At 40.2% G+C, this 108,550-nt stretch overlaps 2 protein-coding genes and 2 long non-coding RNA genes across 12 annotated transcripts; 2 read left to right on the forward strand and 2 right to left on the reverse strand.

Moving 5' to 3' along the window:
• Nucleotides 1-502: 502 nt before the first annotated feature.
• Nucleotides 503-2,461, reverse strand: LOC135783635 (uncharacterized). The gene is made up of 2 exons (XR_010545721.2): nucleotides 953-2,461; nucleotides 503-907 (listed from the first exon to the last, which is right to left on the reverse strand). It is a non-coding gene; the product is annotated as an uncharacterized lncRNA (long non-coding RNA).
• Nucleotides 2,462-3,769: 1,308 nt separating this feature from the next.
• Nucleotides 3,770-73,328, forward strand: LOC135783638 (uncharacterized). Of its 4 annotated transcripts, none has more exons than XM_065294391.2 (7): nucleotides 3,770-4,101; nucleotides 41,514-41,813; nucleotides 43,475-43,747; nucleotides 43,909-44,016; nucleotides 44,206-44,270; nucleotides 69,885-69,959; nucleotides 72,806-73,328. In XM_065294391.2, exons 1-7 carry the CDS (start codon nucleotides 4,038-4,040, stop codon nucleotides 72,890-72,892), a joined length of 972 nt encoding a protein of 323 aa, XP_065150463.1. In that variant the 5' UTR covers nucleotides 3,770-4,037; the 3' UTR covers nucleotides 72,893-73,328. The 4 variants fall into 4 exon arrangements, with proteins under 4 accessions (XP_065150463.1, XP_065150465.1, XP_065150466.1 ...); XM_065294393.2 differs by having other exon boundaries at nucleotides 43,475-43,735; XM_065294392.2 differs by lacking the exon at nucleotides 3,770-4,101 and adding an exon at nucleotides 7,289-7,409.
• On the reverse strand, nucleotides 66,767-68,234 carry LOC135783782 (uncharacterized). Of its 2 annotated transcripts, XR_010545789.1 has the most exons (3): nucleotides 67,802-68,234; nucleotides 67,362-67,405; nucleotides 66,767-66,939 (listed from the first exon to the last, which is right to left on the reverse strand). It is a non-coding gene; the product is annotated as an uncharacterized lncRNA (long non-coding RNA). The 2 variants fall into 2 exon arrangements; XR_010545788.1 differs by lacking the exon at nucleotides 67,362-67,405.
• Nucleotides 73,329-94,338: 21,010 nt separating the features above from the next.
• Nucleotides 94,339-107,161, forward strand: LOC135783636 (uncharacterized). Of its 5 annotated transcripts, XM_065294388.2 has the most exons (8): nucleotides 94,339-101,303; nucleotides 102,715-102,865; nucleotides 103,131-103,332; nucleotides 103,417-103,543; nucleotides 103,659-103,957; nucleotides 104,047-104,132; nucleotides 104,214-104,330; nucleotides 104,428-104,503. In XM_065294388.2, exons 1-7 carry the CDS (start codon nucleotides 100,887-100,889, stop codon nucleotides 104,231-104,233), a joined length of 1,302 nt encoding a protein of 433 aa, XP_065150460.1. In that variant the 5' UTR covers nucleotides 94,339-100,886; the 3' UTR covers nucleotides 104,234-104,330; nucleotides 104,428-104,503. The 5 variants fall into 5 exon arrangements, with proteins under 5 accessions (XP_065150460.1, XP_073668045.1, XP_065150461.1 ...); XM_073811944.1 differs by lacking the exon at nucleotides 104,428-104,503 and having other exon boundaries at nucleotides 103,659-103,947; nucleotides 104,042-104,132; XM_065294389.2 differs by lacking the exon at nucleotides 104,428-104,503 and having other exon boundaries at nucleotides 94,342-101,303; nucleotides 104,042-104,132; nucleotides 104,214-104,332.
• Nucleotides 107,162-108,550: the final 1,389 nt, after the last annotated feature.

A 108,550-nucleotide genomic window follows, 5' to 3' on the forward strand; every position in this document is an offset into this window, starting at 1 on the left:
CGTGTGCTCTATCACATCATTTAAAAAAGTCTTTATTGTGTGTTTATAAGTGTTTATTGGCGGTTGTCATCACAAGATTTGTGAAAGGATGTTACAGTATGTTTTTGATATTATCTTGTTTTAGTTTATCATCTGTTGCTGGAGTTGCACTTAGTTAAGAATTACAACATTTGAAAAGCATTTTAAACAACCATGATTTCTATTTTTGTTTTTCATTTGTACGCTTCGTCTGTAGTGTAGATCTGTGCAATCGTAGTATGACTTCGTACTGGTTGGTGGAGTATGTACACATATAATGTGATGTGGTTTATAGATTCGTTATTTGAGAATGGCCTTCTTGTATGAATAATTTTTGCCATACCCTAGGTTTTCGTGAAACGCTGCCACTGTATGTACATGTCACAGGTAGGGGTGGACCCAGATGTAAATAAGGTCACGCCCCTTTCTCCACCTCGAGGAGATTCCCAAAGCCACCCCAATGACCAGACACACAAGGTAAGCATAAAATTAAAATATCCTTTATTAAATTACTTAAAAGCATTAAATAAGGAAGGGGAACGGGGGACTTAAAACAATGGCCACTCTAGGCTCTCCTCCACCACCACTGTATCTTCACACAGTCCATTTTCCTCATGTTCCTTCTCGTTTTCCGTTCTCTCCACAGGAGGCCACGGCTCTGCTGTTTACAGCTTTCTGGGTAGGTATCACGTTCACAGTCTGCTCTTCAATGTTTCACTTTCGTTCTGCTCTCTCTCCACAGGTGGCCGCTAGGACACAAAGACACTGTTACTGAGGCTTCGAGTATTTCTCACCGGCTCTGCTGTTTACAGCTTTCTGGGTAGGTATCACGTTCACAGTCTGCTCCTCAATGATTCACTTTCGTTCTCTCTCTCTCCACAGGTGGCCGCTAGGACACAAAGACACTGTTACTGAGACTTCGAGTATTTCTCACCGGCTCTGCTGTTTACAGCTTTTCAGGTAGGTATCACGTTCACAGTCTGCTCTTCAATGGTTCACTTTCGTTCTGCTCTCTCTCCACAGGTGGCCGCCAGGACACAAAGACACTGTTACTGAGACTTCGAGTATTTCTCACCGGCTTTGCTGTTTACAACTTTCTGGGTAGGTATCACGTTCTCCTCCGTAGGTCAGCAGAGGGGCGAAAAGGTCCCACACCACTTCACCGGGTCGAGCGCTGCCCTATCTCCAATGCCCATAGGCCGATCGATTCCTAGACGGGGGCGCCCTTTTCGTAGAGACCACGGGGCGGCGGACCCTTTCGCCTCTGACTCTGCGACAAAACAGACACAGGTAAGTATACACCACGAAAGTTTCCAATGGTTTACTCACGGTCACGGACAGCTCTCAGTCTGTGTCCCTTCGTACTCCAAACAGCACACTACGTATAATAACAGTGATTTCTGTAGTCGTTGGCCTCTCCGTCCTCTGCCCAGTGGAAGAAAATGGATGATGCGGGGCTTCGTCTACAAGACACACAGCAACCCACAGCAAATACACAGCACCACTCCAACGTGAAAAGGATTTAATACACAGTCTCACTCACCACACTATAAGTGCACCACAACAAGAGAAGCGCCCGGTGTCCTCCACTGCGCTTGGGCTACGATAAGGCGATGGGAAATACGACCACAATAAGTCTCGTTGCGGTGGCTGTTTGAAGTTATACTTCTAACGGCTCGCCCACCACACTCTTATAGGGGTAGGGCCGCCCTCCTTCTCCTGGAGGTTTCCAATGGCTACACAAGTTAATTTTTGCCAGTTATTCCACACAGAAAGGGTATACTCACGGCGGATAGCCTTTATTTACGTTGTACCAACGGTCAATATCTCTTCCTGCTTTACTCCTTCAATGTTGGTTAGAACAAAGTTCCTTCTTACCCATAGGGCTTTTCTATTGACTCCAGCAGGTCCACAATACAGACTGAAACGAGAGAGAGAGAGAAAAACACAGACAGCCACTACGTCCAAAAATGAGCACAGCTCCGTTTCCCAGCACACTCTAAGCACAGGCTTGACAGCACAATGCTCTCTTCGGGGTGCTCCTTTTCTCCACTCACGTATCGCCTTTCTTTCACCCCAGGCAGCTCCTGTCTTCTTTCCGCGCGCTTCAAGCGCAGCCCGGATCAACAGAGCCTGCGGGCTCTTCAAAAGGTACGTATTTACCTCTCCTGCCCTAAGCAGAGGAGCTCTCCCCGTGTCAATCCCCCTCTCGTGCCCGAACTCCTGAACTGTCATTTAACTGTGCTTTAAATACTCCTTTCTGTGCTTCAGTTATCCAATTGCCTGGCGATCTCTTTTAACTAGGCACAGCTGTGCCCAATCGGCTGATTACAGCCTCCGCGAATCTGCCGGATGTCCGGTGTTCCTGTTCTCCGGTCTGGACGGAAACATCCGGGCGGAACCAAAGTTTCCCGACTTTTGGTTCCGCCCAAAAGATCGTCACCTTGTGACATACACACATAATGTGGTTTCATAGATTCGTTATATGAGAATGGCCTTCTTGTACGATTAAATTTTGCCACTGCATTTATTCAATTATGTCCTATGTATATATTGGAGGTTGCATTAACATTAGTCATTAACTTTCACTCCCATGGTCTCTTACTATCCATCATATAATAATCTTTCAATTCTTTTAAGCTTAGTGTGGAAAGTGATATCTTTTTACACCTAAACAGTGCTATTTTCTTACCTTGGCTTAAAGGCATACTCTTTCTTTCACACACATGCAAGAAAAGCAAAAGCAGCACAGGTCTAAATACCACATAAAGATGGTATGCAAGGGCAATATGCAAGGTGTGAATGATATGCAAGGGTGTATATGGTTATTTGATCTGACAGGGTCTAAACATGCACAACCTTTGTTTTATCATCACTGACACTATCATCAAACCACAAACCCTGACTTGACAAGTCGCTGGGTTTTCTCTTGTTGAATGTACAGTACTGTAGTCTGCTGCTAAGCAAGTCACTTTAGATTTTTAAATGGTAAAAAAGTGAAACAAAGATGTGCATTCAGAATATAAATAATACGTAATAAGTATGATTTTGTAATGGAGCCTGACAGGACCTGAGTACCGTACTTTTCTGTAGAAGCCTCTGACTAATGATTTCCATCAGATCTGAAACCTCTGTCTCTGTGTGTTTCACTTCCTTTTTTTGCAATGTCCTGCACAGCCAAGAATAGTTGTCTTATTTTGAAACCCATTATATCATTACAAAAAATGTTTCTAGTTGTTTAAATGAGAATGCTTGAAACCTTGAATATCCTTACTAATTCAGTACCTTAAGAGATGTTTATTATTATTTGTAATATATTTTAGATAAAGTCCATGGATCTGGTTGTTATGTGGTTATGAAGGTAAAATAGGCCTCATGACACAATGTTATTTCACAACAAATTTAGGAAATGACTTTAAACTGGTAAGTGAGTTACCAAATTCATATCTTCTAACGAATTATGTTTAGCTTAAAGGAAATAGCTAGGGCTTGTGACAGACCTTTGAAGGAAAGTCTTATTTAATAAGGTGCCTACAGTAAGTGCATATCCTCTTTTAAAGTTTGACTTGACTTGCACTTCCTTTTTTTCTTCTGATGAAGTGAAATTGTCCCATTAATGGTTTCATTATAAAAGCTATTGTAATCCACATAAATTATATTTTTTTATTATTTGAAGGATACATGTGAACCTATACAGTACCTATATACGCTACAGTATTGGTTTATGAAACCATTCTGTTCACAAGCCAGACCCAGTGGGAGGTACAGACAAAATTAGAGTTGCGAAAGCCCCTAAACCTCAAGAAACCTAAACTGTTAAGTCTTTTAAAAGTCTCTTTTACATACCTTTCTGTGTTATGTTCTTTGTATTGCACGCTGTTTTGTGCACAAAACAGCATATCGACAAAATATTTACAGAGTGAGACAACAGAGCAGTAAAGTGTGAGGAAGTAAGTCATTCTCTCCTAGCTGTTTCGCTGTGTCTCGAATGCCTCAATAATTCGGTTCGGCTTCTGAACATGAACACCAGTCAAGGTTTCTGCTGCTCCATTTTTGGAGTGCTCTTCTATTTACTTGTGCAGGGTAAGTAAAATCTTCAGTTTTTCATTAGGGGGCTTGTAACCAACATGCTAGTTGTAACCTGTATGTAACACATTTCCTTATTCATGGTTTGTTTGCTATGGGAAAAGATTAGTAAACATACACAGGCAATATTTTTCTTGGGTCCACTGGCAGTTTGTAAAACAAACAAACAAACAAACAAACATTTAGTTATTTAAATTACTTGTCAAAGAGAAGCACTTTAAATATGCTGAATAGCATAATAGCTGAGGACATAATGGAAATAAATGGGAAAAAATTACTGTAGGCCTGAACTTTTATTCGTTGCATTTGAAATTAAAGGTATAAGTAGCTCTAAGTTTATTTTTATATTTGTTAAAATGCATGCTGTGTGTATCAGTTTCATCTGTGCTTAAAGGCAGCTCAGGAAACCTCAAGCCTATCTTTAGAGAGTATGGACAGTTTTTATAGAGTTCATGTCATTAATGTTTTCTTTAATAATTATTCAGGGGATCTTTTACCATTACTTAATTTAATGCATTGGTGCAAGCTAAAATTCTAATTTATTGATTTAATAAAACATTTAAAATGTAAACATTATTTTAATAAGTTGTCCTGACATAATAATGTTGATAATGTAACATGATGTGTAACTTTAACTTAATTATTTGCAATGTAAATTTCCAAATTCTCCAGAAAATTCTCCCAAAATATGATATGTTCTGTAAAATGATGCATCCTGCGCCGTAAAAAAAACATGTTTGTTTAAAACATTTAAGTTGTAGTAACTCAATGTAATTAGCTTGATAACTTATTTTTCATGTTCCCAGCATGCATTGCATGGTACTAGATAATGAGAGTAGAAATAAAGTCTAATTCTATTCATTTCTTATCAAGATGAGAACTGAAGAAGACATATTATAGTTTAGTGTTCTGTTCTCTTGGGTTATTTTAAACCTAGCATTAGGTCAAAAAGGGGTGAGCCCAGCCCCCTGGGTTGTAATTTTACTCATGCTGGGTTGTTTCAACTCAAAATTCTGGGCTGTTTTAACAAATTGTTGGGTCAGATATAAACATTTTATGGGTTTATTTCAACCCAGCTGCTGGGCTCGTCCTTTTTACCCAACACTGGGTGGAAAGTACCCCAGCATTTTTTAGAGTGTACATTCACGCAAACACACAAAACTAAAAATACAGTAAATGCATTAGAAAGTTTGCTAATGTGCTATATGTTTTTGATGGTCTTCATGCAAAATAACTTATCACAATGTATCAAAGGTGGCGCTTTGAATAGACATGGAATCCTAGTTTTTATCTTCTACTTTGTACTTCATGATCAACAAACAAACAAAAACAAAATAATACTTTTGATGGCATTGATAAACCTGCGATAGTTTTCTGTGGTGGGAAAGAAACGTAAGCCATCAAAATCTAATTATTTACATGAGAGACACTCTGGAGAAGGAAAACTGCCAGTTGTTGCATGTTCTGATACGACAGCATTAAGCTTTTGTCATGCTAACACATTAACCTCAGTGGATCTTATGAAAAATTTCCATTATTTAACACTAAGTCAACGAAAATCGAGCAGGACCAAAACATTTTACAGCGGATCACTGTCAAAAATGTTTAGCGACGATGTCCCAAGGATGACAGCAGCAATGACAGTGTTCTTAATATGACAAAGTAAGTGTTTTGATTAATGCCATGAATGTTTATTTTTATTAATCAAAACCACTAGTCAACTAAATGAATATAACATGGCAAAGATGAATGCACATTTGGAAGTTTAATGTAAGGGAAATGTCATTTTGAACATTCTGTGGTCTAAAGTGATATTGTGGTTCATGTTCTTGTTCAGGATGACTTTTTTGTTTTTGTAAATAATTAATAGCACTAACAAGATGACCTGTTGAATTCATTTTAGAAGCGATGACAGATTGAATGTATTTTGGTCCAGTCTCTACATATTTGGTATTAGTATTAACCAAGTTCAGAGGCTGTCATATGTCTATCAACTTACTAGGTTACTTAAAGGTGCAAAGAATGTTAAACTATATTTACCCCGTCATAGCTGAATTATTAGAGCTCTGTATATGGTAACGACATAGCGTGAGCCTCAAACAGTAATGTTTCCTCATTTTTATGTAAATCTTGTGCATTCAAAAGTCCACCGAAAAACAGGCCAATCTCAACATAACATCGACAGGGATGTACGCTTCATAACACCGACAGTGATGTACGCATCCAACATTTCTAAATACCCGCCTATATTCTAGGCCAGCCAAGACATAAACAGCAGACTCATTGTAAGTTTTGCAGGTTTTGAGAAGAAACAAGCATGGGGGAAATGGCAGAAGATGGATATAAATGTTATGTTCCAGGCACAACCGGATACCGGAGTAAATTAAAACCGGTTGCTTAATATCTTAAGTTGTTAGTTTACTCTGGCCATTTCACCGCGGACAGTTTTTCAAACCTGGGACAAAATAAAGCAGGGTTCGCTCAGCGTTTGATACTGAAAAATTGGGCAACATGGCCATTACAACCCCTACCACAAACCGTAAGTAGTGATTTTATTACTGTTGATTTCGGTTTAAATTTAAAGTTGCTTGAGCAAACAACATTAACGATAATTTACCGTGTTGTCGAGATCAAACGCAAAATGTGGCTGTGGTAAAGTTAACCTATCGTTACCAAACTAAAGGGCATATATTGTATGACGACCTATTAACACGGATGTTTATAATTATTCCTGCTTGTGGTTTTATGTGTCACTCACCTTAAAGGTGCAAAAGAGGATGTTTGTTTAATACATTTTTGCAATATTACTTGAAACTGTCTTTACTAAATGATAAAAAGACTATTTATTAGCTGCACTGAAAGTAATAATATTAATATACGTCATCTGTGCACAAGATAGGGCCTTAAAAACATCAGCCAATTGCTCATGCAGTCATCACATAAGCGATTGGCCCTCTGGCTTGTCAATCACTGCCATTACGATCCTTGTGAGAGACGTGGGCGCTCCAGTAACTTAACACAGGCGACGCATGCGCATAGCGCATAGCGCATGAAACTCTGTCTTAAGTTTCATTTGTTTTCATTGTCGATTCTGCTTTCCTCCTCGAATTTGCACCACGGTAGAGAAGAAACTCGAAGGAGGACGCAAAAGAAAGACTTTTTAAAGCCGCTGGGAATAGGAGAAAATTGTCAGAAGAACGTAATGTAAACAGATGTTATTGGAGAAACATTTCAACCCTGGAGAGCAATGAAGGAACAGAGAGGTGTCAAGACAGACGCGCAGTTCGCAAAATTCTTCCCGACAGGTAACAATGATTATTTTTTCTTTGGGGAATAATTATTGTTGTATTGTTATTCAAGTATATTGACATTGTTCTTGTACTGTAGTTGTAAGGCAGTGACCAGTCTGCTACATGCTAGTTGAAATGGGAGTAGCGTCGACTGATCTAACGTTTTAACGTCTTATTTGTTTATTATCATCATTTCACATAATGAATCCACTGACGCGAGTCACGCGACACAGCATATACCGGTGGTAAACAAACACTCGTGTTCAAATATTCGTGCACGAGTTTTGGAAGGCGTTCCCTAGAAATGAGCTGTGAAGGAGGGAGGCTGTTTTTACGCATGCGCTCATTTAAAAAACTCAGTAACCATTTTTGGATTCTCAGTTGGCGAAAAACATCCTCTTTTGCGCCTTTATGCGCGAATTCAAACTTGACATTAGGAAGTTTTCCCTAAACTCCATCAACACGACTCGCTGACAGCAGTTTGCCTTCATCTAGAATAAGCTCAGATAATGCGACAGCAGCGTATAAAATCCTTGCAGCCACTGTCATAATGTTTCTGTCTTCATCACGGCACAGAATAATGAAATACATCCACAAGAACGTGTCTGTTCCCTTTCAGTCGGTCACTACGACGTCACGTCGTGACCGACGAATTGGGAACCGCTTCGCGGGTGACCTATCTACTTCGAGAACTATAAAAACGCCAATGAACTTGGCATGCAGGTATTTGCATAATGCCGGCGCCGCCCCGCCAGGTGCGTATATAAGCCGCAGGTGCACAATACCAAATTAGCTTTATTGCTTCGAAGCCGGCAGACATCTGCTCTCGAGAAGCTGTTTAAACTGATCTTCGTAGATCCTGTCTCTAAAGAGGGAAAAGAAAAATCTCAGCTTGCTGAAGTTGGTTGGGCAAAGACACCTCAGCGGAGGCTCGCAGTGTTTTCTCCACCCTTCTCTCTCTCTCTCTGTCTCTTTAATTTAGGACTTGAGTTCGAGTGAGTGCGTTTGCCTCTCCCTGTGTGTTTCACCAGCTCGCACAAAAGAGTGATTTCCCTAAAAGAGCAGCACGTTTGAGCTTTGTGTCTTTTTAAAGACAGCCACTCATTCGTGTCACGGTTGGGTGCGTCTTTTTAAAGATGGCATTCCGCCCGTGCTCCGTTTCTGGATGCGGTGTGTTCATCGCTCCCCAGGATGGCCACGAGCGTTGTCTTTCGTGTCTGGGGCTCCAGCACGCAGAGGCAGCGCTCCGTGATAGTTCATGCTCCATCTGTGAGGGCATGACTATGGCGGATTTGCGGAGATGGGTGTCGTTTCTCCGGGAACGGCGCCCGCCTTCCAAGTCTGGTGCTGCTAAGGGCGCAGCTACCAAACTTGCGAAGGATGATCTCCGTAGAACGGTGCTGGGTCGGTCTGCTGGTTCGTCCAGTAGCTCCCAGCGCCCTGATCCGTTGCCAGCGGAGGTCCCGATGGAGACAAGCGGCCCGTGTTCTACGGTGTCCTCGCGCTCTGTCGAGCCTCCACCCGACGCGATGTCCACTGTAACGTCGGAGGGGGGGTTGTCAGCCTCGGACGTCGATCCGGATCCGCTCCCGCCTTCGGGCCAGGTTGCGGTTTCTGCGTTCGACCCCGAGATGGCAGCCATGACGTGACGTCGTAGTGACCGACTGAAAGGGAACGTCTCGGTTACGTATGTAACCCTCGTTCCCTGAAGGAAGGGAACGGAGACGTCACGTCCCGTCGCCACAGTTTGCTGTTCCATTGCTGTTTTTAGGCCGGGCACTGTTGCTCGGCTTCTCAGCAATAATATAGCTAATTTGGTATTGTGCACCTGCGGCTTATATACGCACCTGGCGGGGCGGCGCCGGCATTATGCAAATACCTGCATGCCAAGTTCATTGGCGTTTTTATAGTTCTCGAAGTAGATAGGTCACCCGCGAAGTGGTTCCCAATTCGTCGGTCACGACGTGACGTCTCCGTTCCCTTCCTTCAGGGAACGAGGGTTACATACATAACAGAGACGTTTTTTAACGTAAGTAAATTAAAACAGTGGACCGTATTTACAAGGTCATCATTTGTGCTCTGTATTGGGCTATGTGTGAATAATAAGAAAATATAAACAGCGTGTAAACAGAGGTGAAGAGGTTAGCTCCAGTCATGTAAACATCTTGCAATTAATGCTGCGTTCCAGGCAACCTGTAACCCGTAAATCACGACTTCAAAACCACGACTCACGACTCTAAACTGGGAGTACATCAATCTGCCATTCCATACCCGTTTTTATAATAAATCTTTGAACATCAAATTATGGATTAGAATTTTTAATGCTATTATAACCTAAAGATGCTATGTGAAAGTTTGTAACAGAATATAGTGGTTTTCATCTTGTCACTTGTCAAATTGACTTTTCATATATATTCATACATTCTAATCTGGGGTGTTTAAAATGCTTTCAAGGTTCAAGGATTTAAATATATAAAACAATCTAATATCAACACAAAACATTTCACCATGAAAACGCAAACAAACAGGTATGATAAGGCAATTTATGTAAACAAATATTTACAAGGTCATACAGATTATATTAGAAAAATATTAAATAAAAAGTACAAATAGTCAGTAAAAAGGCTCAATATTATGCCAAGAACCCTGTCGCTTATAATGCACAGAGTATTGTCCAAGAATATTCTTGCACAAACCATGAAAATTATATTAGTAATGAGCAAAGTACAGTCCCCATTATTACTGCCCAAACCATATAGATCATAATTGTAATGAATGTAGTGCTCCTGTTCAGGAGTCTGGAGGTGTGTATAAAGCCCGGGAAACACTGCATGATTATTGGCTGTCCCAGATGAAAGATTGCCCTTGTGAAACAATCGTCGCAATTTCTATGATCGTGGCTCTTCATCGGTGGTCCTATGTCGTAAAATGAGAGAGGTTCAAAGACGGCCGTTTTCCCGGTCTTGCGTCCAAAGATAGCCTACGATAGTTTTTTGACTGTGTCAGAAATTTAGCATGATCACCGCACAGTGTGTTTGCTGCTACGACCTGCGCGCCGGTATTTGTTTACCACGAGCGCATGCTGGTGACGTCGCGCAACGTGTGACGCTGCCGCCGAAGCTTCCGTGTCATCATCGTACAGTCTACATGCCTCTCATACCCGAGTTTAAACGATCCATGTCGCACAGTGTGATAAGGTAATGATCTTATAGGAGTGCAAAAATCGTGCAGTGTATTCCGGGCTTTAAATAAATTATAACGTCTTCAAGAGGAAGTACTGTGAAGACGTGGTTGCCAAAGTGTGAACTGTCTTTTATTACTGTATATCTAGTCCTGTAAACATCTTGCAAACACAAGTGAAGGCAGCTAGCTTATGCACCACTGCTTTTTTGTGCTGAGCTGATGAAACTCAAGTGCTTTTTTTCTCAGTTTTCAACTGCACTGTAGTTAAAGGAGCTTCTTGGACGTTGCTGTGCTTTCTTCACCAGTGTTGGGAGTAACACATTACAAAATATAATATATTACAGTAATATATTAGTTTTTGCTGTAACGCAGTAATATAACGCATTACTAATAAAATTTTGGTAATATTTTACTCGTTACAGTCTTAGTAACAAGCGCGTTACAACAATGCATTTCAAAAATAGACGTGTTATTTTAATTTTTTTATTTTTGACCAATGCGCACGACCAGCATCCACACAGGAAAAAGCTGCGGGTAAAATAGTAATGGCTGCGTCCCAAACAGCATACTTCCATACTATATAGTAGGTGAAAAGCACTACTTCTCGTACTCTTTGCCTACTATATAGTATGGAAGTAGGCGGTTTGGGAAAAATCAAGGCAGTGACTCGTTGCCTCGCTGCCTCATGAGGAAATGACTTCGGAGGTATGAAGGCAGCTCAGAGAAAGACTTTAGGACACACTTCAAAGGCAGCGTGTTTGAAATATAAACAGAGAGCGTCTTTGTGATAACTAATCACATATTTGAAAACTACAATACTAATTTCTCGCTAGAAATGCAATTAAAAGGTGTAAAAATTGAAAATCTACCTTTATTTACACTTAATTGGTGGTCCAGTCGCGTCCTTGGCCGCCATTTTATTTTTTCGAACTCGACCGGGTCAACCAATCACATTCTTAATGTACGCACACGCATAGGTATCTCAGGAGACAGGAAGTAAACCAAACATTGAATTCGGACATGCCTTGATGCTTTCCTGCCTTGGAAAGCTGCCTCAGAAGGCAGCAATTTAGAGTTTTCGGACGCAGCCTTAATTTTGTATTTGACGCGTTTCTTAAAGGGCCGAATCTGGGAAGTCCGCGGCTGTATAAGCATTGACTAAAGTGGTCGCAATCAGGTCCGGTAGCACCGCATACGCAATTCTGCGAATGAGAGAGCACTAAGTAAAAGCAACAGAAAGTTTCTATCGGTCTCCTGTGCTGCTTGAACCTCAGAAGTAAAAAAACTTTTAGAAATCTTACCAGTAAAATCCATTTCACCACACCAGCAATGACAAGGTAAGCTAACGTTGCTATGGTTACAGTCCATATACATAATAGATTGCTAGGCTATTCCTTTGCTATCTACAGTTTTATTACAAACAGCAACCTAAACTACAACATAACATTAATGTAGACTTAAACATGGTTATTTAAATAGTACATTTAAACATCACTGGTTAAAGTTTTTACCAGCCTTTGTATGGGAGCCTATATTCATTGTTTTGCAAAAAGCAGTGTTCCTCTGTTTGTCTGTGTTTTATTAAGCAATTATATGTTAACCTACATGTAATCCGTATATTGTACTGAAATGAGCTGTATTCCTTGAGGCCTGATCCTCCAATAGCACTTTTTGATAAGTTGTGTCAACCCAGTGCATGCCAGGTTTGTGCTGTGAATCTGAATTAAAAGTGAATTAAAGAATAGAAATGAAAAGAGGTTGCGTGTCTGGCCATGTTATTAGTCTATAGGTTGCATTATAGTGGGCTCTAGCTTTATTGTGTTTGGTATGTCTACCATCATTTACCAGACTTTTACCAGATCATTTGTCCATGTTTATGACTCTGACAGTCATTGTTACTGTTTTTTGCCATAAGTCTTCACTGTGCCTATTCAAAGCTCGAGGGCCAACACATAACTTCTAGATTTATAAGCATCAATAAACTACACTTTAACATTTTATAATGCCTAGTCATACTTCTGTTATTTTGATGAAAGTAACTCAAAAGTAACGCAAAAGTAGCGTAACTCATTACAGTTCAGAGTCAGTAATATTGTAATGTAACTAATTACTTTCAAATGACAGTAATTTGTAATATATAATGTATTACACTTTGGAAGTAACTTGCCCAACACTGTTCTTCAGTAGTGATGTTTTGTTTACAGTACATATTAGGTCCTTGGAGGTTTAAAGGTGGTCACCCTCCACAGTTTCTCCCCTGATATACACAGGGGGCAGGCTTCTCCTGTTTCCAGAAATCAGTGATAAGCTCCTTTATGTGTGTCGGTGTTGAGTGCCAAGCTATTGGTGTAAAGTATTGTCTGTCAATTTATTACTGTGTTTGTGCTGTTTGTTGTTGTACAGTGGCATGTTAAGCAGAGGACACAACAATGTTGAGCTCCATTGTTGAGTTTCATGGCTTACTCAGAGCACAGGAGTAGTTAGAGGTGTGGTTAGATAGGAGTATGATGATAGAATATGCACTCTTGACACATCATTTTTGTAGATGCCCTGGATGGGGGAGCAACAAAGCCTTAGGGTTTTTTTTATGTAACAAGGTTAAAATAGTTTTATTTCCCTAGATTTTCTTGTTTATGCATTCAATGAAGTTCTATAATTGTTGAAACCAGTGTTTGTAATACATTAAAAATGGTCTGTAAGGAGGTGATCCCTGCTGAAAAAACCAGCATACCAGCAAGACCAGCATATGTTGTGTTTTGGTGCTGGTTTGCTAGTGAACACCAGCTAAACCAGCATCAAACCAGCATCAGCACCAGCATTAGCACCAGCTAAACCAGCAACAAACCAGCATTAGCACCAGCTAAACCAGCATAGACCAGCATAATTCCCATGCTGGTCCATGCTGGTTTGATGCTGGTATTTTCAGCAGGGATGGATTCACCCTCTTCCCCCCTTCCTTTAACAACAAACTGGTTCAGTCCAGGCAGCCATATTAGCTGCTCACTTCCTTAGCTGTCTTTTCCTTCTCTCTCCTGAATGGTGGTCAGCTATGCTCATTCTTTCCTGAATGAGGTATGCTATGCTACATGCTACCGATTAATTGGTTGAAAATAACTCGCACACAGAAATACATGGTTTAAATGTTTTTTATTTAATTTTTTTGTTGTTGTTTGCAGATGTAAGATCATATATATAACTAACATACATGTTTCATCGATGTGAATTGATGCATTTTGGAATGTTATTTTTGTTGACAGTGTTACTGATGTGTGAGCTGAAGCTGTTATGACAACCTGTTTATTTAAAAATACATTCTCTATGCAGGTAGGCATTGACAAACCATATGTGTGTGTTTAAGTTGTTATGAAATCAATATTGTTGAGATTCACATACTCCTTTGTATAAGGGTGTGTATGGATTTACTGCTTTTGCTATTTGTTTTACTTTGGCCTCTTTTTTTAAATTTTTTTTTATTTATTTTTCAATTGTTTCTTTTCCTTCTCTCTCCTGAATGGAAGAGTGTTACTGATGTGTGAGCTGAAGCTGTTTTGACAACCTGTTTATATAAAAATACATTCTCTATGCAGACCAAATCTATCATTCCCCTGTCATTCTTCGGCATATTCAACACAACGCAGACCACAGAAGCATACAGTTACACTGGCGCCGTGACCCGTGCGATTGTTCAGCGGCTGCCGAACTCCCGAGGTTGCTGCACAGATTAGAAAACGTCAGACTTCACTGTTTATTTTTGCTTCATTAAGGAGACGTCATTTTTCGCTGCTGTTTCGCTTCACGGAGGGGAGGCTTGGACTAAGGTTACGGTACTCTTATATCTTCAGGATTAAGACATTCTAAGCTAACATTGGTTTGATTTGAGTGCATCAAATGTTATAAGCAATTGTTTTATTTTTATTTTTTTAATAATTTATTAGTTGTAAAGTCAAAGTGCCATTTTTTTGGTATGTTAATTAATGATGCATTCTAACAAAGATACCAGTGATTTTGGTGGCTACCATTTTGGGAGGGGCAGAGGGGTTTTGCCATTTAGTGGTTCATGTACTCCTGGAAAGCTGAATGACATTGATTTTGATGCTAATAGAGTACGGTTTTTCTACTCCAGTGTCTTATGACATACCACCACTTGAAATGAGCTTAGAACCTACTGTAGCATTATCTAATGAGCAGGTAAAGCAACTGAGCTCTGATATCAGTCAGTCGATTAAGTCCAGCTTGTTTCCTAACAATCAGCTACCTACATCCACATTGTGTTATGACTGTCAGAGGTGCTCACATGTAGATCCGTGTGGTACCACCATCATTGACACTTCAAAGATGAATCTTGTGCTGAAAAGTGGTAAAGAACCACCATACTTTCGTGGTGACAGTTCAGATAAGTGTTCAATCTTTGAGTGGGAAGATTTGATGAGGACCTACCTTGAAAAAGGCAATTATTCCAAACAAGAATGCATTGATGAGATCATAAACAAATTGATGGGGCGGGCAAGGGATGTTATACAGATATGGTTGCGCAACAGTGTCTCAGTTTCTAGGACTGTTGATGTAGATATGATATTCCGTATCCTCAAACAGCACTTCGGGGGTGTTATATCCACAGGTCTTCCCCTGGCTGACTTTTACACTACCAAGCCATATCAAAATGAAGGCCCTTTTGATTACTAAATTAGATTAAACAAAGCTGCTGACCTAGCTGAACAGCATCTTAAAAGTGAGGGCAGAACATTGCAAAATCGTTCATACGTAATTGTCCTGATAAAGATCTTTCAATGATGTTTTTAAGCAAACCACAGTGTGAGTGGACCGCTGCAGAGGAACAGGATCGTTTGGATGAATTTGTGAGGAACCGCAAAGTGTATGAGTGTCAGTTCTCACAACAAACAGCTAGTGCTGTCAGTAATGATATGTGTGATACACCACGTTGTAAAACTCAAGTTGTTAGGGCTCCTGGGAGTGAAGTTGAGCCTGATCGTGCAACATGTGAAAGTTACACAATGGATAGGCTACTAAATTTGCTGGAGAAAGCGCTGAAATGTAACACACAGTCCTCTAGGGCAGTTGTGCATCGCAAATCAAATGTTAAGAGATCACAAGTGTGTAAAGTCTGTCAGAGTACTGACCACAACACAGTTGCTCACTGTAGATTGCACAAATTGTGTTACACTTGCTATCGTCCTGGACATACCCATGACATCTGTGAGATGACTACATCACAGGTTATGCCAAACAGTTCGACTGCTGTGTTGACGGTCAAAGTAACAGGTCCTCTCAGGAAAACTTTTGAGCCTCCATCTGGAGGAGGGCGATGGTAGGCACATGAGTTCAACCTCCTTTGATAGTGATGATATTGAGTCTGTATATGCTTTTGTATGTGAAAATGTCCCAAAATCTAGCAAAGTGATCTTGCAAAATACCACAAGAACATCTCAAAGTGAAAGTTTGTTCTACACTAATGTATTAGTGCAGGATAAGGTTGAGTTAAAAGGCATGTTGGATACTAGGTCGATGGCAACTACCGTCAGTGCGGACATAAAACCCATGTTAAAACAAGCGGGTGTGATGACTGAGGACATGCTGGCCCCTGCTGATATCGTTTTAGTGGGTTGTGGGGAAAACAAACCAGTCCTTTAGGGCTATGTGATTTGAAACTTGAGGTTTATGGGTACAAGTTTTTAGTCCCAGTTTTGTTTGTAAAAGGACAGATTGATCCCATGGTTTTAGGTACAAATGTACTTAAGCCACTTATCAGACACTTCAAGTCAAATGAAGGATTTTGGCGTGTTATGAGTAAACCTGATTCACCGTACCAGAATGACAGTAGCCAGTTCCTTCGTCTTCTGTCTAATCTAGAGAGATGGCGAGGGGAGTCGATCCCAGACAAGGTTGGAACTCTGAAGTTGAAAAGTTCAGTAACTCTTCAGCCTATGACTGAACATTTGGTGTGGGGTCGATTGCCCACGGGTACTGTATTATCAGCTGGCAGCACAGTACTCATTGAGCCAGGTGCATCCCCATGTTTGCACAAACAGATAATGGTTGGCCGGATAGTTTCTCCACTGTGGGGAGATGGGTGGCTGCCCATAAAGATTATTTACCCCACTTCAGCAGAAATCACTCTACGCAGGAACTCAAAAATTGCAGATGTTTTTCCCTGCATTGCTTTAGAGGACTTTGATCAGTTTTCAGACACTTTGTCTGTTCATCAAAATGTAGGAAAAATGCTAAGTAATAGTTCCTGCTGTAGCCTTACTGCCAGAAGCTTATGCAGTAGCACCATCGATGTGAATGATAAGCTTGAAAAGCTAGGGCTTAGCTCCATTCCAATTGGTGATTGGGAAGTGTCTTTGCAGTGTAAAGAGAAACTTGTTGATTTGATTAGGACATACGAGTCTGTCTTCTCGAGACACCATCTGGATTGTGGTGAGGTACAGGATTTCTGCCATCGTATAAGATTGACAGATGAGCGTCCTTTCAGGTTACCTTACCGCAGAATATCACCTGCTCATTATCACAAACTGAAAGAGACTTTGGATGAGATGGAGGCAAAAGACATTATTTGCAAATCCTGTAGTGAATTTGCCTCCCCCTTGGTTCTGGTGTGGAAGAAAAATGGCGATCTGCGAATCTGCACGGATTTCAGATGGCTTAATGCCAGAACTGTTAAAGTAGAGCTGTAATCGGGCCTTAAAAGTTAGGCCCGAAATGTCCGGAGCCCGACAGAATGCAGCCCGAACCCGAACGTACATTTAGATTGACAGCTATTTAAAAGCCCGAACCCGTTTATAGCCCGACATTATTTAAATGTGCGCACACACACAGCTTTTGTCAAGAATGAGAAATTTACACAGGTTTTAAAATTATTTATTCATGACTAATAATCTACACGCCACTTGGAAGATGAAACAAAGAAATAAAATAAGTCATCTGTAACATTGCAACATCTCATTCTAAATAGGCTTATGCAATACGCTATAAATATGCCAATAAAATTATGATTTCTTAACGAATTAAATTAAGATAATACATTCTGAATTAAGATGGGTATTTGGCAATAACGAAATTAAGAGAAAGGCTCCGCGGGATTTGCGTCGGCACTTCTCTCCATTACTGCCAACATTAGTCTATATCCTCTGTCTAAATTATGTATTTAAGACTCGATTCATATTTAGTTATACATTGAAAACCCTACTCACCAAGATTAGTCTACATGTTTTTGATGAGGAAAATCATTAAATCCAATCCACTGTAAATGAATTCAGCGCGATCCTGCGCTACTGATTGAACTTGACCGCTCATTTACCTCACAAAGCCGGAGCGCAAGCCCGAGCCCGCCCGGAGCCCGTGTAAAATGTTAGAAAGGAAGCCCGAACCCGCCCGAGCCCGTCGGGTCCCGACGGATCCCGTCGGGTTCGGGCAAAGATCTTCAGCTCTAGGGGAGTGGTAAAGGGATACATTGTATTTGTGAATGGCAGTGTTTCCTCTAGGATTTTTTCCAGCTGTGGCGGCAGGGGGCGCCCATGATGATTATAAATGTACATAATTTTTTTAAATGTAGAAAATAGGCTACGGTAAACTTACATGTATTTTTTTATCATTTTCATGCTGTCATTTACTTTTCCTTATATTTATAGCATATTGCTTTTCTATGTTTGATATAAACTGTATTTTCTTAAAAAAATACGTAAGTTTTATAGCTTCATATGGATCTTTTATTGTAGTTTTAATGTAGTGTGCAAGTTCGTGCTCATGTTTAGCGTTACAGAGCTGTTGCAAAGTTACGCACAGTCCTGTTTGATAATCCGCACCGCTGTGATTGACAGAACACCCGATCAGTTATCCGACATCAGCAGCAATTTATTCCAGCATTCCACACCCGTTTGACATAAAGAGCCCGACCCGGTCACACCGCAAATCGCGCAGTTAAATAGAAACCTTTAATGCTCTTCCCAGACAGATCTTAAACATAAAGCACGGGGCCATTTAAAAACTGTTACCTATCGGAATCCAGTCGAATTTTGGTCTTGGATGTTAGACCCGCAGTTCACTCTCGCCTATTGAGTCCCGACCTGGATCTACAACGCATATAACACGTTAATATTATTACACCTGTTACATCAAATATTAGGAGTTTCACTCGCGGGTACCCCGACCCTGTTGTTTCGTCTGAAAACAAATGAAACAGTCTGTCTGCCTCAAGTTTTTATTACCAACGTCCTTCTCTTCCACGGGAATAATGTAAGTTTCCTTCCAAACAGATTCGACTATTAATGTCTTGCAGTCCCATTTAAGTAGTATTCAGTGTTTAGCCTTTTGTTTTTGGACAAACATGTTATCATTTAATGTGAAACTTTGTGAGGGACGACTGACAGAAGATTGACTGACAGCTAAGCGGTCAGCAGTGCGCTGCGTTTATAGCCTATATTCTGAATAACTAATGGCCAGATAAGTTGATACTATGAGTACAGTGATTCCAAATGAATGTCAAAAAAACTTGTAATATGTTAAATCGAAAGTTTAATCATGTCTTTTTTCGCAGCCCCGCGCTGCGTCCGTGTATATGCGCCGGTGAACAGAATACGCGTGATGACCATGCACCTTAAATTACCCTTAATTTATTGCCATACAGATAAAAGTAAAATAACATTCGAAACTGAAAATTGTGTATTTTTATTTGTGTAATCTCACAATAATGAGAAAACCTTGTGCTTATTTAAAATCATTAAAAACATGACGTGTTTTCTGCTGCTTTGGTTTAACAGCGCGTCACAAAAAAAAGAACAGCAACTCAAATACTTTTTTAATTCGTTTTGTCAATCTGATAATTATAAAATATTTTGTGTAGGCTTATTTATTTTATTATTATTTCTCAAAACAGAGACGTAGCCTAATCATCATCTGTTGATTTAAATCTATTTGTGCATGAAACTAAACCCATGGGGGAAATGATGATATTTTAGGAGATTTATTTATTATAAATGAGTGAACAACGCGAATCCAGAAAGGAATTTATTTCTTTAAGACAGCCAGTCTGGCAGGGCGGACATTTCGGTAGCTTTATTTATTTTGCGAGCTGCCGCTGTGGGTTTTGTCTAGAAGGTATACAGAAAATTTAGGATTAGATTTGGAGGTAGGATTTTTAGGATGAAAACAGCGGATCTAGCTAAATGAGATACAAATACATCCTACAATCCTGTGAAATTTTGTGTTTAGAGTTGGGTTTGGGTGAAGGATTAGGATAAAACAGTGCTCATCCGGCGAGATTTCGTTTGCTGTATCCCTTCTATCCACAACCGCAGGCATGGCGGGGATGTTTTAGGCGTGGCGGGCCGCCACGGTTGAATGTATATAGCGGAAACACTGGAATGGAGATGTTGTTTACTTTTTCCCTTTCTGTTCTCTCAATAAATAGAAAGAGAAAAAAAAAAGATCTTCAGCTCTATGTTAAAGACGCTCATCCACTTCCACACCAGAGTAACGTCCTAGCTGCGTTGGGGGGAACATGTTTTTTAGCACAATGGACTAACAGCTGGCTATTACAACATACCCCTCCATGAGCTTGACAAGAAGTATACAGCATTTTCTTCACCGCTTGGACTACACGAATACAATTGTCTTCCGCAAAGGCTTTGCAATAGTCCAGCCACATTTATGCGCATGATGCTTACTATATTTGGTGACCAGAACTTTTTAAGTCACCTGTGTTATCTCGACGATTTGTTGGTGTTTGCCAAGACCGAAGAAGAGAGCTTGACTCGATTGGAAATGGTGTTCCGACATCTGAAAGAACATAACTTAAAACTGTCACCTTCAAAATGTCAGTTTTTGAGGCGTTCAGTTAAATTCCTAGGGCATGTGATTTCCCAGAATGGAATTTCAAGGGATCCAGATAAAGTGGAAGCCATTGTCAAAGTGACAGAGGCAGATTTGATGGAGTCAGATGGTGTCACTCCATCACCTTCAAAAATACGCTTTTTAGGAATGGTAGTCTACTACCAGCATTTTATTGAAAACTGTTCTGTATTGGCCAAACCTTTGTTTGCTTTGACTGGTGGTCAGAAAAGGCCTCGGAAATCTAAAAGCAATAAAAAGTCTTCATTGTCCCGGAAACTTGGCCCAGATGATTGGACTCAGGAGTGTAAACAGGCTTTTCGGGATCTGAAGGCAGCTCTCGTTGAAGAAGTGCTTTTGGCTCACCCTGACTTTAGCAAGCCGTTGACGCATCAACCGCCGGACTTGGTGCAGTGTTGTCTCAAATTCATCACAACTAGGGCTGTCACTTTTGAGAAAAATCAAATTCGAACGGATTTCGAATATCACGCAATGTATCCGAATATATTTGAATATCTGGGCACCCCCCCTCGCCGCCGCGCATCAAGAACCCACTGTAATGGAGATTCAATCACAAAATTATTAACAGTGACAGTCATAAACTGGGCTGTCTGGATTACCTTTTTACTTAATATTTGAAACAGCAGGTTATCAACTTGTGAATAAAAAAACGTTTATATGAAAAAACGATTTAGAACAGTTACAAACAATAACGTGACAACTTAAACAGCAGCAGGAGTATAGGAGCCCAAACGGAATTCGCGCCCGCAGATTTCGGTAGAAAACTCCCTACATAGAATTCTGCGGATGTAATGCCCGTCATTGACAAGCACACATATCCCGCGCTTGAGCGTGTTTGTGGGACGTAATCTCATTGACAACAAGCACACATACATGCCTATCCCGCACGTTTGTGAGCTGTCATTGACAAGTACATTAACCCTGCGCGTGCTGTTTGCTCGCCCGTTTTCAATGATGGATAGCACAAACCCTTTGATACTTGAGATGAAATTAAACTTACCGCTGAGTTAAGCAGATCTCACTTGACTCTGTCGTCTATGTGACGCGAGACAGTCAGCAAATGATCATTTCAAATCCATTTACAAGACAAATTCTGTTGTTGTTTAATATAAAGTTTACATTGCGTTGTAAAAATGATGAAATTATTTTCATACATGCTAATTTCATAATGCGAACTTATTAACACAAGCTTTTTATTATGCTATAATATTTAACACTATAAACAATATGTAATTTTATATACAACTATAATTCTATTTTGACATGCACTTTAGGTTCATGTTTGGTCCAATTTGATTTCCTCTCTTGTGCACAGTTGCAGTCGTCGGTCTCACTCTCAGCCTCCTTCCTATTACGAGGTGTTACTGTAAAAAATGCGCTAAACATGGCATTTAAAAAACCGGATGGTTTATTTATAGTTCGAATATGGATATTTCACGTCATGTTCGAATGCATATTCGAATATCGAATTAAAAGTGACAGCCCTAATCACAACAGTGACAAAGCACAACCAATAGCTTTTGCCAGCAAATCACTAAATCATGCTCGGGCAAAATATCCTGCACATCGCCTTGAATTTTTTGCAATGAAGTGGGCGATTTGTAATAAATTTAGCCATTGGTTACGTGGTCACAGGTTCACTGTGTGGACCGACAACAATCCCTTGAAGTACATACTGACCAAGCCCAGGTTGGATGCCTGTGAGCAGCCCTGGGTGGTGCAGCTGGCGCCATTTGACTTTGACATCCAGTATATTCCAGGCACTAAAAATGTGGTGGCTGACGCCCTCAGTAGAGAGCCTTTTGTGCAGTCTAAAATTTTACACAGATTGACTAGGGCTCCATATAACACCCTTCTTAGACAGGCAGCCAATTTAAAAAATGATGATGTTCAGAATATGTTTCGGCTGTCCGCAGTACTACCTGAGATGAGGGATGTGAATGCTCAGTTTGAGACTCGAGATGCTACCTTTGAAGCTGTGTGTAGTACAGGAAGTGTACAGGTGAGCAGTGATGAAATTTCTGCTGTCATGCAAACACATCAACATTGGGAAGATGCAGGAACTGTAAGGGCTATTTCGCATGTGCGATACCTAGTCTCTTGTTGCAGTGGGGCAGAACCCTGTTCCTGTTTTTGACCATAATTTGCTTCTTACAGAACAAGTCAATGATACTGTGGTTGGTCGGGTCAAGTTTTTTATTGACCGCGGTCGTCGTCCCTCAAGACCTGAAAAAGTTCATGAATCACGTGGGACGTTAAGGATATTGAGACAGTTGGGTAAATTGAACACGCGCCTGGGGATAGTGTATCGTGTGTCAAAGCACCCAGTAACAAAAAGAAAACTTACCAATATGTTGTACCTGAATCGCTTCGTATGGCAGTGTTGAAAGACATTCATGATAATGGGGGCCATCAGGGTCAACAACGTTCATTAGGGTTGGCCAGACAGAGGTTTTATTGGGATATACAATGGAGAAAGATGTCAAGTACTACGTACACAACTGTAAGAGATGCATTGTGAGCAAGGCTCCTGAACCAGAGGCTAGAGCTCCATTAGTTTCCATTACCACTTCGTCTCCACTAGAATTGGTCTGTATAGATTTTTGGTCAGCTGAAGACCACAACAATAAGTCTATTGATGTTTTAGTAGTCACTGACCACTTCACGAAGTTGGCGTGTGCATATCCTTGCTCTAACCAATCTTCAAAGACAGTGGCACGGGTTCTTTGGAACAATTTCTTTTGTGTGTATGGTTTTCCTGTTAGCATTCTTTCTGACCAGGGCGCCAATTTTGAGAGCCTGTTGATTGGGGAGTTGTGTCAGTTGTCTGGCATTGATAAAACTCACACTACACCATACCATCCAATGGGCAATGGTCAGGTGGAAAGAATTAACCGCACTCTTGGTAACATGATTCGTGCTCTGCCCCCCAGATCAAAAGTTAGATGGCCGCAAATGCTGAACACCTTGACTTTTGCATATAATTGTACAGTCCATGAGACAACAGGTTTTTCACCTTTCTTTCTCATGTATGGCCGTACTCCGAGACTACCTGTTGACCTTATGTTTGAAAGTGTACTTTTGAATGGTGAAACAGTTGACATTGACAAGTATGTGCAGTCGCTCAAGCGTGATCTCTGTGAGGCTATGAAACTTGCACAGTCACATTCAGGTAAACAACAACATAGACAGGCACAAATGTATAACAAAAGGTGTAAGGGACAACCAGTTGATATTGGTCAGAGAGTTTTATTAGCCAACAAAGGTGAAAGGGGGAAAAAGAAGCTGGCGGATCGTTGGGAGAGTACAGTTTACATAGTGATCGGAAAAAATTCCTTGTTAAACACGTACAAACTCAGAAGCCCTTCTGGTGGTGTTAAAACTGTTCATAGGAATCTGATTATGCCAGTTGACTTTTTGCCATTGCCTGATACAGACCCTGTTGAGGAACACTTATCCAGTTTAAGTGATGATGAACTTGTGAGCTCTAGTTTTGAGCATCTTACAGATGAGAGGACTACTCGATGGGTTGCTGACCTCTCTAACAGCACTGGCCGACTCGTAGCAAATGATGATGAGTCGAATGAGCAGAATGTGCTATGTGAAGAAACTGCTCAGGCGAATGATGTTGACTTGGAAACAACTGTTACCACTGAGTGTGATGCTATTGTTGCTGGGAATCAGGATGATTCTGCATCAGGTGTCATTTTGAATACAGAGTATGACACGGAGGTTGTGGCAGTGCACAAAGGAAACTCTGTTGATGAACCTTCCTCTACTGTACAACCGTCTGACATTGAGAAAACTGAGTGGTTATTGAAAATACCTGATCAGAGTGAGGGTTTCCGTACTAGACATGGCAGACTTGTAAAGCCGTCAAATAGGCTCATCCAAACTATGTCTAATCAATTTGTTAAGAATCTTTTTGGGGAAAACAAAATGATACTATGAGTTTTTGGTACATTTTTACTTTTGTACTACTTATTGTTCTGTTGTTACTGTATCTATTGATGTTTTTTTTGTATCCTTATAGAGGAATAATATGTAATTCTTTATAGTCTGTTAAGACTGGGAAAGCTGTTTAATAGGCTAATTCAGACTGTGTCTAACCCATTTGTTATGAATCTCTTTAGAAAAAATGAAGAAAAAATTATTTTTTTTATCTCAATTTATTTGTTGCTTTAAAGGCACACAAGGCAAGTCTGAGTATTATTTGTCTACTAGCTCCCCCTAGTGTCTGGGAGTAAATGCGTTCTATATCTAAGACTATACGAGACTGAAGGACACCGGGTCGGATACAGCGAACTTGCAAGTGGGGTATTCTTCCTACAGACGGTAGGGGCGGGCGAGAGAGTCTTCATTCGTCATGTAATGAGTCATTTAACCATATACCGACTTACGAAGATGATTTATTAACATAAAAATGCTGCCTTGTATCCCTTTAATTTCTTTAAAAAGGAATAATATACAATGCTGTGTGATCTATTAAGATACACAATTATGCAATCTTGGATGTGATCTTTTGATAAGATGTGTATATGGCATGTCTTTCTGTGGTTGGGTGAAAGAGTAGTTAACCTTTGCCCTTCCTAGTCCTTCGGTGGACAGCAGTAATGTTGGTAGACTTTCTTCAGTCTGTATGGTTGGGGGTTACACCTGGTTGCTAAGTAATTTAACTGTGGAGTTGAGTATTTTGTGTATAATTGTCTTTATTTTATTTATTTTTTCTCTTTCTTTGATTATAAATTACTCTTTTGTATACTTTATATTAGGGCTGTCACTTTTGAGAAAAATCAAATTCGAACGGATTTCGAATATTATGCAATGTATCCGAATATATTCGAATATCTAGGCGCCCCCCCCCCCCCACGCGCATCGAAAAAAACCACCGTAATGGAGATTCAATCACAAAATTATTAACTGTGACAGTCATAAACAGGGTTGTCTGGATTACTTTTTTACTTAATGTTTGAAACAGCAGGTTATCAACTTATGAATAACAAACTTGTATATATAAAAAATGATTCAGAACAGTTACAAACATTAACGTGACAACTTAAATAGCAGCAGGAGTATATAGGCAGACGCAAACGGAATTGGCGCCCGCAGATTTCGGCAAAAAAACTCTGCGGATTTAATGCCCGTCATTGAGAAGCACACATATCCCGCGCTTGAGCGTGTTTGTGACCAGAACTGTCATGGACAACAAGCACACATACAAAGCCTATCCCGCGTGTTTGTGAGCCGTCATTCACAAGTACATTAATCCTGCGCGTGCTGTTTGCTTGCCCGTTTTCAATGATAGAGAGCACAAACCCTTTGATACTTGAGATGAAATTAAACTTACCGCTTTAGGCAGATCTCACTTGTTGTCAATGTGACGCGCAACAGTCAGCACATGATCATTTCAAATCCGTTTACAAAGACAAATGCTGTTGTTGTTTAATATAAAGTTTACATTGCGTTGTAAAAATTATGAAATTATCTTCATACATGCTAATTTCATAATGCGAACTTATTAACACAAGCTTTTTATTCTGCTATAATATTTAACACTATAAACAATATGTCATTTTATATACAAACTATAATTCTATCTTGACATGCACATTAGGTTCATTTGGTCCCATTTGATTCCCTCTCTTGCGCACAGTTGCCATCGTCGGTCTCACTCTCAGCCTCCTTCCTATTACGAGGTGTTACTGTAAAAAATGCGCTACACATGGCATTTAAAAAGACCGGATGGTTTATTTAAAGTTCGAATACGGATATTTCACGTCATGTTCGAATGCATATTCGAATAGCGAATAAAAAGTGAAAGCCCTACTTTATATGATGTTATGCAAAATCTAGTGAAATTAGTGGGGGTGAGTGTAACAAGGTTGAAATAGTTTTATTTCACTAGATTTTCTTGTTTATGCATTCAATGTAGTTCTATAATCGTTGAAACCAGTGTTTGTAATACATTAAAAATGGTCTGTAAGGAGGTGATGGGATTCACCCTCTTCCCCCCTTCCTTTAACAACAAAGTGGTTCAGTCCAGGCAGCCATATTAGTTGCTCACTTTTTTGTTGTTTGCAGATGTAAGATCATATATATAACTAACATACATGTTTCATCGATGTGAATTGATGCATTTTGGAATGTTATTTTTGTTGACAGTGTTACTGATGTGTGAGCTGAAGCTGTTATGACATCCTGTTTATATAAAAATACATTCTCTATGCAGGTAAGCATTGACAAACCATGGGCCCTATCTTGCACCCAGCGCAATTGACTTTGTCAGTGACGCATGTATCATTCGTATTTTGCAACGGCGCACAGCGGGTTTTTCCCTCCACAGACGCACGTCGACAAACTAGGGAATGAACTTGCGCTCCCTGGGCGGTTCAGCGCAAAAAAAGAGGCGTGTTCCGGCGCAAACCATCTCTGATGCTATTTTGCAGTTTCAAAAAACAATTGCGCCACTGACCAGAAAAAAAGTTTAAAGTCAGTGGTGCGTTGCGCGTTGTTCATTATGCTATTTTAAGGGCGAATGCTTGACCATAATGTATAGCGTGCACAACGCGCATACACTTTGCTTATCTAATCTACACAGATGCAACAGTTATTTTTGCAAATCATAAATTGTTACACTTAAAAATATTAATACACGAGATAAGGGGAATCATAGTGGTGAGCATTGTGGTGATAGTTTTTATTTATTCTCATGCAAATAACAATTAAAATATTTTCATAACTTAGTTGTGTGGCTGTATTACGTTTATTTTATGTAAATAATAATTAAAATGTTTTCATAAGAAACCTTAAAGTATATGAACTTGATTTGTAAGAGTACTTTGGGGTTGGACCTTGCTTGCGTTTCTTGGGTCCGATTTCAAAGCCCCCAAACCCTTTCAGCGGTGAGGGTGGACGCAGCGATGTCCTCTGCTGGCGTCTGTGTAGAGGCAGATCCACTGATGGGGATGCCAGCTGATGAGACAATTGTGGCTATTTCCTCTCACGCGTGTTTAACCTACGCTGATTTGAGCGGGTTTCTTCTATCCCCATACCAAACAACTTCTCTGTCTTTGACGTGGGTCTCCTCGGCTGTGAACCGCTCCTGGCGTACGCCTGGTAAATCCGTCATAATAATAGCAACCCGCCATGGAACTTGCGCCCTTGCGTTTAAAGGGAATGTTGGATAGCGTTCTGATTGGTTTCTTTGACGTTACGCCCAAACCACACCTATGAATAATGAACCTACTTCAGACCAACCTCTTATTGATTTGTGCCCGGCGCAAGAGTTATTTCTCACGCCGGGAAAATAGCAACAGCGCCCAAGATCCGCCCACAAACTCACTTGCGCGTTGCGCTTCGCACTTGCGTTTCAGATCGTTAAAATAGGGCCCCAAATGTGTGTGTTTAAGTTGTTATGAAATCAATATTGTTGAGATTCACATACTCCTTTGTATAAGGGTATGTATGGATTTACTGCTTTTGCTATTTGTTTTACTTTGGCCTCTTTTTTAATTTTTTTTATTTATTTTTCAATTGTTTCTTTTCCTTCTCTCTCCTGAATGGAAGAGTGTTACTGATGTGTGAGCTGAAGCTGTTATGAAAACCTGTTTATATAAAAATACATTCTCTATGCAGACCAAATCTGGCATTCTCCTGTCATTCTTCGGCATATTCAACACAACGCAGACCACAGAAGCATACGGTTACATTTACATAAAAACTGAATTTCATCTTTCACAGATAATTTGATTCAAATTTATTTACTTAGCCTTCCCTGCTAGAAACAAACAGAAATTTTATTGGATTTAAGGGTTTTAATGGAAATGTTATTGGTGGTAATGGAAACCATAATGTCACAACAACAAATCCAATGACAAAATAACAAGTCAGAAAACAAAATAACGTATCGGAAAACAAAATAACAAATCAGACAACACACAACGACAAATCTACGAACCGGAAAAGGTAGATACATTGCGTGAATAGAAATAAGCAACCATAAACATCTTCGTGAGGATATCTTAATTCTCAAATTAGGCTCAGTTATGTGCATGCATTTTGTGAAATTTAAATTAAGCATCAGATTATGTTTCTTTTAATGTCATGTCTCTTGTGTTTCACTTTATATAATAACACTTTATATTATATGTGTTATTAGTTTATATATTTTTTCAACAGTGGTTAATTTGTCTATAAAACATAAAACAATTTATGTAATATTCTGTAATGTTTTTATGTTTTTTTAAAGAGTTTCCATTTGAAGTCTTGTCCTGTCCACCTAAGCAGACAGCAGATCAAGCACTATTGTGGTAACAGAAAAAACCCATTTTAATAAGATGACTCATAAATATGACTCATTCGCTTGCAGTACAAACTTTATTTCGTTTTTATTATTATTAATTCGGGTATGACACACACATCCACACAGGTTTGAAATAGAGGTCTGCGCAGGACTGTTCTATTTGTCCTGCTCCTGCAAGGTTCTATTCCGCACCTCCGCTTAAAATACGGGTCCTGCTAAATGTATGTCTTGTTTCCAGAATCTCACATTTAAATGTATCTGAAAGGGAGAGATTAAGTAACAAATATAAATTGTAAGGGTATACAAAAATTGTGTCCGGCATCACATTAGTATAAACATTATTTTAAAGAGCACATATTGTCCAATTTTACATTTCCTTTGGTGTGTAAGTGTGTGTTAGTACATGTTAACGATATGCAAAAGGTACATAACTCAAAGTAAACAATGACGTGAATAATAATTTCCAATGTAAATCTCTTTTCTTGCACTACAACAAACACTCGGATTTGTAGACAACAGTTTAATTTCTGGGACTGGTGATGTGAAAAAGACAATCATTATCATAATTCCTCTCACTTCGGACTCAGCCTTAAGTTAACTCCTGTTAGCATTGTATTGTGAGCTAATCTTACACACATAAGGAGCGTGCACTTTAACATTTAAGGCTTCTGTCAGCAGAATGGGAAAAAGGTGCACTTGTGGCAACACCGGGATGCAAAGACATCGTGCCAGATTTACAGTGCAGAATAAAAAAACTATTTCAAACATTTGTGCAAAAAAGACTGACGATGGTGTCAGTCCCAAACAGCTCTTTAGAGCTGGCTGTACAGGTGGTCAAAATGAAGTGCAGATATGCTCTTCTGTCAAAAATATGTCAGTTGGCTATAGGGAATATGTCGAACGTCATGTAACCACACCAGAAAACGTCTCGGTTACGTCTGTTACCACAGTTTCCTGATGGAGGGAACGGGACGTTGTGTCGATGATGACAGTATGGGGTGTGCTCTTAAGAGGCAATATGTATAATTGTGCAAATGGTATTTGCATAACAGTCTCCGTCCACGCTTGCTTGTATAAAAGGAGACGCTAAAGCTCCATTCATTGCAGGTGTCTGAGGATCATCATTGACACAATGTCTCCTTCCCTTCATCAGGGAATTGTGGTTTCATTCCCTTTCTGTCGTCCACTTGACATTGCGTCAATGACGACAGTATAAGGGTGACTATATGAAGCACAACAGCGCTGCTTCCCGTCTTGAAGTCCATGAAGCGAGCATAGGCAAGTCACACGTACCATACTGACCGCTAAATGACATCACAACCTTCCAGTAAGATGTAAGGGGGTCAGAGGAAGGGAAAAGACCCCTTAGCAGTAACACCAGCGGGACGTTTTAAGCAGATAATATCGGCCTAACCGCAGGGTACTGAAAAAAGTACTTGGAAGTGACAGAAAAATGATAAGAAAAACTACTGTATAAAAAAGGCACTACGGAGACCATTCCTCACCCACTTTGAAGAATCGTATGGAAATAGACAATGGTCTCACCATCTGGGGAGAACACATACTAAAAACGTGTCCAAATCTCATAACCGGGAGAAAACTGTAGCGATCATACTGCTGGGAAAACACTAACACTAAGTCACAGTATTGGCATAGTACAGATATAAAAATTCTGAAACAATGAAAAACTGCTCTACTCAGTTTCCCTTAGAAAAAACCTAATGGAAGAGGTACCAACCATTCATCTGAAAACGGAATGTTGGTATAGGACCCTGACTCACCTGAGAAGGGGAAGCGGGCACTAAGGCAAGCGAGACGCTCGGCCAGCCGCCAGGACTAAATGCTATCTCCTTGGAGAACAAGGGCTGACACTGGCTCCACACGGAGATTGTAAAACTGCGCAAACGCATAAAGCATCGCCCAACCCGCAGCTCTACAGATGTCTGCTAGGGTGGCACCCTGTGCCAGTGCCCAGGAGGAGGCGATGGCTCTGGTGGACAGCATTCTACCCTCATGCAGATCTTGGTCTGGTGCAGGACAGCCGTGCAGGGCAGAGACAGCTTGACTCAAAGGTGTGCAAGCGCTCGGCATGAGTCCCTAACAACTTACAGGCTTTGGAAGGAAGCCTTGGTCAGTCCTGCCAAATGGCAGCCATACGCAGGCATGAATGCACTGTGACAGGATGCTTACCTGGGGTACCATGACATATCCCTTAGCTGCCACTCCATCAAGGGAGGTGAGGGCGACCAAACCTCCAACCCTGAATCGCGCTGAAAAACCGCACCTTCCAAGATTAGTAAGGGGTGTGGCTTAACGTCACAGCCATCACCCAAAACCACTCATTTAGGCGAAAGCAGTGTAGCCTAATGTTCTTAGCTGACCAAACAAGAATGGCTGCCATCTGAGCATCGGCCTCATCCAGGGCTCAACCGCCGGTAAGCGGTAGCTCCATAGGTTCGTCCTCTACATCAGACAGCAAAAAATCGCCCTCCAATGCTGCAGCAGATAATTCATCCTCCGACAGGTAAAAATCGAGCGTAGTGGGTGGGAAAGGGTTGCGGGTATTTAACCAACAACAAATATCTTGCACTAAACCCATATCAGATGCGGAATTAACAGCTAAACCGCCAGCGTGGGAAGTAGACCCGGCCGTGACCGCAACTTTTTTTTTTAAATACATCATCGCAATGGGAGCGTATCCTCTCACAAATGCAGCGTCAGCATACGGATGTTCCAGACAGCCAAGAGAGCAATTGTGCCTGTCAGCGGGGGAGAGAAATATAATGCTCCAAGAGCACAGAAATAAAAAATCCAACCTTAAAAAAAACTTTCTTTTTAGTCACCCAGGGGATGTTTGCAAGACGAATCCACTGCTGAGCCTTATGATAACAATAAACTTCTTCGTATTTACTGAAAAAAAACCAGTGAGCTCCAAAGAACAAGAGTGATGAATGGGGCTTTGCCATCTTCTTTTATACCCAAGCGTGGGTATGCAAATACCATTCGCGCAATTTCATTGGAGTTTGTATACATTTCAAACCAAATTTGTCTCTCAAGACAACACCCTATACTGTTTTCATCCACACAACGTTGAGTGGACAAGGCGAGAAAGGGAACTGGGTTGATCGCTTCCGGTTGCCGCCATGTGCTACCGTAGGTTGTTATTGTTATTCATAGTATTATTATTTGTGTTTATGTTCTTTTTTATTCTAATATTTAAATGTATGTGAAAAGAAAATACCTTTGTCAAAAGCTATAAAGTATAAAAAAGTTAGTACATTTTCTTTAACTTAGGTTTAAGATGTTAACAAGCATACTCACTGGACATCAGTTATTCTCATCTTTGGTAGCTCCTGAAGGCTTCATGTATAAAAACGAGTTACATATGTAACTACGGTTCTATGAATCCCGGATGACCGCCAGAGGCGGTGCTTAAGCACTGAATGATCCATCTTGCGCATGCGCAGGTCGAGTGTTTATACCAACAAAGTCACCCGTGACCCCTGATGCCTACGGAGAGTCTATAACTTCCAGTGACATCAGAGGATCTGTTCCTACAGAATCTTCTCGCGAGTACACAGGGATTCTGAGTGACAGAACGCTCTGGCGGTCATCCGGGATTCATAGAACCGTAGTTACATACGTAACTCTCGTTCTATTTCATCCCTACTGACCGCCAGAGGCGGTGCTTAAGCACTGGATGACACATACCAAAAAAGTAATGAGGAATTTAGCACGTACCTTATTGAGAGGAGAGCGCAGAGTCTGGCAACAGGATCACCTCCAGTGGATGGGGGGTGGCGACATTCACCCGGTAGAACCTAGAGAAGGTACTTGGGGATGCCCATGATGCCGCCTCACAGATGCACTGCAGGGGCACGCCGCGCAGGGCCGCCCATGAAGTTGAGACCGCCCTGGTAGAGTGGCACCTCACCCCGGATGGCAGGGGGTGACCACCTTGTTTATATGCCTGGGTGATTACATCCACCACCCAATGAGACAACCGCTGTTTGGAGAGAGCACAGCCCCTCCTAGGACCACCATAGCAAAGGAAGAGCTGCTCTGACTGCCTTATACTCGCAGTCGCCACCACGTAGGTTCTGAGAGCCCGTACGGGACACAGCAGCTGTAATCTGTCCTCCCCTTCTGGGTGAGTAAATTGCGCCAGGTGGATAGGTTGCTTAAGGTTTGATGATGACAAAACCTTCGGGAGAAAAGCTGAATTCGGCCACAGGGTAACCCCTGAGCCATCGGAGATCCACCTCAAACATGAGTCACTCACAGAGAGCGCATGAAGTTCCCCAACACGCTTCGCTGACGTGATAGCAAGGAGAAAGGCAGTCTTAATAGAAACCTACTTCAGCTCTGCCTGAGCCAGGGGTTAAAAGGGAGGTGAACATAAAGAATCGAGCACCAGGTGTAGATCCCAAGCTGGGGCGCGTTGTGCTCTTGGGGGGCGTAACCGCCATGCACCCTTCAGAAAAAGGGACACCAATGTGTGACACCCCACTGTGTCATTGTCCACCCGAGCATGTCGAGAGGAAATGGCTGCCACATATACCCTCAAGGTAGCCGGGGCCCGGCCGCCATCCAGGAGTGACTGGAGGAACTCTAGAATCTTTGGAACTGAACAGTGCACAGGGTCCACATTCCTGTCTGAACACCAGGTAGAAGGCGCCCTTGCATTCAATATGGTATTGCCCTGCAGTGGCCAGACCCACAGCTGCAGGCGATGAGGGTCGGGATGCCATATTCGGCCCCATAACTGAGACAGGAGAACCCTCCTGTCTGGGAGGCGCCACGGTGAACCATTGCAGAGACTGTACAACAGTGGAAACCATGTTCTTCCCGGCCAGAAGGGGGCTACCAACAGTAGCCTGTGACCCTGCTGGAGGACTCTCTGCAGTGTTGGAAGAATCAGAGGGATTGGTGGAAATGCATATAGGAGAACCTCTGGCCAATCGTGTCCGAGAGCATCCTGACCCAGAGGGGTGCTCTTCTCCGTCCAGGAGAACCAGAGGGGGCAATGAGTCGATTCCTCTGAGGCAAAGAGATCCACCCCTGCCCTGCCGAAGATGTCCCAGATGCTGAGGACCACATCCGGATGAAGCCGCCACTCCCCCGGCGGAGGCTTGCAACGGTAGAGTAAGTCTGCTGCCTGATACTGCTCCCCAGGCAAATACATCGCCCTCAGGCTGGCCAGGTGTGGCCCTGCCCACAACATGAGGTCCTGGGATGCCTGCAGCAACGGTGCAGACCTGGTGCCTCCTTGGTGGTTTATGTGAGACACAGTCGAGACATTGTCTGATCGCACAAGCACATGCCGGCCTCCAAGGAAGGGAAGGAAAACCTGCAATGCCCTGTGCACAGCCCGCAGTTCCAGAACATTGATGTGCTGTGAGCGCTCCCGCACAGACCACAGCCCCTGAGCTGTTCGATTCTGCCACACAGCACCCCACCCCGAGAGGGAAGCATCTGTTGTGAGGATTCCCCACGGAATGCGATGGAACCCAAGGGCATGCCCTGCAGGAGAAATGACCTTACTCGCCATGGGGCCAGAGCAAGAAGGCAACGACGTGACACCTTGAGTTTCCTGTGCCAGTGCCACTTGACATCTAGATGAAAGCCGTGCAACCACCTCTGGAGGGGACGCAGCGACAGCAGTCCTAGAGGAATCACGGTAGCGGCAGCCGTCAGTTTCCCTAGGAAGCGCCAAAACTCCACATAGCGTAACTGCCTGCCCTCCCGAAACAAGAGAAGAAGGCAGAGGATGTCGTCCACCCGCTGTGGTGATGGGCGAGCCTTCATGGTGATTGCATCGAGAGTCATCCCGAGAAAAAGCGTGCCCTGCGATGGAACCAGGCAACTCTTTGTAAAATTCACCCGGAGGTCCAGGCGGGCCACATGAGAGAGAAGACACGACGTGTCCAGTGCCACCTGAGACTGGGATGGCGCACAGATGAGCCAGTCGTCCAGATATGGGAGAATCTTCATGCCCCGCGACTGCAAGTGCGAGAGGGCTGCCGTCACACACCTGGTGAACACCCGAGGGGAGAGGGAGAGACCGGAACTGGAAATGACGCCCTTGAAAGGCAAACCGCAGAAACTGCCGATGGTGTGAAGCTATAGGGATGTGGAAGTATGGATATGTGGATGGTCATTTTGACCCGGCCATGGCCTGGGGGCCGGCGTCAGAACTGAAGTTTTACCCGTGGGTCCCCGGCCTCTAAAGGTTCCAGAGGCACGACGGGTTGGAAAGGATTGAGGTTGTCCTGAGGGCAGTCGCTCAGGCGCCCGAAAGGTCGGTGCCTGCTGCTGAGCAGGCTGTGGAAGTGGGCGCAGAGACCTTAGGTAGCCCCTGGGGTGAGCCTGTGGATGAGAGCTGCGCTGTGGGACAGCTGGAGGACCTCTAGGCCTGCTAGGAGGTGGAACACTCCTTTGAAGCCTGGACAGCTGCTGTCGAGTCCGTTTGGCTTGGACTGTGCGCTCAAGCGCTTCCAGGGCTGTGGAACCAAACAGCTCTCCTGGTTCCACTGGAAAACTGCGGAGCGTTCTCCTGCAGGCCTCAGTAAGAGGAGATTGTGCCAACCATACCTGGCGGCGAGTCTGCACAGGAGTAGACATCAACTGCCCCAATTCCCTTGACATCAATGCGAATGCCTGTGGTGAAGCAGCTGACAAAGCAAGCATCAGGTGGGACATGGAGTTACAGATGCGTCCCATGCAAGCCGCTGCATCGTGGCCTTACAGAGCAGGTCATCTGTAACCCGGCACTGGGGACGAGGGCACCTAGCATCCGGCCTCAAAGCCTCATCAGGTGAGATGATAAGAGCTGCTATAGTCGGCTCAACTGCTGGCATGCGGTCCAATCCAAACTTTTGTGCATCCTGCATGGCTGCCAGGGTCCGGCCGTCGGACGTTGCATGAGAGAGGGCCTTAGAATCCCTTCAACATGCCTGCAATTCCTTCAAATACTCCTACTATGGGGGTGCAGTAAAGCTGACGGAGGCTGGGACACGCCTGAAAAAAGCACTGGCCGGACCCTGCTGAGTTTGCGGCACGTCCAACTGGAGATGGACTAGAGCCATACGAATGATGGCTCCCATAGAGCAGTCCACATCACCACCAGTAGAGCTATGGGTTGAAGAACGGGAGCCGGCCGCAGAAGGTTGGGAGGCTCCCATCTGTGGAAGTAACTCTGGCTCATATTCATTAAACTGGCCAGCTGACGCTGCCATTGAAAGCACATCGTCCTCCGACTCCAAGGAGGCTGCCGAAGGAACAAAATCATCTGGCCGCTCTGCTCCAGTCCCGGACTGGAAAGCCAGGAAGAGGGACTTCATAGTATTGAGCTCCGCTGTTAGTTGGTCCACTTTAGAGGCACGCCGGGGTCCCTTAGCCTTTTTTGCAGGAGTGGGGCCTGCGGTCTCAGCAGCCTGACGTTTAGACTGCCCAGTCTAATCTGGAGCTAGTCGCTGGGCTGGGGTCAAATGTCCAAGTGACGAAGTAGAGCCCAACAGTTGCTCCACCTCAGCCAGTCTAGCTGCCCTCACTCCCCGAGGCATGATACCACAGTTCATGCAGGGGTCTTCAGAAAGACCCTCCTTTAAATGTTCGAAGCCAAGACATGAGGGCCATAAATCATGGCCATCCTCAAGCTGCAGAGGAGCCATACAGGCCGAGCAGGAGTGGTTGACAACCATGCTGGCGACTGAGAAAAAGAAAAAAGGTAGCCTTAGCGGAAACGCTGCCACCAATTAGTCACAGGGGCACACCTATGCTGGGAGCGAAAGCACTGCCTTCACCAGCTAAGGGTAAACTATCCCAACGAAAATAGACACAGAATGCAGTACAGATGCCGGGAGAGGGAGCGAAAGCACAACCTTCACCAACAAATGTAGCAAAAAAGAAAAAAGATTAGCTTCAGCGGGAACGCTGCCACCAATCTAGTCACTGAGGCACAAATATGCTGGGAACGGGAGCGAGAGCACTGCCTTCACCAGCTTAGGATAACGAAAATAAGACACTAAACGCAGTACCGGTGCCGGGAGCGGAAGCGAAAGCACAACCGTCACCGCAAATGTTGTGAAGCCAGTTAAGGGTAAGTGCTATTAACAAAAAACCGGCACAACCGAGTTGGCACGAAAACACAAAGCGCAGTTAAGCGCCGAAACGATTAACAAAAAACTGGCACAACCAAGTTGTTGCAAAATACACAAAGCGTAGTTAAGCGCCAAACGGTTGACAAAAAACCGACACAACCGAGTTGGTACTAAATACACAAAGCGCAGTTAAAGCGCAAAAAGACGTTGAACAGAATAAACCGGCACAACAGAGTTGGCGCGAAGTAACTACACGAGCGCAGTTGAACAATCAACCAAAAAAGCGTCCGTGTACAACAAATAAACAATAAATCGAGGCAGCGCCCGCAGATGAACCCAATAATGTAAACGGTAAAAGTTAACGTTAGGTTACAAATGTCGGGAGAGGGAGCGAAAACACAGCCATCACCAACAAATGTACCAAACAAGCAGTTATATATAAAGTTTGTAACTCACCTCTCGGTGGATTCCGTTGCGGCCTTTGGAGGGCGAACAACTCGCTGCTCTGCCAAAAAAATGTCACAAGGCCACCAGCAACGAATGAAACACAGTTAGCAATATCCTAGTCTTTTGCTAGCGCAGAAAAAACAACCTGTGAAGCGAGAAGATGAAAAGGAACAGATCCTCTGATGTCACCGGAAGTTATAGACTCTCCGTAGGCATCAGGGGTCACGGGTGACTTTGTTGGTATAAACACTCGACCTGCACATGCGCGAGATGGATCATTCAGTGCTTAAGTACCGCCTCTGGCGGTCAGTAGGGATGAAATAGAACCAGCAACAAGTCAGTGTAGAGCATACAGAACAAGAAGCGATCTACTTTGTTTAACAAGAATTTGGAAGTAATGTGCACATACAGTATACCTTATTGGGCTCTATCTTGAACCCAGCGCAATTGACTTTGTCAGTGACGCATGTATCAATCGTATTTTGCACCGGCGCACAGCGGGGTTTTTCCCTCCACAGACGCACGTCAGCAAACTAGGGAATGAACTTGCGCTCCCTGGGCGGTTCAGCGCAAAAAGGAGGCGTGTTGCGGCGCAAACCATCTCTTATGCTATTTTGCAGTTTCAAAAAACAATTGCGCTACTAACAAAAAAAAACTAGTCTAAAGTCAGTGGCGCGTTGCGCTTTGTTCATTATGCTATTTTAAGGGCGCATGCTTGACCATAATGTATAGCGTGCACAACGCGCATACACTTTGCATCTAATCTACACAGATGCAACAGTTATTTTTGCAAATCATAAATTGTTACACTTAAAAATATTAATTCACGAGATAAGTGAAATCATAGTGGTGAGCATTGTGGTGATAGTTTTTATTTATTGTGTGGCTGCGTTAAAAAATTATCATGCAAATAACGATTAAAATATTTTCATAAGTTTATTGTGTGGCTGTATTACGTTTATTTTATGTAAATAATAATTAAAATGTTTTCACAAGAAACCTTAATGTATGTGAACTTGATTTGTAAGAGTACTTTGGGGTTGGACCTTGCTTGCGTTTCTTGGGTCTGATTTCAAAGCCCCCAAACCCTTTCAGCGGTGAGGGTGGATGCAGCGATGTCCTCTGCTGGCGTCAGGTCATGTGTAGGCAGATCCACCTCCCGTTACACGGCGTGCCCGATTTATGCTGGCAAGCTTGGGATTTACAAGAACGTCGGTCTCCTCGGCTGTGAACCGCTCCTGGCGTGCGCCTGGTAAATCCGTCATAATAATAGCAACCCGCCATGGAACTTGCGCCCTTGCGTTTAAAGGGAATGTTGGATAGCGTTCTGATTGGTTTCTTTGACGTTACGCCCAAACCACACCTATGAATAATGAACCTACTTCAGACCAACCCCTTATTGATTTGCGCCCGGCGCATGAGTTATTTCTCATGCCGGGAAAATAGCAACAGCGCCCAAGATCCGCCCACAAACTCACTTGCGCGTTGCGCTTCGCACTTGCGTTTCAGATCGTTAAAATAGGGCCCATGGTCAGTCAGACCGTCCGCTCTCGTCTAAGGCTACACCAGAGTTACGACCACTACCATCTTTTTTACTCTAAAGTTTACTTTTACACTTATCAATGGAACATGGAAGTGTATAGGCTACCTAACAATAATTATGCTCATGAATACAGAAATAATAAATGATACATCAAACTCTGTGTTAGTATACTGTATGGCTTGTAATCTCTCAAATGTACTACATTAGAGGCGAAGCTTTGCAGGAGCACTAATTATGTGTTCAGAAATATACACTCACCGGCCACTTTATTAGGTACACCTATTCAACTGCGCGTTAATGCAAATTTCTAATCAGCCAATCACATGACAGCAACTCAATACATTCAGGCATGTAGACATGGTCAAGACGATCTGCTGCAGTTCAAATTGAGTGTCAGAATGGGGAAGAAAGGTGATTTAAGTGACTTTGAAAGTGGCATGGTTGTTGGTGCCAGACGGGCTGGTATGAGTATTTCAGAAACTGCTGATCTACTGGGATTTTCACACACAACCATCTCAAGGTTTTACAGAGAATGGTCCGAAAAAGAGAAAATATCCAGTGAGTGTCAGTTCTGTGGGCACAAATGCCTTGTTGATACCAAAGGTCAGAGAAGAATGGCCAGCCTGGTTCGAGCTGATAGAAAGGCAACAGGATCTCAAATAACCACTCGTTACAACCAAGATATACAGAAGAGCATCTCTGAACGCACAACATGTCGAACCATGAGGCGGATGGGCTACAGCAGCAGAAGACCACACCAGGTGCCACTCCTGACAGCTAAGAACAGGAAACTAAGGCTACAATTCACACAGGCTCACCAAAATTGGACAATAGAAGATTTGAAAAACGTTGCCTGGTCTGATGAGTCTTGATTTCTGCTGCCAAATTCAGATGGTAGAGTAAGAATTTGGCGTCAACAACATGAAAGCATGGATACATCCTGCCTTGTATCAACGGTTCAGGCTGGTGGTGGTGGTATAATGGTGTGGGGGATATTTTCTTGGCACACTTTGGGCCCATTAGTACCAATGGAGCATCGTGTATTGTTTCTGACCATGCCCATCTCTTTATGACCACAGTGTACCCATCCTCTGATGGCTACTTCCAGCAGGATAACACGCCATGTCATAAGGCGCAAATCATCTCAGACTGGTTTCTTGAACATGACAATGAGTTCACTGTTCTCAAATGGCCTCCACAGTCACCAGATCTCAACCCAATGGAGCATCTTTGGGATGTGGTGGGACTGGAGCTTCGTGTCCTGGATGTGAAGCCGACAAATGTGCGGCAACTGTGTGATGTAATCATGTCAATATGGACCAAAATCTCTGAGGAATGTTTCCAGTACCTTGTTGAATCTATGCCACGAAGGATTAAGGCAGTTTTGAAGGTAAAAGGGGGTCCAACCCAGTACTAGTAAGGTGTACCTAATAAAGTGGCCGGTGAGTGTATTTCACATTAGATGCTGCTTTCAGACTGTGGTTTGTCCAATCAGATGAAAGGGCCATTTTAGCGCCGACCACTGGTGTAAATGAAATATGAAACACATGAACTGATTTGTATAAAATCTTTAAAAAATTGAGCCGTAATCAAATTTTCCTTTGTTAAACTAAACAGAAAAATGAAACACTAGCCGTTTTTAGTTTCTAGTTTTTTGATTTGATTTTAGATAGGATATCAAATGACCTAAAGATACATGTTACACACAGTGCTGTTCTGTCTGCCTTCCTATTTCCCTTTATTTTACCCAGTCATCGCCCTCCATACTCCAATTCTTTCAGTCCTCTTTACTCCCTCACCTAAACTGTGTTTTTCATCCTCTCCTGACTGTCATTATGCTCATCACTTCATTGTTTAAATACTCTGATGTTTCCTTTGTCCGTTTTTGTCTTTGTTACATGTTGAGTTGGTGTATGTTTGATTATTGTATATTCCACTTGTTCATCATTAAAAGTTAAATGTTTTTGTATCTCATCGTCCTTGTCTTCATCCTCCACCACCAACCATGACAACAGTAAGGGCAATATATTGTATTTACATTTGCACAATTTGCTACCAGCTGTACTGTACATTCTCTATATCATAATTGACAGAGGAGTCAGCCAATCAGCAATAACCATTCCATTTGAGCAATATACCTACCATTTCCAGTTTGTAGATTTGTCATTGCATTTCTGGTTTGTTATTTTATTTCTAATTTGTTATTTTGTTTTCAAATACACTGAATGCCAGCCTCAGGCCATTCAGAAATACTGGATTGTTGGCAGAATCCATTAAGAGTCTGCTCATTTACAAGAAAACACGTCAGATGCACTTGGTGGGTTTTGCATCTGAGCTCTTTATGTTTCCCATCGCTTCACCTCGGAAGACATTTAATAAATATTTGAATTACTTTCTGAAGATAGATTAATGTACATTTGGGAGCTTTAACAATGATGCACTTTAAAAATTATGCACTATCCAATGCCATTATAAATTATTATTTAATATACCTATTTGTTTGGCTGAAAGAAGTCATATACACCTAGGATGGTTTGAGAGTGAGTAAAAGATGAGCTAATTTTCATTATAGGGTAAAATATATTCTTTAAAAATTAATCCACAAAATTTATTCTTTTAGTTATGATATATGTATGCAATATTATGTACCTGAAATTGTTTACTTTGTATTGTAGGACTGTGTGCTGATTTCGAAGTGCATAAGGCAGTTGGGAGCTCCTTGGATCTAATTCCAGATCATCCAAAAACAAATCTTACTTATGTTAAATGGAAATTCAACGACAAAGACTTTGCTGAATATAGTGGAAATAAACTAAAACAGCTGGGAACTAACTTATTTGTCCAAAGGTTGAAGATAAGTGATATAAACATTACAGTTGATAAACTTCAGCTTAAGGACTCTGGATTGTTTTCGGTTGTTCAAGAAGGACACAATGTTCAACATGACACAAAATTAATTCAGCTGCATGTGCATGGTAAGATTAACTGCTTGACTTTATTCTCTCAATGTCATTACAATCAGTGGCGGCTGGTGCTAAAAAATTCCGTCATTTTTTTGATGAACAGCGTTGTAAAGAGTCCTTCACAGTCAGTTATTATCCGTCATTTCATGTTTTAATTATTTTCATTTTCGTTCACATGTCCATTTCTAATCATAAACTTACAAGACGAGCATACACGTCAAATGTGTTTATTCATTTGTTTAGAGAACAGATGTTCAGCAGCCATGCGCAGACCAATCAGTGTATGACATCAAAATATCGCGAGAATGTTTAGAAACCAGGGCGTCATTTGAGCAACACACTGCCACCAACTGGACATACATAGGAATTACATTCTCAAGTGGAGTTGTATGGGCAATCTGCCAAAATGGCGTTCAGATTTTTCTTTATTCTGCTTCAATTTTCTCTGTCAAAGACTTTTCGTTTAACGCGACCGAACACACACAAAAAGAGACATTAAATTTGCCTAATCACAGACTCGTACCTTTCTTTTTGCTTTTATAGCAATAGCACAAGCACATTTTCCCTCACAACAGGGAGTACATACAGTCCATCAGCTCAATATGCATAGTTCGTGAAGTTTCCTTAAAAACAGTGGTTTTCTCGTGTGTGCTTTTTTAAACTCTACAACAACAAAACTAACAACAAAGTTGACCAAGCCACGGAATATACTGGATTATATGAGCTCTCGCTCTCATTATGTCCATGCAACACAAGCTCAAACGCGCCACAAAAGTTCATGTCGTGCACGTCAATCACGCATTCAGACTTTAAAACAGCAAACAGGTAAAAAAAATAAAACTCAAGACTTACATGATATCCAGCTAGCCAACTCCGTTTGCCATGAGAAGTGGTGGAGCACCACACAGGCTGCCATCATTTGACTCCGTTGGTCAATCTGGTCCAAGCTTCTTAATCCTTTATTTATTCATCAATTAAATACCTTGTATAGGCTGATTTTGTAAGGATAAAAGCATATTTTCCTTCATCTCAAGATATTTCACTTGCTTTCAGTGATCTGTACTGTACATAGCTATCAAGTTAACACAGCAATCTCCAACGCGGTTATGAGACTCTGAGAACGATCCAATCACAGGAGGTAAAAAACATTAAAAGCAATATTGATTCGCTTACAACATAAGTGGGCGTGTTTGGGGCGCACAGTCCTGCGCCCCAGGGCGGATCCGAAACCAGCCACTTAGAGCTCAGCCTCAGGTCACATGTTTTTACCCTTTTTCCTGACCTACATAGACACTCATTAGGGGTGCGCCCCAGACACACAAACATGACACACACACAGTGAACTCAGTTTTGATGATTGATTGTTTTAAATAAATTATAACATGACTAACAGTGAAATAGTACAACTAAATGATTTTATTTTGTATTAATTTGCACTATATATTTAACTTTTTGGTAACATGTTAAAGTAGCTTTCCTCTCTGGCCAGCTTTAAGGGGGCGGCGCCCCCTAGTGACCAGCCGCCACTGGTTACAATATTACTCAGCAAACTTAAACAATGTATACACATGTATAATTAAACATAAATGAAGCAACATATAATAAGGTAAACATATTAACCTATCACAGCATTTTCTCTTGTCATCTGAATCTTTTTGTATTTTCTTATACAGATCTCATCAGAAGTGTAACAATTGAGCACAATGAAATCTGGTTACAATCAAAAAACATATGCACATTTCATCTTCAGTGTCTGGTGTCCGCTAATTTACATGCATCCTACTACTGGAGTGGCTATATGAATAGTAATGGATCACACTTAAATTTCAGTCTAACTCCAGAAGGGAGTGCCACATTAAACTGCACAGCCAGGAACAAAGTCAGTGTTAATTATACTACTAAGACTGTGAAGTGCTCAGAGACACTTGGACAAGGTATGTCATTTGGTAGGTCTCCTATACAGATTTGTTTTTGCAGATAACACATGCTTTTTTGTATGAGTATCTTACTTTTTACAAAGCCAGTTTTACAATACTGTTTAAGTTTTTATTTTAATGTTAGAATGGTATTATATTTGACTACAATTTGGTTTAATTAAACATTGCAGGTTTTCTAAAGAAGAACTTGTTGCCCATTTCAATAGTCGCTGGAGCTGTGTGTATTGCCGTGGCCATTGGAATCATAGCAGTGTGCTATAGGCGCAGGACTCAGAAAGGTGTGTTTGAAAAGTGTGAGCATAATATAAGTTCTACTGTAACAATTATAATGTCATTTTGTCATAATGTTATAATCATTTTCTTCTGATGTACAGCATTACAGAGATAGTTTACACCAAAATTAAAATCATCTCCTCACCCTCATGTCATTCCAAACATGAATGATATAGTATTTTACATTCTTTCAGGAAAGGGGGAGAGTGAGGCTGGAATTACAGTGTATGAAGATGTAAACGTTGAGCCTGTTGCAAAGGTGAGCTGCCTATTCCAGTGGGCCTGCTGTATTGGATTAGCTATTCACCTTTAAAGCAGTGGCGGCGCCAGGGAGGAGCTAGGTGGTGCTGTAGCTCCTGCTATAATATCAATAGCACCCGCCCAGCACCCCCAACAAATGTCTGTAATTTTTTATATTTATATTTTAATGTCATGTTTGAATAGTGTTTTCGTGTTGTTAAAAAGGGAGTTAAATAATAATTTAAAAATATATATTAAGCTAAAATATCATGACGCCCAAACATGTGATCTTCTTTGGCCAATGGGTGCAGCGCCCGATGAACTTTTGACCTTAACGCACGGGAGTTTGTTTTTGATAGAGAGTTTAGAAATTTAGCCAAGTAAAATACACCAAAATGGATACACCAAAAACTACCCGAGGAACAGCAGTGGACACACTAGGACCAGTAATCTGGCACTTTTGGCTATAAATACGAAGAGAACGAGGACCCTTGACTGTGTCAACATTATTGATGATGCTGTTTTGATGTGAAGACGTCTATGATAAGTGCTTGATTTTCCCCTCTGTTGGCTATTACAAATTGAATTAATTTGGTGTTGAAAGAACAAATCTTGGCTCTGCATTGTTACATCAATAGGTTGCCCATACGTGTCATTCTTCACGGACGCGTCCGGTCCAGGATTTCGGTGCGTCTTCCGGAAGTCGTATTTGTTGACCGCATACGCCATTCAGTTAAAAACATAAGATATGCAATCGTAGTTTCATTCTTACCTTAAAATGTAACGGTTGCTTTTCTGTAATAATAATAATAATCCTCTATGACGTATGCAGCAGACAAATACGACTTCCAGAAGATGCACCCGAAATCCTGGACAGGACGCGTCCGGGTCCGGTAAGAATGGCACGTATGGTCATCCTATGATGCTCCAACAATAGAAACAATGCTGATTCATCACTAGTGTTGGTAACTGGCTGTGTGATTTCGTGATCTGAGCATTTTAAGCTGAAGCGTGCAGAATGTCTGTTGCTGCGTTTGCTGCTCCGTTGTATTCAGGGCTAGACTGTGACAGATCAGTGAAATATTATTTTCAGGGGTTTACATTGGCAGGCTTATGTATGTTGTAACTATGGCCCTTGTGTTGAATACTTTTACATAGTCGTGGAACGAGTATAGGCTAATGCGGGCGTGCACGCGTGTATAAAGGGTGGTCCGATGCGACCTCCTTAATGAAATGCCCCAAAATTTAAAGCACCTTCTCTTAAGTGTTGAGCATCCCCATAGCACCTGCATCAGAAAATCTCTGGAGCCGCCACTGCTTTAAAGTATCCTTAACACTCGGGCGCGGCAAACTCTTTATTTTTCAATCACTCTGCAAAGAGACTTAGATTGGTCTGCTGATTTTTGACATACAGATATGATTTATTCATCAATTAAAACGTTAAAGTGTCTAGTTTTGTTCTGTCCAGTCCCATTAAAAACAGAATGTTGTGCTTTTCGCAAAATTAAGAAAATAAACATGATGCGCGTTTTGTTCTCTTTCCCTCAGTGAAGTCCTTTCAGAAACACGTCAGAAAAATTAACTGTAACTTAAAGAATACTTGTCATAGAAACAAAAGATAAATGTCTACATAATGCTTGGAATGTCTGCTTTTAAATGATGTAAGTGAGATCGAAACTGTCAATGCAGTCCTGCAGTCAATGGATACGCAACCCACAATCCAGTCTCTCTATTCCTTGTTATGCTGAGTTGTTTCATCCGAGTGCATCAAACATGACATCTAAATCCTTATTTACTTGCATATGTGTGTCAGTATCTCCAGACGCGAGTGTTTTCTTTGTCTTTCCGTCAAACATTTCACACTACGGGAACGCACATACACAAACACGCGAGTCAGGAAATTTTTGGTATTCTTATAAAATACGCGATTGCAAACAGTACAATCCTTATTTAGTTGCGTCTTAGCATATATATACAGCAGGTTTATTAAACACAGGATCACTGGCGTGTGCACACATACTGCTTTCATGATCAACACATGAGGGAGTAATGGCGGCGGCGGCGGCTGTAAACAAACATTGATAAGTTATCACCCTTGTCCCTTGTTGTGTTTCTACTATAATGATTACAAAAACACAAACAAAAGTCCAGACAACTATAGGCTGTTCTTCTTTTGAGCTTTTTAATGCACAAAAGTAAACCTCTCGCTGGCCAACCAAACACTAACCCTGTGTTCATTAGATTTTTCTCAGTGAATGCGACTGAGGGTAGAGCCCTGCATTTCAGCCCAAGCCCGATGAGGCCTGACCTTTTTACACACCCCGGGTCGGGTTTCGGGCCAATTTTAACATCACAGCTGATAGGCGGGCGGACCTCTGGCTTATTTAGGCTTCTCCATCTTTTTATATTTTTCAATTTAATTAAAATAACCTTTTGACAGACGATGATTGCAAAACAAACATAGTAAAACTTTTAACCTATAGCACGAGTCCGCTATAAGCACAGCCAGCCACACATTTACCATGCAGCTGTTGCGTATTTAACAGCAGGACCTTCAGCGCACAGGGAAAAAATATTAATGGAGGACTAGATTAAAACCTTGGATACTGCGCATAATCTATGCAAACAGCATCCAAGACATAATCTATAACACACACATATATATATATATATATATATATATATATATATATATATATATATATATAAATATATACATAGCGAAGTTGTTAGATAAGGCAGGTAGGTTGCATGTTTATTCGGTTTCATGTTTATTTCGTTTCGTTTTGTAGCTATAGCCCTTTAAATGTTTTTATTTCTGCACCCGTTGCAGCTGCGAGCAGCAGAGCAACCTGCCTCTGCTTTTTAAAAATAGTGTGTGTTGATAATAAACGTTTAAACTAACACTGTGATATGCTGAAAATATATATTTTATATAGTTGTTATTATAGCCAAGTGAAGTGTTGATTTGAGAGTTCAATTCATCAAACATGTCGTCAACTTGCTGTCGGCTGCTAACCGCTTTTTGGTTATCATAAAAAAACTTTAACAAACAAAAATACTCTAAAATGTAAATAAAAAAAGAAATATAACTATTTTGCCATTTAAAACAAATCTGAACTGCTTTAATTGCTGCAAGAGTAGTACAGCTGTGTAAGGAACAGTGTTGGGAGTAACGCATTACAAAATATAATATATTACAGTAATATATTAGTTTTTGCTGTAACGCAGTAATATAACGCATTACTAATAAAATGTTGGTAATATTTTACTCGTTACAGTCTTAGTAACAAGCGCGTTACAACAATGCATTTCAAAAATAGACGTGTTATTTTATTTTTTATTTTTTTTTACCAATGCGCGCGACCAGCATCCACACAGAAAAAGCTGCGGGTAAAATAGTAATGGCTGCGTCCCAAACAGCATACTTCTATACTATATAGTAGGCGTAAAGCACTACTTCTCGTACTCTTTGCCTACTATATAGTATGGAAGTAGGCGGTTTGGGACGCAGCGTATGTCTGTTTCCAGGTGCTGTATGCAGCGTGTTCATTTTTACTTTAATTTTGTATTTGACCCGTTTCTTAAAGAGCCGAATCTGGGAAGTCCGCGGCTGTATAGACGGTTTCAGCAGTAACAACATAAACAAGCCGCTGTCGCGGTCCGCACGTAACTTCTGGTAAACTCCGCTAATATTAAATAACAACGAAGTACTTTAAACGTTATATAAAAGCAAAAAAACAACAACACACAGATTACCTAGGAGACCAAAACATTTGTTATTTTCGACGAGGAATTTGTTCAAGAGATCAGTTTAGCAACTGATCATTAAAAAACGAAACCGGAAGTAAAGTTCGGATCCAGACGTGTATCACGTGCGTCCGATGAAACCGTCTATAAGCATTAACTAAAGTGGTCGCAATCAGGTCCGGTAGTGCCGCACACGCAAAATACTGCGAATGAGAGCACTAAGTAAAAGCAACAGAAAGTTTCTATCGGTCTCCTGTGCTGCCTTAACCTCAGAGGTAAAGAGACTTTTAGAAATCTTGCCAGTAAAATCCATTTCACCACACCAGCAATTACAAGGTAAGCTAACGTTGCTATGGTTACAGTCCATATACATAATAGATTGCTAGGCTATTCCTATGCTATCTACAGTTTTATTAATAAACAGCAACCTAAACTACAACATAACATTAATATAGACTTAAACATGGTTATTTCAATAGTACATTTGAACATCACTGTTCAAAGTTTTACCAGCCTTTGTATGGGAGCCTATATTCATTGTTTGGCAAAAAGCAGTGTTCCTCTGTTTGTCTGTGTTTTATATGTTAGTCTACATGTAATCCTCATATTGTACTGAAATGAGCTGTATTCCTTGAGGCCTAATCCTCCAATAGCACTTTTTGATAAGTTGTGTCAACCCAGTGCATGCCAGGTTTGTGCTGTGAATCTGAATTAAAAGTGAATTAAAGAAAAGAAATGAAAAGAGGTTGCGTGTCTTGCCATGTTATTAGTCTATAGGTTGCATTATAGTGGGCTCTAGCTTTATTGTGTTAAGTATGTGTACCATCATTTACCAGACTTTTACCAGATCATTTGTCCATGTTTATGACTCTTGACAGTCATTGTTACTGTTTTTTGCCATAAGGTATTCACAGTGCCTATTCAAAGCTCGAGGGCCAACACATAACTTCTAGATTTATAAGCATCAATAAATTACATTTTAACATTTTATAATGCCTAGTCATACTTCTGTTATTTTGATGAAAGTAACTCAAAAGTAACGCAAAAGTAGTGTAACTCATTACAGTTCAGAGTCAGTAATATTGTAATGTAACTAATTACTTTCAAATGACAGTAATTTGTCATATATAATGTATTACACTTTGGAAGTAACTTGCCCAACACTGGTAAGGAATCTGTGTAAGGAGTTATTTTTTGCTATTTCTGCGGATTTCTTTTGCAAAATCTATGCAGAATTTTGCAGAATAATTAAAAATGTTTTAAAACGATCTGAGAGAATGTGCGCTGTGAATATTACAAAACAATAAAATATTTTATAATTACATTTTATTAAAGGATTACCCTGAATTAAACTGGACCAACATGAACCAACAGATAATGGAGAATATGCTGTCACGACCATAGAGTTTTATATAAAATACATATATTACTGTCTACAGTGTAACAGTAAAAAGAAAAAGCGTCTCATAATGAATGTAGCCTTTATCAAGATAATTTCATCTGTTTAACAACACAATGTATATTTATCTTGTAAACGGATTTGAAATAATAAATAATTGTCGCGTCACTTAGCAATAGAGACGATAGAGATCTCATTATCTTTTCCGCGGTAAGTTTAATTTCAAATTCAAGTTTTACATATTAAATATTAAATAGGATAAGGAAAACTTTATTGTCTGTCACAAGTGACAGAAATTTGTCTTTGACAAGACAGGCTCAAATAACATTAAAACAGTAAAAAAACATATACAAAGACAAATAGACAGTAAACAATTTCACTCTACAACATACATGTGCAAAATACAAAAAATATGTTTTGATCTATAAATAATCATTTAATATAGTAATGGCCGTAGGAATAAAAGATTTTTTGTATACATTTTTCCTTGCAAGTGGGACCCTATAACGTCGACCTGATGGTAGTAGCTGAAATGATTGATTAAGTGGATGTGTTGGGTCCTGTATGATTGTAGTGGCTATCCTCAACACTGACCGTCTGTGAAGTTCTGTTAAGGGGGGTTGAGGGAAGCCTATTATCTTGCTGGCTTGGTTTATTATACGTGCCAGTTTTGTTTTATACTTAACGGTAAGGACATTATACCAGGCTGAAATATTAAAAGTTAGTAAGGATTCAATGAGTGATTGATAAACCCTGATTAAAATGTCCTTACTCACATTAAAATCTCTAAGTTTCCTCAACAGATGTAGACGCTGCTGGGCTTTTTTATACACAGTGTCTACATGCTGTGAGAAGGACATAGATGTATCAATTTCTGTTCCAAGGTATTTAAAAACATTAACTTGTTCAACTGGCTTGCCATTGATACTAAGTGGTTGAAACATGTACTGTGTACTCTTAATTTCCCTACTCTGATAGCACAGCTCCTTGGTTTTATCGATATTAAGGTCTAAAGAGATGTTTTGGAATGTTGTGACCAGATTGTTAACTGTCTGATGGTAGTCAGACAGTGCCTTCGCGTCAGACAGGTGGGCTACTAAGGCCATATCATCAGCATACTTTAAAAGGATCATTCCTTCCCTGTTACATGAGATATTATTTGTGTAAACAGAAAAAAGAAAAGGAGATAAAACACATCCTTGGGGGAGTCCAGTATTTAAAATCTGTTTCCTAGAATTAAAACCATTCACACGCACCTGTTGTGGTCTATCCTGTAAAAAGTTCTTAATCCATAAAATCAGTGTTGGGTGGACCTGAAGCTCATCTAGGTGGTGCAAAAGTGTATATATATGTACAGTATTAAAATAGTTTGTGCTTTCTCTCATAAAAACCTCACAGCAAACAGCACAGACTTCTACTCACAAACACACGCAACGCAGTGACTATATCTGCGGTCACAGATTCCTAATGGGGAGAATTAGGAATTCTATTTTCCTCTATTTTTCTCTATAAGGCCTATATTTTCTTCTTTTTCTTTCTTTTCTTTTCTTTTCTTTTCTTTTCTGAGCACCGGACTTGTGCTGAGTCTGACCGGACATTTTGAGCGTACTGAACTTCAAATCACTTGTGCTGAGTCTGACCGGACATTTTGAGCGTACTGAACTTCAAATCAAACCCCCCCACCCTGGGCCCGGGACAACAGACCCGTTTGTCCCCCCTGTCGGCGGGTGTGTTCATTACGATGGCCAAACAGTACCCTTTACCATGCTTACTATGGTTTTTAAAGGTATACTTGTGAAATTAATAGAAAATATTTCAATAAATATTGAACACACACACACACACACACACACACACACATTTATACAGTATATAGTGTGTGTGTGTGTGTGTGTGTGTGTGTGTGTGTGTGTGTGTGTGTGTGTGTGTGTGTGTGTGTGTGTGTGTGTGTGTGTGTGTGTGTGTGTGTGTGTGTGTGTGTGTGTGTGTGTGTGTGTGTGTGTGTGTTTACTATTGAAAATTTTTGTTATAAATTCCCAAGTAAACCTTATCATGGTTTTACTACAGAGAAAGTTACATTCCTGTTGAACATTCCTACAAGGCTCATTATGTGGCTCATTATGCAACTCTTTTGTTCTCCAGCTGTCAATCTGGATTATTCAGGAGCTTTCCCGCCTCCACGCATACGGCCTTTCCCAAGCAAAAGTGTCTTAGAAATTGTAAATCAATATATTGTTTTATGTGAATAAGTAGGCCAAATGATTTTTACATCATTTTAAAGAAAAAACACTAGACTACTAGATCCTGTTTTAAAAAGTCTTTGGAAAACATGTTTAGAAGGAGTTTTGTGGCTTATATCAGTGACTTAAAAAATTTACTTTTTCAAAAACCACGCATAAACATTTTTCTCTTAAAAATAAAAAAATGTACATACATGTTGATCATATAATATTGTAGCCCAGTTTGTGCTGAACACAGTTTTATGACACTTTTGCCATTAATATGTTTTTAAGCAACTGAAAAAAGCACAAATGTCAGTGCATGTCAAAACTTCCCCAGGGGTTTCACAAAATGCCTTCCAGGATTTTTTTAATACATTTATCTGACGGGATAACTCGTCAATGGCGGGGAAAGAGTTTAAATGTCATAAGAATGTAAATCACTTTAGTACAAAACCGTTTCCATTAGAGAGGGAATATTTTCCACTTGGAAATGATAAGGGAAATTTTTATAATTAAAAGGTACATTCACTCCATATAGTTACTGCTGTAATTACAAGATGTGTAAAAAGCATTCACGTCCTCATAGAGTTCGTAAATTCAACTAGTTTTTGAAGCCAGATGCGTCAGCGTTTTACACCATCCAAATTGAAGTATGTTACTCACAAGTTAAATGTGTCCGAATTCACTTTTACTAATTTAACGACGGGAAAAACGGTAAAAGGGTTGTCCCTATTCTCGTAATGAGTAATGGTCGTACAAACGTAATGTGCAATAAACCAAGAGAGTCTCAGCTCTCGTCTTCTTTAAAAGCCAGTTGCACTCACGCCATGCCGATTCCCCATTTAGATGGAACTTATAAACTGGAAAACAAAACGGAGGAAGAAGACCCCCACTTTAAGATAGATGTTAAAAAATTGCGTTGTTTTAATTTGTATTGAAATTTTTTATTAAAACCTTAAAAAAAGTTGTTTTCTCTCAGTCATGGAAGTAAATAGCAGGCTTTTAATTGCTGTAAATGGAAGCATAGCCTACATGATCATGGTAATCTCAAAGAGTAATGTACAAATATGCAACAAAAGGTTTGTACTCTTTAAAATACTTTATTTTTAACAAGAGATAAAGAATTTTAAAAAATGTAAAAAAAATTAAAAGCTCCTGATTTTTTCAGGAGAATCAGAGACGGTTGAGATGTAAAATTCTCTTCAAAGTATTTTATTAAAGAATTGTGTCAGACAGCTTGAAACACAATACTGGTCATAGGGTGTATACACCTGCATTGGTAAAATGATGATGACCATGACTATGACAATGACCCAGTTCTGAGTTTTTCAGTGATTTAAATAGTGCCCCCGTTTTAGTAGCCCTCCCATTCGAACAATCTGTTTGTACTGTGCCTGTATCTTTGCAACCTTTAAGTTGCTACACAAAAAGACAGCCATTGCTGGTTAAACACAATGCCTTTGTTTTCTAATGCGTCATAAAGCTATCTTGCTATTCTTACCAAGGTCACATGTCTCCCATCCCGGCCTAGCTGTGGAAAAACACTGTCATGTGCAAGCATCAGAGAGACAACTTAATTCATGTAGACTTCAACCATAAAACACATTAAAAGTATACTTTATATAAAACATTTATACTAAGCTTAAGATAAAACACTCAAAATTTCTCCACCATATCTCCCCCCTTCGGAAACTAAATGTTTTCGATAACCACCCTGCAAATATGACTGATGATACCAGAGAAGCCGGGCTAGGTACTTTAAAAAAAGAATCAAAGAATAAAATACCCCTGACAGTTCGGGCCAGACCCTCAGTCACTTTTCTAGTTTCAACAGTCATTTCACACCGGTTATCCTTTAAATGATAATTAACAACCTGTAAAAAAAGTAATGATTAACAACATATAAAAATAACATAACATTCAATTTTAAATCTAAAGCAAGCATATCATGTTTTCAAAAAATTCTTTTCACTTTCTGGTAAGCCGTGCTAGGTGGATGTTTTACCTCCACCCCCAGGAGATTCCTGGACCATCAGTCACTTACCAGGCTTGTTACACTGTCATCACACCGTGGACAGTGATGCTTAAAACCATCCCTTTCCCTATTTTACACACACTTCAGGTTTGCAACTTGCATTACTAATAAAAGATTATAACTTGTAATAAAAATAATAAATGCAAAAGATAATACCTTGTAAATAAATGATAACAAACGCAAAAAATTATAAATGTTAATAAAAAAGAATAAATGCATTAGTATAGGTGACACCCTATGTCCAGTTTAACATGAACAGTAACATAATGATTCTCACATGAGAGTGTTTTGCTCTGGTGGGCAGTCCACACAGAGTCTTTCTAAGAAACATAAATTCTATATGTATATGTGTAGGGTGCATCTTCCAGCTTTCGACGGTCTTCAACCCATGCGCTTTGCACGCGTAGAGGGCCGTGTGAGGGAGGAGGGTACTAGAGCCTCGTTGGTTTCCCATCACACATGGATGTTGTCCTCAAATTTATCTCCCTCGTCGTCCTCATTAATTTGTACCCGTTGGTACATTATCTTACCCATTCCTTTGTCGATAGTTTTCTCAATCAAACCCCTGATACATGGTATGCAACAACAACCACACAATGCAAGGATAGCAACAGCTACAGCAGTTGACATCAGTAAAGAAGTTATCAGTGTACTCCACTTCCCAAACCACTTTTCCATCATTTTTGTAAATGGGTCATCTATTCTCAGCCAATTCATTTAACAAGGCGGTCAAACCTTTTAATGCCCTTATAATGCTCTCATCAGGGGCAGTATTATCAAAAATACATTTTCAGCATCCATCATCTATAATTTTTAAACACCCCCCTTTTCAGCCAACCACATATCTAATGCCAGCCTGTTTTGTTGTGCCATCAGTGACGTTAGTCCCATTTGTTCAGTTATCCCCTTAACGTAATACAATTAATTAATCCAATCCACATTTTTATTGAGGGTTGACCACCAGAAAAGAATTGACTCAAAACTTGCAACAATCTGATTTCTCACTTTGTATTCATCTGGCACCCCCCTTGGAACCCCTATGGCATCTATATACTGTACATTCTATATACACATTAGATCCACCAGGCAGATTTCTTTTCTGTCTGTTAATACTCTTAACACTTATTTTATCATGTAGGCTCCCAAAATCAGGTAATGAAAACATTTGAAATGGCATTATTTAATTGTACAAGGGTACAGGTTCCCTTCCAATTTACTCTTAAACTTGGCCTTAAATTCATGTCAACACACATTCACCATACGTCTGCCCTTTCTGTGGTCTGGCATACAAACCAGTTTGCCTTGTATCCAGTGTTTTCCGCTATATACATTCAACCGTGGCGGCCCGCCACTCCTAAAACATCCCCGCCACGCCTGCGGTTGTGGATAGAAGGGATACAGCAAACGAAATCTCGTTGGATGAGCAATGTTTTATCCTAATCCTTTAACCAAACCCAACTCTAAACACAAAATTTCATACGATTGTAGGATGTATTTGTATCTAATTTAGCCAGAACCGCTGTTTTCATCCTAATAATCCTACCTCCAAATCTAATCCTTAACTTTTCGGCATTTGCTGTATCCCTTCTAGACAAAACCCACAGCGGCAGCTCACAAAAAAGCTACCGAAATGTCCGCTCTGCGAGACTGGCTGTCTAGAAATAAATTCCTTTCTGGATTTGCGTTGTTCACTCATTTATAAATAAATCTCCTAAAATATCATAATTTCCTCCATGGGTTTAGTTTCATGCACAAATAGATTTAAATCAACAGAGGATTATTAAGCTACGTTTCTGTTTTGAGAAATAATAATAAAATAAATAAGCCTATACGAAATATGTTGCACTTAAATAATTATTAAATTGACAAAACGAATAAAAAAGTATTTGCGTTTCTGTTCTTATTTTGTGACGCGCTCTAAAACCAAACCAGCAGAAAGCACGTCATGTTTTTAATGATTATAAATAAGCAAAAGGTTTTCTCCTTATTGTGAGTTTACACAAATAAAAATACATCATTTGAAGTTTCGAATGTTGTTTTACTTTTATCTTTATGACTATAAATTTAGGGTAATTTAAGCTGCAAGGTCATCACGCATATGATGTTCACCGGCGCATATCTACACCAACACAGCGCAGGGCTGCGAGAAAAGACATTATTAAACTTTTGATTTAACATATTACGAGTTTCTCATATTATCAACTTATCAGGCCATTAGTTATTCAGAATATAGGCTATAAGCGCAGAGCGCTGCTGACCACTCAGCTGTCAGTCAATCGTCTGTGCTTTAGATCGACCCTCACAAAGTTTCACATTAAATGATAAGATATTTGTCCAAAAACAAAAGGCTAAATACTGAATACTACTTATATGTGACTGCAAGACATTAATAGTCGAATCTGTTTGTAAGGAAACTTACATTATTCCCGTGGAAGAGAAGAACGTTGGTAATAGAAACTTGAGGCAGACGGTGAGACTGTTTTATCTGTTTTCAGATGAAACAGCAGGGTCGGGGTACCCGCGGGTGAACCGCATAATATTTGATCTAACGGGTGTAATAGGCTATTCGCGTGTCATTTGTGTTGTAGATGCAGGTCGGGACTCAATAGACAAGAGTAAAATGCGGGTCTAACATCCAAGACCAAAATTCCACTCGTTTTTAAATGTCCCGTGCTTATTTGTGTTTAAGATCTGTCTGAAGACCGGTAAAGCTTTATATTTAACTGCGCGATTTGCAGTGTGACCGGCTCGGGGTCACAGTCTTTATGTCAAATGGTACGGGTGTGAAATAAAATTGCTGCTGATGTCGGATAACTGGTCGGTTGTTCTGTCAATCAGAGCGGTGCAGATTATTAAACAGGACTGCATGACTTTGTAACTGAGCTCTGTACGCTAAACACGAGGACGACCTTGCAATGCACACTACATTAAAACTACAATGAAATATCCGAACTACGTACGTAGCTGTGTAATGTTTTTTTAAGAAAAAACAGTTTAGATCAAACATAGAAAAGCAATATGCTATAAATATAAGGAAAAGTAAATGACAGCGTGAAAATTATAAAAAATACATGTTAGTTTACTGTAGCCTATATTCTACATAATTTTTTTTTTTACATTTATAATCATCATGGGTGCCCCCTGCCGCCACAGCTGAAAAAAATCCTAGAGGAAACACTGTTGTATCCCTCTTTATCATTTGTAACATCAATTTCTTTTTGGCACCACCCATCTGTAAAATGGTTATCTTAAAACATTTATAATTACCCTTATAGGCCTGTATATTTGGTGGGAGAAACATTTTCATTATTAGAAACAAATAAACAACATTCATCCAATCTTCATCCTCCATATCCTTAAAGGGATACTTCACCGATTTAGCATTCAGCTTTGTATCTGTAGAAACCCGGCAGTATTACTGAATGACCATGTTTCCCTCCATCATTTCCCCCTGAGAGGAGAGATATCTGCATTTTGGTTCTGCAAAAAAGTCCTCCGATGATGCAAAAATCGTCATATTACATCATCGGAGGACTTTTTTGCAGAACCAAAATGCAGATATCCCTCCTCTCAGGGGGAAATGAGGGAGGGAAACATGGTCATTCAGTAATACTGCCGGGTTTCTACAGATACAAAGCTGAATGCTAAATCGGTGAAGTATCCCTTTAAATGCTTTGATCATACATTACCCATTCATTGTGATCTCCAAAATCAGTTTCTATGGTTCATCACATCACTATCTTAACAGATGTTGGGCTAGCTTCTGTGACCTCATACGAGCCTTCTCGTCTGGGTTCATCCCACTTATGCTAGTAAACTTTGATCTACACCCAGGTTTCTACAGGAAAAGGTTTTGCAGTTTCTTCGTCACCAGGTGTGTCTCTGGGCCTGCTTTCAATCTGTAAAATAGCTTTATGGTTTCTCATTAGTTCAGCAATATATTCATTAATTTAATTTTTTAGATCCTCCTCATGCTCCAAATTCACTTCATTTTGATAAGCTTTGAACATTGGTCTCCCTGTGACCATTTCATGAGGGGATTTCAACTCGTTTCCCTGTTAGTACTAAATCTTATGGCCATGAGCGCTATTGGTAAGGCCTGAACCCAATTTAGTTTAGTCTGTGCACAGATTTTGGCTATTTTTGATTTTAAGTATGCCGTTACACCTCTCAACCGCCCCTTGAGACTGTGGATGATACACTGATCCAAATTTTTGGGATATTCCTACCCTAGCAAGTGCTTTTCTCAACAGGTTGGCCTGAAATCCTGGTCCATTATCTGCCTGCAATACCTTGGGAAGCCCAAATCTTGGGACCACTTCCCTCTTAAGTGCTCCAGCCACTGCTTGCGCACTCTGCGTTCACGCTGGATAAGCTTCTGTCCATCTCGAAAAAACAAATTTTCTCCTTAATTGGGTGGATCATATCTTCAAAATCCATCACTAAATGCACAAACGGTCGTTCCACACTTGGAAACAGACACATCGGATGTACTGCTAGTTTGACATTTCTTTTCATATGTCACATTCTGACAAAAATTTGCTAATTTTGTTTTGCATATTGATAAACCAGAAACCCTGTTGTCTCAAAATCTTATCTATCATCTCCCCCCTTGCGCAATGTTCACTATGCACGTTCATCATTACCATTTTCTCCATTCTAGATGGAATTACTAATTCTTGTTCTCTGTTTTCCACAAACCTTTTACATTGACAACACCTCTGCTTTGCCACTCCATCTTTTCAATTTGTGACGCTGTATTTTGCATGTCTCTGATTTCATCTACAGTTACGTCTGCGGAAATGCTCACCTGTTCACTGTCAGTCTTTTACCTGACCTTGTCACTACCATGGTCATGGTTTCAGCTCGCTCTGGTTTTGCCGCTCCTAATTTTGCTTCCTCATCTGCTTTTTCATTTCCTTTGTCAATAAATGAATCTCCTTTTGTGTGTGCTGCACACTTATTTACAATTACTTTAGCTGGTTTTTGTATTGCCTGAAATAGTTGTGTAATCTCTGTAAGATGTTTAATTTGCATGGTGGCCATTACTTCTCTAAAACCCATTTTCACCACATATCAGTATTTACATTGATTTCCATACCTTTTCCATACCAATTTCACATGCTTCAATTAAAGCCCTTAATTCTGCACGTTGTGCAGACATGTGTCCATGCCTCACCCTCTTGCACCTCAATACTTTAAATCTGTCAGTCGCTGAATCTCCCAGGATCACACTGTATCACATGCAACTCTGACCTATCTCATTTTTATAGCATGAACCATCAACAAACAAATGCTTGTAACCGGGATCCCCTTTGTAACCCAAATCTGCTCTCAGTTTCATCTCTTCAATGCCTTCTGTCATACAGCCCTGCGGTGTGTCTTCTCTACAATATAACAACATCTGTCAGATTTTTTCCCATGTCCTTACATTTAAATTCCCTAAATTACTTGACCCTACTGGCATATTCTGGTAATAACTCTGGTATGAACTACAACACCCTGTGGCTCCCATTAATGCCATCATTTGCTTCACTGTGTTTTGACATGGATAGTCAAGCATGGTTCTGTGGTGTTTGTCACAAATGTAATTTTGCCCTTCAAAGATTACTCTTTTTAGGTATTGTACACTGGTTTTAGCCAATATCAGCTTTTATTTTGATACTTTTTATCCACTGTTCAAAACTTTCTGTTAATTTATCAAACCCCTCTCTGTTGTTTTCTGCTGTCAAAATATCATCTACATATTTCAACCATACTCCCTGTCATCTCTCGGGATAACTAGCTTATCTTTTAGCAATTGGTTAAACAATACAATTACCTGCTCCTTTGTGCTGCTGTCCTGTAAAATTATTTGCTTCTGCTGTATACCTGTCTAAGTCATTTCTAATGGAATTAGATACCAACCTAGCTCCCTGTTCTCCATCCAGCCTTTCTCTCCTTCTTCCCATTCAATGGAATATGACTTTTTCACATAAGGTTCTAGGTCCCTAGCCCTATGATTTCCCCACACCCACACTGTCACATTGGGGTGGCTTCCTTCCACAGCAAAATATCTAGCTTACAACTGCTGATCCTCACTGCTACTCCAGCCTAACAAACCAACACTCCTTCACTTCTCAACTCAATTTCTTCTCCTAATTTGAATCTTTGTTCATATTTGAAATCCTCTCCTTTGAGGCAATATTTCATTGTACAGTGACCCTCAAATCTTGGCTTTCGTCCCTGAAAATCTTTAGTTTTTTCTCTGGCAGCCGCCATCATTTTTTTTTCTAATTTCCCAATCCAATATACTTCTGGTCTTATTAAAGGGTTAATTCCTGTTTAGTTATTTTAGTTAGACACTGCAATGTTAATCCCTGTGTTGTGGTTTTGATGGTATCATTTAATTTACACAAAATGTCCCTTCCAATTAATGTGATCGGAACCTGAGGTGCCATCAAAAATTTATTTACAACAGTTTTTCCTTCTATCTGAACCATAATTGGTTCTGACAGACACATTTCCATAGGTTTTCCAGAGAATCCCATTGTTCTAACAGATGATTGTGATGCAACAACCCCAGGTACCAATTTTGGATCAATTGAGCTGCATGTAGCCCGGTGTCAATTAAATAATCAATTTTCACTCCATTAATTATGCATGTTAATTTAGGTTCTTCCCAATCATTTTTGGATAATGCTACCTGTTGGTTAATGGGACCCTCCGAACACCCCTATTGCTTCCATGGGTTTTTTGGACAGTCACGCCTAGCATGATTATTCTCCCCACATCCCCAGTAAACATTGTTTTGCCCGAAATATTGACCCAGATCAGCGGATGCCCTGTTCTGAAAATATCCCCTTCCTCTGCCCCTTGGCCATCTTCAAAAATTAATTCCTCTACTCTGTCAACTAGGTGCCATTACATTCACAACTACTGGTTGAGACGGGGCTGCGCCCTGGGGGTGCTGCCATGGGTTCTGATGTTGGGTTTGATCCGCAGCTTGTTTTGGCAAACCTGCTACCTTTTCAGACTTGTTAGGAGGGTGTGTTGCAGTCATTTCGCCCTGAGAGTGGCTCGCTGACTCCTATGACCCTGCCGATTCCACTACATAGGTTCCCCGGGGGGCCTTACTAATGTCTTTGTGTCTTTTCTTTTCTTCCAGACTAACTTGAGCCAGCTTTCGTTCAGTCTCTTTAGCTTGTTGCTCTAAGTCTCTTTCGTGTTTCTGGTGTTTGGAGGCATGGTGTTTCAGGGTCTCCACCCACTGGCTGTGTGGCATTGCATCTAGCCCTGGGGTGTCACTCAGTTTGTTTTGCACAGACACTGGCAGTGCGTCCAGCAGTTGCTTTCTGAACAGTCTGGTTTCAAAGTCTCTTGGGTCAGTGGGATCTTTTCTCAGCCCCTGCCCTCTCCAAGTTTGCATGTTTTTAGCAATCCACAGTCCTCCTGACCCAGTGCAGTGGGGGTCAGTTTGGTGCTGTCAAACTTGACAGGGAACTCAGTTCTCAAGGCACCCCAAAGTCTGCCCCTGTAACAGTCAAGAGCCTGGGCGTCAAAATCAGACGAAACCACACTCTGTCCCATACCTGCTGACCACAACACATCCTCCATTTCCCTCAAACTAGTGATTTTTGCCAGTAAGGCTTTTATGTCACCCACCGCCAATCTTGTACCTTGCGTCTCTTTCTCCAACGCACCGATCCAGGGACCAGCACCGTCTCTTAAACTTGGCAACAGATTTATTATAGTCTCTAAATCCCTATGAGCCCATGGGACATACACAGCTGTTTTCCCTTCAATACGCAACAGAAATACACTCACACCTGGCTCATTCATTCCACCTCTAGGGGTGCTTTTCAATAACGGGGATCTTTCCTCTATTGGGTCAAAGTCTAAAGCTAATGTGTCCCTATACTCCATATCTCTGTTTCTCTCCTCTACCAACATCTTAGCTCTGTAAGTTCTTAATCCATCAGGTCCTGACATTTTTGTCATATCTATACCACCTTTAGAGGCTGGGTACTCTTGTGTCATTTTCATATTTAGCCAGTCATCAGTTTTTTCGCTTTCTCTGTTCCATAGCCTGCAATGCCCTGACCTTTTGTTGCTTAAGCACTCTTTCTTTAGCTATCTCTCTATCCTGCCTTTCTTGCTCCAAAATCATCCTTTCTTCCTCTTGTAATCTTTTACTCAGCTCTCTGTCCTGCGATAGCCCTGCTAAACCCAAAGACTTCACCTCTTTAGTTAATTCTGTTATTTCCTTTGCTCTCTGTTCAATTAGTCGGTCCAGATGTTCTAACTGAGTCCTGGTATACTGACTAGCTCCTCCTGCTGCCTGACTTTGTTCACGGAATGATCCTTCTTTGCCTCTATGCATCTCATCATACAGTTCCACATTTCCCTCAACTTCTACTTCCCCTTTAAGCTGCATAGTTCCTTTAATAACTGGATACAGTGTGCTAGCATTTGGTGAAGCAACAGGGGTGGTTAGGGCTGGAGTGAGAGCAGTGAAGGGAGGGCGACTCTCAGAGAGAGCTGTGAAGGGAGGGTGACTTTCAGAGAGAGTGGGAAAGGGAGGGCGACTCTCAGAGGGAGTGGGAAAGGGAGGGCAGTTTGTGTGTGTGGTGAATGGGGGCATGGATTGAGGGAGGCAGAGGCAGTGGGCAGTGCATAGGGCGGTGGCTTAACTGTTTTAGTTACCACAGGTAATTGGTTTGCAGTGTCTACTGGCTGTTCTAGCAATCTTGTCTTTTCTGTTCTTTCGTTGTGCTTTGCCAGCTCTTGAACTCTGATGTCTTCTCTATCAGCCATCACTCTTTCAGCTTCCTTACTCCAACAACCTCTAGCTTTTTCCCACAATTCCATTCCATCTAACAAAGCTTTTCTCTTTTTCTTCTTTCCATCTTTCTTGGTTTTCAAATCCTGATTAGCTATATAATTAGTCATCCAAATTTTCATACTCTTAATTTTTTCTTTATTCCACGTTCCCTGTTCTGGCCAGTGAAAGGGAGGCTGCTCTCCTTTCTTATATTTGTTACTTCTGGTATACCATTTTAGGTCATTACACCACTTAGCCAATGCTTTACCATCAAAACCTTTGTCTTGTAAGTTACACCATTCTACCGGGGCCACAGTGATAGCACGCTCTAATTCTTTTGGTTGCTGCTTCCATGTTACACTGAATGATTGTTTGCTTTATTTATTTAACAATAAATCAATGCACTTCTCTGCACTATAAAATGTTCCAGTCCGGCAACTGGAATAAATCACAAAGGGTCCCACAAGTATGTAAATGATCTCCTTTTCGCAAGTCACTTTATCTGTCACACAACCACTTTTAAGATTTGATTCAAACTTAAACTTAGCACTTACAATGCACAGTTCTCTATATCCTACAATTGTCTTTGACACACTAATCTTACAACTGGAAAAACTTTTTATCTCAGGCCAACTAAAACTAACACAAAAGATCTCTCTGATTAATTGGGCTATTTTAAATGCAGACGTAACTGTATTGATCTCAGAGTCTTCTGTTTTAATTGTTAAACTTCCTTCTGTTAACTTTTCTTTTGTCAAATCAAATACACTCAATAATGACTTTTCAATATTAGATAAAGATTTCAGGTTCCACCAAAATTCAATGTTTTCAGTAACAACTGACATTCAATCATGGACAATATTTTTCACACAGGATAACTCTTACCCCTAACTTTCAAAATCAAAATTCTCATATGGGTTGAATAAAATGCAGAAATCCTCTTGGGTTGTTCTAAAACAATTAACTTATGGTAAATCCTTACCATGCAACAATTAATAAACACTTTTTTAACTTTAAGTTGGACCGAAGCTTTTTCCCTTGTCTCTCCCGTGTTTATTTGATAGAGTAATTTATAGTATCATAGTTCATCGATAAATTACCCTTAAACACTGTGTTCGTCTCAAAGAATACTTTATAGTATCATAGTTCATCGATAAAGCACCCTTGAACACTGTGTCCATATCAGTGAGCTCTCTATAGTATCATAGTTCATCGATAGAGGCACTCATAAACACTCACTCAAGCAACCCACTGGTTTTTCCCTCACTCCAGTCTCTCTCGCTCACCCTCGTTTGCATGTTCTAAGCTCCTTGGAACACAAACTATGCAAACTCTTCGTATTTATTTCACAGAGCAATTTATAGTATCATAGTTCATCGATAAATTACTCTCAAATACTCATTTAAGCAACCCACTGGATCTCCCACAACAAAAATCTTCTCTCTTCTCTCACTTTGTTTCGTAACTTAACCAGTTACACCAAGAAACAGCTCACAATCAACCCACTGGTTTTTCTTTCCTTTAAAAAAGATATATCCGTACTCATCTCAGATACTCTTATTTAAATCAGCCCACTGGCTTTACAAAATTTAGTTTAAAATTAATGTTTTAGTTTGAGTCCATAAAATCAACAAAATGTAGTATAATTAAATGCCCTCTTGGCTATTAACAGTCAACGCCCTCTTGGCTATGTTAATATTATTTTCCATCAACTGTTTCACAGCTGGGTCCTCTTGACCCTCAGATAAGAGTACACTTTACTCGGAAGACCAGGTTTCCCTATTAGAGATAATTTATCTTGTAATATTATCCACAAGTCCCTTCTCATTAATAGCAATACTAGTTCGTTTATGAGTTACAGAGAGAATTAAGGAATTCAAATGAAAACGCTGGGCTGTCTGTGTTTTCCAAACAGAGTCAAAAATCCCATCAATGCAGGTGAAAAAATGCTATAACGCTTTGCTTACCTTAATTTAAGAAGCAAGCGGCTGGCCAGCCTTAGCAGTTTAACACCCACAAAGACGAAACAATCGACTCAGGTTGGAGAACATCTCCCCCCGACCGTGAAAGGCCTCTGAACGATCCCACTCGGTTGTCCAATGTTCTCTCTTGTAACCCTGCTCGCAGCGCCAATAATGTCGTGGATTTTTTCAGGAGAATCAGAGACGGTTGAGATATAAAATTCTCTTCAAAGTATTTTATTAAAGAATTGTGTCAGACAGCTTGAAACACAATACTGGTCATAGGGTGTATACACCTGCATTGGTAAAATGATGATGACCATGACTATGACAATGACCCCGTTCTGAGTTTTTCAGTGATTTAAATAGTGCCCCCGTTTTAGTAGCCCTCCCATTCGAACAATCTGTTTGTACTGTGCCTGTATCTTTGCAACCTTTAAGTTGCTACACAAAAAGACAGCCATTGCTGGTTAAACACAATGCCTTTGTTTTCTAATGCGTCATAAAGCTATCTTGCTATTCTTACCAAGGTCACACGTCTCCCATCCCGGCCTAGCTGTGGAAAAACACTGTCATGTGCAAGCATCAGAGAGACAACTTAATTCATTTAGACCTCAACCATAAAACACATTAAAAGTATACTTTATATAAAACATTTATACTAAGCTTAAGATAAAACACTCAAAATAAAAAATGTAAAAAAAAATTAAAAGCATTACTTAAAAAGGTTCTCATCTCATCATATCCACAGGTACAATGTCATCATATACAATAAATCCATGGGGTAGCATTAAATTTTTTTTTAATAAATGCAATATTTACTTTTGTTTAAAGTAAAACATTTAATCCGTCCTTCGGATGAGACATTAAACCGAGGTCCTGACTCTCTGTGGTCATTAAAAATCCCAGGATGTCCTGCGAAAAAGAGTAGGGGTGTGCCCCGGCATCCTGGCCAAACTTGCCCATTGGCCTACTAATCATCCCTCATACTAATTGGCTATATCACTCGGTCTCCTCTCCACTAATAAGTTGGTGTGTGGTGGGCGTTCTGGCGCAATATGGCTGCCGTCGCATCATCCAGGTGGATGCTGCACATTGGTGGTGGTTGAGGAGATTCCCCCATTCATATGTAAAGCGCTTTGAGCACTGGAAAAGCGCTATATAAATGTAACTAATTATTATTATTATTATTATTATTATTATAATTACTAATACCAGGCTACAGGTGAAGCAGCTCTTTACCCCTTTTAACGTCTTTTAATCAGTCCTCATTTATGTCCAAGAGACTCAATAATAATCTTTTACATTTTAATCCTTACATTTTTTATATTTAAAAAACGTTTGTGTGGTGCTGCGCATCCGTGTGTGTGTGTACCTGGTAATTATCACGTTGTGGGGACAAGATAGGAATACCAGTATTTTTGTGACCTTGTGGGGAAATTTTTTAGTTCCCATGAGGAAACAAGCTTATAAATCAAACAAAATGATGTTTCTTGAAAATGTTAAGAAGTAGAAGGGTTTCTGTGATAGTTGGGGTTAGGGAATGGGGTAGGTAAGGGGAATAGAATATAGAGTTTGTATGGTATAAAATGCATTACGTCTATGGAATGTCCCCACAAAACATGGAAACCAGAATGTTTGTGTGTGTGTGTGTGTGTGTGTGTGTGTGTGTGTGTGTGTGTGTGTGTGTGTGTGTGTGCCCTGGTGAAAAAATAGTATGCTAAATATATTTAATTTTGATATACTTAAGTATACTTGCAGTCACACTAATGACCAGTATACTTAAAGTGTGCTATTGATTAGTTTATTTAAAGAGTGCTATTTTGGAACAACTAATTTTGTACTTAATATATTTTAGTTGTATATTAATTGTAACAAAGTACAACTTTAAGTGTATTTAGTGTACTTTTGTGTGCTAAAGTGGAACAACTTTAAGTGTATTTAGTACAATTTAAGTACATGACTGTTTTTGTGCTAAATTCATGCTTGATAAGTGGATTTAGAGTGTGTTTTATTTATGTTAGGAGTACATTACAAATGTATTATGAGTGTCTTGCAAACATACAATCAGTATACCTTAAATAGACTGTTTGCGTACATTCTATATATTTTTGGCCAATCCAAAACTCTAAAAACTGCACTGGTGAAAAATGAATATGCCAAGTACATTACATTTTGTATACTTTTACATACCTGCAGCTAGATTAGTAATGAGTATACTTCAAGTGCGTTAATAATTAGTTAACTTAAAGAGTGCTATTTTGTGAATAGATTACTTTAGCTGGTAACATAACCAAAATATTTTTTCCAAATAAATAAAAGCTGATTAAAACAGTCAAAAACAATTCATTTTAAATATATTTAAAATATAGTTTTATTCACACCATTCAAAGTGTACAGTATTTGCCTAAAAATTGAACAATTACTCATTGAAGAATGTCAAGATGAGTGAGTTTACAACGTCTTTCTCTCCCAAATCAACTTTAGTCTGGCAGGTTTTGGTTCAGCCTAAGGAAATCTGAAAAAGAGAGACAATAAGCTCAATTAAAAAGTGTTTAATATTAAAACATTACATTAATTTAAGACTTACTGTATTAAATCTATAGTTTACTGGCAGAGATTGTATAGCAGATATATTTTTACCTAAACTAGAGCTTGACTTAAATGTCATCATATATATTAAGGGGCGGTTTCCCGGAGAGGGATTAGACTAGTCCTAGACTAAAATGAATGTAAGAGCTGTCCAAACTGAAAACAACTTGCTCTGACATATCTTAAAATACATCAGTGCCCTTTGTTTTACATCGTAATGCACATAAGTAATGTTTTTAGTAAGGCATGTTTGTTAAAACTATCCTAATTAAACTAAGGTCTAGTCCTGGATAAATCTAATCCCTGTCTGGGAAACCACCCCTAAGAGTTTTCATTATAATGACTTGCCTATATGGGCTGCAAAATCCTCCTTACATAAAATACTTCAGCTCCTAAAGAAAGATTTTATTGTATTAAATTTAAATGTAAAACTTGTCAGAAAGAAAATGCAACAAGCAGACAATTGGGTGGTTTCCTGGAAAGGGATTAGCTTAAAACAGGACTAGGCCTTAGTTTAATTAAGAAATATAACTAGTTTCAAAAAACATGCCTTAATAAAAACATTACCTGTGTGCATTTTGAGGCAAAACAAAGGACACTGGTGTATTTTAAGATATGTCAGTGCAAGTTGTTTTCAGTTTGGACAGCTCTTACATTTATTTTAGTCTAGGAGTAGTCTAATCCCTGTCCGGGAAACCGCCTCAATATGTATATAACGTTATCTAAACTGAAGCTTGATTTACTACTACGAATGAATTATTATATCTTAAGAGTTTAAAATGACTTACCATTAGCTGCAAAGTCCTCCCTACAAATGTCTTTGAAAAACTTTAGCTTCTGAGGAAAGAATGCAGCATCATTAATACTAAATACAGTTAGGTAAAAGCCTTACAACCTCTAAACAGTCAATAAATGGTTAACTTTCACGCTACATTTAAAAAACAGATTTTCTGACACTACCTTTTTTCATTAACATATACATACACACCAATACATATATTTAACAAAACAATCGGGTGTACTAATTCGATATAACAGCCTAACAGTGCTATCTTTCAAACCTTTAACATTAGCTATAAGCTAAGCTAAGCTACACAGCAGCTTATCACTAATAGCGAGTTAGACACCGCGTTATTGACAACATTTCGCATTCGAAATATGATAGTCTACTGATAAACTTCAGAATGGTCAAACGATAATCAAATATAATTAATTTTAAGATATTTTAACGTACCTTGGGACTGAACCCGTCCGTCTTGAACGACTGGTAAAAATCAAAATACGTGCGTCGTGACGTCATCACACACGTCAGATGCATTATTCAAATCTCAGAATTCACTTTTCTCTGAAATGCATTTACGAAAACTGTTTAAGTTAATTAATGTGTACAGCTAAAAGCGGTATGCAATTGACTCAAAAACTACAAAAAAACAAACACTCATATTCCCCTTACGAAAATGAATGTTTTTTTGTGGTAAAAGTTTAGTATTTTTTTTTTTTTTTGGTGTATTGATTATTATTAGCAAAACCATGGTTATTTTGTGGTAAAACACAGTTAATTGATTTATCCAATGCTTGACTATAGTGAAGTTAAAGTGTACCTTATTATGTTAATAGTATATTACAAATGTATACATCTACAATATAAAATGTAACTGAACATACTGCTCTCTCGTAATTTTAAGCCCACGTTATTTCTCCATAAAATAATATACATTTGTACACCCCATATACATATCAAAATGTACTTAAAATATACTGTTTCTAAAGAATACTAAATAATGTATTTTAGAAATATACTGTCAATGCATTATTATAATGATAACTTTAAGCATACCGATAAAGTATACCTAAAATACATTTTAAAATAAGTTTAAATTTAGTATACTTTAAAAATTGCACAAAACTTATAAGTATATTTTTCTAAAGTATACTTTTAGAAAATATACTAAAGTATAATTATTTTGAAGTATGTTAAAAGTTTAATTGTAAAAAATACGCGCAAATATGTTGTAAGCATACTTTAAATATGTTTAAAGAAAGTACATTCCTTTGTAAGTATATTTGTAATGTACTATTGCAACGTTAAATATACTTGAAATACAATAAAGTATATTTGTTTTTCACCAGGGTGTGTGTGTGTGTGTGTGTGTGTGTGTGTGTGTGTGTGTGTGTGTGTGTGTGTGTGTGTGTGTGTGTGTGTGTGTGTGTGTGTGTGTGTGTGTGTGTGTGTGTGTGTGTGTGTGAGCACAAATCCATTTGCTATTTAAATAACGTGGCCCTAAACATGATAATGATAATTGCACTGGGTTGAAACTAGCAAAAGCCAGTTGTGTCGCGCATTGCTCTGCATTGCACCGGGTGTATGATAGGGCCCAAACAGGCCACTGTTTCACAGTGTGCTTTAATAGTCACATCAACGGAAAATAGCCATCAAGTGTCCCATTGTATAGTAAGGATAGTCAGGGTCCTTACCAGTGCCCAAGCCCATGTATATGATGCACTGATTCATGACCTAGGGATCTAGGGAACTAATTGAGACTGCAAATGGCTCACTTCATGTGGACTTGCAGTCTCCTTAACTGACAATGGCAATGTGTCGCATGTCCGTTAAGTCCACAAGACCGTAGCGTGTCCCATTGCTAATTTTAAGTTTGAAAGGGTGCTCATGGGCACCCCCTTTATGGTTGATATACGCCCTTGATGTGCATATAGCATCTCTATGTAATGACGGTAGACAGCAGCAACTTTCACAGTTTTTTCACAGAGTCTGTGATGAAGCATTAACTCTGTACTTCATATTTTATCTAACAATTTTACACTTGATACAATTTTCTGCTATACCCTAACTAGATCTAATTTACATTACAGAAACGGTCAGACAGTACTATAAATGGAACTTCTATTTATGAAACCGTGCAGGACGTGAGAGTCACATCAAATATGGTTGGTATTCACACACAAAACATTTAGCTTGTTATAGTGCTAATAGTAGTGCGACACTTCAGCCAAATATCAAAATTACCCCATGATTTACTGACCCTCAAGCAATCCGGGATGCATATGTCCATCATCTTCATAGAAACACATTTGGAGTTATTTTAGTAAATGTCCTTGATCTTCCAAGCTTATAATGATAAAAACCAGGGATCAGGGAACAACTTCTGACTTTGAACGCCAAAAAAGTGCATCCATCCTTCATAAAGGTAATCCACATGGCTCCAAAGGGTTCTTTTGTGGGTAATCGATGCAATTTTGTAAAAAAAATCCATATTTTACATTTATTAAATTCCGGTAAAGGCTCACTAGAGCAATGTACCCATGGCAACCAATGCTCACTATGTAAAACTCTTGTGAATCGAGTCCAAGATGTAATTGTTACTGGAAGCTAGTGCATACAGTTAATCAAGTTTGGAATGAGGATATTTTTCTTACAAGACAATTGCCCGCAGAAGACAATTATTAACCCTTGGAGTGCCTTGTGGTTAACTTCTGTAAATTAATGTTAGGGGGTATTAAAATATGGGGGAAATCTGGCTGGATGATCCCTTTAATATCCATAGAATGTATTACATACAGTAATATGCCCATTCATTCAAATTTATTTTGAAAAAAATGTTTGTTGAAATGCCAAAGGAACACAAGGAACATACTGCATTTCATCTGTGCTGTTTTTTTTTTTGTTTGTTCGTTTGTTTTGTATTGTGAGACCCTGTCTGTGAAATCCAATGTTGCTTACATTATGATGATTTTATGTAAATTTTATATAAACAGTAAATCACCAAAAGTGACTTGGGTTTTCACAGACAGGCTCACATATACTATTGATCACTGGATGTAAAAGGTTGTGTAACTAAAGCTCTCATTGCACCACAAAAGCTTGCACAAGCCAAAGCCCTATAGCAGCTACCCAGAACTGTGATGCCTAGACAGACAATCTCCATTATATAATCTTATATAGTACATCTACATTAAAGGGATAGTCTGGCCAAAAATGAAAATTACGCCCCGATTTTCATGGGGCTGTGTGAATTACTTTTGTGAAGAATTGATTTACATTGTTTGGACCCCATATTCACCCAGTATAAAGATCAAAAGTATCAGAATATGTGTTCGTATGAAAGATGATGGACAATTGTAACTCGGATGGCTTGAGTGTGTAATTTCTATTGTTGGCCGAACTGTCACTTTAAGGGCCAGATTTACTAAACAGGGCAAACTAGTGTAAGAGAGCAATTTAAAAGTCCTGATGGAAGTGGAAATTGATGCACACTGTAAAAAAATTCAGTAGAAATTGCAGCTGGGTTGCTGGTAACTTACCGTAGATTTAAATTTATGATTTTTACTGGCAACATTTCGTTCAAAGTTAAATGAACATTAAACATTTCCAAGTCTTTATATTTATAGAGTAAAACTAAAAAAAAAGCATCAAGCAAAACATTCTTGGGAAACAAAATCTGAAGCAAAAAAACAGAAAAAGGTTGATGATGATTTCTGGTTCCCAGAATGCTTTGCATGAGGCTGTTATTGTATAGTTTTATTCTGTAAAGATAAAGACTTGTTAATATTTAAAATTTATTTAACTTTGAACAAACTCTTGCCAGTAGATAACATAAATTTAAATCTACGGTAAGTTACCGGCAACTCAGCTGCAATAACATTGTAATTTCTACGGAATTTTTATACAGTGCAGGTAATTTACAATCACATGGCACATAAAAGAACACAGGCATAAAACAAATATTTTCATAATGACCAGCGCAATCTACCAAGAGCAGAGCAAATTAGTGTAGAATTTAAGGCATGCTTTTTTGGCCATGTAAAAATGGTGCAAATACCAGTTAATTGACTCACACAAACCCAGTAAATCATTTTGCACGATTCATTAAAATACTCTCCTGCCATAAATTTTGCATCAGAAAGAGAAACTCCCATAAATGCATATGCAATAAGGTCAGTGGCAAAAGTGTCCACGCCTTTTCATCGCTAATATTCACTGTCTTTAGTTTTTTAGTAGACAAAGAGGCATTTGTGCTGGCGAAAGTTATTAGTAAATCTGGCCCTATATTTATCAAAATCAAAGTACATTTTCAGAAAATGGTCCCTACAGTAGCTATCACTGGGGAAGTGTACTTTCAAAAGGTATAACTTTACAAAGAGTTTATATAAGCTAGGAACAGTATACAATGGCATCTGAAACATGTATTTCGCTGTAGTACTTTTTCCAGTCACGCAGTGAATGTATATTTTGTATAACTTGGACCAGTATATAATTGCTGGGCACAACATTAATTTCTGTAGAGCTAATGAGTCATATTTAATAGAAGACCCACTCAACATAAAGTCTAATTTGGAGGTTTCACCCTTTGTGAACCATTAGCTGATTAGATTAACAAAAATGTAAATGATGCTAAAATTGGAAATACTTGGCACTTAACAACATGAAGACTGCATATTAAAGGCGGGATGCATGATTTTTTTTAAAACACTTTGGAAATAGGAGTCGGGTCGAGTAACAAAACACACTTGTAGCCAATCAGCCAATATTAAAAGAAGGTCCAGATTCTATTGGGGTAGGGGCGTGTTTGTTTAGGTGATTTCAAATGTCAACATTGGTTTTCATAGAGCATGCACACCGCCTTTAATTTTTAGCTTTTATTTTGTGCTTAAATAGAAATTTGATAAACTACATAGAATAAACAGGTTTCTAAGAATTGTCACATGCTTGAAATAAGATGCATTTACGAGAATGTGAATTTTCTTATCTGATCACCCACTTGCTTCCCCTACAGCCTCAGACCGTTTATGACAAAATCAGCTATCAACGTCAGCAAGTGATCACGCCCAGCACTTCCTCTCCCTACCAAAAAGTTCTGTGAGTGTGACACAGACTATTTATGCTTTAAGTTAAATTCCGGTCTTTGGATCAGTTTCATTACTATTTACCATATATTCATATGTATTATTAACAGAATCTGATGGCCTGAAACTGTAAAAAAAACAAAATATATTTTGCAATAAAAACTGTAGGCATTCACTAGAATGAAAAGACACTTGCATGATTTTTTTGGCATTAAACATGTTCAGCACTGAATGTAGCTAAAATAAATGTTTGTTGATGATGTATTATATAAGGTTTGAGATAAAATATCTGTTTGTTATGTCAGCTGCTTTTCTGTGATACGAAGTAAAGATTATACAAAATTCCATTTTGTGATCATTCCTATAATTATATCCTTTTATATTGTTGTAAAGTGTTAACTAATTAGCTATGTTTGGTAGTTAAAAAAGCAAATAAACAAGTTCTATACCTTCTATCTTTGTAATCGGAGTAGTTATTGGACATAACTGTATGAAATCATAAATACACATAAATTCAAACACATAAATTCTGATCATGACAATTTGCCGATACGGTGCGGCAGTATTGATTTTTTCGTATGAATTTACATATTAAATTTTTTCAAGAAAGAACAGACCCTCTGCTTACAAACAAACAAACAAAACAAGTTTTATTCTATCTTCATTTGTTCTATTTTTATAACCTCTTAAATATGGGTAGGTTTCTTTAAAAATACCAAATGTTTAAGAGAACCAGAGAGCCGAATTCCTAGTGTTATCTCAGTGTCACTGGTTGGGTTAGACAGGAACAGCAGTGACCAGCCTTCTGTTTAAAACCATGTCCTAGCGAGGAGGCTAATGCAGGACACTGAAAGGGGCAACACTGAGTCGGAGAGTTTGGGATTTTAATTCATTGGTGATTTATGTGACATCGAAGTGACTGAAAGGAAATGTCCATGAAGGTAGGGAAAAGAGACGTCATGTCACCTTCGCACAGGTTTCTATACGACCACTGATGTGGCCAGGTCTCTTGTGCTCGGCTTCTTAGGGAAAGCTGAATATGCAGTGCCCCTGCCGTCTATTTATACTCCCCCGGCGGGGCGGGGCCGACAGATGCAAATGCTGTATGACTATATTCATTTGTTCTTTCTAGTTACACTCGAAGCAGATTGGTCTCTAGCAAGTTCCCAACGCTTCTGTCATTAAAATAACACGCAAAACCTAAAAAGTGGAACTTTTAAACATGCCATAATAAATTATTTATGGGGTATTTGGAGCTAAAACTTCACAAACACATTCTGGGCACACCAGAGGCCTATTTCAGATCTTTAAAGGGGCATAAAAGGTCTCCTTTAATTCTTTATGACATACAGTAGATTAAACAGTATGCTGTTAACACAAGATATTTGGGTCCATACTGGTATTATCACAGATCACATTCATGACGCGAATCACCCAATCCACCACATTCCAAATTATCTCAATCAGGGGGTAGTTATTGATGACAGCACATACAAAATAAGATAAATTACCTTGTCAAGAGTTAAAACTACATTGTAGAATGTGTGGTTGCAGTATGCATACATTTTGGACATACTATATGGTAGGCCTACATCTGTCATGCTTTTCTTGTCATGTGACCAATACAGTATATTTGATACCCTGTGACATAATAACAACAATCACAAACATAAATGAATAAGAAGTTGTTAAATTACAAGTACAATTTAACCATGAACAAGGAATGTCTTGAACATATAGCATTTTAAAAAATGTATATTTCTCTGTTTAATAATCTGGCAAGTGACTAAACTGAACTCTGGAACAAATACCTTGAAAATAACAAATGTTTTGGTTTCCTAAAGACGAGGGGATAAGGCAATCTTGGATCACCACTATGTGAAGGGAGGTTTGGCAGCCAATCTGTAGTTAAGATTGTAAGCATTACATTTTACACAGTAATGTTAGGTAGTTTTTGATGCTTAAGCTATAATTTGAATGAATGTAATCTATTTATTATTGCTATATTTGCCTTGTTATCAAAAATAAACTACTCTTAACTAATTCCCTGCCAGCCTTTTTAAAACAGTTCTCTGCCAGTATTTTTTTTTCACAAAAGTTTCACAAAATGCCTTCTAGGAAAATTTTCCATAAGTATATCAAATGAAATAACAGACCCTCTGCTTTAAAAAAAACAAGGTAACGCTTTAGATTACTACAAGAATATGAAAAATTTAAATATATTTATACTCTAAGTATTTTATAACTACAGGGTACCTACCTATTATGTGATATGTATGACTTACGTCTATGCGTAATATGGCGTATTGATTTTTTTTAATCATTTTATTTTTATTTTTTTCATATTCCCTACTTACCTTATGAAAGTGTATCGATGTCTATGAGCCACGTCGGCAAATAAAATATAACAACAGGTCACTTTTACTTTGGTATCGACTGTATTATAATAGCAAAAGCACAGCTGATTTACTTTGGTTATCTGTGTTTAAAGGCAAGTACAATAAAAAAATAGTAACTTTAATCTGTATATGTAGGTAGGAGGTAAGCCCGATTTATAGTCGTGGGTAGGCTATACGTAGATCTACGCGGACCGCAAGCATTGTGATTGGTCCACCAGAACCCCTCCCGTCAGGTAAAAAAAACTGCGTCATAGGTATTTCCGTTTGTGACGGTGAAAACAAAGATGAGCCAAGTTGAGGAGTGATTTAACTCAAACTGCATCAAAAGTTGCTGTTTATTTACTTCCATCATTGCTGGTCTTCTCAAATTATACACAACAAGTTGCTGTTTCTTCTTCGTTTGTGGGTTAACTTGCTAAGCTTCTTCTTCTTTGATATTTGCGCTGCTACTGTGGTTACATGCGTGGTTACTGCCCACCAGCGGTCTGTGCGTGTGTTTGCACGTCGACGCGGACAACGTCGCAAAAGTATAATGAAAACCGACGCGGAACCTACACCGTCCGGCTACACCGTAGGACCTACGCACGACTATAATGAGCCCTTTACTCTTACATTTGCGGGCTGTAAATTAAAGCTCCACTGTGTAGGATCTACTCCCATCTAGCGGTGAAATTTTATATGACAACCAACTGAATATTACTTTCTAGCCCCCCACCCACCCATTCAGAGCGCTATTCAACCATAGAGTGTAAAAAAAGATGGACGACTCGACGTCGCCTCCCACCATTGTAATGAATTGAAGCCAAAAATTTCCAACCACGGTCGCTGGCATGTTACGTAAAAACGTTAGTTTGGAGCCAAGGCATGCCTAGAAGGAATCGTCCGTGGAGCCAGAGGCGGAGCCGCAATATCCCTTTCCTCCCAAACTTTCCTCCCAAACGCTTGCGCAATCAATTTAACCACGCCAATCATAATGACACGCCCCGTTTCTATAGCATCAAATTAGAAGCTAAAATGAAACTTACCACAATAATGAACACTTGAACATATATTACCGTGATAACAACTACTTGAAAGGATCAAAACCATCTTTCGGAAACTTTTATTGGAAGTGTAAATAATTTTTTTATTTAGAGCTAGGGATGGGTACCGAAACCCGGTATTAAACTTGCCCCGGGGCTAAATTATTAAAGACCGTAGTATCAGTAAGATCTGACGCTATCGGTTCTGCTTTCGGTCCTGGAGAAAAAGATAAAAAATTAATGTTCTATGTATTCTTGAATAATAATGTTTTCGTGCACATTTTGTCTCACCAAACATTTCTAATTTGAGATAATATTAAGATGTTTGTCTGTGAGATCTGCGAGATCTCTCATGCGCGCCGCGGAGGCTGTCTGTCACACTCACACACACACAACGACGAGCGCGGCGCATGCATACGCATGAGCACGAAAACTCCCGCTTAATAACAAGACTGACAATGGCGGATAGAGCAAAACGTTCAAAAGTGCGGTTATACTTTACTAGAGTTGATGCAGACAACGCTCGTTGTCATACAGGTAAGTGCAACAAGATGTTTGCATGTAAGGGCGGAAACACAAGCAATCTGTCAAAGCATCTTTTAAAAGTACATTACGTGCAGACAGAAACTGTGTCCCAATTCAAGGGCTGCGACCTTCTAAGCATACGACCTTAAAAGGTGAGCACTCGGTCTGTCAAGGTGGCAGCCTGAGAAGTCCGCGAAGAGAACTGAAATGAGACGGTCTAATCCTCGGAGGACCCATAATTTGCGTCACCTGCTGCACGCGCCCACCGCGCCTGTCAGGCATGTACTGTATCAACGTTGAATCAACGTTGTTCACGTCATTTAAAATAAATGTACAATATCCCTAATTGGTTACCTTACGTTGAAATTCTGTTGACTTCTTTTGGGAGAAATGACGTTATGCATTCAACATATTTTCTACTTGTTTTAAAATCCCAAATAAAGAAAATTCAGTATGTAAACATTTATTTGGCTAAATGCACAGCACTTCAAGTTAGTTTACAAAATAGCCTACAGATAAATATCCTATTTAAAGTATTTTTTCTGCAGCTTTCACGCTGGTGCATTAACAAATATGTGTATATTATTTAGAAATGATATCCAAAAATTTATTTGTAATAATGAAATGCAGACACATAATTAACTTAATCATGTGAACATAGGTTCATGATCAAATGTTAACATTGGCCAAAGTACCGATAAGAATACCGTTAAAGTACCGGACCGTTAAGCAGTATCAGTAAGAGTAGTAATACCGTTAAAATCTTAACGATACCCATCCCTATTTAGAGCAGAGTCCCATTCATTTGAATGGAGGCGGCGGCATTTATGACTTGTACTGCAGCAAGCCACAAGGGGGCAATCAAAGAGCCAGAGGCTTCACTTTTCAAGGCTTATGAGGCACACCCGGTTTTTACTCGTACGGTGGCCGTGATATGCCAAGGTTAACATGGCTTCCAGTACAAAGCAAAAGCAATGAAAAAAATTAACAATTTACAGTGTTATTTGCCTGTGATCCGTCATAGCACACAGATTTATGTTGAACATGGAAAAAGTCAGATTTTTTGATATGTCCGCTTTAAATCACATACAAAAAGCAACCATAAATAAAGCTTTGACACTCCTTTTTCATCGACGTGAGAAAAAATATCCTAGGGGCTGTTACACTTGGTATTAAGATGTATTTTCGTCGATCGGACCACAAGTGGATTAGAGCGACATATCACGTTTACACTTGGTATTTAAATCCGTCTCTTTTTGTCCATTTTCGACCGCTTCTCTCCAGATTACTGAGGGGATGGTCTGTGGATGAGTCTTTCTCCTGTCAATTAAACATGAGCGGGAGTAATGACGGGTTTAAATGGACGCGAACTAATATTATGTCAGAGTCCAATGCTTATGTTTTAAGTAAACATGTTACACAATGTTTTGTCCGTGTAACATTATATGTAAGAGCTTTCTCTGATATTGGTGAAATAAGCTCGCGCAACTTTCAGACGCTTGTAAAATGAAACGAAAGACGCGCAGATCAGCTTTAGTTTTATCAATGAAAAGCTAAAAATAGCGCTGTAACTTTACACCGTGTTTTCGTGCTAGAGGTCAGAAAAGATGTAAAACATTGATCTCAGTACCTCAGATTACATAAATGGGCGGAGAGACGGTGTGTGGCTGTTTGAACACATTAAACCACATGCGTGTTTACACTAACAAGAGTTATGCATAACCATGCTATAGTTAGCAAAGCAACTATAAAACTTAGAGTTTACACCATAGACTGTATAGATTTAAATAAATATGCGTTTATAAAAAAATTGCGTTGTCGTTTTAAATCTCTTTTTCGATTCCTTGGCAACTTGTTTTAATGTCCTCGAGAATAGGTCTTCAAAAGGCTTTCAAATCTGCCTCAAATCAAAGCATTAGATCGCAGGTTCATCACTGTGGCTGTTGTTTAATCCGAAGGATTCAGTCTACGCAGGTTGCATATGCAGGCTGCATACATCATCAAGCCTGGTTTATTTAAAGGTTACATAGAATGATTGAACGGGGTATTTATCCTTGTTCTGTGATGTGACATGTAGACAAAAAATTTTTTGTTTGGGTCTGTAATGCCTTAGAAGCTTCCTAAAAACCTCTCTCAAATAGCTCTATTAGGGTGGGGGATTTTAAAGCAACACTATGTAGTTTCGATGTAAAAATGACTTACAGCTCCCCCATGTGGTTGAAAAGCGCAACAGTGCTTGGTATCAGACACTCTTCTGCAGGCAGGGGGAGGGGCAGGGCTGTGTTTCCTACCCTCCACCGCCACTTTCAGAGTGTGCTTGTAGCTGCTAGGAGGCTGCTCAGGTTGCAGCAACAGTAAAATTTGTCCAGTTAAAAGTTGTTTGCTCCCCCTACTGGCTTAACTTGCAATCTCATTACTGATTGGCTGACTTTGCTGCCACTCAAAAAATGTAGCCAATTATTTTAAAGTGGAGGGGCAGTTAGATGCCTGTAATGTCATAAGCATCAGTTTTTCAGATTGGGCCGTTTTCTGGCTGACATTTCTAAAAGAGGAATTTCTATGAGACTGAGATGTTAAGCATATCTAGCACTTTTTGTATGTTTGTGAATGCGGGTAGACTACCATTATTCAACAAAGGTAAAAATGGTTTTTCATTCTCTGTCCCCTTTAAATTCAATTCAATTTTATTTATATAGCGCTTTTCACAATTGTTAATTGTTGCAAAGCATCTTTACATGAGTAGATGTAGAGGAGAACACAGAAAATCAATAGATAATATAAGAAGTAGAATATAGCGGCTAAGGTTAAACCGTACAAGCGAGCGTATTAATAATGTAACGTATACAGTAAAGTGCTAAATTAAGCCAAAGTTGGCTAAATTAACTGAGCAGTACATTCGCAAGTCATAAGCATATCACATCAATTTACAATTAAGTAAGAATAATTGTCAGCTTATAATCGTTAATATTCTGAAATAAGACTGTCTTGATGACGTATACCGCCTACACACGCAACCTCGGTAGGCTTCAGCTAGCGGCCAGCGTGAGTGTAGTCTGAAAGTGCAAAAGGCGGAGCTTGAATTTCAGGAATGTCCCTCGTTGGCGAATGTACTTCAAAGATGGAGACACAACATGGATTCAGCCAGTCGAGCAACTCAACTGTATGTATTTTAAATATCAGATTCTACACTTACGAGAATACTTTGATTAGTGGGTGGAAGTAGTTACATATCAATGAGCACATACTTTTAAAAGAACACATGGGTTTTTGCTAAGAATTAACTTAAAAAACACAGTGGAGCTTTAAAGTGGTGCTTTGTTCCCCTTTTGTTATAAATGTAGCTATAAAGTAAATACCATAAACATGCACAATTTTGTGATCTTTATTTTAAAAACCTATTGCAAAACATCTTAACACTTCATTTAAGTCAACACTTATCAACTTTTACTTCAAATATAAAGTCATGACAATTTTTAATTGTTTTTGTGGCTTGGCTTCCTCTGTTGGTCTTCTCTTCCACCAAGGACTCAGATGTTGAGTTGATGCAGAATGTAGCTGATCTGCATTATGCATAGATTATACAGGTATTTGGCTAATATGCTTATATTTACACATCTTGGAAAATTGTATTCTACAAATGATAACACCTATATATAGCACCAAAAGTGGTTATTTGGTCGTAATCATAGAAGAACCATTTTTAGTGCCATAGCACCAGTGAAGCACCTGTATAGCCCCTGTGTAGAACCATATAGGGGCCATATAGCACCACATATGGTTCTACATAGCACTAAATGGTTCTACACAGGTGCTCTACTGGTGCTATATGGCACTAAAAATGGTTCTTCTATGATTACGACCAAAGAACCACTTTTGGTGCTATATAGCACCGTTTGTTTTTAGAGTGTACAGCACACTGTATTTACCTTATTATTTCAGAGATCAAGGGGGAACAAATAACCACTTCTAATCACAGCCCACAAATGTTTAGAGTTTCCTTGGTAAATAAGTTGCTTTTTCATTTCCTTGTAAACAAAGATATCCACATTAAATCAGCTGAACTTTTTCTATTAAAAGCATATCAGTAAGGCTACTAAAATAATAAGTGAATGTGTTGTTATATTTTATTTGCCGATGTGGCTCGTAGACATTGACTTTATACAATATAGTTTCATCAAATATGAAAAATTCACAATAAAATCAAAACAAAAAGTCAATATAAAATTTAGACTTACCTAAGTCATACATACCACATAATATTACAACAGGAACCCTGTAGTTAAAAATTTTTATTTTCTTACCCTTTATTAAAACAAACTAAAGTCATATTGTTCCCTTACGCCTACAAATATGTACTGTAGAGGTACTTTGTTGTTACAAATAGGTAGCCTAAGCTGTAAATTATTTTTAATTATGCAGTAGGCTACATTGCGGGTCGCAATCTAAAGTGGGTCGTTACCAAAACAAACAAACAAACAAAACGGGGGGGGGGGGGAGTTTTATCCATTTTCACTCTTTTATAATCTCTTAAGTATGCGTAGAATCCTAATAAAATTTTATGTATGCTAAAAACCTCAGAATTGCCAAACATGCAAGTGTGCGTACGTAAACCAGCCTCATATCCCGCCCAGTACACACCCATTTTAAAACATAAATAGTCAATGCAAATCACCTCCTAAATGCTGATTTGCATAATAATGAGACTGGCATCCAATTGCTTGTTTGCAAGATGGTAAAGCGCTCCACCAATAAACGTAAACCATTCATCCAGCATTGCAATCAAGCAGCATTACACACAGGGGTCACCACAGCATTTATATATTTTTAGAGCAATCTCACAGCATAAAATACAGTAGGCAAAATCACAGCACAAATGAGTGGGATCACTAAAATAAAATAAATATGTTTTCTGCTCCTTTTGTGCACGCGTCTGATTAATTTTACCTAACAGACTTGCATTAACTTGTGAGTAAATATTTATTTTAGTATTATAGGCGAACACATGTTTTGTTATGAACACCATAATTAGGACTATTATAACGATAACATGTCTTAAACCAAAACTGTCCCCATAGCTTATTCCTCCCCCCGGTTAACCCCAGAGCTCAGATTAATGAAAGCAAAGACTAGGTGCCTTCAACGTCTCTATAAGAAGACTTCCTGTTAATGCTATCCTCTACTCTAAATTCATATCAAAATAAAAAAGGCCCTTAACACTGCATGCACTTGTCTAATATTATAAATAGAGCACAGTGTAAACCCAGGACCCATTTTTCTGAGATCAACAAACTTGTTAAACCACTATATCCACTGAATCCACTTCCTAATGGTTTTTCTGACCTTTGTGACATTTTTTTACACACAAAATTGACAATATTGTGCATATCTATCAATCTTTTTCTTCTTTTACTCCTTCAGAAACTTCTACTTTCCAGATACTCTGCCCAGTATCTCACTTTACTCTCATCAATACATCTGTGGTTGAACAGCTGATTATGAGCTCTTAATTGTCCACCTGCCAGTTAGATCATTTACCAACACATCTACTCAAAAACTTTCTCCCTTCCCTCATTATACCCATCACCCACATGATAGTTCCCTTATGACTGGTCAAGTACCACCTGGACTGAAAATAGTCATGATCACCCCTGCTCAAACCAATTTTGCCAAGTGGTTGATGTCCAAACATATTGTGTTGACCCAAGGACAACATTTTTCTAAATAAAACCTAAACCCACCCCAAACCGCAACCCTAACCATAACCAAACCTTAAAATCAGAGGAACATGATAAGTGAAAAACAATGGTCGAGAAACAGCTAATCCTGGTTGTGAGCTTAAATTTAAAACAAACTGTAAACGTATTTCTGAAATCTGATTGGTTCATTGAAATGTTGTCCCAGGGTCAACATAATGTTGCCTTTAGGACATCAACCACTTGGCAAAATCAGCCCTATACTTAAAAAACCTGGGGCATCATTTATAAAACTGTGAGTAGGATCCTTACTAAAAGTCTACGTACACACAAAAGCCAAAAATGGCATAAACCAAAAATATAAAAAATTATAAAACAAAGCAATGTTCCCTTTATAAATCACAGATCACCTGCAAGCGGAGGTGTAAAGAGTAGCTGAAAGCCATACTTGAGTAAAAGTACAGATACCTTACTGTAAAAATTACTCCACTACAAGTTACAAGTCACCAATTTAAATACGACTTGAGTAAAAGTATTAAAGTAACCCAATTTAAAAGTACTTAATTATTTTGACTTGTACTGAATGTTGGATCAAAGATGCACTAGTCCCCAACACAAAGAGATATTGTAGGTCAGTGAAAAACAAGTAAGTTTATTTATGTGGTTTTACTTCCTAATATAGAAAAGAAATCAAACACCTCAAAAATTTGACCTGGCAGAACAAACACAGATTAAACATAGTCATACTCTTTTGACTAAAATTTAATTTAGTTTTAGTCATATTTTTGTCATCTGAATTGATTTAGTTTTAGTCTAATTTTATTTAACTAAATGCCATGAGATTTTAGTCTAGAAATCTACATTAACATTAAATTTAATTTAAACCCATTTAGTTTTAGTCTAGTGTCATTGTGTACTTGAATGTGCCATGCTGACAAATATATAGCTTAACTTTGTGATATAAAGCTCATGGTTTGTTCAAGTTAGTTAATACATTAACTAATGTTAACTAATGAACCTTATTGTAAAGTGTTACCAAATATTCTTATATAGGCCTATCCTAAAAAAGATATAATCTTAATATTTCAAAAATTCCAGTTTTAGAGTCCAGTAGGTTGTTACAGTTAATATACACTAACAGAATGCATATTAAAAACGTGAAGTTGTTCATTTGAAAGATTAATTGAAAACACAGTAGTAGACGTAACACCACTATCTCACATTAAGTTCACTACATTTCTTCAGTCATGCATCCCTCTTTACAGTAAATACATTACAGCATACTTGATTAAATGTGCGGACAGTGAAATTGAACACTTATTATCAATCTTATAATGTACTTAAGTTAGGCAATCAGTACAGGTCAGGGCATCGCTGGTTTATTTAGGCTTATATAGTAAGTTATATCAAGTTATGTATCAGCTCAGGTTATCTGATAAACATCAATATAAACATTTGTGCTTGCCTTTGAGTTGTGGGATGACCCTCCTGCAATCGCGCTTCACTTTTGTTTTGATTGTAGCATCACAAGTTTAACAAAGGGTCCCTTGACAGAATCAAATGTGATATGCATCCATATGCCTGCTCTTTATCTCTTCTCTCAGACCAGACGCAAACTTTTCTCTAGAGTTTATGACATGCGCAGCACGCAGATGTCCCACTACGGTGGCTCAACGCAAGCCATTCAGCGTTTGACATCAAAGTACCGCGAGACCAGACTTTTCCATATGCATTTGATTCGCTCTCACAGTACTTTGATTTCATACGATTGCCCTGCGTAGCGCCACATGAAGTCCCTCAGTTGTGTGTGTGCGTCTAACCTCTTGACCACATATTCTATCCATCACCATCATTTTATCCAGACCCGTTTTTTGTGCGTAGGCACCTTTATAAATGAGGGCCCCTGGCCTTGATGACGCAGTACTGAGTACCTTTAGACCAATCCCCAATCTTCCGTTTTTGTATAACGTTCTAGAACAAGTGGTTGCCACACAACTGCAGACTAACTTGGACAAAAATAATCAGCAGGAACCATTTCAGTCTGGTTTTTGCCCCCTCCACAGTACAGAAACTGCTCTTCTCAAAGTGGTGAATGACCTCCTCCTCGACCTCCTGTACTTTTTCCCTGTTTGTCTGAAATCCGCCTTTCATAAATTACTTTACCATGGCTAAGTTTATATTTTACAGACAGGCAGCTGTTCATTAGTATTGACAAATTCAGTTCTCAGTCTGCCACCTTCTCCGGTAGAGTGCCCGTGGATCTTTCCCTGGTCCACTTTTATTTTTAATCTACACACTTTCCCTAGGTCAGATCATCTGGTGCCATGTCTTTCATTTCCACAGATATGCTGATGACACACAAATTGTGTCAAAAAAAGTCAAGCCCACAAGGCCATCAGCACAGGAAACTGGACATTGCAAAACTCCAGTACGCAAAGAAAAACAAGGAGTTTGTGTTGGAACTCAGAAACTGCTTCAGCACATTAGAGGTTCCTTCCGAAATGTAAGAAGAACGTCTCGGTTACGTATGTAACCCTCGTTCCCTGAAGGAAGGGAACGGAGACGTCACGTCGTGACCGACGAATTGGGAACTCGCTTAGAGAGACCAATCTGCTTCGTACTCTACTAAAACGCCAAAGAACTTGGCATTGAGATATTTGCATAATGCTGGCGCCGCCCCGCCAGGTGCGTATATAAGCCACAGGTGCAAATATGGAAATTAGCTTCATTTCGCTGAGAAAGCCGGAAAGTGTGACCGGCCGATAAACAGCAGGGAGCAGCCCTGTGGCGACGGGACGTGACGTCTCTGTTCCCTTCCTTCAGGGAACGAGGGATACATACGTAACCGAGACGTTCCCTTTCAGTCGGTCACTACGACGTCACGTCGTGACCGACGAATTGGGAATCCCTACCAAAATGCCACTGAGGGCTGACCTCTTCCAGTGTCTGCGTAAAGCCCTCCGGTTTCACTTAAGGATAAGGAGAATTAGGTTTTAAGGCAGAAGCACGGGCACTAGATGTTCCTTTAACCCCACAGTAGTGCCAGCGACTGGGAAGCGCCCTATCTGAGCGGTATAGGGACGCTGCGGAAGCCACCGCCCCGTTAAGGGCTATTGGTGGGCGAAAGTCAACCGTAGTTGAGGTATAAATGACAGCCGTGGCTGTGTAAGCAAAGCAGTGCTCTGCTGAGGGAAACGTGGGCTAGTTGGATTAACCCCACGGAAAAATACTCACAAAGGAACCCGGTGGGACGCAATGTGGATGCCCGAGCCAAACACAGGTTCGCGAGGATGCAGCTAGTGAGAGGCTGGCAGCGGATGCTCCGCAACATCAGGCTGCCAAGGCAGCGGAGGAAGGCAAAACAAATTATTACGCGTTTTTGCCTTGATGGCCTTCCATACTGAGCTCAGTTTGGAGCAGCAGTCGGAGGCTGCAAGCTGACCTGCGAGCCTGTTCTCTGTGCTTCCCCTAACGAGGAAAGGGCACGAGAGGAGACAGGCTCGACACGAACACTAAAATATAATGAACGTATTAGGTGTCGCCCAACCAGCAGCTCTGCAGATGTCTGTTAGCGAGGAACCACGAGCGAGTGCCCAAGATGAGGCAACACTTCTAGTAGAGTGAGCTCTCAAATTAAATGGACAAGGAATGCCCTGCAGATTATAAGCAATGGCGATAACAACAACTATCCAATGAGACATCCTCTGCTTAGTGACAGCTTTCCCTCTCTGCTGACACCGTAACAAACAAAGAGCTGATCTGAAGTCCTGAGGCTTTGTGTGCGATCCACGTAGAGGCGTAACGCTCGTACGGGGCAAAATAAAGCCATGGTTGGGTCTGCCTCCTCCGGGGGCAGCGCTTGAAGCTCACCACCTAATCTCTGAAGGGAGTGGTGGGAACTTTGGGCACGTAGCCTGGTCTGGGTCTCAGTGAGACAGCAGGACCAAACTGAAGGCACGAATCGTCAACAGAGAATGCAAATAAATCCCTTACTCTCTTCACGGAGGCCAATGCTAGCAGGGTCTGAGTTTTCATTGATAAAAACTTCAGACTCGCAGACTGCAAAGGACCGAACGGGGGACCTGTAGGGCTTCAGCACCATGGACAGGGCTCAGGAGGAAAAGAGGGAGGGCGTGAGGGGTTTAGCCTGCGAGCGCCTCTTAAAATCTAATAACCAAATCATGCTGGCCAACTGATCTGCCGTTAATAAGTGAGTGATGAGCAGAAATAGCGGCGATATCAACTTTAATGGCGGAGGGACAGCCTACCATCTAACCTATGTTGAAGATATAAAAGCACAATGTTAAGCATTCTCTGGGGTCCTCGCGTTGCGGAGAGCACCAGGTGAAGAAAAAGGGTTTCATTTAAGAGCGTAAGCCCGTCTTGTGGACGATGCTCGTACCGCGTCGATGGTGTTAGATACCGCTTGCGATAAATCACCTAAACCTTGCGCGCGCTCAACGACCATACATGGAAATCGCACAGGTCGGGGCGCGGGTGCCAAAATGTGCCCCTTCCTTGAGAAAGAAAGTCCTTCCTCAGGGGAATGGACTCTATGCAGGGAGGCGCGTGACGTATTTCCGCTAAAATCTCAGGATGTTCGACAACTTCCGGCTATCATACTGTCCTGCGATATTCAGGAAGCTACTTACCAAAACAGCCGCATTTTTTGTTAATTCGTGTTTACGGTTTTTATTTATATATACAACTTATACTTAATACCATGATGACAACAAAATTTTAATACTTAAAAGCATAATGACATCTAAACTAGGGATGCACCAAAATGAAAATTCTTGGCCGAAACCGAAAACCGAAAATGAGGAAACCAAGGCCGAAAAACTGAAACCGAAACACCGAAATAAATTATTATGCCAATTATTAGTACAAATCCATTTATGACTATCACTGTGTACTAACTTTACTAGGGGTGTATGATAGATCACAAAACTCATGGTTCAGATCACATTACAGTTTTTGAGGCACGGATCGGATTATTTTTCAGATCAGAAAAAAGGGGGTGGGGAAAATCTAATAACAAATAAAGAAATTACAAACATTTATAAAAAAGAACAAAGCTACACATTAATAAGGGCTAACATTAGCATTAGATACAGAAATCGAATTAAATGAGTCATAACACTGTCTTTATTGTATAAATTAAATATATTATTATTATTAGAGCTATTTGTCTCTTTGTTAGACTTAAGTAGGTTAATTGAGGTTACTGTCTCTTCAAATAAGCAGAGACTGGCTTATGACTGTAATCTTTACATACACTTAAGACATAAACAAATGTTTTTATTAGAAAAAGAATACTTTGGAGATAATTTTGTTTATATGTGCCCTGTCAATAACAGAAAGATTTTACGTTCGCTTGTTTGCGTCTCACTCGTGTGTGCACTATTGAGGGCACTTAAACGCGCGCGCACACACAGAGAACGAAGGCGAATCCCAAACAGCGCAGCATAAAAATGTTACGTTGTTTTTCATTGCTTTATTCGGCACATGTATGTATGGACTATACAGTATGAGACACATTTGCGCGACTCTCTCTAAAGTTTACACATCAAGAGTTCTGATCTTTAGCGCCTTTTTGCGGTTAAATACATCCATGGATGCATCCATATACATGTTGCTTCAGACAAGCACGTGCAGGTCGCGGTTTCTGTTTGCGTCATCATAACATTTCGGCCGTATTGTTTCGGGGATAAAAGTCTTTCGGCCAAAAGCCGAAAATGCTCTTTTGGGCTATTTTCGGCCGAAAATTTTCGGTGGCCGAATATTCGGTGCATCCCTAATCTAAACGTATGAAAGTAACTTTTCAAAGGCGGGAGGACAGCACTTCTAGTCACCACTGCTTTGTGCCGCAGTGTACGGCATCTGCTAAATTTAATAGTTTTCTTAGTTTCCACACATTTCCTAAAGACAAGGAAATACAGAAAAAGTGGATAGTTAATATACGACGGGACAATTTTAGAGTAACAACACAGACAAGAGTGTGTAGCCGACATTTCCAAAGTACAGACCTAATCGAGGCTTCAACTCCAGCTGGACGCAGACTTCTGAAGCATGGAGCTGCCCCGGTACTTTTTCAGTGGAACAACTTCACTCTTCCAGCCCCACGGGCCGGAGTTTGGGAAAGGATAGAGCGACCAAACACAGACATAGAGGAAACTGATGCCTCCTCTATGGTAGTTGAATATTTGGACCACGACTACTGCTCCACCGTTGAGCCTGCTGCCCTGGATTTGTCCCTGAACGATAATGAAGATTTGCGTGAGGAAATGTCGAGGATGCGACAACAAATTGAGGAGTTAACCCTCAGCAGCAAGTTTTGTTTGGAGCGGTTTGCTGCCTCCGATGACAGCATTAGGTTTTACACAAGGTAAGGTGAAAATTTCAACTTTGTTTTTCAGATTAATATCAATTATTAGGGCTGTCAATATCAACAACAACTAGCAGATCATTGTGCTTTCAAAGAGTAAATGGAAATGAAAGTAACTAAACTTCAAAGTGACTGATATGGTAGAGTCCAATTTTTGTTCTTGTTAAAGGGATAGTTCACCGAAAAATGAAAATTCTGTCATTTACAAAACAAACATTGAGCCAAATATTTAATTCAAACCATTGTTCGTGGTTTATGCCACTTCTGTTCTGTTTGAGTGCATGAAAGGACAGGAGGGACGACAGACATTCCACATTCAGAGTAATGAGCTGTCTGGTAAAGCAGAGCAACCAAATGGTTGCACATTCCAGTCCCAGCCACACAAGAGCAGAAGCTGTTAACCAGCACAACTGGCTCCGAATCACGTAATGTCATCTAAAATGCACAGAAACAAAAATTATAAACAAATGGGTTTTAAAAAAAGTACATCAGATATTCGGCAACACATTTGTAACTTGGAACAGGTAAGAAAACAACAGTTGGTAGAACGTGAGCAGCTTAAAGGGTAGCAAAGTAAAGGAAATTTTCTGCATCAGCATCCATCACTTCAACTACATCTACATTTCATATTAATATTGTTCAGATTTTGAAAATTTGACACAAACTCCCATTTGTTTTCTAATGTTTAAATAGACTATAAAGAATGCCAACATTCACACTTTGCTACCCTGTATCTGCATTACCACAGTTTCACTAGATTTTGCAGTAATAATGCAGTGCTATTCTTCTGTCTTAACAATAGTCATACTAGCTAAGATAATATCTGTGCTTATACAAGCTCCAGTCTTAACATTCTAACGTATAAACACATATACTGTCAAAACAGAACAGAACGTTCATAGAACAGAACGTTCATAGAACAGAACGTTCATAGAACAGAACTTTCAACGTCACATTTAAGCTAGCAGTCCTACTCTTAGTTGGTGAGGCGTCTCTGCTTTTCTCATAGAGCGGTAGCAATGAGCTCTCACTGAGACCTCATTTGTGTCTATGTTTTTACCTGACACTTTAGGACAACATTAGAAACACATTAAATGACATATGATATCTACTGACGTATTTAAGTTAATAAGTTAGCTTGATGCTGGACGACTCTTGAAAAAAACAGCACGTTATCCTTGCTAGCTCATGCTATCTGAACATACCTTCATAATTGCAGAGATACGACGAAACATAAAACTTGAAACCTTTCTCAAGTTTGCTCTGCGGCGTTGTACTGCACATCCGGACAACTCTTCGCACATCATTGACAATAATTTTGGGCAAATCCAGCAAACAACGTGTAAACTTCAGCGCCTCCGCCATAACTCCGTTCTCTTCTGCGTACACACTCCCCTACCGGAAACTGAAGAGCATCCTTGTGACGAACGCGGAAGTTACGCGTGCATAGAGTCCATTCGCCAGGGAGGGGCTGTCGCGAGGAGCATTAACTCTGAAAACCAATTCCTGGTCGTCCAGTACGGGGCGACTAATAAAAGGCTCTCCTCGTCCTGCCTGACTTTGCACAGTGTCTGTGCGATTAAGCTCACTGGAGTGAATGCGTATTTGCGCATCCCCCGTGGCCAGCTGTGTGTCAGCGCATCCACGCCGAGGCTGCCCACAGTTAGTGAATAAAACAGGCAACAGTGGGTATCGTACGGTGACGCAAATAGATCTATCTGCGCACGACCGAACTTCTTTCAAATTAGCTGGACCGTCTGGGGGTGGAGTCGCCATTCTCCGGGGCGCGCAGCTCGGGAAAGCGTGTCTGCCACTGTATTGAGCGAACCCGGAATGTGAATGGCACGAAGGGACCTCAGATGCTTCTGACTCCAAAGGAGGAGATGACGAGCGAGATGCGACAGGTGACGAGAGCGCAAAAACCGCCTTAACGGTAAATAACGCAACAGTCGCAATGTTGTTGGTGTTGGCTAATACATCCTTCCCTCGCATCTCCATAGCGGAGCGTACAAGTCCCAGATATACAGCGCACCGCTCGCGGCAGTTGGGGTGCTATGCACACCCCTGAGACTGCAAGCCCGTCATACGTGGCTGCTCATCCCGTGCTGGGGCATCGCATGTGCTACAGAATGCCAGGAGACCCGACTCATTTCTTGCTATCAGAAATGCTGGGTCTGACCACGGGGTAAAATAGAAATGACACGCAGGTGTAATGGTTACACGGTGTATGCCATTGCGCCACGCTCTCCTCGAGACTCGATCGTAAAACCAATGCTGAGGCGGTCTCATATGAAGCAGCTCGAGCAGTGTCATAGCTGCAGCTGCTGCCATATGTCCAGGAGCTTCTGAAATTGTTTCAGAGGGACCGCATACTTCCCTCGAATTAAACCGACGCAAGTCAGAACTGACTGGTTGCGCGCTCTTGTAAACACGCCAATTAGTCGATCGAGTCTATTTCCATACTGAGAAAAGGATCCTCTGCACGGGGCAAAGTTGCTCTTTTCCCAGTTGACCTGATGACTTAACGAGCGAGATGCTGAAGCATTAAATCTCTGTGTTCGCGCACGTCTGCCAAGAACGAGCTATTATAAGTTGACGTAAACATAAGCAGAATGCGAACAACGCTCTCTCTCGGAGATTTTAATGCCGTGACTAGCACTTTCATGGAGACACGGGGAGAGAGAGACAGCTCAAATGGTGTACTTAGTATTAATATGTCCACTCCATGAACGCAGAGCGAAAAACGGTCTAAGGCGAGGGGAGATGGACACATGGTCTATGCTGCAAACCGATCTGAATATTGAAATACGAGCCTCGGCGTATCATCCTAAAGGATCACATTAGTAGAGCCGGTGCGTAAATAAATCGGTCGTAACCCACCGCGTATTTTGGGTACTATGAGATAAAGGCTGGAAAAACCCTATCATCATACTCGGTAAGAGGGACCGGCTCGAAACGTCCTTCGCCAGCAGGACATCGACTTTTGCACGCAGTACATGTGCATCGGACGCTTTCACTATAGTGAAACGAATGTCCGAGAATTTGGGGGAATGCCGGTAATTGTATTTCATAACCGAGGCGGATAGTGCGTAAAACCCAACGAGACGGGCTGGGAACTGAAGCGAAGCATCCAGGGACCGTACGAGGAGAATTAACGACACTACCGAAGTACCCGCAGTGGGGCAGCGAAGCGAGACAGATAGGACTGCCGGTGCGTCTGCTGTGACAGCATAAACATCTACAGTATGTGTGTGTGTGAGACACTGACCTGAGCCCGCTGAGGGTGACGGTCGTCTGGTCTCCTCTGCGGAGAGCGCAGACTCCGATGAGGGTGCTGGTGGTCCGGTCTCCTCAGTGGAGAGCTCGGACTCCTCAGGACACCCGCTGGCGATAGAGGAGAGGTAGGGTGAGCAGGTGTATGCTCACGGCTCTCTCGATCCTCCGGAGACCTGGAGAGGAAAGAGGAATGCACTCTTATGTGTGGTTAAGTGGGTACGGCTGGACAGCCGGTGGAACATATGCAAAACAAGGATTTTCCACCCGACCCTCTACCGGGGGAAGGAGCGAATCACTGTCTCCTGAAGAGTGATCCTCTGCCACTCCGGGTCGCCCGTCTCTGGCCACTTAATCTCCCGATTTTCACGGAAAGCGGCTAAGCGGGCGGGGCGAGCTGCTGACGACCGGTTCCCCTGCGCTGCCGAGATGGGGTCTGAGGAGGGGAACGGAGGTGGCCGCCGCAGGACGCCGACGGCGAGAGGCAGACTGAGGAGCCGGCGTTGGTGGACCAGGGCAGCGCTCTTCCGCCGGGGCACGACCTAGGAGATCGCCTCAGTCTGCGCAGCGGAGCTGTACGACTCCCCGGGCTCGCCGAAGAGGCCGGTCTGTGAGACAGGAGCATTCAGGAAGTTGTTCTCGTCTGCGTCCGTCATGTAAGCCAGACACAGCCAAAAGTGGCGATCTTGAACCACTGTGGTGGACATCGCACGACTGAAGGTCGCGGCCTCCCTTGTAAATCTCTAAAGTCACTGCAGCAACGTTATTGCGTGCAGGGCTGAAGCCGCGTCTCCGCATGCCTGATGGGCAGCGCCCGTAACCGGACGACTGTCTATACAAACACGAGAGGGAAGGGTTGGGTGGATCCCCGTCCTTATAGCGGCTCCGTTGGTGAGGGAGGTGAGGGGTGAAAGCTGAACGGCCGAGACGGCCGCAAATCACGTCAGCTCTTCGTGCCGTCGGGAAAGGCAGGCACAGGAGGTGAGGACCGTAGAGGCCCGGGCAGCACCGAAGTACCAATCATGTGGGCGGGACGGTTCGGGCGGAGAGGGATTAACCCCTCCAACTCTACCGTCTTTGCCGCTCGAGCGGGCACGGCCGCCATCTCCGGGACGACTCCCCCTCGGAGGGAAAAAATGGGCACCCCTCTGATGCTGCAGAAGTGACAGGATCAGAAGGAGGTCCAATGGATTCGGCAGAAATCGCAGAACACGACTCTGCAGTCTCCACCGGAGCCTCAACCGGCTGAGGATGAGAAGGCCGGTAGGTGAAGGACGCATCCTCCGTCCTACTCAGCGAAGTGATGCGAAGAGCGTCCTGCGAGCGCTTGACAGCCGCACCATGGCAGCGTTCAGCACTGCAAAGGCGCGGATGCCGTTCCCGTAGAAACGACAGTCGTCTCCGCAATCCAAGAGGGTTATGCTCTCACAGAGAGAGCAAAAGCTCTCCACGAACGCAGCCTCGGAGTGCTCGATGCCCAAGCACGAAGACAGCGCTCGTGACCGTCACTGGAATCCCTGTACTTCTCGCATCCAAGATCGCACGGAGGAAAAGCTATCCTGAAAAGGACGCTGATCTCCGAATATACGAGAGAGTGGCTGTCTTTAAAAAGACACAGAGCTCTCACGTATCACTCTTTAGGGAAATCACTCTTAGGTGCTCAGCTGATGATGCACACAGCGAGAGGCAACGCACACACTAAACTCAAAACAAAAAAGATGCAGAGCAGTGGAATACTGCGAGCGTCCGCTGTGTCAGTACTGCTTGTCAATCAACTTCAGCAACCGTTCCCAGAAGAGCAGAGAGTAGCTTCTCAGTAGCAGATAATGCCGGCTTTCGAAGCGAAAAAGCTAATTTCCATATTTGCACCTGTGGCTTATATACGCACCTGGCGGGGCGGCGCCAGCATTATGCAAATATCTCAATGCCAAGTTCTTTGGCGTTTTAGTAGAGTACGAAGCAGATTGGTCTCTCTAAATATGAATAACTAATATAATCAATTATTTATTAATGATCACAACCCCCTCATTTAAATTAGCTACATATTTTGGTGTTGGAATGCGGGCATGATTAAAGTAATGTAGTGAATTTAAAGGAGGGGCTTATAATAATTAATAATCAACTTATATTAATTATCAATAATTCATATTTTAAACATTCTCTACCATCCCAATTTAAGCTCCCATTCTTTCTGTGTTTTTGAAGCTTTGATTGTGTTTATAATGGCAATACAACGTGTTCATGTTTCACGTGTAAAAAAACGTAGAATATTTCACAAAATATACTGAATATATATCTAAATAGCGCTCTTTTCACTGTCCTCAAAACAGGCTGATGACTTCCTTGTTCTATGAAGTCCCTCCTTTAGAAAACGTAACAATATCTGATTGTGTAGTTTGTTTGGTGTTTTGTGATTCAATAGCAGCTTAGCTTAGCAGAGCCGTTTGAGCCAAAGCTGGTGACTGACGTATTCCTGTGGGCAGAGTTTAGTCCAAAAACTGTTTTACTGACGTCATTAAAGCAGGAAGTAGAGGGCTGTAGTCCAAACCGGCCGTTCGTTGTAGGTTTTGAAAGAGGAATTCTATTAAAGAAAATATATTGCCTGGCAGTGAACTTTGAGGACAGGTATTATTTATGCTATTATAGCAACATTACACACTAATTAGGCTTTAAAAAATGGGATCAGGAAGAACATGACCTTTAAGGGTATCAAAGATGTGCTCAAAAGTTAAGTACTTAAAATGGGTTGTGATCAATAATAAGTATGTGGATCAAATAAATGATGAGAAAATCTTGAATCTCACATATGTCTTGGGTGTCTGGCCAACACTCGTTCAGCGAATGTGTAGTAAGACACTATAGACCAGGGGTGTCCAGACTTTTTTTTGTGGCGATCTACTTTTAAAATGATAGAGCCGACAAGATCTACCTGCTAAAAAACACGGTAAATTATTTTTTATAACACTTAACATGCATGTTAGGACTATACCTCTACATTGACTTTAGGGCTGTTACCATTATTCAATGATTTTTGACTTGATTTCAACTACTCAAAAAGAATAGAGTACATGTCGAGTATTCCTTAAAATAGCGGAGATGCGGTTTAGTGAAACAAACTAGAAAATGACAACAGTATTAGAAGCATATAAAGTAGCGCAACGCTGCCTCGCCCTCTCTCTCTCTCGTTTGCTCGCTCGCACGCGATCAGCTCCTGGGTGAAGGCAAGATTGCGCATCCTGGTGAATTGCGGAAGTTAGACGACTGAGCTGCAGCGGCCTGGCATAAGATTTATAAAAACACATTTGAAAACACATAGAAAAAAACTCAGAGTAATTGTGAAACATGCAAGTATTTTAAGACCATAATGCCAATTTTGCGCATGGAGCAGCAGTTAACTTATGTGCGATCTACCGGCATTGCCCTTGCGATCGACTGGTCGATCGATGTATTGGACACCCCTCCTATAGACTATATATGGCTCTCGGAGAAATTACCTCAGGTAATACTAATCCGGTGCGAAAAGACCAGCTGTGAATATACACACAAATTTTTTAATTTCCTGTAATTGTGCAAAAAAAAATTCAAATATAGAAAAGCTTAGAAGCATTCACCTGCATTCTAGGCTGTGGAACAAGGCAGTGGCAAGTCAGTTCCTGCATACCACGACTCAGACTTTACAAAAAAGGTCAAAATCACTTCTCAGGAGCACAGAACTATTTCCGAAATTGACATTCTCCCCAAACCGAAATTAACTAAAGCCCTATTCGGACGGGATTAGTTTTACGGGGGTAGATGGAGTAATGTAACTTTACCACACGACATCTGTAGTATTGATGTGAAGTGAAATCATAGGCGGAGGGTGAATTAACTCTAGGGTAAGGCTACGGAGCGGTGCACATAGAATGGGATTTTTGAATTCCACTTCACATTAACAGGGCTCGACATTAAGGCTTGTCCGCTTGTCCGGGACAAGTGGAGTTTTTGTAGGACAAGTGTAAGAGAAAATTAGTTGTCCTACTGGACAAGTTAAATTTCAAACAATGTTACTAAACGTTATGTGCCGTTAACGACAGAGCAGAATGCGCAGCGCAAACACAGAGCGGAATATTCAACAGAGAGCGCGGCACGCTGACACACACACGTTATTGTTACTAAACAAGCTGCGCGCGCATGAAACCTGATCGCCGAACACGGAGGGGCGGGAGTCGCGGGACGGCATGGAGTGGAGAGTGATGAGTCTTCAGGCTCCGGCGTGAATATAAATGACTTAACTGTGTGTCAAAAAAGCCGATTTAAGTCCGTATTTTTCTCTTCTAACGTTCGGTAAAAACAAATAATGAGCTTAAAATCTTGTTTAAGAATCTGTTTTATAACGAATCTCCACACAAACATTACAGCGTAAATGCTACGTTTAAGATTGATTTGACATATAACAGATAATCTAGATACATTTACCCTAATACGTTTTTTAAAACATGGTAATGTTTTAATGTTTTGCTTTAGTGTTTTAATGTCAGACAATCATTGAATGGGAAAAAAGGAAGAGAAAGGCAGCCGATATAGCATCATTCTTCAGAAAGAGTAGCAAGAAGCAGCCAAATGAATCTTAGTAAAATACATTTCAGTGGCCTAAATTCACATGATTTTCTGGTCTCTATAGTTTTTTCAGCAATGGGAGATATAAATCCTGGTTTGAGTAAATTCCAATAGTTTTTGGAATTAAATAGTTTAAAAAAGCATGAGGTTTAGAGTTTAGAGTTTATTCACATTTCACACATTTTACACATACATATATTCATATAAACTTAAGATGAGCATGCATGTGAACTGGTCCCCAAAGAAGCTATCTAAAGCTTATAATAGGGGGCCATGACAAGCCAAGGTAGAAAAAAGAAAAGAAAAACAAAAAACAAAAATTAACAAAAAAAAGTGTGGCCAACATATAATACATTTAATACATCACTTTCATACAACAAAAGGAAGGAGATCCCATTTAACAGATACAATTTGTTTAACAGTTTACCTTAAGGTTGAGAAATTTATACTGACATACATGCAGAGTGAGAAATAGTACGTACATCAGGAAGATGTATACAAGTTTAGTAATTGTTTCTTGAGGTTTTGTTTAAAAGAAGAAATAGAGCTTGAGGTTTTCAGACTTTCATCCAGCTCATTCCAGATTCGCGGTCCCCGGGTCACTACACTCATGCCAGTGCTTTTTAATCTCCGTTTTTTACCAGTAATGATATGCATGTTTCTAGTGAGGTAAGTGTGCCGGGGATAGTGGATTGGAACAAGTTCACATAGTCTGTTATTCAAACCAAAGACCACCTGATACATAGTACATGCATTGTGAAATATATTATATTCAGTTAGTCTTAAAAGACCATACCTAAAGAAAATAGAGCGAGTTGGCGCATTGAAGTCAGACCATGATATGGCACGAATAATTTTTTTTTTGTAGAATTTCTAATTTTTTTAAGTGAGTTGAATAAGTATTGCACCATATAATATTGCAGTAATTTAAATGTGGTTCAAAGAGAGTTTTATAAAGAATAAGTAGTAATGCGTGGGGAAGCAGGTGTCTAAGCTTAAGGAACAGACCAACATATTTTGATAGCTTTTTGACAAGATATTCAATATGGTGTTTGAAGTTTAGGTGATCATCTATAAAGACACCCAAGAATTTCGTCGTCTTCACTCTTTTTATTTCCTCTCCCCTTATTTTGATCGTGAAATTTAAATCCTCGAAATTAAGTTGTTTTTTATTTGGACAGAATATTATGTAGTTGGTTTTTCTAACGTTTATGGATAGTTTATTTACTTTGAACCAATTATCCACATTCTGAAGCTCTTTGTTAAGTAGTTGTTGAAGTTCAAATTCATTTTTATGTGATAGGAACAAGTTAGTGTCATCTGCAAAGATTACTTTGTGGAGAGTCTTTGAGGAATTTTCCAAATCATTAGTGCAAATAATAAAGAGTAGAGGACCTAATATGGATCCTTGTGGAACACCATATTTAATGTATTTGTTTTCTGATGTCTGTTCGTGAATAGTTACATATTGTTGCCTCAGGTGTAAGTAGCTCTTGAACCAATTCAGTGGTTGGCCTCTAATTCCATAATGATGCAGTTTGTACAGTAGTATAGTAAAGTCGATGGTATCAAAGGCCTTTGAAAGGTCTAAAAATACACCAATACCACATTCCCCCTTTTCAATAGCATCATTGATCTTTTCAGTAAGATCAAGGATCGCCATGCAGGTGGTGTGTTTTTTTCTAAAGCCATACTGGGATGGGTTGAGTATGTTTAGTGTATTAAGATAATTAATAAGCCTTATATAAACCACTCTTTCCAATGTTTTGGAAAGAGTTGGTAAGATGGATATGGGACGGTAATTTGTTATATCATTTTTATCACCAGATTTAAAAATTGGAATTATTTTTGCAATTTTTGTCATTTTGGGAACAGTTCCTGTAAGCAGTGAGAGATTAATACAGTGTGTAAGTGGTTCAATTATTTCTTTGGCAATACTTTTTAATATTTTACTACTAATTTCATCTTCTCCAGCAGAATTTGAGCTCTTCAGAGCCATTATGATATTATGCAGTTCAGTCGCGTCTGTAGGCTTTAGGAAGAAGGAATTTGGATAGTTGCCTGACATATATTGTTTGTAAGAGACATTGTATAGTTGAGTTAAGTTTTTTGAAAGATTAGCCCCTATTGATACAAAGTAATTGTTAAAATCATTTGCAAGATCAGTTTTATTAATTGTGTCTGGGAGCACAGTGTCTTTATGGCCCCTATTTAAAACATTATTAAGCACTTTCCATGATTTCTTGGAGTCTCCCTGCGAATTTTTGATAAGTTCACAATAGTGACTATATTTACTTTTCCTGATTATATATAACAGTTTATTCTTATAAACATTGTATTTAGTTTTATTCTCTATATTTGGTTTTTAACATATATTTGGTAGAGTTTATTCTTTTGTTTGATGGAGTTAAAGATTGCCCTTGTTAGCCAGGGTTTGTGTTCTACCCTACTGCGTGTGACAGTTTTTATAGGAATGGAGCAGCGAATAGAATCTGTTATTTCATTTACCAGGGAATCATATGCAGTGTCAGGATCGCAGCAGCAGCAATAAACAGTGTTCCATGCTTTAGCTTGCAGACTTGCCTTAAGTTGGTATTATGACTATAAATTGTATGTTAATCTCAATTCATTTTAATTAATAGCAATTGTATGTTATACATTATTCTGATTAACACACCTATAATACTTAAAAGTATTTTAAGGTTGGATAATAAAGATTTTATGTGCCACCCAAGAGTAACTGCTGGCCCCTGCCTGGCCACCCCTATGAAAAATCCCTTGCTCCACCACTGATTAGCAAAACACAAAAAAACATTATATTATAAATCTTTACCTGGACAAGTGAAACACAAATTTACTTGTCCGAAGGACAAGTTCCTCAAAAAGTTAATGTCAAGCCCTGCATTAATTTATTATTTTTTTTATAAACACGAGATAAATTGACATGATTGGTGCTTTAAACGCAGTGTCAAGCTCATCAATGTCAGTTCTAGAACACTAGACCAATCAGAAAAACACGGGGGCGTTGCTGGTTTTCTTTCAGGCATAACACTTTGTGCTGCTTTTTAAAAACAATTCACAAGTAGTGCTCTCACATTTAAAACGTAAACACACAGACTGTCCATACAGAATCAAACTTAAAAAGCAAAACCAAATTTAATTACTTTTCATGGCACCAACCTACACCTCCAAGCATAAACGGCCCATGAATTATTTAAAAAAAGTGCAATACGTTCAGAAACTAATGTTAATTTTAAAATAAAGCAGGCATAGTGTATGGTTGACTTGGCATGGCAGCCAATAATAATAAATATTCATTGCCTTACCTAACAAAGTAAAATCCTGCAATTGGAAACGCATCACATTTGTTGATAATGTCTTTGATGTCTTTGATGTTTAATTTTGTTGTTATGTCGCTCTCAATATGCAGCAGACTCAAGGACGAAAATCTCTCCTGGCTCATGGTTGAACGCATCCAGTTCCTTACGCCTCGCATTGCTGAAAATGATCTCTCACATGTTGCAGTTCCCACCGGTAAGGTCCGCAACTTCTGGATTGCATTTTAAAACCGCATCAACACTCCTTGCTATGACCAAGTTATCGGGAGTGAGAAAATACCAGAAAATTTAAAAACGCCTGCAGCTTTCAAAGCTGACGTGTGCAAGGTTTTGTAATGCATCGCGATACATCGTATCGTGCCCCATGTACCGTGATATGTATCGTAACGTGAAGCCCTTGCCAATACCCAGCCCTAAACACGAAAAACGCAGAACAAATCCATCTTGAGATTGCTTAAAGTGCAACTTGAAAGTTACTTTTTTTGTGAGATAAATATATAACCTTGTATGAAAGTACCATATAAAAATTAAATGCGTAATTAAAAATTTTTAACAAGACTCTGAGCGCATAAATTTTGTAAAAAAGGTGACTGTTTCTAAGACAGTTCTCAAAATCCCGGGTTTTTTCAACAACGCGTCATATTACGTAATCAGAGGCGCAGTGTCTGACAGGCTGTACCCTGGCTCAGTGCAGAGTAGGTTGGTATTCAGTGAAAGCAGTTGCAATTTGGTGTGTTCTCGATAGTTTTGGTTTTCGGTTTTCTGTTTATCATCGTCATGGTAAATCGTTGTGTTTGTGGAGGTTGCACAAACTCCAGTCTGTCAGGACATCGCGTCTTTAGTTTTCCGAAAAAGACCAAGGAGGACGGCGGTGTCTTCCGTGCCTGGGTGCGTTTTGTGCAGATGAGGAGACGGGATTTCACTTCTGCATCTGTATCGAAAAACGCGGTAGTGTGCAGCGTTCACTTTAGGCCGGAGGATTATAATGACAGCGATATGATGGAGCTCAACATGGGCTACCGAAGCAAAAACTTCGTGAGACTCAGAGTTGGTGCGGTTCCTTCGGTGCACGCAGCACGTCCATCAAGTCCGCCTGGTCCGTCGTCGTCAGCATGTGGTGATGGCGCCGGCGGGAAAAAGGATGATAATGGGTCTGTCAGAGGTGCAGCTGAACGAAAACGCACACTGTGCACAGTAAGTCTTGTTTTTAAACATTATTATTATAATAATTAGATAAAACGTGATGTGTAGCTGCGTGGTCACCGTGATTTCACCAAGTAAAAATGTGATCCTGGATCTACGTTTTAATTAACACAGTCTCATCCCATGTCGTCAATATTTGACGACACTTGACCATTCGTCATATGTTGACGCGAAGGGTATACCTTTCGCGTCATTTTTTGACGAACTGGGGCAACACATCCTCACCCCATGTCGTCAATATTTGACGACACTTGACCATTCGTCAATATGTGACGGGGAGGGTATACCTTTCGCGTCATTTTTTGACGAACTGGGGACTTCAATACTATTACGTCCGTTGCATTCTCTTTCCTATTTTCTTACCATTTTCGCGTCGGTTTAGGGTTAGATTACGCAAAATTAAACAGTGTACGCGAAATTAAACAGTGTACGCGAAATTAAACAGTTGTCACCTGGCGTTGGGGTTAGAAACAGTTGTCACCTGGCGTTGGGGTTAGAGTTAGGTTTGGGTAGGGATGTCATTATGTAAATCTAACCCTAAACCGACGCGAAAATGGTAAGAAAATAGGAAAGAGAATGCAACGGACGTAATAGTATTGAAGTCCCCAGTTCGTCAAAAAATGACGCGAAAGGTATACCCTCCCCGTCACATATTGACGAATGGTCAAGTGTCGTCAAATATTGACGACATGGGGTGAGGATGGGTTGACTGGGGACTTCAATACTATTACGTCCGTTGCATTCTCTTTCCTATTTTCTTACCATTTTCGCGTCGGTTTAGGGTTAGATTACGCAAAATTAAACAGTGTAAGCAAAATTAAACAGTTGTCACCTGGCGTTGGGGTTAGAGTTAGGTACGCGAAATGAAACAGTTGTCACCTGGCGTTGGGGTTAGAGTTAGGTTTGGGTAGGGATGTCATTATGTAAATCTAACCCTAAACCGACGCGAAAATGGTAAGAAAATAGGAAAGAGAATGCAACGGACGTAATAGTATTGAAGTCCCCAGTTCGTCAAAAAATGACGCGAAAGGTATACCCTTCGCGTCAACATATGACGAATGGTCAAGTGTCGTCAAATATTGACGACATGGGGTGAGACTGGGTTGTTTTAATCAGACATACCAAATCGTACCCTTAACTCAAACCCTATTTTAAACCCTCAAATTACCAACCAAGACCCATTAACGTTACCAACAATGATGTTGATCCCGGATCACATCATAATTTCTGAAATCACGTTCACAGTCGCGGTCGTGCTTAACAACTTATCCACATCACGTTTCATCTAATTATTGAAATCATTCTTGTACTTTCAGTTTGACAATATTATAACGTGTAGTTACAGTTTAGTTACGTTCTACAACTAATTCATATTGTATTTACATGTGGTTTTGTTAATAAGTTGTTGGGAGACTTGGAAGGTAATCCGTCGACAGCCAGTGCTGCAGTGCTTGCTGACCCAGAGGAGGAGGCTTTCTCTCCACTGGTCCCTGTGTCATCAGTGCATGACTTTGGCTCACAGTGTAACCTGAGACCTTTACATCGTTCATCAGGTACATTACCAGTAGTCATATCTAAAAGTAGTTGTACATAACACCATCTGTTTACAAAATGCACAAGGGCAAATACATAGTAAAATATTTCTGTATGACGCACTTTTTCTCATTTTCATTTTGAAAGCACTAAATTAACACATTTAGATTGTGTGACAGAGTTGTTGTTGGATTTGACAGCGGTACCTAAGCAGTGATATGCTGTTACACATTTTTTATAAGGTAGACCTGTTTTTCTATAAAGCTGGACCTGTTTTTGTTATAGCTGTTCAGGCACAGCCCAAGATGGTTAGTGTGGGGACTCAGACAAAAACATCCGCTCCATCTACCAGTCCTGTGCACAGCGATGATGATTCATCCTCTCTTTTCATGGACGAACCTGATGATGTGTTGTGGACACCAGAAGGTGAAAAGACAAGTGATTCATCTGAGGAGGAAACACTGCAGGAAACTCCCCCTGATCACATGTAAGAATTTATTTTTTTAACTTTAGATTATCTGTATTAACCAAATTATGTCAAGTCAAAACATAATGTCTTTCTTTTATTCAGTGCTGCTGACAAGTTCATTGTGTGCCGAAGCCAGCTGATGTCTCTCTTTACAATTTGCCCAGCCTGTTCTGGAAAAACGCAAGGAAATGTTGAGAAGCAGGAGGGAACTTTTTTAAAAGTAAAGCAGGTAAGGGCTGTTTATTATTATGTAAAAAAACTTCCCAAACTTGTATTTTTTATTTTCTTTACATACATTTGTTTTTATGGTATAGTAATTTTTCCCCTTTTTATACATTTCTTAGGTCTGTGCAGCATGTGGGTACCAGCGTTTCTGGCAGAACCAGCCAATGCTGCATCGCAATATGCCAGCATGCAACCTCTTACTGAGCGGGGCAATACACTTTTCAGGTTGCATGGCTACCCAAACCATCAGGATGTTGAAACTCTTTGGGCTTCAGTGCATCACTGTCAACACCTTCTTCCGCCATCAGCGATTGTATACAATTCCTACTGTCATTAAGGCGTGGCAGAATGAACAGGCAGGAATAATAAGAGATCTGAAGGAGATGAGTGGGGGACTGATCCTGTCTGGTGACTGCAGGTTGCACACTTATATAGCTTAATATTGTTCAATGTATTATTTTTGTGCTTAAATACTTAATTAAACTGTTCTTGCCATTCGTAGGTCAGATTCTCCTGGCCATTGTGCAAAGTACGGCACATATTCTTTGATCGAAGACCGAATAAACAAGGTTTAAGATGTTCAGCTTGTACAGGTAAGTTCATGTTATGAAACACACATATCAGTATCACCCATCTCATGTAACATAGTGACATGGTGAAATGTTTTTATACAGAGCTCAGAAGTCCCAAGTAGCAGCTGGTGTGAGTTAGAGGGTCTAAAGCGCAGCATAAGGTTTCTGACTGAGCAAAATATGCAAGTGTCAGCCCTCATCACAGACAGAAATCGGCAGGTAAAGACACGCACATGTACACACAAAATATTATTCTGCTGACTATATTTACAGCTTAAATTTTTTTGTTATCTATGTGTTGTGTCCCATGTTTTAGGTTGCCAAATGGGTGCGGGAGGAGTTGTGTTCAAAGGGAACCAACCATTTCTTTGACATATGGCATATTGGCAAAAGTAAGTGTATAGGTGTTTTATTTTAGGTTGCCTATAATTACATTTTACTTTTTTAACATTTTGTATGTGTCTGTTCTGAAACAGGTGTAGGGAAAGCTTTGGATGCTGCTGCAAAGGACAGGGATTGTGAAGATCTGAAGCTGTGGAGGCCAGCTGTAATTAACCATCTCTACTGGACTGCAGCTTCCACTCCTAATGGAGATGCAGATGTGATGGAGGCTAAGTGGAAAAGTATGGTCAACCATGTTCAGGACATCCACGTACATGACACTCCTACGTTTCCCTGCTGTGCACATCTACCTCTAGAGGGGGAAACAAGAAACAAGGCGTGGCTGGAACCAGGTACAACCTACTAGGTTCATTATGTGGCCGCAAATTTATAGAGAAACATCATTGGGCTTGTTTTCCAAATAACGGCTGTTTGACATTTCAGAGACCTAAGTCTAAAATACATCTGGTTATTTCTTGCATACTCAACATTCACATTATCCAGTGTAAGTGCACTACATACTCATTTTAACATAATTTCATTGTAAAAACAAAATGTGTGTTTCTGTAGGATCAACTGTAGCAGTTAAACTGGAGAGTATAGCTTCTAGAACAGCGCTGGTGAAGGATGTTCGTCAGTTGTCCCCACAGCATCAGACCTTTTCACTAGAGGCATTTCACTCTCTCATGCTGCACTTTGCACCAAAACACACTGGTTTCTCCTTCCTTGGAATGTACAGCCGGTTAGTATGTTATGATGAAAGAATGAGCACCCTCTGAAACTAATGCATGCCAGCCCATCTTTCATTAAATTTGCAGCAAATGATTACAAGCTTATTTATGTCTGAACAACAGCATTGCATAAAGCTCTCAAAAAATAAAATAAATTTGAATCACCACCACTTTAAAGGGCTTGAACAAAGAAATTAAAACCTTGGCAATCCAAATTTCTTCAAAACTGCATTATCTTGTTGTACCCTATGAACAGGTAGTAGGAATGTTTTATATTTTATTATACCACGGGTCTGTTGAATGCTGCATTCTGATTGGCTGAGAAATGTTCTATGGGTGTTGATTATTTTTCTGTAAACCGCATACCTAACTTTTCAAATGTCTTAAAAGAGCAATGTTTGTGGTAACCGTAGTATAAGCGGAATAATTGACTCCGGTCCTTTGAATTATTAAAAAATGATGCACACCCGCGGTGTAACGGCACTCCGCTTTGCGTCGTGCCGCATTACCACCTTGGTGTGCATTATTTTCTTATAATTCAATGGCCCGTCGTCAATTATTCCTTACATATTCTCTCACTATATATATTTTTTTTCCACATTTTCTGTGTGTTGTTTTTTCTTCTGGGTTTATTCACATATGTACAACTTGTAATGGGTAGAAATTATACTTTTTTTACAGACTTCTCCTTGCGGCCCTGCACTTTAACCACAACTCCGACAGACAAGATGCTCAAACCAGTGATGGTGAGGCGCGTTATGCTGTTCGCTACCCTAGGTTCCGCAAAGGTGGCTGGGTAGTCCGTCCTGTTAAGGAAAAGCCATCATACAGTAAGCAGTTTCAGTTAGTTCTTAAATATAATTAAGTAAATCAGACCACGAGTCTGCAATGACTGATCTAAACTTGTGCCTCCTTCCCCCAGCATATGCATCATCCTTCATGGAGTCTCTTAGAGTGGAATATTCAAGGTCACCACAGAGTCTACGAGAATCCAGCACTGTTCTGTTTTTAAATGCACCTGCACCCCTCTCCAGCTCCTACCAGAGGATTGACAAGGATGAGGCTGTTGGCTTATATAAAGCACAGCATTCAAGATTCAACATACAATAACGCAGTGGTTCTCAAACTGGGGGCACTGAGGTGGTACCAGGGGGCCCCAGGTTAATGCCTTCTTATAAAATAAAGGGGCGGTTTCCCGGACAGGGATTAGACTAGTTCTAGACTTAAACACTTTTAGGAGCTCTCCAAACTGAAAACAACTTGCACTTACATATCTTAAAATACATCAGGGCCCTTTGTTTTACCTCAAAATGCACACAAGTACTGTTTTTAGTAAGGCATGTTTGTTAAAACTAGTTATATTTCCTAATTAAACTAAGGCCTAGTCCTGGATTAAGCTAATCCTGGTCTGGGAAACCGCCCCAAAAACATCATAAATCCTGTGTAATTAAACCTCAGAAAAAAAAGGCTACTAACCAATACCACTACAGTGTGTGTGTGTGTAATGTAATGTTTTGTTTACTTCAAATTTTAAGTTTCGCAATGTTTTGTGTCATACACTTTCTTTGGGGGGGCACGAAGAGATGCCAACAAAGTTTGAGAACCACTGCCTCCCAAATTACTGAAGTTACTGAACAATTATGAAATGCTTTTAAACGGGTGAGATGGTGTATTTCTCTCTAGGTGCTACATAAATAAAAACTGCATTTAATTTACCACACATGCAGATCTGCTTGGTATATATTTGATGTAAACTATGGTAAATTAAGACAAATAGTAATTTCTTTGTTTTATTCATCACCAAAATGGGGCCATTCAAAGCCTTTATAAAGACCACCTTCCTCCGGAAACTGGCTTCTAATAGCGGACACAACACATGCAGGTAATGGCTTTCTGATGTGTCTGCCCAGAACACCATAGGCCCAGCGGACAACCTGCCTGTATGCTGTGTAGCGGTACTGTCTGGAGATGGGGACAAAATATGTAATTATTGTCTTATAACAGTGGCATCAAAAGTGTGATATACACAACTTGTAATTAAAACAAATTCATTCAGATTGTTTTAATATTCAAATTAGTTAAATTTACAATCCCTTACACACATCAAATTAGTTAAGTTTACTATCCCTTACACACATAGGTACTACATAAATTGGTAATAGTAAAACATTATCTCTGCCCTAAACCTACTCATTTCTGCTGGCATGGAGAGGTCCATGTTCCTGTCTAAAGTGCATGTAGGCTATCTGTAGCACATATGGATTTAGACAACACGCCTCAAAGCCCGGATGCAGAGTCAGGCACTGTACTTGAAGTCTGGGCGTGATGTTTTCCACCAATGCCCAGTATGCATCCAACTCCCTGCAGCACTGACTTTCCTCAGCTGTGACCATAGGCACACATTTCCCACACAAGCACCTATTAAACAAGAACGGGTTTCGGGTAAATGCTCCTGTCCCTCTCCGGCTGTGATGAGAAACCGCTGCATCACGTAACGTAAGTGGGGAGGGATATTAACGAATGACATTACACCTGCTCAACACTTACTAGTTTATGTTACTGATAGGTAGCAACACTAGATGACCAGTACTTTCTTTGCTATTGCATGATTAATGATGATAATCTGTCCAATTTTATGATCTGATCACATATTACATCTCGTTACCTGACGTGTATGAATCTATAAACACTGATCTCTCACCATGAAACCTGCCCAGTTCTCCACTGGTTCTCATCACACCACAACTCAATTTGTCTCCTTTGACCGACCTGTCTAATCCTGGCTTGTCCCTGCTCTCTTGGCTGCATAACTGGATCATAATTGTAAGGCTGTGGTCCGTCATATGAGTAAGAATAAACATTTACTACTTCCTCAGCATCCGAAAAACTGTCATTGCGATCCATCGTGCACCTCTCGTGATGTCACTTCCGGTTTGGCGGTTTTTAGAGGCGGGTCTAAAATTTTCTTACAAAAATGACCCCAGAAGCCTAATTAGTGCATTTAGAAAAATATTTTTTTAAAATCTATTTCCTACAGTATTTTTCTGTACTTTGAGTGAATGGGTGGTTTAACTTTCAAGTTGCTCTTTAAGAGACCAGATGCCTCAACGAACCTGCGATAAGGTGGCACAGCGAGTTCAGAAAGAGTAGAGAGCAAGACCCTAATTGAACTCTTTACAGCGGTTATGTTTTTCCATCGAAATGCCCATCTCGTGTCGTTAAGTGCTGTCAGTTCCACTTTAACTGTGCAGTGATGGAACCAGCAGCTTGATTTTGCTTAAAGCAGTGACACTGCTTTCTCCCTGATTGCTTCTGTCAGACCCACCG

This window comes from Paramisgurnus dabryanus, chromosome 2, assembly GCF_030506205.2.
Source record: "Paramisgurnus dabryanus chromosome 2, PD_genome_1.1, whole genome shotgun sequence".
Classification (NCBI taxonomy): domain Eukaryota; kingdom Metazoa; phylum Chordata; class Actinopteri; order Cypriniformes; family Cobitidae; genus Paramisgurnus; species Paramisgurnus dabryanus.

Bases quoted from the DNA above. Each gene is read 5' to 3' on its own strand.
- LOC135783638 (XM_065294391.2), top strand. From the start codon at position 4,038: ATGAACACCAGTCAAGGTTTCTGCTGCTCCATTTTTGGAGTGCTCTTC. The intron at 44,017-44,205 runs GTGTGTTTGAAA...ACATTCTTTCAG, and splicing joins TAGGCGCAGGACTCAGAAAG to GAAAGGGGGAGAGTGAGGCT. The intron at 69,960-72,805 runs GTTGGTATTCAC...CTTCCCCTACAG, and splicing joins TGAGAGTCACATCAAATATG to CCTCAGACCGTTTATGACAA.
- LOC135783636 (XM_065294388.2), top strand. From the start codon at position 100,887: ATGGTAAATCGTTGTGTTTGTGGAGGTTGCACAAACTCCAGTCTGTCA. The intron at 103,333-103,416 runs GTAAGAATTTAT...TCTTTTATTCAG, and splicing joins GAAACTCCCCCTGATCACAT to TGCTGCTGACAAGTTCATTG. The intron at 104,133-104,213 runs GTAAGTTCATGT...GTTTTTATACAG, and splicing joins AAGATGTTCAGCTTGTACAG to AGCTCAGAAGTCCCAAGTAG.